Raw genomic sequence first — 144179 nt, 5'->3', positions numbered from 1 at the left:
TGCAAAAACCTAAATTCAGGCCAGTCACATCATGTATAGAGTAGGCGGGGCGGGCTTAACATAATGACGGCAGAGATGTGACAGTTCTGCGTGAATTCCCTGCTACTTGAAAACAAAGAATGGCTGCTGCTGCTGGAGAACAGTCTTTTGAATCGGCTTTGGCCGCGACTCTGGAGGACTTGGAGTTAAGTTTTTCTTTGAGAAAAGAGCAAAGAACGGCACTTAAGTCATTCTTAAAAAAAGGAAGATGTGTTCGTAGTTTTGACGTGCAAAACCGTGCAAAAGTTAAATCTATCAACTAGCTCCGCTGTTGGGAAAACGCTCTGGTTGGTTGAAGCGCTGTCCTATTGCGTGCAGAGTGAATTTGAAAGACAGCCGTTTATCCCTCCCCTCGGATTGAGCCGTGTCTATGGTGAGTTACCAGACCTAACATCTTGATGTAGGTCTGGCTTGCCAGGCTAATGAAATCGCGCATAAACTGATTTGGCTTAATGTGATTATGAAATCGCAAAGGCTGCGATTAATTTTTTATTCATGTTCAAGTTCAAGTTCAAGTTCACTTTATTTGTATAGCACATTTACAACAGCCAGGCTGACCAAAGTGCTTTACAGAACAACCAGATTAAAATATAGTAAGACCTGCATAAAAACACATAAAACACAAATAAGAGCAGCAAAGCTAAGCGAAACCTTAAAACCAGAGTGACAAAACAGTATCAGACTCAAATTTAAAATAGTAAAACAGGAGTAGCAAAGCAATGTCAGACTCAAATATAGAAAAAAAAAAAAACCAGCAGTAGCAAAGCAGTATCAGACTCAAACATGGAATTATGTAAAAACAGGAGTGGCAAAACAGTATCAAACTCAAATATAAAATAGTAGAACAGGGGTGCCCAATCCTGCTCCTGCCGATCGACTGTCCTGCACAGTTCATCTCCAACCCTAATCAAACACACCTGAAGCAACCAATTAAGGTCTTCAGGATCACTTGAAAATTAAAGGCAGGTGTGTTTGATTAGGGTTGGAGATGAACTGTGCAGGACAGTCGATCGGCAGGAGCAAGATTGGGCACCCCTGTAGTAGAACCAACCATTAGAGAAGAGATCAATATACTAAAGAGAACAGGTTGGTTTTTAACAGAGACTTGAAAACAGACAAGAGTAGGGGCCGTTCTAATCTCTAGAGGCAGGGTTGTTCCAGAGTCGTGGCCCTTCCACCGCAAATGCACACTCCCCTCTACGTTTGAATCTAACGCGAGGGACTACCAGCAGAGCCTGGTCGTTGGATCTTAGGCCTCTGGAAGGATAAGTTCAGAGAGATAGGCAGGAGCTAAGTTATGAAGAGATTTAAAAACAAAGAGTAGAATTTTGAAACCTATTCTTTGTCGAACTGGCTGCCAGTGGAGCGATTTGAGAATCGGAGAGATATGGTCACATTTGCGACACTTATGTAGAAGTCTAGCCACAGCATTTTGGACCAACTGAAGACGAGCAATTTGAAAACTTGATATACCGCAATATAAGGAATTGCGGTAATCTAGCCGACACATAATAAATGCAAGAACAGCCATTTCCAGAGTTTTCGGGGTGAGAAAGCCTTTGATTTTAGCCAATAGACAAAGTTGGTAGAAAGTGGAACTGATTACGGATGAGATCAAATTTTGTCAAATTTTAAAGGCTGATCAACAAGAACACCTAAGTTCCGCACCCCTGGGGATTTAAAAGCCGATAGACTCTCCAACTCTGGACCTACAGTATACACTGAGAGTTTTCATTTGAGCCTTCACATAGAGCATCTGAGGCAACAGACAGTGTGTTAACAGAAGGATTAACAACAGACTGAATGACAGAAAACAGAACCTTTGGGTTAGAGTGATTGGATTCAATTAAGTTAGAGAAATAAACAGCTTTCGCAGACTTGGCATGATTCTGATATGATGTTAGAGATTCTTTGAACATTTGGAATGAGACAAGTAGCCTGTCTCTTTTCCATTTGCGTTCTGCCATTCTACAAATTTGTCTTTGGTGACGAGTGTCAGAGTTTTGCCACAGTTTCGATTTTGGGATTTTGGGAGCAGTCACATTTGCTACCTTAAGCCAGGCAGAATTTAAAAGGCTAAGATGTTGATCCGCATCCAGGTCAGATAATGGTTGATCCAAGTGCAAGTGTGAGCATAGTTCAGCAAAGCACAGATCAAAATTAGTACTAAACTGTGGAGAGTAGAACCGCGACAATGTAACGGTGCAATAGTGAGCTGAGAGAGCTCCAGAAGAGACAGTGAGAATAAAATAGGCTTATGATCGGAGAGCAGAAAATCTGAGAACACAATATCAGTGACATCGAGCCCGTAAGATAGTACAAGATCCAACGTGTGGCCCTCGAGTTTTTGATCCACTGTGATAGATTAAAAGCATCTATTAAATTAAGAAACTCCTGCGACAAGGAATTTGAGAGACAGCAAACATAAATATTAAAATCGCCCACCAGTAGGAAGCGATCATAGTTTGTGGCAATATTGTTGATAAGCTCAGTAAATTGCTGTATAAAATCCCTGTGGAGGGCTCAGGGCGGTATATCACCCCTAGACAGACAGGACCATTCCAGTCTAGGTGGAGAAGCTGATCTTAAAAGCTGGGGAAGGCCGTTACAGGGACACACCGGCAGCGTGAGGAGAGAGAGTTATTTAAAATTGTTATAATCCCACCCCCGCGTCCATTCGGACGAGGAGAGTTAAAAAAAAAAAAAAAAAGTACAGTTAGCTGGAACCAGTTCTGAGAAGGGAGAACATCACCAACCTTTATCCAGGATTCTGTAATGAAAATAAAATCCAAATTATGTGAAGAGTATATTAGTCATTTAATAAAAAGGTCTTATTAACCACAGAGCGGGCGTTTATTAATGCCATCTTAGGTGGAGGAATAGTATCGTGAGATGAAGACGCTTTTCTCAATGAGCGCAGATTTCCGTGATTAACTCCTTGCCGCCGGGAGCAGAGGCCAACACTTTGGAGATCAGCCCAAGCGACAGGACTCAGGTGCAGGGGGAAAAAACAGGACGGAGCCACCGTTAAACCGCATCCAGTGGGCGAAACGAAATGCCATCTCGTAAATAAGCCTTCAGTTTCGCGATGTATCCTCCTTCCCTTTCTCCGCAAGGTGTTGAGCAGCCACCGGCGGATATCGAGCAGGATGACCATTCGGAGTGGCTCGTGCGATTTGTAGAAGGGGCAGTCCACGACCCAAGGTGTGAGAGTTCGTAAATGAGTCCACAACAGAGAACCGGATGTCTAGGAGAGCTTGACGGGCGTAGACTAGAAGCAAACAGCAAACAAGAGAAGAAACCACGAGAGCAACAGACGGCAAGCCAAACACACAGGCGCCATCTTGAGAAAAAAAAAGTCAAACTCTCTCCTCCTAACCAACCATATGGTTAGTTTTACGATCTCTATGAACTTTTTGAAGCATCAAAGTGGTAGTTGCATAGCTGTCAATGGAGGGACAAAAAACTCTCAGATTTCATTCAAAATGTCTTAATTTGTGTTCCAAAGATGAACAAAAGTCTTATGGGTTTGGGACAACATGGGGTGAGTAGCCTAATTTGTAATTTACACAGAGTAATGAGTGAGTAAAACATTTTTCATTTTTGGGTGAACTAACCTTTTAATAAGTTTTCTTATTATTATCAATGTAGACAACAGTTTTTGCTTTTGTAACATTATAAATGTTTATTTTGCAAATAAATGCAGCCTGGTTGAAAATAAGAACATAAAAAAATATATATGTGTGTACATGTACACTGCAAGTTTGTGATGTTTTTACGCAAATTGTGAGAGTCTATTATTTGTCAGGTATCTAGGTGAGTTTGTCACTTTGTGAAAGGAGATGTCAAAACCAGCATTCAGCATGGACGATTGGGCGCTAATTATAGGAGGCCTCAGTATTATGGCAGGTCCATTTCAATGGATAATCTGGGACTCAAATTCACACAATGTTCAGCACACTGCAAATACGCAGCTTAATTGTTGCTGTCACAATGTGTGATGAATCATTATTATACATGAGTCTTTTGATATGACCCTGAACGTTTTGCAGAATTGTGCTTTCTTGGATGAATTTATGTTTGTCATTTTTAATGTGTTTTCTTTAATGTCACAACATAGGCTACTTCTTATGCCCTTTTCTTTAAGAAAGGAAAAGAGTATGAGAAGGTTATCAGTAATAGCTGTCAACTTCCATGAACTCCCATCTTTGTGTGCGCCAACATCCCAGTAGCCCATTGCGATTAAATCATGAAAGAGAAAGAATAATAGCATCTGCCACAATCACTAGAAATGCTGTATACAGTTATGACTGAGGAAATACAGTTTTAATAAACTCTACATTCAGCCAATCAAATTTCCTTTAATAAAAAAGGCAATTGAGATGGAAAATATTTATAGCTTGTTCCATGAAGGCATAAAATGAAAATATACAAAGAGATTGGAGCGCTGAGGTGCTGCCGCCCTGACAGCCGCGGAATGATGGGAGATTGAACCTGATGTAGGTCTATACTATTCAATTCTAGTATGATATGAAATTTAGTATGATAGGGCTTGTAATAAACTAAAAAGAAAATAAAACTGGCCAAATATTGCCTGAAATGCAAGTTAATACAGTTCTGTCATGAATGGCACAAGGCTAATAGGCCTAAACTCAATCTGCTTACAATCACATCATTCTCTATAGGGCACTGCTGATTGGTTCCTGCTGTATCAGTAGCCAATGAGCTTGCTGCTCAACCTTCAAATACTGGTCAGCATTTTCTGTTGCAGTTTGCTTTTTGAAACCCTCCACCTTCCCCAGCTCCACCTGTATAGATCTGCTACGGGTAATTCATGTATGATATATTGTACAACAGCAGCATGTTTTATTTGCTCACAGCAGCGTGTCATGTATGTATTGGCAGTAGTAAGTCCCGTACTTGCTCTGCAGAAGCAGCAATAAACAACAGCAGCAGCGTAAAAGATCTAATCCGCCAAGACCAAACATATCAACAGAGAGTTGTCATGACAGAACTTAACGCAAGTTATTTGATAGTACATATAACACTGCACAGTTTAAATACACATAGCTTTTCCACAAAAAAATAAATAGGTGAACATGAAATATTGATCAGAGTTTAAATTGTTTTATAATTTTAAATTCAATCAGAATTGAGTATTCCAAAGACCCATATACTAAACAAATATTGTGAGATTTTATCGGAGACTAAAAAAAGACCAGTTGTGAAGTAACCATACCAGGTGAAGATAATCTCATCTGCTCTTCATCTTCTGCACTCCAGTTTTGTTTGTAATGGATGACTGTAGTCCTAACATCTGTCTAAAAATGCTGCATATTGTCAGAAACCATCGTTACAGGGCTTGTTGTGGCTACTTTTAGGAGATAGGAAAGGTTATACATTTCCCCCAGATGGCTTATGCACAAATCAAGCAGTTGAATTATCTGCTCTTCTTGTCATAACATAGGATTTATGTGCCATAATCAATCAGTAGCCGCTATCAGAGGACCCCGGTTTCTCTTCTTTCGTGGCTAAAATGGACTATCATGTGATCGATGACTTCACTAAGAGGAGAAACCTTCAACAACAAAGCAGACGATACCACATCTTTTCTCCTGGGGTTTCAGCAAGCCATGTGTCCAGCAAACAGATATACAGTAGAAATGATTCATTCTTTTTACTTTTGCACTAAACCTAATAAAAGCTAAACAAAAATAACTTGAATAGATGCCTAATTATGTTCATTGTAAATTGGTATTCAATTCACCAGTGCAGACATATCCCAAGTAATGAATTTCTGTAGGAATGTAATCTCTTAATTGAAGTGCACATAGTATCAATAAATCAATTTAACATTGACAAGAGTGTGTGTGTGTCAGTGAGTTCATAGCATTTCACTGGTGTCCATCTTCTACATTGCCCTCAATATGAGGCCATTAATCAGAGAGAACAGGTCTGTCAGGTAGTCGTGTCATGTCTATGTCATTCAGTCCTCTGATCCAAGGTCACAGTCGAAGCAGCCAAGAAGAATGAGGGCAGGAAAGAAATTGCAGTGTTTGAGGTCTGATTCACATGCAAGTCAAGAGTATAACAATTGTGGGTTTAAATTGGCTTCTCTAGTCTATCACTGACAAAATGGTAACACTTTTACTGTTATGTAAAAGGAATAATTTAGCTAAAAACGAATGAGATTTGAAAGGAGAAGGCAGGATTTCAGTAAATTTCATAAGTTGGTTGCAACGCAGGCTCTTTGGAAAAACATGCCTTGTATTGTGGCAGTTCGTAAAGTGGTGCTAAAAGGTTAATGCTCTATCAGTGTGTGAAAATAATATGCCACCTAGACTCTACCCTAGCCAAGCAATATTGTTAACAAAAGCATGAGATAAAAAATACATTTGCTGAAACATCCAAGCCATTTTAGCTCGCATCTACAAGGCTTTGAGATCATTTATCGAGACTCACAGTACAACCAAGAACTCCACGTCGCAAGTGCAATGCTGTACCAGGTGAGCGACTGAGCAAGTTTACATCAGAAAAGCCATACATATGGAGCTGGTTATGATACAAACATCAAAATGCAATCATTTACAAATCATGCCGTGTTTTGAGGTCATAATATTGTGCACAGAGCTACATGAAAATAAGTAATTGATAATCTGCCCCTGTAATCATAATTTATGTGAACAGGAATCAAAGTTGTTGGTGTTTTACAGGCACTAGTGTTCATTTCATCTGAAAACTGCAGTGAAATATGTAAAAGTTAGGTACGTTTTTGGAGTTTAGCAAAAAATGTACAGTAGGTAGGGCCACGTTTTTCCAATGAGCTTCGGTTGGTTTATTCACAACACAGCACACCCTTAGGGTGTAAGGGTGCTAGGTGAATTTCTTTTTTTTGGGGGGGTGAACTACCCCTTTAATATACAACTGTAATGTTTCATCATTATACACTCATCATTTGTTGATTGCCCACAGTGCTGCATCCATGGATCATTTTATGACAGATTTTCCACAGTTTTGGCACTACATTCATAACTTAACACGTCGATAATCACTCGCATAAGCAGCTCATGGCACCCAGTGACATCACTGCCAATCATCCGCCTTTCACTAAAATGAGACAGTACGAATGCCACATGCCTGGGGATCTCACGCTGTCAAACAAATGTCTCAATTACAGAATGAAGCGCACTCATGCGCAGAGCTGTTCTCATGCCACTTCATTATTGAACTAAGCCAATTAAACTCAGAAAGGAAGGAGCAAACAATTACAGTTTACCCAGCACAATCGTAAACCAGTCGTGCATTCTCTTATTACTGTCAGGGCTCCCAAAACCCCCCTGTGTCAGCCTAATACAGCTTAAAGTCAAGACTGAGGCAATTTTATCATTAATGGCACCAGTTTGAATTGTGTGTGTGTGTGTGTGTGTGTGTGTGTGTGTGTTGGGGGGAGGGGGGGTTCTACTGTACACTAGGTTTCTACTGTAGCTGTTACAGTACGTTATTTTCAAACGCAATAGAGCATTAACCTTTTAGTGCCAGTAATTGGACATTTCATTTCCGAACTGTCGCGACACATATAGCGTAATAAAACATGTCAAAAGCGACAAAATATAATTTTGTATTTTTCCAATGAGCGTACACCTGTATGTTGCTTCTAACATGCATTTTAACCATGGAATTTAAAATTGGAATTGGAATTTTTGGGATTTAAAGAAAGTGTTTGTCTCCATTATATTGACATTCTGTCCCCATCTAATAAACTGAGCATGAATCATTTTGTCTCTGTCAGAGTCTCTGATTGTACCAAGAACTTGATTATCTAAATGACTGATATGTGACTGATCTGCACATCCTGGCATGACCTTAAAACGTTTGACTTTGATAGTTTAATTTTTTATAAAAAACCATTGACCACAGAATGCGCCAACATCTTCACAATGGATGCTTTATTTAATTTCCATCTAAAAGGTGCGTCGAAAATAAACTCACCATTTCTGTTGATCTGAACATAATCAAGGAAGCCATCAAAACAAACACAAGAGGACAAATCACTGAAATGGAAAATGTCCCTGATTGTTTTTTCATTGTCTCTAGCCAGAATCATCTGGAAAACACTTGAGCGTTTTATCTCTCCAACCTGCTTCAAAAATCAAAGTGTTTGCCACCCGCACAATGATGCTTACGGTTTTCTTACTGCATATCTCAAATGGAGGGCTTGATTGAGTGTTAAACACATTGTCACCAATGCGTTTCATTGTGTTCCACAGAAAACAGCTTATGGGGCTGGAACGAAATGAGGGTGAGTAAATAATGGCAGGGTGTTCATTTTGGATGAATTCATATTCAAGAGGCTAAAAATGCAAATGAAAGGAGCTGATGCCCACAGATATTAGAAATCACCTTGGCACCAGACGTTTTGTTTACTTGCTTGACTTTAAATCACATATTTTGTTTGTATGCCTGTATTTCCCAGGAGCCCACATGAAATGTCAGGTTTGATTATTTTTAAATGCCGCAGAGATAAAGGACTACTTGTATTGGATTCAACTAGAAGTGGTCAAAGGCTTCAGCCTGCTCTATTGTTCATTCATTTGAATTCCAGGCCACTATTTTCCATGAGCCTGTGTGTGTGTGTGAGAGAGAGTGAATGTGAAAGGACCTGAGGCTTCTCCTCAGGAGCATAAAACACAGTTGGAGCATGACTGCCATCCAGATGAGACAGGGACACGTACCCCCTCAGAGCCCAAAGAGGGATCTTTCTCATGCATAAGGCAGTCTGTCTGAAGAGCGAGAACTGAAGCCCAAAACACAGACGATGAGCTCTACAGTGCCACAGAACCTGCACTTTGGCAGTCATTCATTCACTTGAATTCATGAAGACAAAAGTCAGCCCTCTTTTATCTCTCCATCGGTTTGAGCTCTGTTGAACATCTCTGAGTCTGCAACGACAAATCCCTTTATCTCTTTCTAAGTATATTTTGTCTGCCAGGGTAACAATAAACCCCTGACCCTAAATATAAGCAAAAATAACGTGCATCTTATAAAAGCTATCAAAACTGAAATCTAACATACAACTGACAATCAGACCAGAATGCAATGTTATTAAATTTATAACATCCTTTAATGTACATAAATGATAACAAAAATCTAAGAAGAAACAATTATTTAAAAAAAAATAAAAAATAAAAATAAAAATCAAATGTGAAGTGCCACACAGGGAATTCTGGGAATGAACATTTTTACTGTAAATTATGAGATGATTTGTTCTTTTTTTAAATGGCAAAATGAAGTGTTTTACTGTCAAAACTATACGGTTAGATCTATTACAGTTTTTCCCCATTTATAGTTAGGGTATAGTTAACAGTTTTTTACTGAAGCATTTTTTTTACAGTCTTTTACAGTTAAAATAAAAAAATATATATATTTACGGAAAAAATGCATACACTGTAAAAGAAAAAATGACAGCATATGTTTTTACATTGCTTTAACTCATTCAAATAAATTAAGCAATTTTCAAATTTTACAGTGTAATGTGAATCTTTAACTACATGATGTCATAGTAACTAGTAAGCTAGTAACTAGTTACACTTAATGTTTAGTTGTGTTTTTTGATTCACAAAAAAATAAAAATAAATAATAATTACAATTTATTTGACTGGGGACCGTACTTCTGATTCACTAAAAAAGAGTCGGCTCAGAAGAGTCATTCATTAGGGAGTCAGTCTTTACTGCTTGTGCTGTATGTGTTCGATTCACTAAAAAGAGTCAATCATTCGAGAATCTGACTTCACTGGTTGTATTGTAGGCTTGTGATTCCCAAAAAAGACATGCTTCATAAGCTGCATCCAAAATCACATACTATCAAGGTACTACATTTGGTTTGATATGTACTTTGCACCTGTTAAATGTATGCTTTATAGTATGATTATGGGTAGTATGAATACAGTTCATACCATGTTGTCACTGTTTCCATCCACCTATTGTTATGCAAATTTTGGGATATAGCATACAAAATGCTGGATGGAAATGCCAAGATGCGCATAAATTCTAAAGAAAATGTATCCGAAAAGAAGACGGACATATCACATTTACCGAATAAATCCCGAATAAAGTCATGTGACTTTATCTCAACAGATCATGTGAGATGGCATAACTGGACAGCGGACCAATTTCGTTGCAGAATCTCCTTTGTTGGTTTGGTCATTCTGAAATGTCTGAGCCAAAGTCTATCATCAAAATGGTTGGGTATATTTATCTCCCAGAAGTAGGCCTATCTCACACGATTATATTCCCAAACACCAGGCATCCACCTCCGAACGCAAGATAACGTGCGTTTCATGCGCACTCTGAGACTCGAGTCATTTATGATGTAAAAAAAAAGAGCCACAGTGCTTCCCCGATTGCAGCAACTTCCACTTTTATCACAGATAATTTGCGACAATTTTGTTCCCTTGAACACTTTTTTCTCAAATGTTTTATGCGATATTCCAATTTGGCACAAACACTGTAAGTTCAATTCACAACTTTGGATGGAAACATAGCTACTATCGTGTCATCTACAACTCCTCTTATATTTAACTGGCCTCATGCAAGTGTCCATCGAATGCTCACTCCAGAATCTCGTTGGAAGCAGTCGGTCATCCGGGTACTTTTCGCCCACTGTCTTTCAAATACTATGAATTTGGAAATATGCTACTAAACATTTGACGTGCTTTCGCATACTATATGCAGTAAAAGTAAAAAAAACTAATTCGTTGGGGAAACGGCCCACACAAGTTCTTTATGTGTATGATACTAAAAATAAGTCTTGGGGAATCAAACTACATTGGTCATGCTTTGTGAACCGTAGCTTGTAGATTCTGTTGTGGCAACACTGATTAAGTGGTTCAGGAAAAACTGAATATTTTACTATGGTATTCTGTACACATCAGTGAATGCACATGCGAGAACCCTAAATTGATGTCAACGTAATTTAGTTCTGTTAAATCCAGTTTCCAGTCACAGCACTCTCCTATAAATGTGATCGGCCTACATTATGACAGAAGACTGAAGTGTAATTCAGTGCTGTGATTTTAATAGCATTGTCTTCATTCCTGCTCTGTTCATTAGCGTAGTTGGTGCTTCCAGACAGCAGACCCTCATTAAAGAATAAAAAGGTCAGAGAAAGAAAGAACCTCCACTGTCTTTATTCAAGCTTTTCCTTTACCTAATTTGCAGACTGACTTCAGCACACAAAGAGGTGGTTCATTCGGACAAAACACCAACGTGAAGGCTGTCTTTCACACTGTGATTTACCCATAACCGCTGACACACAAAAGAAAAAGAGATTGAAAAACGCATTTAATTATAGTCCATGGAAAGCTCTGGCCCAATAAAAGCTATTCTCTCAGGGTAACTGGGTGAAATAAAGCAAAAGCAAATCATTAAAACACTGCATTCACCATGTCACTTTAGGTCTTTGGATAAATTAGAGTAAATTTAATTTAGTTTCCTCTCAGCTTGGTAAATGTTCTGATGCAGGGCTTTGTGCACAAATAAACAGAACAATCTCAGATACTGATTTTATTATTTCAGCATAAACATCAGTTTTCAAATGTTTACTGAGCAGTGCTCAAATTCAATGTTGAATTCAAATTCAAATTCAATTGTTTTCGTCAAAAATTATTTAGAAGCTGCTTGGAATAATAAGGAATTAATAAGGAATAAGAGACCATGCAAAAAATAAATAAATAAACTAATTAAAAAATGCTATGTGTGCTAGTAAGCATAGAAGTACTATGCTTACTATATTCTGCACGACTGGAAAGCTGTATTGACAGCATCCAGGACTGGAACTCTCTGTATTATAAATGAGAATTGTGTTTGAATCAATTCATTGATGGCATCTGGAATAAGGTTAATACACCTATGAATAAGGGTAAACCAGCAAATTAACTGAAAACCAACAAGAAAACTTGTTGAATTTTTCATCACTTTTAATTTTTTTTAAATTTAGCCTAATCATTTCATCCCGGTCTTAACCACAGCAATTAAAAATGCACAGAAAATGATCTGCACAATTTTTTCATGCTGGAGCACCAATTCTGTTTGACAGATTGTGAAAGACACATCAGTTTTTTAAACAGCCTAAGCAAATAAAACAAAAAAGAGTGTGAAGTCAGTCAGCGAGAGAAAGACAGACAGCAGGGCTCCAGACTGCGGCCTTGACTTGAATTTGCCGCAGCTTTAATACCATCGCTAGTCAGAAGCATTCAAATTTGCAGAAGAATTCTCTTTTATAAACCATAGATATCAGATCAAACAGACACACCGCCGCTCTGCTGGCTAAATTAGGTAGCCTATAAACCTTTTGTACCAGCCTATCAAACCTAAAAAGGATCTGACACTTTTCTTTGATGACAGAGGTGCACATGACAAAATTGCTTAGTTTGTCTACTTGAGGTCTCACTGAACCTCCTCCAGCAATGTAGCCCAAGAAAGAAACTTCCTGTTTGGCGATCTGGCATTTCTTTCAACCACCTTTGCCAGGTTTTCCAGATGCTGTTCCCAGGACTCACTAAAAATGACAATATCGTCAATATACACTGCTGCAAAGCTGTCCAGACCCCTCAGCACTTGATCCACCAGGCGTTGGAAGGTTGCTGCGGCCCCGTGCAGACCAAACGGTAAATACAGTACTTTAAATGATATAGCCCTGCAGGAACACGAAAAGCAGTCAAGTTCTTAGCAGAACAAGTGGCACTTGCCAATATCCTTTGCACAGATCTAAAGTTGTCAAATACTTAGCTTTGCCTAGTCATTCGATCAACTCATCGACTCTTGGCATAGGATAAGGGCCGAAAGCTGATACTGCATTCAGTTTTGAGAAATCAACGCAGAATCTGAGTGTACCGTCTTGATTGGCACCAGTACAACTGGGTTACACCATTCACTTGTTGAAGGCTCAAAGATGTCAGACTCCAGCATCATTTGCACGTCCTCTTTCAAGGCTTGGATCAAGTGTGCTGGAACTCTGCAGTGATTTTGCCTGATCGGCTCTGTTGCAAGCAAACAAATATTATGATGCAATGTTGTTTTTCCTGGTTTGTCAGAAAAGAGACCCCCTACTCCTTTCCAAAGGTCCTACGATGTCCATTGCAATGCGAGAAAATGGTATGTCAATAATAGGAAAACTTACAAGAGGTGCTCTGTCACTCTTTTTTAGCTGGTCTCACCAGCTGACATTCTGGGCATGATTTACAAAAATCCACAACATCTGTAGAGCTTAGGCCAATAAAACTTACTAGCGATTCTAGACAGTGTTTTCTGCTGACCTAAATGTCTTGCCCACGGCACTGAATGACCCAATTGTAATAATTTTAATCTCTCAGGTACCACCAATCTCTCACCTTCAGACTTAAGTACAGCTTGTCATCTTTGATCATCAGCTGATCTTTCTGAATTAATGCAGACGTTGTACTGTTAGCCTTAGCTTTCTTAAATAACGGTTTCAAAGTTTCATCCTGCCTTTGCAACTGCAAAATATCATGAGGAATTTGCTCAAGATCGTCTGTGTTCAGTTGTGTCACATTTTCAATTACTTCAGTACCCATAACTTTATCATGACGTTTCTCCCTCCTAGATTTCCTGTTTTTAAAAACCACATTGAATGGTAAATCTGGCAAAAGCTGTTTACTGACCTCTTCTTGATTAGCCTGTGCTCTTATTATGACCCATAGCATCTGCTATGTTTTTTTTCACTCCGCAACAAATCCACCAACACAGGTGCATCTCTGCCTAATATTACTGGATAACTGGATTTGTCAATTACTCCAACTGATAACTTATAGGCTTGGCCTTAAGACTCTCAGCTTATCATATTTCAGCAAATTTGACTTTCCAAAACATTCTGGTCTCACTAATGTCTGGCTTGAACCTGAATCGACCAATGCTTTAAACAACGCGTTTCCAATCTTCACCTCCACTACTGTGTCCGTGTTCAGTTCGATCTCGTTCAGTTTCACTGAAGATCTTAACTCGTAACACAGGCGAGTAGTAGACATATTTTGCACTGGACAATCAGCTTTTTTATGCCCTGCTTAGCCGCATGTATGACATATAATCACAAACCTTCTGTTGTACTGACTAACTCCACCTGCCCGCACACTGTCCACTCGAAGTAGAACTGTTTTGTAATGTTCCTCTATCAGCATCAAAATTTCTCAGACCACTACCCTTAAGGCCTCATTATGCTTCTGCATCAACTCCACAGCGTAGCTACGCCGTCACTCCTACGTGGCCGTTTTATGGTTCTGCGTCGGGTTGCGTTGCATCGCGGTGCATTTCACCGCCAGAACGCTAGGGGGGGTGTGTGGCTCGCGAATCTCTTTGCTAGTTTGTTTTGGTTCCGTGCGCTAAAACAAGAACAAAACAAGCGGGAGGGGGAAACCGGAAAAGCTACACTCCGGAAATGATGTATAATCTGACCAATCACAGCCCTTGCGGTCTGCGTCGCCTCGACGCGTAGTTACAATTTTTTGGAGGTGCATGTCGAGCTACGGCGGAGGGGTCAGAGAGGGGTTCGCGGCGACGCAGAGGGGTCTGCGGGGGTACGCCGTCGATTCGACGCAGAAGTATAAAACAGGCTTTAGCATCCCCAGACTTACCGGTTAGGCTGTGCTTGGCGCCTCGCCATCGTCTCACTTTGTGCCTGTTGTCGCCAAGGACACACATTTGAATCAGAAATCAAATCTGTAGCCTCTGGTGTGTAACTCACCGCTGACGCTCCTCTTGCCAGTCGTTCCTGTCTTTCATGATGAACTTCGGACTGTAGTTGTACGAATTGGTGTTGAAGTATCCGATATTTGTGCTTGAGACATTGCGCTTCCTTTTCCAACCGTTCTTCTCTTTGCTGTTGACTATGTAGACAAGTTTGTAGCATTGTGGCCATCTGCTCAGACGTACTACCTGAAGTCATTTCGTTGTGCGTTGGAGATGAACTCATTGCCTCCAGTTGCTCTGCTGGTTTACCATCTTCTTTGCCCTTAGCTCCATCTTGTTTCTTTGCCCTTAGCTCCATCTTGTTTCTTTGGTGGCATTTCCCCCTCGACAAGAAGTCAGCCTCTGCCGCTTTCATTTAAACAAGGCACAGCTGGGACCGCATGATTTCACCTGCAATGTGTACTCATTTCCTCTTTAAGGCCTGGGTGTCGGGATGCCATTACAACCACTGCCGCCTGATGTATTAAAGCCGCAATGGCTAGGTTTCAGAGGTCTGGTTGTATATAGTTACCCTGAGTTGTAACGTAAATTTGTTTGCCGATAGGCCCGGGAAAAGATGGAATGAGTTGAGTATAACGTAGGTAATCATTAAAGTTCAAGTGAATTTATAAGGACAGCTGTCTCTGACCACGTGCTCCAAATGAAGTTCAAAATAAACAAAACAAATCCTCAAAAATCCTCAAAATAGACGGTACAAAACATAAATAAATCATGCTGACAGCAGCAAAACACGCCATCAGATCAAGCCCCGAGGAACAAGCCTCTGACAATGAAGACTCACATCTTACAGCATTTGGCTGGACAAGCTCTGGCCCTTGGCCCATCTCTCCCTGGCTCAACTAGCCTCACTCCTTTGTATATGATATCTTCCCGCCAAACACTAGCAGATCATACCATCTGTAGGGGTCGATTAACTCCCATGACAACGGAAACACATTTAGTTCAATGTCAGTGCTATTACATATGCATTTGAACCAATAACATGATCACAAATAATATCATTAATCAAAAGTAAACAATATGAAAACATAACAATAACATATTAAACAATAAATCAATGTATACAATAACACTGTGAACTGATGTTCATGTGATGATAACCCACAGGTTCATCATAGGGTTGATCAAAAATAAAAATTTTCCCTATTAAAATTAGGCTTTTATATGTTACTGTTGTTAATATAAGTGAATGTTATCTGCCTCTAAACTCAGTGCTTTACGGTCAAATGAGCATTTCCAAGAAATAAACATGTAGGCTTTAGAAATTCTACTAACTATAAGTAACTTTGGAGCTTCATGTCAACTAACTATCATTAGAGTATTAGTAAACTGTCTGCTTAATATCTGCTAACTCTTCATTGTGTTGGTCCCCCAACAGATATTCTACAGACTATAAGTAACTTGGCAACTACAAATCAACTTATTCTCCTAACCCGAACCCTAACACGTAACCAACCTAACAGTCTACTGACAGTCTGCTGCAGCATACTAATACTCTAATGACAGTTAATTGCATGCAGTTGAAAAGTTACTTATAGTTAGTAGACTGGACTATTGAAATAAAGTGTAACATAGTAATTTTATGATTAAATTACCTTTATTTATATACCTACCAGATCAGGTGCTGGTGCCATCTGTAGAATTATAGTGGCACTGGTGTTACAGTTCTCAAATGTTAGTCTGGAGCCCTGCGAACAGTTAGGGTGTATGTGGCTCTCATCACAGACAGGTGTGCAGGGCAGCTGATCGTATCTGTGGTTTGTGCCTCAAGCAGTGCGGTCATCAAGAGATTTTAATCTGTTTTTCCCCACTGGGTCCAGCCGCCAGGACTAAATGGAATCAATTTGATGATGGGTCCTTGACCCTGAACATAAGTGCAATATAATTACTTGAAAACATGGCACACTGTTCTGCAGTCAGTGTTCCTGAGGGACAAACCTCAAAAACAGATTAACAAAGCGAGCGCAAGGCACACAAGCCCCTAGTGGACATGACTCAATCATACAGACTGTTGCTCAAAGGGACTCAAAATATCATTGAGGACAGTTTTATGGAAGTAATATGCAAGATTTTCACATATTATAACAGTATTGAGTGAATATAATTGTGTGGTGGAGACAGTTGGAAATTCTGAAGTGAACATTCATCTGGTTTTAGCTACTGGTTGTAATGGCACAAAATAAAAAAGACTTTGGAACACTAATGCTCAAATATTTTAATGAAAGTGAAAGTGACATGTGAAGGAAAAGTATGGTAATCCATACTTAGAATTTGTCCTCTGCATTTAACCCATCCAACTCAGTGCACACAGGTTAGGAATAGTGAGTAGTGAACACACACTGCAAACTGTGACACACACACACGGAGCAGTGGGCAGACATTTTTTGCTGCGGAGCCTGGGGAGCGATTGGGCGTTAGGTGCCTTGCAATCTTTGGGTTACCAGTCCGACTCTCTAACTATTAGGCCACAACTGCCCCATAGATAATTTGATCGTTTACAGGAGGCCTACTATTGTATACAGAGTATAGAGGAACAACTGTCTGGCATCTTATGCCAGATATTTAAATGTCAATGGGCACAGAAAGCATCGGTTTGTGTTATTTGTTCTGTTGCAATGTCAAGAAAATTCGTCTCAATATATACGAGCGTGCTTGTGTCTCTTTCTTTTTAGCGTATGTGTGTGTGCTTTTCCCAGATGAATGTGCTCAATCCTCTCCTCCTGTCTCCACAAAAACAAAGCCTCTGTTCTGCTCAGCACAGATAGTGCCTGATCTCTGTAGCCAGAGGAACTAAAAAAACCAAATGCCCAACATGGACCTCTCTAATGCATTGCAAATCTGCATGGATGTCCAAATAAAAATATGTATTCATGATCCAAATTTAAAAACAAAATGGAAGCATAAAGCTTATTTTGAAAGCCTGTGATTAAATCAACGTTAATCATACTGTGAAATACTGCACAGAGAACAGTACCTATTTTAAGTGTTTGAGGAGAAGAAAAAACGGAATAATTAAAAATAATAATAACATTTTGCTTAAAGAAAAGTAGGCTAAGCCTATTTTTAACACATTTATTCTCATTAAAATGGTGGGGGTGGGGGGGGGTGTAGCATTTTAAATGTGTGCTAATATTGTTAGTTAATGTTCTTAATATACATCAGTAGAGTGTTAAGTAATTTAGTTATTTTATACCGGGGGTCCCTGTGTAGGCACAGGCAGAGAGTTTGGGTGGGGGGGTGTAAAGCTTGACAGCAGCGGCACCTCTACGCTCATCTGAACGCGTCAGGTCAGTCCGTGTTTTACACGCTGCTTTGGAAAAACAACAACGCCGTTTTAATATTCTGCACGACTTCTCTCTAACGTCTACAACAGGAAGTACAGACACGTTCAAAGTCGTTCAAAACTGCAGAAAATGTAAGAAACCCGTTAATAGCAGTTAAAACATGCGATGAAAACAGTATTTTATAATCGACAGAAAGCGTTCAGCTGCGGGGAAGAGCAGGTGGGAGTATCCAGTCAGGAATCAGCGGACTCTCTTCAGTAGAAGCGCGTGAGCTGCAACTGAACACATCCGCGTCCGTTTGAACCTCACCTGATCCGAGGAACCACAGTAACACAGAGGTAAGTAAGAAGGTAACAAGCGTGTCTTATCATAGTAGCCTATACACTCTAATAATATCTGACGCTTATCTGAGCGCAGCCTAATTTAATTGTAAATATCGTACAGTAGCCCATTTACGAAGAGCATTTGGAAGTTTTTGTCCTTTAACGTCTGACGTTCAGCTAACTTACCGTTGTCTTTTGCTTATAAGGATAACGTCAGGTTAATTATATCAAATTGGGGGCAAATGACCATATGAAGTGAACAGCAGCAGCGGTTCTTGGAGCTGAAACCCGCTCTGAGGACTCAAATATTAAACTACAGGAACTGTTTCCTTTCAAATGATTGACAGCTTGCGTCTGAAAAGTTTTGACATTGGTTTGATGTAATGACCACTACTTCTGATTCCTTTTAACATTAAAGTGCATTTTAAATAACCGTTGTGACTTTTGTAACATTTCGTTTTCTCTTGTAGCTAAATTCAGTCTTGCTGAATTTATCCCTTAGGCTAACGTTACTAACATGCAATAACAAATTTAGAGTTTTGCAGAGATAAACAGCCCCTCACCACAAGACTAAAATTTAAACTAAATTTACATAATCTCTGATACTAATGCTGAGTGATAAGCAAAAGAGCAAGTATACCCAAAGAAAAGATGTGATGTGCCCATGTAGAGCCGAGAGAGAGAGAGTCTGATAATGTGCTGATTTTTTTGGAGGTTGATCATTAGATAGACCTTTCATTCCTATCATGAAGAGAAAGGTTTTTCCATCAGCATCTAAATGATTTCATTTTCTATGTTAGGCTGTTCAAGTGACTGCAGACACACAGAAATGAGTGCCGTTTTCCTAGAGAATCCTCTCAGCGCAAAGCAAAAGCAGTTTTCCACAGATTCTACAAGACGAAAGTGACAAAAATTTCAGTACAGATTATGAATTTAAAAGAGCGATGCCATATGTTGTTTGCTTGACTGTTATTTGTAGAGTCCTGATGGAAATCTGTTATATTTTAGGAGATAACATTGTCAAAATGATTGATCTAGTAGCTGTTGCATCCTTTAAGGGATTTTAAGGAATATAATCCTGGTACAAATAAGTTAAGTTCAATTGACAGCATTTGTGTCTTTCTTTTAAATACTTACTTCCAATTTTTGGAGTATTAAAAAAGCAGAAACGTGAAGCTTACTATGTTAAATAAGCAATTACATTCTTTCTTCTGATAAAACTTGTATTATTTGAGCTGAAAGGTTCATCATTTTTACAGTCGTGACTCGTTTACGATTATAGTGTTAATGGCATTGTGTGGCAAATTGGAACTTTACACTTTTTTCACACTAAAATCATACTATTGCAACATTGAGCATTTTAACATTTACAATTTGGTCCATTCATTCACTTCCATTGTAAGTGTGTTACTGTAACAGATGTGTGTGTGTTTTTTTAAAGGAGGGACAAGTGGATATTAATTTCTGTGATAATCTACATTACCACAACGACTGAGCATGTATTGAATCCTAAATATTACTAAGAGTTAGGCTATACTAATCAAAAATGGTAAAAGATTTCAGTTGCAAAGTATAGTGCTTTGGCAAAACATCAGATTTCCTCAGACACCGAGTTATTTTATAAGCTGTGCTATACACTGACGAATCTGCACTGGATGTCTTCTCTCTTTCTGCAATATGAATGAGCTCCTTGATCTGTGATATGAAGTTCAGCAGGATGGACAGCTCTTTCCTCCCACAGGCAGAAATTTCTTCCAGCCCATCACTCTGATGGACAGACAACTCACATCCCATAAAGCACCAGGCACAAATGAAGACCAAGAGACAATTCAGCGATTCCTTCAGTTGATGTTTTCATACCTCACCTGTGTTTCTGCAAGTTGTTCTGCAACATGTTTAATGTATCAAAAGGGAAAATGGTAATTGGACTCTTAGTGATTCATCAAAAACTGCTCATTAGCCCCAAAGGGCCAAAGCCTCTATGAAGAAATATGACAAGTGGTTCACATATTTTCCTTTGAGTTGTTAGAGATTTATGGTTTAGATCTGTGTGAAGGGATGTGTTTTTATCTGATTATCTGATATTGTATTCATGCTGACAGGCCTTTTCTATTTATTTTAGGTCCTGTAGATGGTGTAGACACCAAGAGCTAAATCTTCTCTAGAAGATGAAGATCACAGCGCCTTCTAGATTGTATCATCTTCTCTTCCGTTGTCCTGTATAAGTGTAAGGATCTTGTTTGACATCCATCTGGATGGTTTGAACCAGGATGGCCAAGCCATCCTTTTTAAGGAGAGCTCAATTGCTCCTGTTTTTTCTGGGTGTGGCTTACATCATGGCAGGAAGCGTGTTACTGCTTCAGCGCTCCAGTGTGGAGACATTTCAGAGAGAAACGCATACCATGGCGCTCCCTTCCCTACCAGCGCCACCTAGACCACTGGAAGTACCTGCTGCCAGGTGGTTGTACAGGAGGAATGTCATCCAGGAGATGGAGAACCACCCTCTAGAGCAGACAGGCAATATAATGGACCAGAAGCACCTCATATCTCGTAACCTGGAAATCAGGCATCTGAGACGCCACTGGTTTCACGGTAATGCTGAACAGAAAAGATCTTCTAAACATAATCTGTCACACAAGGAAGCCAGACATAAAGGTAATGTTTATAAAATAGAATTACTCATCTTAAATGTAAGATTTTTTATAATTATTCTAAACTGTTTATATTGCTTTTTTTTTGTTCCCAACAAGGGACCTACATTGGATGTTTTATAAACAACGAAACGGAGCACGCACTCGGCGGGACAGTTCTTTATGATTTCCGTAAAATGACCAGCGCCTTGTGTCAGGACACCTGCTCAGAGAGGTAACGTCTGAAGGGATGAAAATTAAAGATAAATGAAAGAACCCCTGTTCTATTAGAATAATGCATTCAGTGTTTATCCACAGAAGCAGGGGGCAAAATGTGAGCTGGCTGGTGTGACTGACCTGGAGTCCATCCAGAGAAAGAGCATTAAAAATACATACATGCTTCAACCATTTAAAAATACAGAAATTCCATTCTAAAAGCATTATTTTAAAATACAAAAAATATATTCACTGCTCAAAATAAAACAATGCTTTATTTAGGAAATGCCAACAGGTACTTTTTGGTCTTTTTACTTAGCAAAGCGGGGGTAAGCTATTACCTGTGAATGTGCGAGAATTTAGGTTAATTTGTATTTTTTGGTAAATAACTAGAAGAATAGCAAAGTGCAATAAATGGTAAAACTAATTTGCTCTACAAACCAATATGTTTGTTTGCACGATAATAAATTAAAATAATATGATAACACATATCAGTTTGCAACATTAAATCAACATAATGACTGTTTTTGTACAACAAAAAAAATAACAAAGTGGCTGACACTTGAAGCCTTGCACATTAAATTTACAAATGTCTGCATCACCGCTTAATAAGGTGGATATAATGAGAAGTCCCACACTATCAATCAAAAGTTTGTAATTATAAAAAAAAATTGTTTTTGAAAGACGTCTTTTATGCTCACCAAGGCTGCATTTTTCAAAATACAGTAAAAAAAAAAAGAGTAATATATATGTGAAATGTTATTATAATTGAAAATAACGTCTTTCTATTTTATTACATTTTACATGGCAGAGCTGAATTTATCAACTATTACTCCAGTCTTCAGTGTCACGTGATCCTTCAGAAATCATTAGCTAACGTGAAGTTATAATGAACAAAACCTTTCATCAGTTAATGTAATTTTTAACATTGCAATTGCATTAGGTCATGTATTGTGAATGAACAAATTAACAATACATTATAAGCATATTTATAAATTAACATTAACATAGATAAATGCTGTAAAAATGTTATTCATTGTTAGTTCATCATACCTAATGCATTAACTAATGTTAACTACAGATGTGGCCTTTAAAAATGCGCGTCTCAGAGAGAAGAATGCTGCGAGCACTTCCGAAATTCTGCGGGATCGTGCAGAAGGGGGATTAGATGTTGGACGCAGGAAATAATAAAACCTGTAGATGGCAGTCGAGTTTCATGTGGCCATACTGAGTTGACGAAGTATGACGAATACAATGTTTTCTTTTGCCAGTTACATAAACAGTCACATATTCTTCATAAAAATCTGACTCAAACGCGCATCATTTGTCTTATTTTTTTTTCTGTGTACTTACAGTAGAAGAGACGTGATGTAGGCTATGATAACTGAGTCTTATAACACAATAATTTGCGAAGACCTTTGAAGAGACCGAGATCATTTGCGCATTATCATTATCTAATTTTACATTTAGTTCATTTTTGCATCTTAACGTTTTAAATAGTTTTAACATGGTTGTAATGCGCTTTTCTGCATTACTGTACAGTACTTTTTATATTATCATGTTTCCCTTATAGGCGTCGATTTCGGTGGGGACGGTGGGTATGCACCCACCAGATTTCGTCATGAGTCATTTTGTACCCACCACTTTTAACTTCAGTCCATAATAATTTGACTTTGGGTTCTATTGACCGTTTTCAGTGGTTATGAGGAGCTTAATTAATTTAACCTGAGATGTGCGTTATATCGCCTTTTGATCATTCTTTGTGTTGTCGATTTTTGACACAGTTTCATTATATGTTCATAATAATTTGATTCATAATTATGTCATTTTTTTCTAAAAGTAAAAAAAAACTAAAAGATTTTCTAAAAGCAATATTCTAAAGAGATACAAAGACAGTGTACGCCACCAGATTTCGTCATGAGTCATTTTGTACCCACTACTTTTAACTTCCGTTGACCGTTTTCAGTGGTTATGAGGAGCAATATGAGAGAAATTTTTTTGTAATCATTGTCTGACACAACAAAAATAAAATTATAATATTCATTTTATTTTAATTTTCGTGTTCGCATTTATGAGGGGAAAAAACAACGTGTCAGTTTACGGTTATGGACGTGAGCGCTCTAAAAGCGGCACTAAAAGACTGCTTTAAAACTTTCACAGAGACCTCAAACAGAACAGCTGCCTTTCTTTAAATTGAATTTCGTTTTGTATTAATTATATCTTAATTTTAATCAGTGTTTCGTGAACCATTTGCCTGGATTTAAGAAGTAAATATAGCAGACAATCACGACATTGGAGGCCCCGGCGATATCTCATAAATGAACCGAAACTCAGCGTGTAATGAACATTCACATTTACAGTGTATTTAGACACATTTAGACGCATTCACAATCATTACTTTTACCGGTTCTTTGTGGCAAACTTTATGCGTGCGGTCGTGCGCAGTGCGGCTATATTACGTAAACACTCATGATCCATATAAGTAGGCTAATTAAATTAATATAAAGGGGCGATTTGTCCATGAATTACTTAAATGAACAACTAGCCTAGTATACTAGTCGACTAGAAAAAAAAAAAAGAAAAAAAACCTTTTAGTCGAAAGCAGCCCTTATTCCACATATTTTCAAACCAGGCAACATGACATCTGTGTTGAGCGAGCGACCGGAATGAATAGCGGAGCGGAATATTCAGAAATGCGCTCTCCACTCACGAGCTCTGATCGGAACAAACCCGAACCTCACTGTCTGCTGAACTTGTAGAATCATCAAAATATAATATTTTCTAAAGAAGAATTTTAAAACTTTATTGGTGGTAGTTGAGAAGAATTCCTCTTTCCATATCTAAATCATTTCGAGTGCAATATAAATGTACATTACTGTTATTCTTATTATATAAGAATAATACGTATTTTTTACAACATTTTTAACATAATAGAGAATATAAGTTTAGCGTGTTGTGTGTATTTCCTAATTATAAGCTTTTGGTGAAATTGCAACAAAACTAAAAGAGTAAAAGTGCATAAAAACATAAAAACATGGCGTCGTCTCAAGAAATATCTGCGTACACACGAAACCACTAAAACCGATTTTAAAACGATGTAGCCTAGTAGGCTATACATACCAGGGGTGCGTTTCCCGAAAGCATCGTTGGCCAACTATGGTCGCAAGTTCATCGCAATGTCCATTGAACTCTATTGGTAACGACGGAACTTGCGACCATAGTTGGCCAACGATGCTTTCGGGAAACGCACCCCAGACCAGGCACTGTAATTCTGCCACAGAGTATACTAAAAACGTAGAAGACTTAAAGCATGCGCATAAACCTTGCGCGCTATACAACAATAATATTAGGCACAGTAGCTTCTTTTTTTCTTTTCTTTTTTTATCAAGAACTTTGTTGAACAATATGAACAACCATAAATGGTCTGGTACAAAATATGAGTCACGATATTCGATAGTTAACGGATGCATAAAGCTTGCCACAAAGAACTGGCAAAATGTGTCAAGTATAGCAAGGAGACATTTTAATTGTTTACTAATAATCTAGTGTTTTATGTGTCAGTCAAAGATGTTGACAATGCTGACTCGTCATCTTCGCAGATATTGTGAACGTGCCTATAGAGAGAAATGCACACTTACATAAGAGAGTTGTCTGTTTCTTTTCGTTTTGAATTGTTTTGTTTAAAAGTGGACATTTCAAGCTTTCTAGATACATTTCTGAGTTTCGGTTCATTTATGAGACGAGCTCAGTTCACGAGCAATGCAAGTTATATCGCGCCGGTGCCTCCATTTCCTGATTAAATAGTCTTAAATGCGTCTTCGTGGACAGAAACCAATATAATCTTCCTGATTTAATCACGTAAAACATAAGTCTAAACACAAGCACCACTCTTCTGAATGATGGTAACCACAAACCTCCAAGAGTTTGTAAACCAATTGTTTGTAAAACATATTTAATACTTACAAATAAAAAAATAAAAAAAATAAAAAAATAAAAAATTGTTTTGCAGTGTATAGGCTAAATAAAACGACATTAAGAAAGTTATTTCCAAAATGTAATTAATTGCACAGTCTTTGTTTTAGCTGCTTGTTTTAGCTGCTAACAATTGCACAGAGTCAAGGAAGTACAACCACCCACCCCCCAGGTCTGCCGATTCAACCCCCAATGCTAATCGATCTCCTCTCAGGGAATCAAAAGAAAACCGGTTTTTCCAGTTTTCACCAGCGTGTGGTTGGGGTTTTAATCCCTTGCAGTTCCTTTGTTTAAATGCTATAAGCAAATCTACTATACATACGCTTTAAGTTATTTCAAATTAATGTTTATAGCTTAATTTGTTGATATCGCGTAACTTAATTTGACATATGTTGATATAACCAACTGACATTGTAGATTCCATTGCATGCCAGGAAGAGGCTTATGCTTTGTTTTAAGTAATGAGCATTTACTATAATATAGCCGCACTCAATCGCACGACCGCACGCATAAAGCTTGCCACAAAGAACCGGTAAAAGTAATGATTATGAATGCGTCTAAATGTGTCTAAATACACTGTAAATGTGAATGTGCATTACACGCTGAGTTTCGGTTCATTTATGAGATATCGCCGGGGCCTCCAATGTCGTGATTGTCTGCTATATTTACTTCTTAAATCTAGGCAATTGGTTCACGAAATATTGATTAAAATTAAGACATAATTAATACAAAACGAAATTCAATTTAAAGAAAGGCAGCTGTTCTGTTTGAGGTCTCTGTGAAAGTTTTAAAGCAGTCTTTTTGTGCCGCTTTTAGAGCGCTCACGTCCATAACCGTAAACTGACACGTTGTTTTTTCCCTCATAAATGCGAACACGAAAACTAAAATAAAATGAATATTATATATATATATATATTTTTTTGTGTGTGTCAGACAATGATTACAAAATTTTTCTCTCATATTGCTCCTCATAACCAAAACGGTCAACGGAAGTTAAAAGTAGTGGGTACAAAATGACTCATGACGAAATCTGGTGGGTACACGTACACTGTCTTTGTATCTCTTTAGAATATTGCTTTTAGAAAAACTTTTATTTTTTTTACTTTTAGAAAAAAATGACATAATTATGAATCAAATTATTATGAACAAGTAATGAAACTGTGTCAAAATTCGACAACACAAAGAATGATCCAAAAGCGATATAACGCACATCTCAGGTTAAATTAATTATAAAAAACAGGGAACATTTTGTAAAAGCAAAACTGAACAAAATGCATAATTAAAATAATTGTATTAGGCTATGTGTTACCGAATATTTAATACCACTTCCCCATAATGTTGTAATTATTTTTTTAAAACAGCATCTGTCAAACTGTCAATCAGATACCTCTTATCTGGTCATTTTTATTTTATTTTAGAAGTCATAACTGTTGATCACCCTTTATATGGATTTTGTGAATATGAATATTTAGAATATTTACAAACTGTCGGCAAGACCTCAAGCCAACCCCGGACATTCTGAGACTAACGTGGAAAAATCTTTATGCTTAATGCATTAAGACAGTTTAATTAAAATATTTATTAATAATTTAATGGCAAATCAGATGCGCCCAACGTATGCTACGCGTTGTGCTGCGACATTACCTCACAAGAAATATCTGCCCAAGAACAATCACACAAGAAATATCTGCACGAATTAAGAATCTGGGTAAGTCGCATTATTTAAGCCTTGCATTATGTTAGGATGATTTTGTGTATATATATAAAAAAAATACTGCTGGGTTTTTACAGGCAGAGCCACGTGCATTATGCTCACACTAAATTCTCTGTTGCGCTTAGTATAAATGCGCATTGCATGCACAATCATCTTAATAGTTGTACAAAAAAGTTATGCGCTGGCAAGAACGTCACTTTGCTGTTTTAATAAAAGCAATGTTAAATATTCTGCATGCACTCATCTCCTGGAAACCACAGCAATGACAAAGCATATAAAAATTCGTAAACGTTGTCCAATACCCCTTCTTGTCTTAATGAACCTTTTGCATTTACAAATATTTTCAAATGTCTGTATAATACAGTAGCCTACTGTAAATATTTGTGTCTATTACTATTTATAATTTATATTTTATTGTGGATGTTTTCTCACAATCATGACGTAATGTGAAGTAAAATAAAAAATCTAATGTAAAGTTGTTTTTTATGCGCCACCTGGTGGATATTCTGTGAAGCGAAACACATTGAGGGATTTTTTTAAGTAGGCCCCCCCGAAGCACTTGCAGAATTCTGCGAGACTCTATGAGACGAATTGCCGAATGCCGCGGGAGAAAACGCGCGTTTTTAAAGGCCAGATCTTGTAATTAAACCGTATTCTAAAGTGTTACTGAAAAGATGAGATAAGACTGGTAGAGTAAAATATAATATAACAGAATAGAATAGAATGTACATGTGTATGTGTATCTGTATGTATATTCCTCAGAAGTGAAGGTTTGCTCTTTTGCAGTGGGTTCCGGTACGCTGGGCTGGAGTATGGAGCGGAGTGCCATTGTGGCAACCGGGTCTGTTCCCGCCGGGCTCGGGGAGAGGACTGTAATCTGGATTGCCGGGGAGAGAAGGGATACCCCTGCGGAGGGGTGGAACGCATTTCTGTTTACAGGGTTGAGGATCGTCTTCCAGGACAGAGAAGATGTGAGTCACATTAAAGCCTGCTACAGACTGTGCAATTTCAGCAATCCTATAAGATTATTACAAATCACACTGTGCGACATGGATCTATTAAACTTGGGTACGACATGTACTGTATACGTAGACTGTACGATGATGACATCTATTGAATCGTAGGCTACGACGCAAGTTAGTAAAGAAGAATAGAACATCATCAGTGTGCGCTAGTGGTAAACAAATAGAGCAAGATGAATCACACTTTGGCAGTTGTGGTTTTTATGTACGCTGAAAAAAAGAGGAGGAAGCGAAGGAGGAGAATATGGACACGGTCATGGCTAGGGAAAAGAGGCCAACTTGACATGCCAGTTTTGGTAAATGGAGCTTGAGGAAAGTAGTTTAAAGTCTTAGTGCCATGTCGCATTGATCAATACGCCATTTCCTGTTGCATAATGTTTATTATATTTTGTGAGTAATGGATTAGAGAAGAACTAGTTTAAAGGCCTGGAAGCGTGTGCCAAAATGATGCCCATTTTAAACTAGTGGAGTCTGACTAGATAAGACAGAAAGAATGTTGGAGATAGTGAGCGCTGCTCTTGTTGTAACTTAATACGTCATCTGCTACAGGACAGTGGGAGGGTCACCTGAGGCTTTGTACAAGATGACTTCTCTGTTTTTCTGTCCGATGTTTCTCAGACAGAACTGTGCACTACCACGGCTGTTTCAAGAGGCCGAAGAACTCTACCGCTGACTTCCTGATCCAGACCTCTGGGCCGACACACACTCCTCAGCAGTGTATCGAGACCTGTACAGATCAGGTATAATTGCTCGTATTAATCTTTTTGTAGCAAATTAAAAGTATATTTATTATTTTTATTAAGAAGAAGAAGAAGAATATAAAATCAAAAATAATTTAAAAAATATTATTATTAGGGGCCAATCACTGAAGATGGAGTTTATTATTATTATTCATATAATTAGTAATAGTAATTAAGTCTCCCTTAAACCCCTGCTTAATTCGCACTGTATTTATTTAGATTAAATCTAGATCTGTCTGTCTGCACTATTCTGGATAAATTGAGATTTTTTTTATAGAATAGATTTTTTAAATATATTTAAAATAGAATCAGAATCAGAATGAGCTTAATTAGCCAAGTGTGTGCAAACACACTTGATCACGATTCTCCCACAATTCACAACTAAACTAAATAAGTAATTTACTAGAGTTTGTGACAAAATGTTATTTGCTGCAATCTATTTAAAAATGTGGAATTAATTTGAATTATTATTCTTTTTTTAATCCGTTTGAATGATTCAAATATCTCACTTATACATACTTCACTTGTTTCATTACTGGATGAATCAGCGTTTTTGAACAAATCTCTTGACTGAATGATTCAATGACAAATTTTTTTATGACAGTCACTTGTCGCCACCTACTGGTGTAATGATGTAATTGATACAATCTTTATTTGAAGCGTCAAGTTTCTTTAAAAAGGTGATATGCTGTATTTTGATCACTTCTGTAGTCATGAGTGTTTATATCCGAAATATAAATGTTTATCCCAATACTCCTGTGATATATGAGTTATTGTAAAAGAAATAATGATACTGTGTAGTTGAAAAGACTGTGAAACTGTTTTATGCCAATGCAGATTTGTATGTTCGCTGTGATCTTACATTTAGGTCATTTAGGAAAAAGACGGTGTTTGAATCTAGATTGATCGTGCAGCTCTAGTTTACAATAATTTAGCTGCCCATCACTGCTCGTTACACATGATATGGTTTGTTTATTCAGAGCTTTATCTGACCCCTGTAATTGTGTGTGAACTCGTCAGGACCTGCCATTGGCCCTTTTGAGAGGTCAGCACTGTTTCTGCAGCCATGCCTCATTTCTCTTCACAATCCAGATGAGTGAACAGGAACGCATGTGTGAGAGGGGCAACAAAACAAACCACACTTCCCCTTATGAACAGGACTACTACTGGGTGTACAGTACTCCTGTGTTAGGTAACCTACAACATGCTACAACATTTAACTTAAAATTCAAGAACTACTGCTGCAACAGAAAATATCTTTTCTTTCAGATGCAACATGCAAAGAAAGGACATTTCTGCCCCAGAAGTCCAGGACCCTCGTGGCCCTGTCCAGCTTCCCAGGGGCAGGAAACACCTGGTTACGTCACCTGATTGAACTCGCCACTGGATTCTACACCGGAAGCTATTACTTTGACGGATCTCTGTACAACAAAGGTGAGAGTCCACTAATAACACTTAAACCCTCATCCCTTTCAGCTGTGAGATTTATTAGGATTCTGTAGGAGTGGGAACATGAACTCATCAGAAACACAAACACTTTTAGATATTGCCCCACAAGAAAGAAAATCAACACTGACACCTCTTAAACATCTCAATTGTTTGTCCTAGACTAGCAAGAATGAGATTAATTGAAAAGCAAATGCAGACTCGCACTTCTCAGATTTCTGCATCTCTGTAGGTTTTAAAGGAGAGAAGGATTACTGGCAGAGCGGGAGAGTCATCTGCATCAAGACTCATGAAAGCGGCCAGCGAGAGATCGAAATGTTCAACTCTGCCATCCTGCTGATGCGAAACCCCTATCGTTCTCTAATAGCGGAGTTCAACCGCAAGTGTGCCGGACACCTGGGCTACGCATCGGACGTTCATTGGAGGAGCAAAGGTGCTAATGATAGAAACAGCATTCATTTCAGCCTGACAGTATGTTCAGACACTTTAGAGTAGTGGTTCTCAACCAGGGGCCTGGGGCCCACTAGGGGGCCTCAGCAAACTTCAAAGGGGGCAAAAATGTTTACCAAATTTGAGTGCTCTACATTCACTGATCAATGTTTATATGTGAATAAAAGCCTAAATTAAATCTGTTCAACATATAAAGCAATTGTTTTTCTTCAGAAGACTTCATATGGATTTCTCTGAACGTTTTGATGCATCAGATCTTTGGGTGAATAGAGTTTCAATAGAAGGTCTCACAGGTTTCAGTAAAAATATTTTTACTAGTGTTCCGAAGGTTAAATAAAGTCTTATGGGTTTAGCATGACATGCAGGGGGGAGTAATTGATGACAATTAATTTTTGTGTTGGGTCTCCCTGTGTTTTTCTGTCAGAATTGAAAATGAAGAAATTAAGACAGCCATAAATATTAGTACTGTATTCTTACAGTTGTAATGTAAAATAAAATAATAATTATTAGTATTTTGTTCTTAAAGCTGCAGTCCGTAACTTTTTTGGGTTAAAAATTATTCAAAATAAAGTTTTGAGCAAGTACATAACCAGCCAGTGTTCAAAACTATCTGCTTGCTTCAGCTCGATGCAAAACGGTAAGCTTGTAGTAATGTTTTTAATTCCAGTGGTACTGGTGGATTTCCGTGGGAAATTTGAGCATGTCATTGCGTCATTACATCACATCTGTACACATAAAGAAGAGTCTCGGCTAGTAGGCTATATTGCGTGTGAGGATGTTGGAGGTGGAGATTTATAGCCTTTTCTCACAGCACTTGATATAATTAAACTTATCAATTTGATGGCGGATCCAGAAAGGTTCAAACGACAAGCACCAGTGACAACTGGAGATTCACCCATTGTAAAATCCAAAAGACTTTGTTCGGACTTTGAAGTGGCTACAGAAAAAAAGAAACCGGGCCCATGCGAAAACAAGGATAAATATCGGAAGGGCATTAAATGTAGTCACGCAATGCTGATGTTGTTAACATTATCAATTTGAGAACAAAGTATAATTTGCACGGTTTGACGTGATATGATAAGCGATCGTTAGATTTAATTAGCGCGATTTACTGCAATGCTTTATTTGCCTCAGTTGGGCAGAACAAAAGTGGATGTTACTTGTTCAGATGACATTTTCCGGTGAAAATTCTTATGTTGGTCATACTTCCAAAAAGTAGAATCTGTGATTCCGAATGACAGTATCCACACCGGCGCGGTGACTGACAGCCGCACATTATCATATCATATCATAATTCAAAACATTGGATTCATCCGCGCTGTGCCGTGCCGAGGCACGTAAAGTTGATAATTCCGCGAATAATTACAATAGCAGATTTCGAACAGAGATGAGAACAGAAAGAGGAAAAACTACGGACTGCAGCTTTACATGCTCATATTTTTTTATTTTACATTTTGAATTTAATGTTTATATTTTCATTTAGTAATAATGATATAATAATAATAATAATAATAATAATGGATTCATATTATTGTTATTATTTTACAGACATATTGATATAATATACATACATCACAAATTGTGCAGCCCTACAAACAACCTGGAATTTCATTTTAAATCACAATTCGATTTTTATCCCAAATACAGTCCTAGGTTTAAGCATGTGGGAGATGATAGTTAATTTTACTATAATGCTGTTTTTTGTTTTGTTTTTTCAGAGTGGTCTGAGTTTGTGGACAGCTATTCGACCTGGTGGGTCTCTCACGCTCTGGCCTGGTTGCGATTTGCCCACCGCCTGCTGGTGGTACACTTTGAAAATCTTCAGAAAGATCTAGTCCCTCAGTTAAAGACTATCAGCGCTTTCCTGAACATCAGCATTCCCGAGGAAAGACTCCTCTGCACGGAGAGCAACAGAGACGGCCTTTTCAAACGCTCTGGATCTCGTAGCCTGACTTTTGACCCCTTCACCCCTGAGATGAGAGCTCGTATAGACAAATACATCCACACAGTAGATAAAGCTCTCAGAGACAGAAGCATCAGCGGCCTACCACAGGAATACATGCCCAGGTGAGGGTACATAAACGCAGCTGCTGCCCCCTGCTGGAGGGAGGACACAGAACCACAAAGTGCCTCTGTAAAAACATAACTGACATCGCTCAAAGTCTCTGAAGTGCGGTTTTGTTGTTTTATTTGTGCTTGATGTCTTATTGACAGTGTGTTTAGTATGTGTTATCATTAAACTGATTAATTCTCATTGTATCAGTTTCAGTCCATTTTAATATTATCCTCAAATAGATTACACTACATCATCTTGAGTAGCCTAAGCCTACCTTAATAATTAATATCCAATATTTGACAATTACTGCTTGTCAACTGTGTTTCTGATGTGTATTTGGAATTGCAGGGTCAAAGCATCTTCAATTGACACAAAAAGGCATTCATTCCAGAGAGATGCATCAGGGAAAAATGTTCCTTCATAAACTAAGATAAGACAGTCTGTGTCCTTCGGTCATTCATTATAATGAATCAAAAGCAAAAATCTTAAAGGCTACAGCACTAGCATGAGCTAATATCAGAACTTCAAATAGACAAAAGGAAGAGCAACCCTGGATTTACCTGAGAGCAGAGGCCAAAACATAAGTGCTGAACATTCATTTGTACACAAAACCACAATCATAAAAGGAGAAAATATTATTTTCAGCAGTTTGATCTGGTGATGTACTATAAGCAGAAGTTCCTTCTTTCTTCACAGTGGAAATCAGGAAGACACCAATTTCCAAGTCGAATGTTTCAGTCTTTAGATAGTTAGTTGGAACATTAGCGCTTAATGTCACTGCAGGCTGAAAGAAAAATGCTGTGACTGCAGAATTCTTTCGTGAAAGACAGTTTACACATTTCAGGCCATGACCAGTAGCTACATTTACAGAGAAGCCTAAAGAGCTGTTCACAGAGGACCAGCATGTTCCTATGTCAATCTGGGCTGTTTTAAATGGTTTATCTCTTTGATCTCAATGTTGAAAACTTGCCATATTGATTGAACTACATTCGAATGAAATTGAAGCAGGTTTTAAATAATTAGTTAAATAGAATATTTATTGCCATAAATCTGCCTACAGAGTGCGGAATATGTAGTCATATTCATTGGAATTGGATTGATGAAAATCTATGCTTTTAATGCAACTCATGCCGTTTTTAAAAACTGCAGGTATTCTACATTCTAGAATCAAGCTGAAGTTAATCACTAAACTCACAAAAATAATTATTTAATTTGCAACTGTAATTTAAAGGAGAACTCGGCAACTCTAGCGAACTCTAGTCACTTCTTCGCTGATTTTTCCTTTTGTTGTCGCATGTTTTCCCCACGAGCTCCCCCTACAGCTGTGGTGGGGTGTATATTTCACAACACGGTCGTAAAAAACTCACTTGCGGCGGCCTCCTCCCCCTCTCTACCGCTGCTCATGTGCGTTTGTTTTGGTCGGAGCAAGCCAACTGTATCGTGTGGAGCTATGTCTACCGAGGTGGGTAATCTGGTAATACATCATACATGCATGTGTGTTTATGTCGAATTGCCGTAAAGCAATTCGTGTTTCGCGCTCGTTCTCGTTTCTCACGAGACTTCCAATTTCTATCTTGCCGGGACGGTAGTCCCCAAGTTGCAAGGTTGGTTTTCCGCCTGGGAACGCTGGGGGGAGCGGGGAAAGTCACCAATATCACCAGAACAGGTTGTTTAACCATCCAAATGAATTCTAGACAGTTTTATTAAGTTAAAAAAGTTACCAAGTTCTCCTTTAAAACAACTGAGAAAGAAACTTGAACAAATTGCATTGAATGACAAAATATATAAAAAGAACATTATAGATCATTCTGAGAAAAACAACTCCATGAAAATGATATCAAATGTCAAGGCATTATGCAAAACCAAGATTTGTAATGACCTCAACAAAACATGGAAAAAGTAGCAAAAAAGTTACAAATTTCACACTTCAAAAGTCCTCAAATAAGAAAATAGCACTAATGTTAAATATTTGTATTAACTATATATTTTAATATTAATAATTATAATAAAAAATGTACCACTATAACAATGAAATATTTGTGATTTATCTTACCAAAAACAAAAAAACATTGGTCAATGTAAATGGTGCAAAATGGTACTTTGAAAGGCTGTCAATGGAATAAGATGCTTTTTTGCAGCCAGATGGTGTAGTTACGACATTTACCAGCAGGGGCTAACTGGGCCTATCCTTGACCCTTGAGATTTGCATATTAAAGTCGCAAGTTACAGTGGAACTTCACACTGGGTGCACTTTTTCTGAATTACAAATGATTTCAGAGCATTCTCTATGAAGTCAGCCATTAGAATATGAACACGTTCCTCTCTCCTGCCGGGTGTTTATTTTAATCTGAGAGAATGACTTAAATAACTTTGGCATATGGCTGCAGTGTTTGGTCTCTGCCAAACACATCCAAGACACACTAACACGTCAAGCAGTCCATCCATCTGTTAAATATTGCGTGGCGGTAAGCCTGCTGGAACAGTCCATCACACTGTGACACAATTCAATGATTTCATAACGTCCTGCTGTAATTTACCCCCTGCAGAGCATCAGTGCGGTCTGGGACTAGAGAAACAAATCTGTGAATCATCTAATTAAATTTTTTAATCAAAGGAATTATTATTATTCATGAGTGATTATGAGTAAATTGAAATTAGACACAATCGATCATGTACATTCATACGTACCACCACCAGTGTGCAGCATGTTGGATGATGCGACAGCAGTCACAGTACAATGGCGCCAGTGTGCTCACCAGTCACCACACACCACACACCAGCTATAGGTGGAGAGGAGGGAGAGATACTGTGTAGAGCCAGTTGATTTTTTGGAAGCCATGACTGATAAGGGCCAATGGAAGGAATGTGTTACACCCATACTGTTAAAGGGATAGTTCACCCAAAAATGAAAATTACCCCATGATTTACTCACCCTCAAGCCATCCTAGCATATGACATTCTTCTTTCAGACGAACACAATCGGAGTTATATTTAAAAATGTCCTGGCTCTTCCAAGCTTTATAATGTTTTGAAGTTTTGAAGTCCATTAAAGGGCATCCATCCATGATAAAAGTCCTTCACGCGGCTCTGGGGGGTTAATAAAGGCCTTCTGAAGTGAAGCGATGCATTCGTGTCAGAAAAATATCCATATTTAAATTGTATCTACTAAAATAACTAGCTTCCGGCTATGCTTGAAGAAGTCACCTTGATCAAGGGCACCGGATGACATGCAAGTCTTCATTAAGATTCTCATCAGCTCAAAGTTTCATTCTGCTCTCTCAGCTAAACTGTCCTCTGAAACATATCTCTTCTTACTCACTTTAAACGCCACAAATATATTTAGGCCACTTACAAACAGACTGTAACAGGAAACACCACCAAAAATAATGATGGATTCTGTTTGCGTTTGTTAGGTTCAGTCGAGCGAGTAAATACTTCAGATAACAGATCAGATATTATTAGAGGAAAGCACAGACTGCAGTCTCAGAGCCAATACAGCATGTGAGGTGTGAGATTCAGCCCATCCATATTAATGAATTCAAACTTATTTATTTTCAAATAAATAATAAACAATAAGTGTGGTTTTCGTCCCGGTCGTGGAACACTGGAACAGCTCTATACCCTCTTCAGGGTGCTGGAGGGTTCATGGGAGTTTGCCCAACAAATCCATATGTGCTTTGTGGATTTGGAGAAGGCATTCGACTGTGTCCCTTGCGGTCCCTGTACGACCGGAGCTGGAGCTTGGTCAGTAAGTCAGACCCGGTGCATGTTGGACTCCGGCAGGGCTGCCTTTTGTCACCGGTTCTGTTCATAATTTTTATGGACAGAATTTCTAGGCGCAGCCAGGGGCTGGAGGGTGTCAGGTTTGGGGATCACATGATTTCGTCTCTGCTTTTTGCGGATGATGTTGTCGTGTTGGCTCCATCAGACCAGGACCTTCAGCATGCACTGGGAAGGTTTGCAGCCGAGTGTGAAGCGGATGGGATGAGAAGCAGATGGTGGGGCACTGAAGCGTGCCCTGTTTTAGCAAAACTGCAACAGTATGTATATGTATATGTAACAGTATCTTATGTATAGGACAAAAGATGAATGATGGAAAATGTTAATAGTGGTGCTTGCAAGACATTGTTTTCACTTGTATAAGCAATTGGATTTATTATGAGCATTATTAAAGTCCTCAAACGCTTTCTAAAGAAAGGCTTTAAAAAAATAAATTAAAAAAAATCCACTAGTTTCACATGGATCGTTCCTTGTTGCAGCCATGCACCGAGAGACAGATTCAGCGGAGATAATTGTTTTTCAGTCCACTATTAAGGTCATCTGCAAAGATCAAAGGTGTCAAACGTATCTCAGAGCAAACGCAATCCAACTCAGAGTCATTACTGACCTTCTGTATGACTTTTACCTGCAACTATTATTAAAGAGTGAAAGAGAGCGAGCATGCATTATTTACACTGCTCCAGTCACTCTGACAGTAGTCCTTTTACAAGAGAGAATCCATCAATATTGTTGCTTTTTATCATGTCCCTTAGAAGAACGTTATTGATGTCAGGAATATCGGCAGAAGAAACACTGTCCTGGAATTGAGCGTTATGGTACTCAAAAGGCCTGAGGTTTATTAAACTGCATGATAGGTTCGTCCTGAACTCCCTTCGGAAAATATGTGTGACCCTTTCCAGGTCACTAACTTCTGCAAACATCATTCCACCAAACAAGATCTGATTCACAAAGTATCTCATCCACTAAACTTAATTCAGTCATATGGCATAATCCATCCATCCAAGAAATGAATTCCGCAAATTTGATTTTCTGGTCAAAAGTTTGGAATGATTGAATGTTTTTTTTTTTTTTCTTATGCTCACCAAGGCTGCATTTATTGATCATACAGTAAAACAATACTATTATGACATATAATTAGGCTACATATTTTTAAAAGCCGTTTTCTACTTTTTCAAAAAAACATATTATTTAAGATATTTTAAAATATCATTTATTCCTGTGATGACAAAGCTGAATTTTGGGACAAAAATACCGGGACATTACGACCCACAAATGTGAGCACCCCCTGCTGTCCTCACTAACACCTCTTCCAGCATAGACCTAGTTTTTTCAGGAGGTCTCCCATCCAGGTACTGACCAAGCTCAACCCTACTTAGCTTCAGTGGGCTTGGACTACAGGGTGATATGGCTGTGGCGCCATAGCATTGAAAATCTGGTTAGCATTAGGACTGCACAATATATCAAAATGATCGAAATATCTATATCACAATGGCTTGCTATAATTTTAATACTTCAAAAAGTTACGTAAAGTCAAAATTTTAGGTTGACAGACAGCAGAGAGTAGACTGGACTCATGACTGTTACATGATATGCATAATGTTAAAAACGGAAAATAACTCAATGAGGTACTCGCACGCAGAAAGCCACCTCTCGGACAGTGCAAAAATCCCGAATTCAGTTCTCTTCCGCAGCTTATATGGCCAAATACACACAACATTATGTCAAAATGCCTGTCTTGGTGAGTATTCACATAAACAGTCGGATTTGTCTTGAGTGAAAATAAACAGCTGAGAAAGAAGACATGCGTATAACATCATATTGGATCTGTGCATTAGCTCTTAAAGTGACAGCAGCCTAATAAACCTGCTGCCGTCTGTGTTATTATTGTTAATCAATGTTCTTGGCTGAATAACTTTTATAGCTTTAAAGGAGAACTCCGGTCAATTTTAACATTGAGCTCATTTTTTTGTACATTTGGAGTCCTGTTTTCGGTCGAAGTCCATAGCAATCGATTGTCGAGTTCACGCGCATTGGTTTAGTACCTATGATCACGCGCGTGAACTCGACAATCGATTACTATGGACTTCGACCGAAAACAGGATGTAAATACAGGTATGTGCGCTGGCTGAATAAACAACATTTTTATTCATATCTTTCACATCTACTGCAGTCAGATTCACCCACGTTCACTCCGAAGGAATCACTCACATGACCTGTGCATTTGTAATGACACATCAAGGATGTTAAGAGGCTAAAAGCAGGTTTAAAACTTGCCCTATTGAAGTCAATAGGGTGCAAATTTTAAAAAGAGGATAACACGGTGTAGGCAACACCGATTTTTGTCGTTGTTCTCTGTATTGACAGCACTCCAAATTTACAAAAAAATGAGCTCAATGTTAAAATTGACCGGAGTTCTCCTTTAATGAGAATCAGTGTTTATTTAATTCATACAGTGAATTTTTACATTTGATTATTCATTTTCTGTTTTGTACATCATCGCATTATTTCACAAGTTATCGTAGGGCTGGGCGATATATCGCATGACATTGTTAATTATCGCATTATTTATCGCAGGTGATACTTCCGCGATAATAAATGCGATATGGCTCAGCTTGTCAGTTAACTACGGCTCTTTGTAGTAAATGCCGCTCCATCTGAAAGCAGGTGATGGCGATTTACTACTAATCAAGGGACCGGCTTTACTGACGAGATGCGCCTAACAATGTCATGCGATATATCGCCCAGCCCTAAGTTATCGCTTTTCTTCAATATCGTGCAGCTCAAGTTAGCATCTAAAATGTTTAATCTAAATAGCATCTAAAAATGTGGTTGTTGGAAATGGAGAAGCTGGTTGACCACTGTTCTAGTCATGCACGTAGTTAAAGCTCGATGTAATGATGATGATTTAGAATCTCTCTCGGCTCACCTAATAAGGCTAATAAAGCACATCAGGCACCTTTTAGCCTGATATAGTCTCCCCAGACAGACGCAAACAACACATATGTTCAAAAACAAGTGCGTCAGTCATAAATATAGCCTGAAACTGCCAGCCTTGAGATTTGCTGAAACAAAAAAAATCACACAGCGTGTGAATGGCTGAACATGCAGTATCAAGAGGTGTTTAGAGAGGTATGAGGTGAAAGAAGAGACAGTAAGGAACTGACATTCATTAACACAAGTCTCCGACACTTTTTTTTCCAATTGAGTAAGGCTTATAAAGCTCTGGGGACTGTGACGAGAGCCTGAGAGAGGCTATGCTTGAAGAAGTCACCTTGATCAAGGGCACCGGATGACATGCAAGTCTTCATTAAGATTCTCATCAGCTCAAAGTTTCATTCTGCTCTCTCAGCTAAACTGTCCTCTGAAACATATCTCTTCTTACTCACTTTAAATGCCACAAATATATTTAGGCCACTTACAAACAGACTGTAACAGGAAACACCACCAAAAATAATGATGGATTCTGTTTGCGTTTGTTAGGTTCAGTCGAGCGAGTAAATACTTCAGATAACAGATCAGATATTATTAGAGGAAAGCACAGACTGCAGTCTCAGAGCCAATACAGCAGGTGAGGTGTGAGATTCAGCTCATCCATATTAATGAATTTAAACTTATTTATTTTCAAATAAATAATAAACAGATGGTGGGGCTCTGAAGCGTGCCCTGTTTTAGCAGTAACAGTATAGAATAATCTTATGTTTAGGACAAAAGATGGATGATGGAAAATGTTAATAGGGGTGCTTGCAAGACATTGTTTTCACTTGGATTTATTATGAATTGGATCATTATTAAAGTCCTTAAAAGTTTTCTAAAGAAAGGCTTTTTTTAAAAAAACAAACAATACATCCACTAGTTTCACGTGGATCGTTCCTTGTTTCAACCATTTCATGCACCGAGAGACAGATTAAGTGGAGATAATTGTTTTTCAGTCCACTATTAAAGTCATTTGCAAAGATCAAAGGTGTCAAATGTATCTCAGAGGAGAGCGAACGCAAGTCATTACTGACCTTCTGAATGTGACTTTTACCTGCAACTATTATTAAAGAGTGAAAGAGAGCGAGCATGCATTATTTACACTGCTCCAGTCACTCTGACAGTAGTCCTTTTACAAGAGAGAATCCATCAATATTGTTGCTTTTTATCATGTCCCCTGGAAGAACGTTATTGATGTCAGGAATATCGGCAGAAGAAACACTGTCCTGGAATTGAGCGTTATGGTACTCAAAAGGCCTGAGGTTTATTAAACTGCATGATAGGTTCGTCCTGAACTCCCTTCGGAAAATATGTGTGACCCTTTCCAGGTCACAAACTTCTGCAAACATCATTCCACCAATAAAGATCTGATTCACAAAGTATCTCATCCACTAAACTTAATTCAGTCATATGGCATAAAAAATTTGGAATGATTAAGATATTGAGATATGCATTTATTGAAAACAATACTATTATGAAATATAATTAGCCTACACATTTTTAAAGGCATATTTCACCGCTGGAAAGATGAATGTGTATTTAAATACCCATACCCCTAAACCCATCACAGAAAACCTTCTGCATTTTTACAATAAATAAATAAATTAATTAAAAAATCTGTGTGATTTATAAGCTTGTTTCCTCATGGGGACCTCAATTTAGGTCCCCACAGTGACTAGAGTCCCCATGAGTCAGTGTGCATTCAGGTTGAAGTCCCCACTGGGATAGAAACAACACACACACACACACACACACACACACACACTTTAGGTGCAGGTATATCTCTGTAAGCATACTGTATGCTAAGAAAATGAATATTCCTCTAATCTGCTGAAGATGTGAAGGGAAGAAATGTTTGGAGGCACATGAACAATAGAGCCACCTACAAACCAGCTGAAGATTAAAGCAATTCCTCCAGTGGCTCATCCCAAACATGGCTAAAGGATCCTGACACTAAGACACTGTAGAAGGATTGAGCATGCTAAGAGTCTAAGCTCATATATATATATATATATATATATATATATATATATATATATATATATATATACACATACATATACAGTCGTGCTCAGAATTAATCATACCCCTGGTAAATATGATCAAAAATGGCTGTAAAAAATAAATCTGCATCATTTATCCTTTGATCTTTCATTAAAAAAATTGCCAAAATCCTAACCTTTCATTGAAGTAAAAGAATTGAAAGCGGGGGGGAAAATCACATTATAAAATAAATGTTTTTCTCCAAAACACGTTGGCCACAATTATTCATACCCTTTTATTAAAAAAAGTCTTCTCCTATAATGCCTGATGAGTTTGGAGAACACCTGACAAGAGATCAGAGACCATTCCTCCATACAGAATCTCTCCAGATCCTTCAGATTCACAAGTTCATGTTGGTGCTTCTTCTCTTCAGTTCACTCCACTCATCAGGTCAGGGAACTGGGACGGTCATGGCAGAAGCTTCATTTTGTGCTCCCTAACACATTTTTGCGCTGATTTTGATGTTTGTTTTGGATCGTTGTCCTGATGGAAGATCCAGCCACGGCCCATTATAAGATTTCTAGCAGAAGGCGTCAGGTTTTGATTTTTTGTCTGTTGATATTTGATAGAATCCACGATGCCATGTCTCTGAATAAGAAGTCCAGGACCTCCAGCAGAAAAATAGGCCCACAACATTAAAGATCCAGTGGTATATTAAATTGTACACATGGAGTACTTTTTATCATTGTGTGCACCAAACCCATCTAGCGTGTTTGCTGCCAAAAAGCTCTTTTTTTAGTTTCATCTGACCACAGAACCCTGTGCCGTTTGAAGTTCCAGTCGTGTCTGACAACTGAATATGCTGGAGTTTGTGTTTGGAGGAGCATTTTTCTTGAAACCCTCCCAAACAACATGTGGTGATGTAGGGGTTTGTTTGATCATTTTTTTAGGTTTTCTGACCCCCAAGACTCAACTAATCTCTGCAATTCTCCATCTGTGATTATTGAAGAGTCTTTGGCCACTAAAACTATCCTCCTCACCGTCCATTAAGACAATACAGACACACGTCCTCTTCCTGGCAGATTCGTAACATCTTTATAACTTCTTAATTATTGCCCTGATGGTCAAAATGGCGATTTTCAATTCTTTAGCTATTTTCTTACAGCCACTCTCTATTTTGTGAAGCTCAACAATCTTTTGCTGCGCATCAGAACTATATTCTTTGGTTTTACTCATTGTGATGGATGATTCAGGGAATTTGGCCTTTGTGTTTCCTCGTATTTAAACTCCTGTGAAACAAGAAGTCATAGCTAGATAATTTCATGTTCCTAGTCACCCTGGTGTGCTAAAAAAGGTAAATATTAATGGGAATATACTTCAGAGATATTTTACTCATACAAAATTCTAGGGGTATGAATAATTGTGGCCAACGTGTTTTGGAGAAAAACATTTATTTCATAATGTGACTTCCCCCCCACTTTCAATTCTTTTACTTCAATGAAAGGTTAGATTTTTGCCAATTTTTTGAATGAAAGATCAAAAGGATAAATGATGCAGATTTATTTTTTACAGCCATTTTTTATCATATTTACCAGGGGGTATGATTAATTCTGAGCACGACTGTACATATACATATATATATATATATATATATATATATATATATATATATATATATATATATATATATATAAAATGTTGTATCATTATTTACATCTTTAAGATGAATTCTTATAGTAGTATCACCTTCCTGAGGCAGTATCACCTCAGAGAAAAATATCCAAATGCATATCTTATCTCTGAGCTTGAGATGTAGATATATATGGCATTTCGGCAAACGTACATCATGTCTAAACCTTTTACCAGCTCCCGGCTTAACAAATCACATATTTAGTTCTGCAAAGTTAAGAAGCAATGGAAAGTATAAGCATCAGACACCAGCTCTGATGCTACAAACTCTCAAATCACAGCCACTGAAGAACAAACCACCTGCATTCAATCTAAACTCCCAACACAGGGACCACATAAGTCATTAAAAAAAAGGAACAGAAGAGTTTTGAATAGAAAATACTGAATAGAACATCTGTCAGCTTGTGTAATTTCATGTGTCTCGCCTGCAACTACGAGAGCTCAGTCATGCTTCAGTCCTGTCAAGCTGCCTGCTCTGTTCTTCTGTCAGAAAGCGGTTTGATCACCATGACAACCGCATGAAAGCTGGAGTAGCCCACCGGCGAAGACAGCCGTCACACAAAAGTATTGACATTTTTCTCATTAGAAAACACATCCAGTGCTGCTGGTGATATGAATGAGAATCAGAGGAAAGATTTTTGATAGATAGATTTACTAATGAGGAATCTTTTCTCTGTTAATAGAAATGGCAAGTGAAAGGACAGGCCATTCTAGGTCTGATTAAGAAGCACAGTCGCTCATGAAAGATTGATTGCATGAAACACTGATCCATACAGGTTATCACCTGTCATTCTACCTGTCTAGACTTTAAAGATGTGTTTGCCTATGAGAAAGGCTACAAGATTGTGCACAAATCGATCCAAAAATCTCACTCTTTCTCAGAGGATAATAAATGACAAAACATGTGTTGGAACTTGGGACAGAGAAGAAGATTAAACTAAAACCTTTTTGACTGGTTTCAGAGACAAAGCTGAAGTCTAATCACAGATTAAATAGTGTGTTTGAGCTGTTTTAACTGAAAGCAACTTCAACTGGCATATCTTAAAATATGTAAGTGTCATTGTTTTGTGTCAAGATGCACATCAGTAATGTTTTTTCTTTTTCTGAGGCACATTTATAAAAGCTAAATGTCATCATTTATTTAAAGGTGCTGTATGTAACTTTTCTACTAAAAAGAATCCTTTTTTTATTGCCTGTGTGTGAAGGGGTTGTAATCTCATATTAAAATGATCCACTTTGCGGGTTTGGCTATTACCTCGGAAAGCAAGTACGGTATTCTTATTTTTATGTGAAGGTGCCGGGTCGGATTTACCGCGAAATCCAGTGACGTGAACGGCACGCGCGTTCCCGAGCCTCTCGCCTCGTCTAGCCTACTGACTTTGCACTCAACAGCAACGACACTGCAACTTATGAAATGGACTTATGATTTATGCAACTTATGACATGTCTGATAACACTAAGAAACGACCTGCTCCCAGCACAACACAGACTCCAACACAAACTCCACCACAAACTCCACATATTGATAAAAAAAAAGTTTTTCTGCTGAAGCTTGTTAGGCCAGACGTGAATCGGACGAACTTCGGGTGAAAACACGGATCAACATCGGCAGGGCATTTGAATCATGGAGAAACCTTATCTACAAACCTAGAATGTACATTTCCTGAAGAAAATGTGAAGTGGTGCTTGCAGTGGCAAAATTCGGCACGGTTGATATAGGGTTCCATACTTATCATGGTACGAGCATGGAGCATTAGTTCAACGTCAAGCTGATAAAAGTAGCCTATTATTGTAACGTTGCAGTGGGAGTTTACCTGAGTTTCCAGCATGCTGTGTGATGCTTTCTCCGGTGTATTTCGTCTCAGTCTGGAAGGTACCCACAGTGCCGTTTATATACTGTCTATGCACAGTGCTCGCTCATAAATTCGAGCACGCGCAAGAGCACGCGCTTGTAAACTTATTGGTTGCAATCTGAAACATCACCACTAGAGGTCGCTGAAACCTACATACAGCACCTTTAAGGCTTAATCCTGGTTTAATCTAAGCCCTGTCTGTGAAACCAGACAATAAAGTCTTTTAAAATAGAATCACTCACAACAACAACAAAATAAAGGCCAAATAAAGCATAAAAATAGCCAATTAGTAACATTACCTGGTTGATTTGGCCTTCTGATAAATCTGAGGTGCTGTTTGCTGCCCTGTCACATGACAGCCATGACAGATCACATGACCAGCCCAACCTGAAAATGATGAGAGGCGTGTCTCTTTTAGTGTTGCTGCATCCCAATTAGCCTACTTACTATGCCCTAAAATACTGTTTTTGAGAAGAAAAAGTGCATACTTTTGAGTGTGTAGCAGAATAATAGGGAAGCTCTTAGTTATGTGCATCCGTTCCATTCACTGTTTAAACTGCCCTCAATCATCTTGTCACAGCTAAAATCCTCCACATTCAATTTAATTTAATTTCTTATATCACAGAGATATGTACAGTAGTAGCATGTTGATCTGCCAGTCGTATGTCTTTCATGCGACTCTCCTCATGCATTTGCATAATTATGCTTTTAAAAGTTAATGACCAAACATGATTTTTTTTTTAAAGTTCAAAATGTTGATAACACTGAATAAACATCTTTTCGTCAGGTTAGATTGATTAATCAATCAAACCCCTTTTTCTAAACCTCTAATCTAACCTCACATCTAAGAAAATGATTCATAAATATCAGTTGACTTACTGACACAGAGGAAAATGAAAAGACTATCAATCAAAGCTCAGCTTTTGGAAGGGAAGATATACAGGGCAAGATAAGGAGACTGAGGAAAAACAGAAAGAGAGAGGGTGATGGAGATGAGAAAGGAAAACAGGTATCGAAACAACATTTAAGGCCATTTCTGTTTGGAATATGTGATTGAGTATTGTCAACAATAATCATAAATTTCAGTTTTTCCACTTTTTTTGTGTGGATCATTTGTTTTCATTCCAACATTTAACCTGTTTTCCATGTTTAAGAATATGTTAGCTTGACAAATAATTCATGCTTCTGCACACTGACAGGGTTTTAAAGCTATTGTTATCCAATTTTTTGGTCTTCAAAATACACATATGCACATCAGGAAAATCATGATAAGCAAGTCTGATAAAACACACATGGACACAATGCAAAGTCCCGTTTAGCTGACCTGTTCAGCATTTTAAAAGTAATTTTATGTTCATGTATTTGCTATATTTCTTCATTTAAAGGATATCACTGGCTGTGGTGTGAGACACCTGTGTTTGTTTGAATTCTGGGAACAGGAACAAGCCAACACACACACACACACACACACACACACACACAAACGTGTGTTCTCCATCTGCCGCCACTTCAATCAGCCTGTATAATAATAATTTCCTCTTTGAATTAAAGCCATTAAAATGCAGCAAACTGAAGTGAAGTTGTGCAGCAGTGATTCTGAGTGCATCTGTCTTCATCAGACAGACTGACAGGCTGCATAAATCAGCACAACCGCTGGGAATGAACAGCCCGAGAGATCCGTCTCTAATCAATTCCTATTAGTTTAGCATTTCTCATGCAGCCAGGGGCCTCACGGGACACATAAACGGCAGATCAAATTTGAGCAATATGTTTGATGAAATGATGAGACAGTATGTGTGGTAGGCCTATCTGAACTGCGTGTGTTTGTGTGTGAAGGGTTGCTGGCCATTTATCACCAATTTCAATTTTACAATTTAAATGTCTCATCCATGCAGCGATTCTTTTTTATCAAACCATCCTTTAACATTAGTGTCACATTATCAACGATGAGGAACGGGGAACATATTTTTCTTGCCAGGTTTCTCAGATTAGGTGTTATTATACATTTTATATTAATTACTGAAGACTGACGCGCTGCTGCCCCCTTCTGGATAGCGGGAGTGCGTGCGGCACCAGATGACATTAGGTCAGAGAGTTTATGCTTATGCGCCAGAGAAACTAGGGCGCCGCCATCTTCAGAATATTGTCTTTGAACTTCCGTTTTTGCGGTCGCTCTGTATATTTCTATGGCGCTGCTGGCCAGGAGTAATTAACTTTTGAAGTGGATTTACTTAATGTAAAGTTAACGAAAGTTATCATGAGGACTGTAATGTTTAAAGCAGATGTCTTAACAAATGTCAGCAGAGCGGGAAGATTTTAAAACGAGCCGTTCATTCATAAATACGCAAGATCGCTGTGAAAATACAGACCGGAAGTCAAAAGACAACGAGCGCAGCGCTGAAAAGGGGCGGGGCTACATAAGGTATAGCGAATAAACAGTCACCATTTCCTGACAGATAGCGCCCGCGCGTATTAGCCGAAATAATGGATGTCTGGCGAAAGTTAGCAACATGAAATGTTGGCATACCCATTCATTTTTTTTCTTTGTTGACATATTTCCTATAAAAACAGGAAGTTTGGGCAGGAATTGCAGGATATAGGCCTACTAGGGCTTTTTTTATTTATAAAACCCTACTGGTTGAAACTCTCTTTACTACCTGATAGCAATCAATAATAGAAGTGGTCTAAATATTAAAACATGTTCTTCTGTGGAAGTCGCTGGACCAAAAAAATTTTCGTCCAAACCTTGCATTCGGTCCAAAAGCAAGGATGTCCTACCTACCTGTCGGCTTATGTATTTCCATAAGTTACCTCTGTGCACCTGCTTGCGCAGACATCACACGTCATCAGCGTGTTCCGTAAGGCTATGCTGACAGTCACTGAGCGCCACAAACTAACAGCAGCCACCTTTCACAGCTCCTCCTGAACTAAAACAAGCTTATGCTGCGTTCACGCCATGTTGTAGCCGTAATTATGAGACGGCAACCTATGACGTTCTACCCGAAGCTGTTTACTTCCTCAGACTCAGATTTATGCGTTTCTGTGTCAACATTATCAACGCAGAAATTAATCTGCAGCAGTCAGGTGGTACAACTAGAGCTCTGGAAGTTATTTCTGGACATTATTATTGTAATGTTTTGTGCTTTGAAACATGAGGTAGCCTAGTTTAACTAATTTTTTGGTACTATACGGTTATCCGGACCACACGTGACCACACGTAAATGTACTATACGGTTAACCTAACCCTAACCCTAACCCTAACCCTACCCAAATAGGTGTGGTCCGGATAACCGTATAGTTCCATTTTTTCTCTCTCTCTCTCTCTCTCTCTCTTTAAATCTCTCGTGACGCTTTGCAGACTCTGCTGTGTGCGTTCATGTGTTTTGAAGGAGGCGTGGCTTTGGAGACGCTCTGAAGGGAGGGTGAGAATCTAATGCTTTCAAAGCTAGCTTGCTATTGCTAGCCGCTCTGAAATTGCCTACCCTACCTTTCTGATTGCTACTCGTTGGAGGTAATAGTCGATTAGGGGAAGAAACATTATAGACAGCGTTTAATTTTTTTGAACAAAAATCTGTGCAGTGTTAGATGAGTCATCAACATTTTGCTCCATTTTCCCAGAAGGCAAAGACTGTATTTGAATTTAGCCAATGTTTAGAGGTAGGCCTATAGCCTAGCTGTAGATCATCCTAAAGAAAATAGGCACAGACTTAAAGACAATTTAAATAATAATAAATAAATCAATAATATAATTTTGAAAATAAAATAAAAACATAGCAGAACATTTACACTTTAAAAAAGCCCTCAAGTTGTAAAGGGTGTACTCAGGTCGAGCCACTCTTTGTCAGTAGAGATGAATGGCAAAAAAAGTGGCCAAATTTAACTGAATTTACCCCATTAATGACCAAGATCACAGAACACTGCATTGACACATTTAAAAATCTTTAATTGTTCTATCTATAGGATCTTAGGTGTGCTTAGAAAATGAACCCCAAGTATGTCCACTAGATGTCCCTAGTGTTTCTTTTAAAAGAATATCAACTCTCAAGTGCCCCGAACAAGCCACTTCACTGTAGTGTACTGGATTAGTACTGATTTTTCTTGATAGTTACTTTTGCAGCCCAAGCAATTTAAGGATCCAATGTCAAGACAAGGAGACTTTCTTTACTATTTGTTATGTCCCATTCATATTCATGATCTCTAAACTTAATTTGAACTACTTCAACAGTAGCTGCATGGATTTTTCCCTATGTTTATCTTTAAGTGTTACATCTGTGACTTTATTTGCGTTCTGAAAACATATGACAGCCAGACAGCTTTACCACAGTTTTGCTGTGACATATTGATAACCACGCAGGTTTATAACAGTCAGCATGTCATTTAAAGATAATTGCTGTCTTTTCATAGGAAGCGCATTTGCAGGTGATTGAGTTTCATAAACAGTGCGTCACACCTGTCCAGTCCACATCCTTCTCTAATACCAGGGACATCTGTGAGGAATCCTCCAAAAAACTGATTTAACGTGTGTTTCAAACAGTTTAGATGTCTAAGGAACAAGGCGATAGGTATAAGCTATTAGAAAGATTGCTCAGTGTTTATTAAATGTCACTTCACTAAACAAGAGACCGACTGGGCTGTAATTCCATATTACCGCTGATCTCTGTTGCATTATTGCTGGTCATAGGTTAATGTTTCAGCTGGAGTGTGAAGAAATGATTTCTCATCAGTATGAGTGGTCAAGCAGAGCCTGGGGTCAGATAACTCACCTGTGTTGACCATCAACGCCGCAGTAGTTCCGTTGCCATGGCAACGCAAACTTCATAATAATTCTGGAGAAGGGGCAGCGTAGGCCAACAGTCTTCAGGTTACAATAACCCACGTCTTGTATTCCTGCATGTTAAGATTCCTGTGCTGCTTTAGATTAACTTTACATTTTTTACATTGTTATGATTTACATGTACATTACCTTTTCTGTCATCTGACAAGATAATATTTAAAAACATGAGTCATTTATTAACACAGTTGGCTACTCTTTAGCAAATCTCAAAATGAATACTTTTTCAAACTGTACATTATAATGTTGCAATACGTAAAATCACTTGTAGAATTATTTTTAGCATTTTTTCCTTTTTGGTTAAAATAGTATAACATTTAAAAAAATATTGGTCAATTATCTTTATCGGCCATATTGTGAAAATAATTATCGGCTTATCAGTATTGGCCAAGAATGTAGTAGGCCTATTGCTCCAGTATGTTGCTATTTTTGTATAATGTGATCTGTTTACATTGGCTCTAATGCTCATTTAAAGATAATATTTAAAAACATGAATAGTTTATTAAAAATGGAATATTAAAGCAAATCTTAAAATAAATATACATTTTTCATAAAGTAGCCTAGTTCACTTGTAGGCCTACCTTTCAAAATTATTTACAATTTTTTGTATTTTATTTATTTATTTAAAATAGTAGCCTAGGCTATACAATTGTCTTTACAAGAGATAACGTGAAAAATAATTATCGGCTTATCAGTAGTTTTTATTTTTAATTTAGATAAAATAGTATTCAAAAATGAATATCGGTCAATCATCTTTATCGGCCATATCGTGAAAAGAAAATCGTTTTGTCAGTATTGGCCAGTGCAATTGTAATATCGCCCATATCTCGCCCTGTTTTTTGTTTTTTTTTCTGACTCTGATGTGATGCATCTCTTGTTCTTCAAAGCGAAGGTGCGAGTCAACAAAATGATGGACTTCATCTCACAGACCACTGAACTTTCCCAGCGGTCCTGTGGACGGGACACTCACTCCAACAAGCCTCGTGTCCGTCAGACGCCACAGCTGGGCGGCTCCATCTGTTCGCATGCTATATCGTATAGTTCCCCTCGTGTTCTGCTGTCAGATCTCGGTCTGCGACAGACGTGCGCGCTCATGTCTAACACACATCTGTATGAGTGTTTGTGTACGAGCTCCAGGAGAAGAACAGGCATCGCTGAGCAGCTGAGCGACAGAAGAAACTTGGCTTTTCTCTTCTCCTCTACGGAGCGCAGGAAAGCCCTCCTCCAGCCAGCTGTTGATCATGATGTCGATGCTATCATCAACTATCTCACTGTTTTAAAAGGAGAACATGACACTTTAATATTACACATGCAGTCTGGTGTGATAAAATCCTCTTCAACACTGTAGGAATGTTCAATCAAATCATGGGAATGTAAAAAAAATATATATATATATTTTGTATTTCAGTTCACCCAAACCCTGCAGCTGTATGACAAATTTTCTGCATTAATAAGAAATAAGATAAGGTGAGGATGTCATGATTACTGGTTAAAACGGAATATCATTCAGATTTGCCTTTAGTTATGAAAGAATAAAAGAGAACTGGTAAGGGCAAATAGCCAGTCTGGCATTAGCCAGCCAGTCTTGATAGGTTGTTGGTTTTATAGTCAAATGTGTTTAAGCAGTACTGTTTGCTACTGTAGGACTGGGTGGTATAGCCACTTACTCTTAATTTTTCTATTATGGCGATGATATAAAGTGTGAATCGATTAAACCTTTTGTGTTTCCTTTGTATATATCGCAGTATGCAAATTAGCTTTTAGTAGGTAGGTGTCATTGACACGTTAGAGCGATAAAGGAACATGGACGAATGAGTAATAAAGAGCAGGACGTGAACTCATATTCAGTATTCGCACACTGAGAGGCAGCTTTCTGTATACAGCTAAATGGTCTAATACACACAAAAATCTGTCAAAATCTGAATATTCACGTAAAAACAGTCAGTGTCTTGAGTGAAGGTAAACAGTCGGATGTGTAGAAGTAGGCTGCTATATTGAGTTTTTAAAGAGACAGCACACTTATAAACCTGCTGCCGTCTGTCATTAATGTTAATCAGACAACAAAAGAAAAAGAGAAAATCACTCACTGCTTATGACTGATCACTTTTGTAGCTTTAATAAATGTCATTGTGTATACATTGAAAACTTCTGATATACCTAACTAAATCTTAGCACTCTTTATTTTTTTTCTTTGTTCTATTGTATTTATTTGTCCTATTGCCTGTCATGTGTTTCTTTGTTCTTATTTTATTACTTACTGTTTACTTGAAACTGGTATTGAGAATAGTGAAATTTCCCTGGTTTCTTAAATTTTGGTAACAACCTTATTTCCAGAAAAAAAAGACTGTCATGATGCATATTGTTTCTGTAAAAATGACTCATATCGTGATAAGATTTTGGTCATATGATTGAGAAAGAGCATCCCTACTCCTCGCTAGATAGCAGGAAAAGTTCCCACGGCTTGTGATTTATTTAGTAGTGTTCACCACAAGTAATAGGCTGCAGTGTGACCTGGTCAGAAGTATAGAAATGGTACACAGATGACACCTTAAATCCAGTCGTTTTGAAAAGTTGGTGGTAGAGGTAGGTGAAATAAGCAGTTGTACACACCAAAAATGTTCTTTGCATTTAGAAAACGTGTTTTGTTCTCTCAGGTTAAAGAGTTTACTCCAGATAAGACACACACACAGAAGAGTTGCTGTCATGCTTTGGATCTTCCTCCTGCTCGCCGCTGTTTACTTTGGACTCCAGGATTCATGCGTTGGGTTTGTTACTCAGAGGGGATGATTGTTTAGTTTGCATAAAAGATAATCCAGTTTTTCTTTCCTCTTTTTTTTTTTTTCCATGGCAGTTCCCTCGAGGTCAAACATCAGAAGAAAAGCCAGTAGATTTCGATAATGTACAAGCAGAGCATTTGTTTTACTCACCCTTGAATCAAAGTTTCCTTTGTGTGTGTGGGACCGGATCTGTTTCCCAGGCCTCATGCAGACTCCGTTGAGTTCAAAACAACAAAGAGGCTTGCGCCTCCTCCGCTGACTTCCAAGAGCTACAACAGAATCTCCTGTCCGCGAAGCACAGAGCTACAAGCAGATACATGGTCAACAGCCTGAGTAAACAGATCACTGGATCTGAGGAAAAAACACACTTCACATAGTACAGATAGTAGCCTATACTCATACAGTGTATTCGGCCTGCATACTGCATTATATTCCATACAGATATTCTATGCAGAGAAAATTTGCATAAGTATAATATATGTCTTGATTTACTATCAGTAACTCACCCATGTCAGGTCAGGCAACCAAACATTCTTATAGTTAAAGTTAAAAGCTGTAGCAATAAGACATCTGAGGAATTTCATTTTGGATTTTTGGATAGCAACATCAGCCCACACTGACACCACATTTGTCAGTGAAAAACACATTTTAAAGCAGCATTTTAAGGTTTAATGGTTATATTAATTACAGATAGGTATCTAAATAGAGTGCAACAGCTGGGTTCCGGAAGTAAAAACTCCATTCATTTTCTCCATAGGGAAATTGATTTTGAACGATAAATTCTTTAAAAAACAGACCTACTGTGAGCTACGAGGTTGTTACTCCATGGTATTTGCTTCAGCTGAAGATGTGAGCCCATTATTTCCTCTCATTTTAAAAGTAATTGTGTTTAACAGCAAAACTCCTGGTGAAAAACCACATTACCCATAATGCTGTACAGAAAATTACACCAATCAGTGAGCCGAAAAAAGCATCACCTGCCAAATTAGCTCTTTAGCTCCGTCCAGTCCCATGAAGCACTGCGAATAGAACTCTTTTCTATTCTATGATACCTCATTATAGCCAAATTATACAGTATGAATCCTTCACAGAGAAGGCAACCCATGTACTGCAACAATCTCAGTGGGTTTTTTTTTGCAGTGTATTTTATTTTTTATTGGGGTAAGACTGCTAGCTTAGCAACATGCTAACGACAATCTCGACAATATTGAAATCAATTGGGAGTCGAATCTATATTTTTGTACTTATTAGAGTAGCACACTCTTAGTTTAGAGACAAACTAATTGAAATCAATACCGAATCGAGTCTCCAAAGTAATGTGTGAGATGCTCATAAATGTTCCAAATCAGTCACTTATAATGCTTGAAAGGAAGCTCACTAGGTTTTGGAACAGAGATACTCGACAAAAACCACAGAAGGTGTAAATCTGAACACACTTTGCATGATTTCAGCGTGTCTCTTTGAGACTTGTGTTGGGATGTTTTGCGTTAACAGCAGCTAGCTGGCTAAAGCTCTCTGCTTTGTTCTCCAATCCTGAGGTTAACGATTTTCCGTCGTGGGAGGCGGGGGAGAGGAGCGACGGAATTAGGATTCAGCTCCCATCCTCAGCGCCAAGCGCCTGTCTGCTGCCTACCCAGCAACCCCCGCGCTTTGTGACAAGGAGATGGATGATATCTGCAGCCTGGCCGGTCGCTCTATGGGTAAGACACACACACACACACACACACACACACGTCTGCAAGCGTACAGGGTCGCACACACAAACACACACACACTTCTCAAAGCCAGCAAGGCTGTGCGCGCACACATTCACACATGTAACTAATGCTGTGATGCTGCTGCTGCTACAACCTTTAACGTGTAACACACAAAAGAAGAACCACGGCCACCTGCCATTGTGACTGTTTACTTCATTCCTGAAAATATTGCACTTATACGTATGGAGGGAGAACATAAAAGTGTTTTAGGGTAATGATTTCATGTATTAGGGAGTTTAAATAAATAATTTATACCAGAAGAAGAGAGGGACACCAAAAACGAGTCAATAATTAATACAGTAACATAAACAGAATTTATTAGAAAGTCTTAAACATCTACAGCATTTGAAAATACAAATATGCAAGAGGACAAACAAGACTATTGGGTGTTTGTGGTTTGAGTGTGTGTGCAACTGGACAGTGTGTGAAAGCAGAGTGTCAAAGGATCTGTCTCTCTTGTCCACCTCTAACGCGGGAGTGTATTTGTGTGTCAAACTCACCTGCTGAAACTACCACTGCAAACTTGCACACACATACACACTGCTTCATTTCTGCAATACACAAGTTGGGAAAAGGGTTTGAGATTTGAAACCCTTCGGGAAAACACACACACACACACACACACACACACACATATATATATATATATATATGTGTGTGTGTGTGTCTTGTTTTCCAATAAAAATATGAAGACATCCTTAAAAACAAGAGACATTTACGGCATCAAAATTGATCAAATATTATAAAACTATATATACATATTGTCCCTCTTTGGTGCTTTTCAAATACATTTATCTTGTTTAGATTTTTTTTTTTTTTTTTTTTACTGGAAAACAAGGCAAATATATTGATATTTATTTTTCAATGCTGTGATTGTGTTTTGAAATTATGAAATTGTTGTATGGCATATGTTAGTAATTAGTAAGCATATATATATATATATAATGATACCTGCAATTATTGGGATTTACCTGCAAGCTGAAAATAACATTTTATTCTACACCTAAAAAAGAGAAAAAAATACAGCAATTAAAACCATTAATTCAATCAATCAATTGATCCAAAAATAACATCAAATAAATCTTAGGTATTGTGTGTGTGTGAGAGGATTGCTGGAGTGCTCACACAGCTTTTCGTGCAAGTAAAGGGAGCACCTGCGGCCATCGCACGGGTTAAAAGCTCTGACGGGAGGAAGACGCTCGGAGCAGCCCCAGGTTCCTCTGGAGTCCCATCGGCTGAGAGAAACCTGTGAGACAGAAGCTAATTATCCTCTAAAGCAAAAAGCCAGTTGTGGTTCAATAACTCCAGCACGCTGCCAGCCAGATACTGCGTTTCCTTGGCAACGCCTCCACAGCAGTACTGCAGACATCACAGAGAGAGGCAGGCGGTCACAGGGTACACAGGGCAGGATGAATCGGGGAGGGAAGTCTTTATGAGTGACGGGCCGTGTGGAGATGCGTCCTCTAGACTGATGCAGGCCAATTACAGGCCATTACTCTCTGCTGAGATTGATTTACTTTCTTTATGTTTGGGGTCCCAGAGATGTATAAAAATAATGACATTTTCAAAATGACTTCTTATTTTCCCTTCAAATTTTTGTAATCACTCTGTCCGACCTAATCAAACCCCAGCAGGCAGATATTATTGAAGCTTTAACCCTTGAATCACTTAGTAGACAAGCACTTTTTTTTTTAGAAATGTGACTGTTATGCACTATAGGGACACTGTTTCTGTTTGGGCTCAGTCTGAACCTCACAAAAACACAATCAGTTGTACCTCTTCTGTGTGTGAAAATGCATTTAGTTTTATACCTGGGGTATACCAATTTGATGTTTAATGCATGTTTAAAATCAGTTTTCATAAGATTGGTGAAAATGATAAAAGAGCCTCTGGGTCTCTCAGCACTTCTGGCCTGGGACGATCAGCCCATTCACACGAATGACAAAAACTATAATGATAAAGATATTGTTCTAAAAATAAAAGAATAGCAGAGTCAACACCATAAGTATATCAATAATGGCACAGAGAAACGATATGGTTGGAATCACTTTCTTTTTCCAGCTGATGAACGATAAAAACATTGACGGCCAATCAGAATCCATCCTGCTTTAAAGAGCTTGGGCATTTAAAGCCAGGGTTGGCAAGTTGTTCAACCAAAACAATGTGCTTATGCTGCATTCACGCCATAACTACTGTAATTTGGAAGAGATATAAACTCACTGTACGCTATAATCAAAGCGGTTTGTGACTTGAGTATATGTGTTCTTAATGGCAACACTATCAACACGGAAATGAATCTGTAGCAGTCAGGTGGTACAGGTCAGTGCTCTTTTAGTTGTTTACTGTCATTATTATTGTAATATTATGTGGTTTGAGACATGAAATAATTTAACGCCGTCTCTTGTGACGCTCTGCTGTGTGCGTATATGCATTTTTGAAGAAACTGTGGCTTTGGAGACGCTCTGAAGGGAGGGTGTGATTTCAAAGCTAACTTGCTATTGCTAGCTATGAAAATTGCCTACCCTACCTTTAAAGGTGCAGACAACAAAACTGCAGTGCGTGCTTAGAATAAACAGAACTACACAGTGTACTGGTGTGGATGCTAATATAGTTATCGTTATAGTTATTGTTCTCTGCGTAAACGGGCCTTAACTCTTAAAACAGCATTTTGAGATTCTGTCTCCATCACATTGAGTTCTTTTTAAGTGATGAAGCTGGTTTAACCATTAAAACAACACAAATGTACACCACATAATAGCATTTTAGGTTCATAACAATAGCCCATTAAAGGTAAAGGCAAAGAATGGTGTGTGATACAGTGGCTAAACTATAAATTGACTTATGAATGGCCACCAATGGCTTATTGCTTTAATAAAATGGGGACAACAAACAATGAGGAAAGACGCTAACGTTCAACACAGTAAAATTTATTAACAATAATCTGAATTACGGGAAGTAATATGCATTGAAGCATTGATGCATTTTACCCTGGCTTCAAGTGTCAATTAGAATTGAAACTCAGAACTATCAGTTTTATCAAATCATTTTTAAGTAATGGCTGATGTCTGAGATGATCTCCAATATTATAACTCTACACTAATTATGCGTGGTCAGAAATCAAAATACAGCACAGATTCAATTGTTTCAAATTCAACTGCTTAAAAAATATCAATAGTATTGACACCACTATGGTCATTTCTGAACAAGTGAATTCTGTGGCATTTGCTCTGATACGTTTAAATATTCATCATTCTCTCTGTGTCTGGAAGTATGACTCTTTGTGTGTGTGTACACCTGTTATTTGTACCTGCAGTGAGAAGGGCCCACTGTTTCCTCTGACCTGAGCTGATAACATGCACAACAACAATCCCTGACAACCAATGGAAGAAAGATTCCTGTAATCCTGTAAATTCTCCCGGCTCCTGCAGTTTCTCCCGCCTGAGCTCTCAGTGCCTAATCTACTTTCAGTACCTTTATCCCAGACAAATGTTACGTTTATTTAACTCGCACACAGTTAGCGGCACACCGTCAGCAGGCTCTTTTAATTCCTCAGTGGCCAGTCTTTATCTCCTCACATTTATCACTGGAATCTTTCTTGCGGTCTATAACAACAATTATTCTATATCAGATTATGTTTTTGTTTAGAATTTACTAGTGAACACTGTTTCTCTATGTAAATTCCTTTAATACACACTTGATATATAAAGTACAACTAAACATATTCTAATTTCAGTTCATTTCTGTATTGTCCAGATATACCGTATACAACTTTTATCAGTCCATCGGTTTTATTTGTTGCAAACCTGACATCCAGGCAATTTAGACAAATAATATGGGGAAATTGTATATAATGCTGTTGATCTTAAACTATTTCACATTGATTCATTTATTATTTTGTCTATCTTTCTGGAAGTCTGCGTCTGTCTGAAAACGCTGGTCAGACTTATCAGGCAGAAAACGAACCATTTTTTTTGCTCTGATACACACAAATGAAACAGCCCGATGTGCCGTCAGCCAAAAATGTAAATTTGAAACCACGTCAGTGAGGCTGAGACATCAGACCCCGATGCTTGCTGGACCATTCAGAAGTCGGGCCGTTTATTAAATAACAAAAATCTTCATTCCTGGCTTGATCCAAGTCTTTGTTCCTTTTCTCATCTAGCTGATGAAATGCTCCATGCGTGTGTGAGAGCGCGTGGGACGAGGGAGTGTTTATGTGCTAGCTCAGATGAATAGTGTGAGCAGCACACAAGATTTTATCTGTGCATTGGCACTGCCAGCCTGTGCCGAGTGTCAGACGGATCCTAATAAAACTGTCTGACCCGCGTTGGGCACCAGGCTGGCGCTCGCCGGTCGTGGCTGACTGCTTGGTATGCACAGAGCATGGCAGAGCTTCAGCTGTTGCTGGGAGCTTTGTGGCACAGACCCAGCCTGATTAGTTGGCATCCGCCATTGTTCAGAGCGAAACCAAGCAGGGGAAAAATATAATTAGAGAGAGAGAGAGAGAGAGAGAGAGAAAGAGCAATAGGGAGAAATCAATTGTTTTGAAACTACAATTCTAATGTGGGTAATTTAGCAAAATTAGGTTTTCAAAAGTTAAACACTCCAGGGAGATAAAGAACAAAGCCAGGCGTAAGACTTAATGAGTTCACATCTTTAAAACAGGAAGGAACCCACAGCTCCGTGCCAACCGGACCCCTTTAAACTACCATCCGTCTGCTGTTCAATGTCATTTCTGCTCAAAAACAACATTATGACACATTGAGATCCATATAAACATGGACGCCTGTGCGTGCCTTGCCTACGGATGCAATAATCTGCAAGCCTCATGTTCTGCTAACACGAAGTCTGGGCTTCAACTAGGTAATAAAGTCTATTCATAGGAATGGTTTTTGTGTAAATGAAGGTGTCAGCATATGTTGGTTCAATATGTCGCTCGGTTTTTTACACAGACTTGTTTGGCTATGCATCAGACAGATCTTACATTATTGGATTAAACAAAAAAAATGACATTACATCTGGTGGATACATGAGGATAAAGCCAAGCAGACGTTTCGTAATAGTGAAGGTGCCGAGATCTTCTATGATGGGCGTCACCGTTAAAATGGCTGTACATTTTACGTTCATTAAAAAGAAAATCTTTGTTGTATCCAATATTCCTGAAATCAAGATATTTAAAAAAGAAATGAGAATTTTCGATCGCAGGGAAGGAATAACTGAATCCCGGCCCTTCCTCTTGCTGCCGATGTGATAAAGGTCGGTTATAGATGAGTTGCAGCGGCGACCAGACAGCCAGACGAAACGATTAACACGACGACCCTCTCCTGCACCCCTCACCCCAAAGAAAAAACATCTCAGCAGACGTACAAGATCGAGTTTTATTTAAAAATAAGAAGAAACCATCATCATTATCATGTGAACATATTGAACATTCAGTCTTTCAGACACGCCAGTGCTGCATCCTCTGGCGTCTTCCACCGTTTCTCTTTCTTATCTCTCACAGACATCCATCCCACGTCCATCTCTGTCGGGACACGTCCAGGGGATCGAGTGCTTTTGCCCTCTGCCCAGGTCCCAAGAGCTTAACCTGTGATTTTTAGCACACAAAGCTCACAAGTTAGGGTCTCAGGGACCAGGAGGAGTGCAGTGGTGTCCGCACAGGTTAGTCACACACATACACATACATGTATATATTTGCACCCTCACGTCCTCTTTTGTCCGGCGTAACGAATATTATTCTGCTAATAATGTTCGGCCTATGAAAATAAAATGTGCCTTTCCTGCCTTCATTGCAGTTCTCTCAGAGTTAAGAGTCACAGACATGCAACACACAGGTATATCATGCACCAAACGCCATGCACACAAAAGCAGACAAAAAACCATCAGGTAAGAGGAAACCAGGACGAGCGGTCGGATTGAAAGCTTTCCATCGAGCGGGCAGGCAAAGCCTTTGTTGGTCGAGAAAAGCCTCCAGTCAGATGGTCAGTCTCTCTGTCTTTCTCTTTGTCCTGTGTTTCTCATCCTCAGGATCTCTGGTGAGCAGAACCGCTGGCCTCTGACTGCAGCTTCATATATAAACGTCTGTATGTGTGCGTGCGTGTGTGTGTGTGTGTGTCTGTCTGTCTGCGTCTCATCTCCCGCCACCGACGACTCCATTACACTGAAAAACGTGTAGCGGCAATTGATCAGCCACAATCAGAGCCGGTAAACCGGCATTGGGGCAAAATGAACAAAAAAACGGTCTCCGGCTTCCACACCTCCCCGCATGACCACCCCCTACCCACCCAGACACGCATCGCCTGACATTGTTCCTGACGGCTTTTGCATTAAGTTGTCTTTTTTGTGACTTTGTGAGCGCAGACGAGATCATGCAACCTCACAACATTGACCGCAAGCAAATCCAATAGTGCACATGGCAGCCAAAACATACATGTCATTTACACTGCAAACGCACATCTAATGCACACACACACCTTGAAGACTCCCCCCACCCCACCAAATAAGCAGCATCGTTCATCCTTGGGGACGAGACGGTGTGGACACTCCCGGAAATGAGAGCAGCCGCCACGTGCCTCAAACACACACACACACACACACACACACACACACACACACACACACACACACACACAAACACAAAATGTCTACCTTCAAACCTGTGTCAGCTTTGTCATCATCAAGGAAAAAAAAAAGAGAGTGAGAGAAAAAGAGGACAAGCGAAACATCCTGGACTTCGTCAGACAGTGAGATGTGACCAAAAGTAGACACTCGTGAGAACACCCTCATCTTCATCAGGACCATTGCACATCTTCTTGCCACTGTCACCCTCCTCGTCAGTCTGACACACACCTTACGCTAGCGACACACACTCACCCGCTCATCCTCCTCCTCTGGTCCGGACACCTGTCCCGGGCGTCTCTGTACCTGTACCTGGGCCGTCTATGAGACCCGCTCTCGCTCTCTCTGTGTGACTGAGTGCCAGCGAGCAGCAGATTCTGCAGCGAGAGCGCTCCCCCCCCCCCTCCCCTCCGTCTCTCTTCCTCCCTCCCTCTCCTCATCTCAGCTCCGCTTCCCCTCTGCACTGATCAATCCCTCACTTTCTCCGAAGGCTCGAAAAAACGCAGCCAGCCAGCAGCCAGAAATGGCGCCTCGCTCTCCACAGCGCTCTGTGCAGCCACACGACAATCTGTCTGTCACAATATTGTGACAACATTTCCACAACTGACTATGGAGGGTCATCCACCACTCCACCACCAAAGCTGCAGAAAAGTGTTTGACTGCCACAATAAAGTAATTTGTTAAAAGTAAAAATGATAATTTCATAAAAAATCTAAGGACAGGCAAGCAATACATCTTAAAAAAAAAAAAGAGATATTCAAAATAAGGCAGACAGTGACAAAAATAAGCAAAATAAGCAAACAAAACATAAAAGCATCAAAAATGAAATAATAAATAGCAATTTAAACAAAAAAAGGAGGTGAAAACAAAAAAGAATGAAATCAATGGCAATTTAAACAAAACAAGGAGACGAAACAACATAAAACATTATGTAAATGTATACAAAAATAAGGAATGAAACAAACAATGAAAAACAACGTCAACTGGAACAAAACATGGTGAACTCAAAAAAGCAATATAAACAAACAATGTTTAAAAAGTGAAAAACAATGCAAACATAATCATGCAACTGACTGAAAGTCTCAATTTGAATCAATATAATGGGTCTCATGAGACTTGAGCAGAACAAATTTCTGCATAAATGGTTTGTAGAAAAACATGTAATTTGACACATTCAGTTTATTAGTTCATTCTCATTAAATTGGAATGCCGTACATTTCGTGAATCAGGTCTAATGTAGGCATATACACAGGCATATATGTATAATTATTTCATAAATAACATGCATTAGTGATGAAATCATATGCACTGCTGTAAGTATTAAACGAAAATTTTAAATGACAACGTGCACTCCCTGTGTGGCTTTCTGAGCACCAGACGCATCTTTATCTGTCTGGCAGTGGCTCTGAAGGACCTCTGACCCCTCTGCTTGCACTGGGGTGTGTGTGAGAGTCGTGACCCCATCATAGAGGGGTGCTGGGAGCCGACTGCCCACCACATACACCATTGATTACGAGCTTAATGCACAAACTCGCCACGTCTGTTCTACTGCAATGCAGAGCTCCGAACAACACACACACACATACATAAAGCGTGAGAGCTCACAAATCCACATAGATTCAGTGTTTTAAACTAACGCCACCTTGGGCTGCATCTGAACACAGGTTTGTCGATTTAAGTCTATCACGCTGTAGAGTGGAGAAGCATTTGTGAGTGTGTGTGGGGAAGGTTGGTGGGATCAGCAGGGACCGAAAGGGAATGATGGTGATCAATCAACAGACACACACACACACACACACACACACCAGCAGAGTGCTGTCACCACACAGTACCAGACAGCGCACACACAAACGTAAAAGGCACAAAGAATGCTAGACAGAAGCAAAAACCATAAACCAAAACCACTACACAAAGAAGCACATATTAAGTTTGAGATCCGTCTCTAATTAAGCTCTGACTTTACAAGCCTCCAGACACACTTAGAAGAAATCTCTTATTTCTCATATTTTCGAACACAAATCCAGTAATTTCCAAATGCAATGATTCATTTAATTCACAGCCAAACATTTTTAAATTACAGTTTTACATTTTGTGAAGAAAATTTGAGTAGAAGTTGCCTTTGCAAAACTCATCTCCACTATACCAGGGGGTTGCTATGCAGTGTTCTGAGTGGTTGCTAGGGCATTGCTGAGGGTGGGGGTGGGGGGTGGGGTGCATAGGGCGTTGATGAGGTGTTTGCTGAAATGTTTTGGATGGCTGCTAGGGTGTGGCTAAGGCGTTTTGGGTGGTTGCTTACTATCTCAAGTCACAAACGCCAACCTGAAGTCTATATGGATCGGTCCCTTCTTCAATGTACATCTATGGAATTTTTTCACCCAGTTTATTGTCCGGCACTTGAAAGTTGTACGTCTGATTGCTATGAAAAAAGAAACAGCACGTCTCTCCTCAAAATGCCACAATTTAAGATGTCATTCATACCTGTAGCACAAACAAAGTGGGATGTGCTACACGTTGAACTGCAATACTTAGTGTTAGGGATTCTAATAGCGACGCTAACTCTTGATGCCAACATCTCAAGCCTATGTATCATGTGATGATGATAAACTCATAAATCCTGGAAAATTCAGTAGGGTTAAGTTTTACCCAACATCTTTCAACCATGAAAACCCAGAAGACCCTTACAGAGAACATCTTAGTGCACAGACACACGTACACAGCGTTCATGTCTGCTGAACGCAGGTCTTTAACCGCTATAACATCTCGTCTGACTGGCTAACAGCCCAGCGCAAAGGCCCCGCCCATCCGAATCAAACTCATTGATCTCTCATGCTGGGTCAGAGGTCAAATGCGTATTGACTGGAAAAAGTGTCATCAGCAGCAGCGCTGCCCTGACTCCAGACAGATCAATAGCACCTCTGTCTGCTACGCTTAGATTACTCTTATTCATCTGTCATAAATCTCAGCACCTCATCACCACAGTAACGTCTGGCTGCTCCTGATGCAGCTGTGGCCCTGTTAAGGTCGACAGCGGTCTGGGACCAGTAGGTCATGTTCATCAGTACTCTGCTCTCGTGTACAGGGGGCAAAAGGGTAGACGGCCAATCACGGACCTTCTAATCAGAATCAATGAGCAGGGTTTGGTCACACGTCTGGAAGAATCAGACAGAATTGGAAGACAAAAGACATGCCGTCCTAGATAACGGCACAACGATGAATTTAAAGACAACATAACCCAATTTATTTTCGTTGTATAACAAAATTTTATATCAATCAAAATCTTTAATCAAAATGTATTACACTTGGACTTTTCTGTCCTGCTGATGTAACCAAGGCCACATAGGCTAGGAAATTAATACTAACCCATAATAACATAGTCTAACATGTTATGAAATGAATAAAATCCAATTGGTTAATAAAATTAAGTCCTGCTCTACATAATTTCCCGCTGAATATTGTGCAAGTTAAATGGATTGCAAATGCCCTTTCATGTTGTTTTTAAGGCAATCTGTGAACTACATATTGCAATACATTTTTGCACACAAAGCAGTTTATTTCTTTACTTCAGAAGTGATTTGAGCTTTAAGCATAACGTTTTATGATAAATGTGTTTGCTGATAATGATGTAAAATGTAATCATTATAGCAACCCAACAACGCAAGAAAATCATGTTTGCACAAGAAATGATTAGTTTGTCTTGACACCAAAATGTAAACATATGTGCACGTTGAATAAGCCGACAGAATGGCAATAAATGTCTGTACATATAGAGCAAAATAGTGGTAACAGAAACCTAGGTGTGCTGGTCAAATCATTTACAAGCAAGACAATTTTTAAAACAATCACGATCTTACAGTATAATAGCATAATTGATGTACGATTGTGCACAAACAAAAGCAAAAAGTCTGTTTAATGCGATTTGTCGAAACCTCAAATGACAATGTCAAAACAACAGATCAACAGTTGAACTGACTAAGAAAACCCTTCAGGACACTAGTGTTCTCTGCCTTTCTGTGGACCCACGCCTCACTGAAACAAAAGCTTCAACTTTCTCCTGATCAAATCCACTAATTTATTTGTTCAGCCATCGCATAAATCTAAGCACAGCTGTAACCAACGAGTTGCAGCTCGACTCGGCTGCCAGCTGGACTTGGTTTTGCTGAACCAACAGGATTTCAAGCCGGGTTCGCGCCGCTACATCTGGAAGAGTCATCCGAGAGCAGAGGTGAAGGCGGAAAAATCCCTCCTAAAATAAAAGCCGCTCGACTCCCTCTGTCAGTTTAAACAGGAAAATGTGGAAAACAAAACGACGGGCTTTCCCTTCAATTCAATGTTCCCAAAGTTCACCCCAAAATGAAAATGTTTTACTCACCCTCATGTCGATCCAATCTCGAATGACTATCTTTCATCTGTGGAACACGAAATATGAATTTTTGAAGATCATCCAGGACACTCTTTTGAATTTAATGAAAAAAATAAATGAGGACGGAGGCTGTCAAGCTCCAAAATGACAACAACAAAAAAAAAAGCATCATAAAGGACCATAAAAGTGCTTCATATAATTCACACATTATAATCCAAGTGTTCTGAAGTCATATGATACTTTGTGTGAACAACAGACCAAAACTGAAGTTGTTTATCATTGAAAATGGTCTTAGATCATGGCAAATTCATGAGTTCAAGTAGTGACGTTTGATACATGAATAGGGGTGGGAATCACAGGGTACCTCACGATACGATACACAATACATGGCTCACGATACCGATAATATCACGATACAGCAATTCTGCGATAATCAATATATTGCTAGACAATGCTATAATGATACATCACAATATCAGTCGAACTATGAAAACAAACTGCCCATGAAAAGGTCACACTGCTGTCCGTCATCCTGTTAAAAACCTAATTTTCTAAGGCTAGTAAACTTATGTTCGCGCTTCCCTCATTCATGTGCTGAGCGCCACCTCAAGGAGCCATGAAGTAGCTACGCTGGGAGCAGGAAATCCTATTTAGAGGGCCTTATTTTATGAATTCAAATATTTGGTACCAGAGTATCGATTCTCGTATCGCACGGAGAAGGAGAACGATATATTGCTCTATCGATATTTTGTTCCACCCCTATTCATGAATGAATCATTCTTTCGAGACATATTTTTCAACGAATCAGTTGATCTAGTTCACAGAAGTGGTCTGAATGATTCATTCCCGAACCAGTTCTCGAATTCAACTCACTGACTTGATCCAGTTAACAGTTCCCTGGAAGGGAACATTATTAGTGAATAACAACTTCAATTTCAGTCTGTTCTTCACATAATGCATATCATATGACGTAAGATGATGTGGAATATACCGCATAAAAGTGTCATATGGACTACTTGTATAATACTTTTTGCATCTTTTTTTAACCTTGACAGTCTCTGTCCTCACTGACTTTTGTTATATTAAAAGTGAGTTTTGATCTTTGTGTGAACTATCCCTTCAGAGAGTTTCAACTGCTGTTTTCTATAAATTAAATCCTAAAAGCCTAAACAGAATTCAGATGTAAGCTGCATGAAGATTTGGCTGACAGAGAAAGACAGCTGACACCCGACTAAAGGGGGGTGAAGTGGACTTATGCCTCGGGTAGAGGAGCAGCGTCTTTTCAAGCTTTAGAGGGGCCACGCTAAGCTCGTTCCAACCCTGTCGTCGTGTGAGAGGGGAATCAATGACGGAGACTCTTACGCTTGCCCATTGAATCCTCGTTTATTTCACTGCTCATTTGTCTGTGCTTAATTGATAGCAGTTAAATCCCTTTCACCATGTTGGCTGCATTGCTGTGGGGCCTATGTGTGCTTACAGGGGCTTTCAGGCCAGACTAAAATACTTCATGAACACTGGGCCTCACAGACTGCAGGCGTTCACGCTGGAGACCCACCAACACAAGACGCAGGACAGACATATGAGGCTGTAAACTGCATAGCTTCGAAACACCACTGAAAAATGAGAACAAAAGCTTTTAAACCCAAATTTTGGAAGCACACTTCATTAGAAAACCTTTTCTTGAGTTTTGAATGCCAAAGGAATGTCTGCTTCCAGATTCTCAACAATTCATTTAAAGGCACTTATTTTAGCTTGTGAATATTCCCATACAAGGAATTCTGCGTTTTCAAATGGTTTAACTACAGAATCATTTGTGGCATGCTAATTAGGCATAATCAATTCGCTTTATAGGAAATACAAGGCTCTACAACCGCATATATACTTCATACATATGAGTTCCCAGTTTGTTTGAGTTTAATATGAGACCAAATATTCACTATAGGGTTCAAATTTGGACTCTGACCAAGGCAAAAACATGAGCCTGATGGACTTGTTCTCAAGCCACTTATGGTTGTCTTTGCAATTTGGACAGGAGCATTGTCTTGCTGAATAACAACATCTGATCATTTCTCTTTAGATAACAACTTTTCATTTGTGGGAAGCAAGCCATTCTGCAATCTACTCCTGCAGTCAAAATCATTAAAAGCCTTTTCACAGTGAAGTAGCGCACCAATACCAGCAGCTAAAAAGTCTCCCTACACAATAACATTCTTCCTCCATGCTTCACTGTGCTAGAGATGCGTTTATAATTATTTCTCAGCATTTTGGAGCATCACCATATAACTTGTGTTTCATTGTGATTCATCACTCTACACATAACTTCCCATTAACTTTTTCTGAAAGAGCAAAGGCTTTTTGAGTGCAAATTTAGCTAATTTCCTGACCAATAATTTGTGATTAAGACAATACAAATCTTAGTGTTTAGCCATTTTTTTTGCTCAGGAGTGTATGTTTGAAACAGCATACTAACATACTGTTCTATTTAGTATGTATAGAGTGCACAGAATGTAAATATTCTGATAACCAGATGACCTACTAGATTTGACAAAATGAACAGTTCATCAGATTACGGGGTGGAATACTGTATGCCACAAAGCAATGTGCTTGACTTGACCATCCATTTTTAGAGTTATAGATGAACCATAATTAATTCCTGCAGCACTATTTAGCATCTCTTTCTTGGCTCATTATTTGACCAGAGTTAAGATTTTTAAAGATTTTTTAAAATACATTTATGAAACTTAAAAAAAGTAAATACATATTATATTTTTAAAATTTGTAATGATTTTATAGAAAACTGGCTTCAAAAAATTCTTAATAGCCGAATGCATTACAGAATGCAACTCACTCAATTAAACATGCAACATGATGTGCATAATGCAGCATACAGTGTTTCCAATTTAGCGACTTTGTTGCTAGATTAGCGACTTTTCAGACCCCTTTAGTGACTTTTTTTTCCTTCAAAAAAGCCACTAGCGACAAATCTAGTGACTTTTTGGACTGCTGGCTAAGGCCGGTGACACACTGGATGCGTGGCGTGAGCGTCTCAGCTGCGTGGCGTGTCCGTTTTTATTTCGGCTCCCATGTTAACAGGTTAGAGCTTGCACACTGCCTGCGTGAGACGCGCGTCTCAGGCGCTGCTCGAGCCGCGCGGAAAACGCGCGCATGCTAGAAATAGAACCGACGCCTATTTTTCAAGCGACACGCAAGCGTGTTGGAAGCGTTTCCAACAAAATAGAATAGGAAAAGATGTTTATATGACATTTTGACACGAATACATATTAATAAATGTCATTTTGATGTTTGAAAGTGTCTAGGTTTTGACAAAAATGCAAATATAAATGTCATTTAAAAAAATATTATCGATTTTCAAATACTGCACCTGTCAATACAGAACGAAATATTCTGTAGCCTATTTTGCCGTCAACACTGCCGACGTTGTCTTTGCTGCTATTTATGTTTAACATGAAGTATAGGCCTTACACAACTCTCTCCCCATATGTCAAATATATCACCAATGAGGCTTATCATATGTCACCTAGCAGCAGCAGCGCCACGTCAGACACGTTTCTGGTGTGCAAAGACATGGAAAACGCGAAGCAGCCGCCACGCAGCTGACACGCAACAGAAACGCCACGCTCACGCCACGCATCCAGTGTGTCACCGGCCTAACATGTAGCCAGTCACTGCATCATACTCTTTTATCACTATATCATACTCCATTATGTAACAGAACATTTTTTGGACATTCAGCTATATATTGTTTTAAAATACAGTATGTAAGTACGGATTAGTGGAGAAAACAGGTGTAAAGTGCCAATAGTTGGAGCATTACATCATCAATCGAAATTTAGCCACTTTTTTAATAGGCTTTAGCTACTTTCCATTGACAGTTGGCAGTTGGCAACACTGGTAGCATAAGACTGTCTGATTTTTTTTATCAGACATGGATAGTTCTATTAAAAATCAATTTGCATTATACGTTATATACTGTGGCGCATTCAAGAAGTAGTGTGCTAATATTCCAAACATTCCCCACATCAACCACTTCTCCAACTCTCACAGGAAGTGGCATCAGTGGTAATTATTAGAAAGGCCACTGAATCCAGAAACCAACAACACTGGTGTTGTACACTACAGTTTAGATATTCCATTTCACACACTATTTATGTCTTGGCCATCTAAAAATCCCTACAATCCTCAATGATTCAGGGAGCAACATTAAACTTCATGGCACAATCATGGGAAACGAATGTCTCATTCTAGCAGCCAAAATTTCATGTTATATATAACCCAAAGAACAAACAATTATAGTTCTCTAAATGTGGTTCAAATCGAGTATACAGATTTCCTGCTTTCTAGGCATGTTCAGAACTATATTTAGTTATTATGTTGTAAAGAATGAAAGATGCAGCTTTTCCAAGAGGGTTTTTCAGTTCAAGAGCTACAGCACAGCAGCTGTCAACAGACTAATTAAAACACTGTTGCAAAAAATATCAGAGATAAATATAAAAAAAACATAAAAAGATAGATAAACCAGTTCACTAGTTAACCACTGTGACCAACCCCTGCTGTTTTTTCCACAAATATCCAATGCAGTCTGATTATAAACGGCCATCACAAGTGTCTCAGGGGAAAACAGACTGATATGCAGCAGTGATGATTAAGCACAAGACAATTTGACATCACACTCTGTTAGCTGAAAGGGATACTGGGTGGTTTCTGTGGTGGATCCTGCTGTCATTTTAGTGATGGTGTATTATATTACTAAAAATATGCTGCATGTCTTCTGTCCAACAGCAGATACGAACAACACAGTAAATGACAACGAAACTGACAGTCCTGGAGGAACAAGAAACCTTGATTATTTGTATGATTCTGAATAATCAGTGTGCTACTGCATTTATCTCTTGAATTTATGTATTTAAAAGTGGGAAAAGCAAAGATATTCTGTATTAATCAAATGCAAGCCACTTTAAAGGTTCCCACTTTGTGGAAAGAAGGAGTCTTGCTTGATGAAATGAGTGTACTCCAGGGAAAGCTAGAAGGTTGTACAGTTAACTCCCATGGTGTCATTCGAAACCATACAACCTACTACCTCAGCCTGGATGCACACGTCCACACTGCTGTTGCTCTGGACCTCCGGGAGCAAAAAACATCTTCTGCCCTTTCAGAAAAGGAATTAATCTGTTTTTTTTATTTGTTTGTTTTATATGATATGACGCATTTGCAAATTGTCAACATATTATCCATTTACAGCAGCGGTTCTCAAACCTTGAATGGTCCATGATATGATTTGCTCATAAAAAAAAAAAAAATAAACAAGTAAAATTGACCAGAAGCCAACACTGAATTTCTCGACTGATTAAAAAAACCCTAAACAATACATGGATTGATAGTGTTAAAGGGGTCCTATTATGCCCTTTTACAAAGTCTTTTTTTGTATTTCGTTTTTGGGGTGTACTAGAATCCCCCAACCCCCCCCCCCCCCTCCCCTCTTTTACAGGTGTTGTAAAAGAGGTTACAACACCTCTTTCCCCAGTATCTCAAACGCACCGTCTAGGTCCTGTTTCGATGAAGCCCCTCCTTCCGAAATACGAAATGTGCTGTGACTGGTTGGCCCAGTGTGTCATGATTGGTACCGCGTAGCGAGTGTTTGGGAAATGTCCCGCCCCTAACCATAACTGCAAGTTTTATCTGCTCAGATGTAAATATAAAGGATGACATCAATTTCGAATCTATTCGAGCCCGATTCAGACCCTGACAATGTTATCGAACTAGAAGATCATGCAGAACAGTGATAGGTAACAAAACCATGGTTCATTTTCCTATGGAGCGGTGAACTGTCTTACAGAAGTGAGAGATTACAAATGCAACAGAAAACAAGCTGTTCTCCATAAAATGTGCAGCGCACAGAACATTGGGGTTATAATGTTCAGGAACAGTGTTATATAACAGTTTATAAAACAGTGTAAAATACATTTTAACCACTCTAAGTTTGTAAGCCTTAGGAAGGTCAAATAAATGAGTTTTGGAAACGGGGTGGAAAAAACAGTGTCTCTGTGACATAGCACCAACACTGTCTTCTCTAACGCAGCTCAATCAGGCCTCGTCCCCCTTTTTTGCATATTCCGTAGGCGTGGATTATTTAAATGAGTAACATTGTGACTTTATAAGATCCGGAACAATAGTGTTGTAGTCCAAACAAGCCGTTCATTGTAGATCTTGAAAAGTGGATTCTGTTAAATAAAATATCTCCCTTTGGAGTGGACTTTGAGCTTTGTAACTTTGCATATCTTATTTATGCTCTAACAGCAACATTACACATTAGCTAAAGTTGAAAAAGTGGAAAAGCATAATATGACCCCTTTAACATTAATGATGTTTCTGTCCTTATGTAGTAAAGCATGCAAGTGTACGCAAAATTTTAGTTAGCAAAGTAGCAGTCTGATTCATTTCAATTAAATAATAATAAAAACGGTAACACTTTAGTTTAGGGTCCAATTCTCACTATTAACTAGCTGCTTATTAGCATGCATATTACTAGGATATTGGCTGTTTATTAGTAATTATACAGCACATATTAATGCTTTATTCTGCATGACCTTATTCTACATCCCTAATACTAATTCCTACCCAATACCTGAACTTAACAACTACCTTACTAACTACTAATAAGCAGTAATTAGGAGTTTATTGAGACAAAAGTCATAGTTAAAAGTAAGTTAATAGTGAGAATTGTACCCTAATCTAAAGTGTGACCCAAAAAAACAGCAGTCTGACAACATTATGGATTGGTAAAAATGAGGCTATTAGAAATAAAATATAAACTAAGAGTAATTTGTGCACTATTAAACCTGGTAGCTGTTTTATGGTAGTTTTATGGAAACATTATGGAATGTTTTAATGTTGTGGCCTGAAAAAATTTGAGAACCACTGCGAGTTCAAAGAGTGCGCTGAGTTCACCACAGTGACAGAGACCCACAGAATCGAGCTTGGGTTGCCGATAACGCCACAAGATCGGATCTACGGGTTTGTGACAAGTGGTCAAAGCTTCTTATGAAACCCAATCCCGGGTCATACTCATGTTCCCGACTCATTGTGGATGAGCTATCAGGTGAGATAAACCACAGCAATATTCCCCTGCATGAACATGGAGTTACAGTAAATATAGAAAGTGGGAGAAAGACAAAAACATAATCCACTGACCTGGTTAAGTTTCAGTAGTGGTGGTGTATCTGCATATCTTCTCCTGATTTTTGTGCTGTGAAAAGAAAGAAATCACAACATTAGGAAACATCTTCAAAGTTAAGAGTCCATAGCAAATGCATACAGTAATTCAATTCAGCAAAACGTAAATTAAATGTAATACAGTTAACAAATTTTGTTTCCATAATATGACATATCTCAGAGTGAAACAGGATATTTACTGAGAAAAAAGTTAGGGAGGGACTTTATTTTATCCGTCAGGAATTGACTGAAAAGTGGTTTCTACAGTACAGGTTGTTGTAGGAGAGGAGATGAAAAATAAGAGGGCTTGATGTCATCTAAAAAAAATAAAAGTTATTTCAGAGGAAGAGCAAATTATTACATTTTGATGAATGATTACAAAGACAAACTGTTTACTGGTAAATTAAATACAATAAGACCAGGAGCAAGCATTATGAAACTATATTAGGATAGGTACTTCATTTTAACAATCTGACAAATATCTAACACAAAGGTACCAAAATAAACCATAAGATAATGCTTCACCCATCATATTTTCACTTTAATCACAGTGAATGATTAGATGGCTACACAAACACTCTGGCTTGAAAATATTGAAAAGTTTGGTGAAAAACAGCTTGTTCAAACACATCCCTGATAGAGAACGCCATGCGTGACTGTCTGTGAGATCAGGGTGAGCTTAGACAAGAACATGGTGGTTTTAAAAGACAACACACAAGCTGGTGGTAAAAGAGAGCATTTCATAATCAGCTGCTGTCCTCTGACTGCCTCACCTGCTTGCTGATGTTCATTGGACGTAAACCCTCAACTCACAGTACACTTGAGCCAAGCCAAAGTGGGCGGCGGCTTTTACACCCATTCATTCGCAGAATCATGACTTTTTTTGGAGTTTCGGAAACAGTTTGAGCACCATTTTTACTCCACCTAAAACAACCTTTGAGTTTCAAAATTAACAAAAGGGAGCTAAATCAGAAAGTCTGCGGAGTCCGCCATTTTCTCAGCAAGTAAAAGACGAGAGGAAAAAAAGAGAAAGAACTCTCACTAGCATCGCTTTCCAAGTTTCTTCCTTTCTGTCCTGGCACCTTCACAAAACCTTCACCGGTGGGTCACATGATGCTGCTCGAGCCCAGACGCATTCAGCTGATGTCGAGTAGACATCTTTTGTCTAAAATAAAACCTTTCGCTGAGCATTCCACAAAAAAAAAAACCTTCCTGGGGGGCTGAAAAGGGGTGGCGCTGGGAGTCATGGCAACCTTTACCTGGCACGATGCCCATCGTAAGAACAGGAGGACATAGAAATCAGTTGAATTCAAACAATGATGCCAAGGCACTCTGAAGATAAGAGAAGAGGAAACGTCTCAATATTTTAACGATGCTTTTCGAGTAATTCTTGAACGAAGCTGCACTGGAATGCAGCGAAGAGTGCATTCGCTTGCAGACGGTAGTTGAGAAAAAACGCCCCATCGGACTACGTGTCTCCTGTTGTCTGTGAATGGAGTGACTCAGTGAAGCTTTATTTCAAATACACAGACAGCGATTCATCATCCATCCGTGAGTCATAATTGTAGTTTGTAGATTGTAGAGGGCTTATGTAGTTTCCCGCTCGGGCTTTATAAAGTGTGATAGCAGCCTACGGGGCAGATATGTGGGCGTTTCCTGCATCTTGTTAAAGCTGCGCACATGAGATCACAGATGACCTCTGTCTCTCAACAGCCTCAGAGTTGAGGTGAGTGCAAGAGGAAGTAACTATAGTTAACAGAGGAACTTAACTATAATTTCACTTCAGAGTAAGGTCTGGATACCAGGGTTTGAATTGAATTAACAATGCCTCAAATTCCTGAATTTCAATTGAGGTAGGATGCAGGATGCAGAACTGCAATTTGAATTAAAATGAATGAAAATTTAAAGACATTAATATAACAAATCTTTGACTAGAAAAGAAGAATTTGTCAAGACAAACAAAAAAGCAAAATGTTAGCTTGACAAAGCCTCGTTTTAAAGTTTTAAAAGTTGTGAAGTTTAAAGGTTTATAGACCTTAAAAACAGAAAGAACAATAGACAGAATAATCGATAAATCGATAGATAGAATGATCAGTAGAACGATAGATAGATAGATATTTCATATTTAATAAATTAACATTTGTAGACCATGGTGAAGGAAAACTTCCTTTGCCAGAATCCATCGCCTGCGCTGAATTTCGTGTTTTGAATTTCGAACTGTGAATGCAATGAAATTCAGACATTTTGTGTGGCTTAGAGTCAGAATATTGTATGGGACCACTTTAAGATTCACCATAAAAGTCAAGAACTCTAGATTAGAAAGCTGACCTGTTGGAACTAATTTGGTTAAAGGCCAATCACAGCTCTTTTGAATCTTTTTATTATTATTTTTTGGACACCCAAGTGCACTTAAAGGAGAACTCCGGTCAATTTTAACATTGAGCAAATTTTTTTGTACATTTGGAGTGCTGTCAATACAGAGAACAACGACAAAAATCGGTGTTGCCTACACCGAGTTATTCTATTTTTAAAATTTGCACCCTGTTGACTTCAATGGGGCAAGTACTAAACCTGCTTTTAGCCTCTTAACATCCTTGATGTGTCATTACAAGTGCACAGAAAATGTGAGTGATTCCTTCTGAGTGAACACGAGTGAGTCTGACTGCAGTAGATGTGAAAGATATGTATAAAAATGATGTTATTTAAGCCAGCGCAAATACCTTTGTTTACATCCTGTTTTTCGGTTGAAGTCCAAAGTAGTCGATTGCCGAGTTCACGCGCGTGATCATAGGTATTAAACCTATGCGTGTGAACTCTGAAGGAATCACTCACATTTTCTGTGCACTTGTAATGACACATCAAGGATGTTAAGAGGCTAAAAGCAGGTTTAGTACTTGCCCCATTGAAGTCAACAGGGTGCAAATTTTAAAAATAGAATAACTCGGTGTAGGCAACACCGATTTTTGTCGTTGTTCTCTGTATTGACAGCACTCCAAATGTACAAAAAAATTTGCTCAATGTTAAAATTGACCGGAGTTCTCCTTTAAGAGAAGCGTCTCACTGAACTGAACACAAAATATGTCATGACACCCTGATCTCTCTGTCCAGAGCAGCAACAGACCAAGGTGAAAATTTCCACACAAAAATACACACAACCCTGAGTTTATAATACTTATAATACTAGATTAACGCTTATAATACTAGATGTTTGGATTTGATCACCCTGAACTCATCCACCCTTGTTCCTGGATAGATGACTTTCTCAACACACTCTGACAGCAGACAAACAGTCAGCAGATCTGCATCAAACCACAAGAGATGCTCTGTTCAAGTTGATGCATGCGAGCATATATTGGTGTGGCCCTGAGCACACAAGTGGGAAAGATGATTTCTAAATCTAGTCCTTGTCTGCAAATTGAAACTCAATTTATAAAATAAGTTAAAGGCAGAATGTACTCTTTCTATATAAAACGACTTGCTGCAGTTCAGTGCCACAAATAAATTACAGGTTTATATTATCATTAGCTACTGTACATCACAAATGCGAACAACTTTCAGCAAATTACCAATGCAAGCTTGATCTCTTAAACAAACCTCTGTCCAAATCTTCTATGGTGATCAACATGCAGAGAACATCTGTGAATACAAGATGTTTGAGCTTCTTCCTCATACTAAACTACAGAGAAAATCTGTCTCATAAACTATTTAATACAACGTTAAGTCTGTTTGTGTGTGTTACCTAATGGTGCACAGCAGGCTGATATATTCCCTGAAAATGCAGGTCTGTGAGGATAAACTATTTTCATGTCACTCTGGACCAGCAAGACCAATAAATTCTGCCACAGGGTGTGAGACGCTCCCCTCATCCTGAGTCAGACAGTCACACCACAGCACTCAAACACAGCCCGCATTCAACAGGGGAAGGAATTGAATTTATGCAGCGAAACGCGTGTTCTCCTCACATCATTTAGCCAGGCTGTGTCAGCTCCATGCATGATTGAAAAACACGACGCATGAGGTGGGCGTGTCTGTCGCATGTCATTTGGCTCTTCCAGCTTGCTGATTGTGGCAGTACCGTGGTAGAGTGATATATACCGTGATACTGAGGAATTTTTGTATTTATGTACTAATGTATTTACACGATGCTCTAAGGTATGACAGAAACACTTAATAATTTGCTAACATTAGTTAATGCATCATGATTTTTTACAGCATTTATTAATCCATGTCAATGTTAATTCTTAGATTTGTGTTGGTTCATTATGCATGAACTATTTTAATTTACTTAAAAACTTAAAATCTATTAGGATATTTAGATATTAACATTAAGATGAATAAATGTGTAGTTTATTGTTAGTTCATGATACCAAATGCATTAAAAATGTCATCAAATTTTACTTCATTATAAAGCATTAATGGTATATCAAAGAATGACATGGTGTGAGTCTAAAAACAAACAAACATGGTAATACCATGGTACATGTTTAAAATACCATAATGTCAAAATGGATGGTGACCACAGCTGCTCCTGGTTCCCATCTACTTATTAATTGGAAATGCAGCTCGGACATTCTGTTAAATGTCTCCTTTTGTGTTCTACAGAAGAAAGAAAGTCATACGGGTTCGGAACGACATTACTAACCCTAACAACATTAGGATTAGTATTGACAGAATTTTCATTTTGGGTGAATTATACATATAAACAGTTTATCCATCTCATCACCTCACAGAAGGGCAATTTCATATCCGGAGAAGGAGGACGCTGAGGTCAAAGATCAACTGAGACTGGCAAAAAAAACCCAAAAAACTCAGAACAGAGAGAGGTTTTCCTGCAAGACAGGTCAAACCACTGAAAACCAGACAGGGGGGAATATCAGACAGACGTTGCAGTAATGTGAAACAGTCGTAATGCGGTCCCTTCAGCGGGACGAACCAACTGCATGCGCTACTCACAGGGGTGAAAGAACCAGATGGCTGCGGAAAATCAACACTGGGTGATCTTCTTCTTAATGGCAATTATTCATCGACTCTATAAACAATGTCAGTGAAGGTGACGGAATAGTCTGACTTTAATCTTCCACGTATGATATGAGAAACCAGAACAGCGTTCGTCTGCAATGCAGAACCCTCCTCAAACCACTGACCTCCCCGTTTATGTGAGCCGAGTCATTCCTGCCAAAAGTAAAATGTCAAACTTTATTTCGACATGTCTTATTAATCTGCACTGCAAAATTGCACCACTGACTATAAACTCAAGGGACAGATAGTTCGTTTTAAAGCCAAGAAGACATGCGGCGACTCTTCATCGGAACTGTTCTCATGCCACAAAAGGAGCCGCTGCACATGTTAATACAGACATACACAGCTGTTATTGGAGTATTACAAGAATACTATTTCCGTCTATCTACATCAAAATTTCATGTTTAATTCAATGTGTTACTTGCTTGTTTATTTGAAACAATTTGCACTCAGAAATTGCTGGAAAATTTCACAAATAATTACAAAGGAAAAACAACACCAGTTTTATTTCAGTGTATATGTGCACAAAAGTTGCCTAAGAGCATTAGAGTTTTAAAATTAAGTAACGTGACAGAACAAAAAGTGATTTGCATATGCAAACAGATTTGTGTAAATGTAATGAAATGCAACTGCAGGCTGATTAAACGAACACAATAAACAGATCTGCTACTCTCAAAGCAGTTAGTCGTTTGCGTTAGACCCTCAGGAGATTGAACCGACTAAAAAAATAACAAAGTTGAAGGCACAAATAGGTTTTGTGCAGTGAGATTTGAGGTATCCCAGTGCAGAGAGGCCAATGCCTTCTGCTTTCCCTTAAATGCTTGCAGAGTTTGCCAGGCAACGAGCCAAGAAAATGACTTTGTTTGACCCAACTGCCAATCAGTTCGGCTGGGTGGGTCTGTAATAAGCGGCGACACCTTTTCAGCGAGCCTTATTGGCCGCAGCTGCCTCCTGTGGGCGGAGACAGGTTGAGAAACAAGGCTGTTGACGGGGAAAAGGAAAGCAGAGCTGGTGCAGAGCACACCGACAGCCAATGGGAGCAGAGCAACCTAACGCATAGAAAAAACAGTTAAAGGCATTGATTAAACTAAAGCTCATTTCATGAATTTATTTATGGGTACAGGCTTAAACTTTAATCAATAATCTTAATTTAAAGTCTTTACAAAGAATAAGAAATCATAACTGTTGCATGTTGCTAGGCAGCTTTTAGAGCCGTCGGATAGGTCATCCAATCACAACGCAAACTCTAATTTGCTGATTTGCAAAATAAAGATCATGCGAAACGCATCAAAAAGTTTTCCCACTCCCCTCTGAATGGCAATTCATCAACTTAAATCTAAAAGAGAGATGCAGCAGTACCTCATTTTGAGAGGAACTTATGCTAATCCTTAAAAATCAAATATAATAAATACTGTACAGGGTTTTGCTGAGCTCTCTATTAAATTATGATCAATAACATAATCTTAGTCTCAGAGCAGTTCAGGAACCTTAAGAGGGCTTTTAATTAAATGACGTAATGCGTGAAGAGAGCACATTGATTACCGAAACCCTGCTAACCGTGAGCGACAAGCATACATAGATCTTGTTTACCATTACAAAGAATCAATCAATACATTGAGACTTTTGAATATTAAACTTTGGCAGAGTAAAAAGTATTCCACATGTGAGAACGCAGGAGCCGATCAATAAAAATTACTTTAAATAAGACTTGAGAAAGCAGCTTGTTAATTGCCCAAGACCATTAAAATGAATTTAAATGACTTCAGGCTTAATTAGTCTTGCTTACTCTCAGGACCGCCAGGTAACGAGCCAAGGGGAAAAAATGAATCTCAGCATAGCTCATCAACTCTTCTGAAACTCACCGGACTGGACACAAATAGGATTTCATGTTCATTATAACTACAGAGATGGAGAATTTTACACAAAGGAGGCTGTCAGACTGATTTCGGCTAATCAGACACGTCCAGAGAACAACTTTTCCTTAAGTATGAGAATTGATAGGTATTTTTGTATTTATAATTACTCTGGTTCAGATTCTGACTTCAATTAAATGTTCAGTTTCTTAATGAACAACATTACTACTTGTTGAACATGTATTTTAAAATCTTTCTATTTTCAAAGTACCATTAATTGTGGCAAATGTAATCTGAATGTGTATTTCTAAATATACATTCTCATATGAACCACCAGTCACTACAAGTCATAAAGTCAACAGGAATTGCAGATTGTAATCCATTTTACTTTTGCATTGTGATGCATTTGAACAAAAATGAAACAGAATTGAATTTCTAAAACAATTGCAATGCTTAAAAAGCTAGTTGGCTTTTGGTTACCAGCAAGTCCTAAGTAGCTCAGCAAAAAAGGAAAGAGGTTTAAGAGAAAGAGTAAGTAATGAAGAAAGTGAATAGGGACCATTTGGATTTCATGTTGACTTTAAGCACAACACACTATAAAAGTTATTGGTTCATTTCGAGTTGGGCATGATGAAAGTATATGCGAATAAATCAAGAACCGCTCTGACGAAACAGTGAGCGAGTCATTGAAGTGATTCAAACCTTTAACTCATAATCAGCAGTGCGTAAAACACATTCTGAAGTATATTAGTAGGGTGTAACAGAACACAATGTCCTGAAAAGCATTCAGTTGCAGTATTTTCTATATCAAGATTGAATGCACTTGAATCTTCTGAACAAATGAGGCATACTATATATTCGATCTAGAAAAAATCATGACAAAATGTTTGCTTATGGCTAAATGTTTCCAGCTTCATAATGTGACAGTGTTGGGGAATTAGACTGTTGTTTTAACCTGCCTTTCTGCTTCCTGTCTTTTCGGGGAGCGATCATTCTGATTTCTTCCTTAGTCTGGCTTTTGTTGACTTAGAAAATACACCGCAGACATGGACAGGAGACCTCAGACACCGCTCAAAGGTGTTCAAGCTTTTAGAAAAAATGACACATTTAAAATACACATTTAAGGCTCATTTGAGGCAATCATCTACAATTATAGAGGCCGGCAAAAAGCTAGTCTTTACAATCAAGTGGAATATATTAAATTCCATGCTTCTAAAATCACCATGAAAAGGATGTTTTATTGCATCTCTAACATCATCTCAGGCTTTCACAAACCAAGAGAATAAAGCTCTAGGTCTAGGCGTTTAGCTGCAGCCTGACAAACAAACATAACTGGGTGAAATTTATACAATTGTATGGACTGCAGTGGAATATAGACACACTGTCTGTCCTGTTCTTAAGCTCATTTTTCTGCAGCCATGATAAAAAGCGTTAAGCATGAAAATCACGGCATTTTATGCTGCCTGATCCATTGCTGATTCAGCAGAACGCTGGAAGGGCACAGCAGGAATGATATGGAAAGGCATAATTATGATTCACCCCTGCACCGTGCAGGAAATTGCTGAACCAAAATTGTTTTGCATTTTTGTGCAACAAAAACCAACACCTCAGACTGAACAAAGACAGTGAGACTGAGTGCTCATTTGCATACAAAGAGTAAACTGATTTCTTTAATAATAACAGAATTTGCAAACATGACACTCTGAACGGTATGCTTATTGATTATTAGACTGACAGGGCATTGAAAATCATTAAAAAAAAGTCCTATGAAGGTGAGAGAAGCTTATGTATAGGAATTCTCAGTGGCACTTTCATAGAGTCAATGGGATGGTCATCAAAACAAGCCAATCAGCATCATCTCTTTAATTAGCAACCTTTCTACATGAAAATTGTTTATTTAAACTTCTTTATTGCAATTTTATGCACAAAAAGGGCATCAAATGTGACTTTCTTTCTTCCAAAAAACATAAAGAAAATATTTTGCAATATACGTTTAAGCTGGTCTTTCCACAGTGAAGTAAATGGGGTCTGTGAAATTCAAATATGATAACAAACCACCATAAAAATGACCCATAAGTGTTTTGCAGCCATACAATAGATTTGTGTGAGGAGCGGACTGAAATGTTAAAGCTTTATTTGGTGAAAATCCCCTCCTCAAATTAGGAATGTCAGAATCAGAATGTGTAGTTTGTGCATAAAAAATGTCCGTCAAAACCAATGTTCTCTAATCCGGCAAAGTTTATCAATTGGATTGGCGTTCATTCTTTTTAGCATGCAGTGTGAAGGTCCCTGATCATGTCTGTGATCATTCTGATTCAATTTCAGCGAGTGAAGAACAAATATATACTTGCATGCCTTATGTATTATGAAAGTTATTGTCTCTAACAGACAGCATTTACTGACGGTTTTTGACGGACGTTATAACGTGCATGAGGGGTGAACTATGTTTGATTTTTTGTTAGTTATAAAACATGCTGGAGACATTAGAAATGCTTTTGACGTAGTTTATTATAAGTATTTTACGAAAATGAAATTTATTTCATGGATCAAATAAATTACATGTAACTGACATGTTTGCCTACACTGATACATTAAGTTGTCGCAAATTAGTTGATTATTGAAAATCAAGTACATTTTTCACCAGTAAAGAAGTTGTTTGAATGATTTGTTCATCAAAAACGATCGACAAGTTTCTACAAACATACTAAGTAGAACAAAAAAATAAATACAGAAAAGTAAAAAAAAAAAAAGTAGGTCAAGTCAAATCCTCATAATAGTGCACATTAATATGCTTGGAAATCAGTGTGTGGCTGCCAACTTGAATTTAGCCCTGTGACAGACTCCTGATTCTGGGTAAAACAAACAGGAAGTGACTAGGTCGAGATTATTGCTGCCTGGAGTTTCCATAGGGCCCCCCGCTGAGTTACATGTTCTCAGTTTCTTTTGTTTGCCGTTAACCCGTTAAACCCCTCATGAGAGGCCTTTGAGAAAAGTGTCACATACCCCGGGGGGTCATTTTGTTTGGAACAATGATCCTAAAGGAGTTACACACCATTGCAATGGTCCACTTCCCAAAGGCTGAGACACTTACACTCTAAAACAAAACAGGTAATCCATTCACACGCAAGGAAGCTCCGGCTTTAGCATCAAAGCTATGAGTGATCAATACAGACAACCATTAACCTTAAGCAAAACACTGGTGCTGTCAAGAGAGCAAACCTTCAGTTGTCAAATCAAATCCTGAGTTTGTTTCCATCAAGACATCTGCATTTACATGAGCTTAGTTGCACACACTTAACACACAACTATAATCGCAGCAGAGCTGTGTCTGTGTGATGGATAACCCTGAGCCTAGACACTGGCGTGAAATTACAAACAGGTCAACAAAGTCTCGGTAACACAGGTACGGTGTATATTAATATATTAGGTTATGTCAGATTAAAGCAAACAAGGTCCAGTAACCAAGTTAGCACCCTATCTGATCTCTCTCCAAATGAGGAAAATATTACACACAGTAAAACATGTTCTGATTGGACTGCACCATTTCGGGTTGAATTAAGAAATTCTAGTTCGATTCCTGAATGTAAACTGAATCTGAGTTTAAGTAGCAAAAGGATGCAGAGTTGAAATTCAAATTTGAATGCAAGGAAGAATTCAAATGAATTTTTAACTAAATATCCAAACTATGCCAAGACAAGTTTCGAATGCTAGCTTGAAAAAGCCTTGTTTAAAAGTTGATTTAAAAAAAAAGAAGAAAAAAAAAAACTTTGAGGTTTGAAGGTTTATTGACATTATGGACAAATAGAAAGTAGATCGAAGGATATATTGTAAAAATGATCTTTCAAAGTTGCAAATAAAACAGTTTCTGAATGAAAATTGATGATAGATAGAACGTTAGATAGATACAACGATAGATTAGATAGATAGATAAATAGATAGATAGATACTTCTTCCTGTCATACCAATTCAAATTCAACTCCCTGTGGTGTGAGGCTTGTTAATTGCGTAATTTGTGTGAATTCAACTAAAATTCACACGAATTAAAAGGGAACCAATTCTGAGTTTTGCACAACCCTGCGATGTGAAAAGACTAAATTGATTATTACTGGAAACTCGCCATGTTGTGCCTGGTTATACTCACAAAACTCTAGTGGTCGCTGAAACGCTCTAGACAAACTCAGGCTCAGCTCCAACAAGAGGAATGCAGTTTCAAAGAGAACAACAACAACAACAAAAAAAAGTGAATATTTCAAACCAAAAAAGTTTCCACACTGATTTATGTAAACAAACTTCCTTGACAGTTAAAACCAGAACGCAAACGGAATCATCAACTACAGCAGAAGTCAAACAAATCTAACGCCTGTATGACACAACTCAAGAGATGCTTCTTAAACATTCCCAGAGTTCAAAGTGTAAGTCAAACAGTACATCATTACTCAGCATCATGTGGATGTGTTTGATCTCTCAGCTGCTGGAGAGCTCTTGAGTCTGACCCACGATGCCCCTGTGCTGTCAGCAGGCAAACGCCCCGTCACGGCTTCTGCGTTCAGCTGCTTTTATGAAACATGTGGGAGTTGGATGAAACACACAAAGATGAATGTCCTCATGTGGCTCTGCTAACAGAGCGCTCTCTGTGCTCACCTCAAATCCCTTTTGGCCCAAATTTCTGACTGCACGCCAAGATCCACCTCTCACACTGAAGAACGACAGAGAACCCTGAGGAGCGGCTGAAGAAATCAGCTTCAGCATGAGACCAAACACAAGACACGTCCTTGCATCACTTTAGTCAAACGACAGACAGCTTATGCGTGACTTGTGTTTTCAAGCGCTGCTATCACCGATCACAACATAAACAGCTAATGGACCTGCCGCCAGACATTTTATGCAAACCTTTAACAACGTGTTCGATTTTCTCATCTGTTTAAAGGGGTCATGAATTGAAAAATCAAATTTTCCTTGATCTTTTGATATATAAAAAGTCAATGTACTATAAAAAAAATCCTAAAACTTCCTTGTTAGTCCAAAACCAGCTTTTATTGAAACCAAGCTTAGAAAATGACTCGTTTCGGATTTTGTCACATTATTATGTCATAGTGCAACAAAAGACCACCTCTGCAGAAGATCACTGCCTCTTTAGCTCCGCCCACAGATTCATGCATGTCATGTAGAAGTAAATATGAGACAAACACAGGATCACCAGAAACAAAACAATAGAGATGCCTCTGAGGAATCCAAGATGTTTTGAAGTGCCAAGCTGTGGAAAAACTCTTTGCATTGCCATCCTTGTGATCCCAACATTAAGAAAGCGTGGATGAACTTTATTTTTAACAAAGTTCCAGCTGAAAATGCCTAGCTGTGGGAGCTTGAGAGCGCGTTGGCAGCGCAGCGTTTTTTTGAGACGCTTTGCTTGCTATGATACGGAATATCCGCAGTGTTTTTAGTGTTATTAGTATCTCATTTCACAGATAGTTTGATTCTGTATTGTTTCTATCTAAAATGTCGATACAGCGTAAAGTAAGCTCTGGCTCTTGTTTTTAAATTATTCTGTTCCGTTATTATGCTGCTTCTTGTTGTCGTCTGTTGACGTTGTACAAACAGGATGTGGCGGTTGGTCGGTGTGGTATTTGTCCTACCCCTCCTCAACTCTGATTGGACGGCTGGGTAATAAGTGACAGTGATGAGCACTGTGTTTTACCCAAAGTTAAACATTCTTCAACTCTCGGCGACCAGCAAAAAACAAAGAGCGTTTCAGCGTGAAATAGACGCTCAGCGCCTCAGTACGTTCCTGGCCTCTCCCATTTAAAACAATTTAAAAAATACGCTATAACCACGGGAAAAAAACGTTTTGGTGGACACACGGCCTGAGACACTGTTCGTTTGTTCGATTGCGAATTCATTTTTAGACAAGACACAATTCGATGCAGGGTTTTCAGAGAGACTGAAAATAAAAGATGATGCTGTGCCATGCAGGGTTCTAAATTAACACCTGCCACCCCGCCAAATGCGGGTTAAAATTCATTTTGGCGGGTGTTAATAAAAACTTACTAGCCAGTTTGGCCAGTGATGCATGAGGCATTACCATAGACATTACATGCATGATACATAAGGCTCTGTTCTGCTTGGTTTCCGCTCTGTTCTCGGTCAGTCATTTATCCCCATGTACTTCCTACATTTCCCATGAACACTGTGCCGTAATGCTACGTGATGACGTTTCATACGCCCATTGGCTGCGCGCAGTTTGCAGTGAAACCAGCGCGAGAAACCATGGAAACGAACGGACACAGAAAACACAAGAAATAAAACGAACGGAGTTGGCTAGTAAAGTAGGTTAATATTAAACGAAATGCGGCGGTGGTTGGGTCAGACTTCTGGGGGGGAGAAGAGAAACGAGGCAGGGGATGAGGAGGGTATCGACAGAGAAACTAAGAAAAGAAAATTTAATGCCAAATGGCTGACGGGTCGTGAATGGCTAACGGAAGGATTAAAACTGCCAAGACAGGTCGTATTGAAGAAGAAGAGCTCTGAAGACATGCGATTCAAATGATAGATATATAGCTGCTAGATCCCAAACTTGAAATTAAATGTTTGCAGTTTCTGTGTATATTTTGTTGTATTGTACTTTATGTTTTTCATGCCAGCAATTCTAATAAAATAATCAAATGCATTCAGTGGCACTCATAATTTCTCTTATTTTCACCGGAAAAAAAATTGGCTAGTGGATATTCTGATTGGCAGGTAACTTTAGAAAGTTACCAGCCACATTGGCTGGTGATCAAAAAAGTTAATTTAGAACCCTGGTGCCATGGTATAATAAAAAAATACTATGGAAGTCAATGGCTAGCATCAACTGTCTGGTTACCAACATTCTTGAAAATATCATCTTTTCTGTTCAACAGAAGAAAGAAACTCATACAGGGTTGGAACAACTAGAGGGTGAGTAAATTATGACAGAATTTTCATTTTTGGGTGAACTATGATCCCTTAAATGCCTTGGATTGGATTATCGGATACGGAAGAAAGAAAGAAAAAAAAAAGAATACTGCTTTTTTTCTTTCTTTTCTAAGCCAATCACTGTAATCCTGAATAAAAGCTTCAGTGAGTGACATGTTTTGTCATCAGTAAGACATTACAACTCGTTTCATTTTATTTAAAACACAACACTGCAAATGTTTACTTTTTAACTTTATCGTAAAGGATGAACTATGAATAGAACGACAGACAACAACTATGACAAACACTGTAAGCCATCCTTTGTCAACTGTAACTGGTAACTCCAACTACTTACATTTTATTTGCCACAACCAAGACTTATAAACATAGTTAATACGCAGAAATGTTTCACATTGTTGGCAAATGTTTCAACTATGTCAGAGATATTTTTTAATCATAGCAGTGGGCGTTTACAAAACTGTGTTCGAAAGAGAGGGTCAGAAACAGGATTGAAAATATCTTATTACTTCTAAATTAAGATGTTTTTTTTTAGATAATCTTGATAACAATATAAGTGGACCTCAGAGAACATTATGAAATAAAAAAATAAATGCATTTTATGACCCCTTTAATTATTGAAAATGTGATTGTAATTGAATATTGAACCATGCTTCAGACAATACCACAAATCTCATTTAGGTTTTTGGTGCAATCAAACAGATGCTTAATTTCAGGGTTGAGGCGGGACAGGAAAACAGCTCGTCTGGTTTTTAAAGGGGTAGTTTACTCAAAAATTGTCATCATTTACTCACCTTCATGTCATTTCAAATGCACAAGACTTTCTTTCATCTGTGGAACATAAAAGATGATGTTCAGCAGAATGTCTGAGTTGCTCTTTTCCATTCAGTTAAAGTGAAACAGGGGTTGTTCAAGCTCCAAAAAGGACAAAAACAAATCCTCTTAAAAGCAGTATTATGCTATATTTCGAGTCTCCTTAAAGCCTCATGATAGCTTAGTGTGAGGAACAGACTAAAATGGAAGTCATTATTCAATAAAAACCTTACAAATTTTTGCTGGACAGTCAAGGTCATCATTCTCTTTTATTGCATGGAAGAGCAGCTCAGATCTAAGTGAGTAAATTGCCATTTTTAGGTGACTATCCCTTTAACTCAAATGGCTGTGATATTTTACCATTTCTATCTACATGGCAGACGATATCATAAATCATAAAAAACAACAAATGACAGACACGTCAAAGGTGCACCTTTGTCTATAAAAACTGATCATTTGTTTGGGAATAGTCTGTTTTTGTAAACTTGAGAAGTGGGCATGATTTGAATGATGTGACATCTTTTAAATATTGCTGCTGCATGTGAATGTGTGTGTATGTGTGCACACACGCACACAAATCTAGACAAAGCAAAACAATCTATTACAATTCAAACATGAGAATTTTAAACATCCTCATTAATGACATACAACGCAGAAAAAATGACATATACAAAGCCTATATATACTTTTCATTTTATATATATATTATTATAAATATCAAAAAAATGATATTTTAAGTCCTAGAATTCTAGATAAAATTCCAACCTAATTTCTAAATGATTAACTCTAATTTCTTTTTCTAGAAAGAAATCTGTAACATGATAAAACGTGTATTGTACAGTATTTTCATTACTGTATAAATATTATAATTATTACTACTTTGCTGCGCAAGACTTCACAGCAATAAATAGAGTCAAAGCAATCTGTTCATCAGATCTACTCTCTATTCTTGAGTATTTAAAAAAAAAAAAAAAAATTTTTACCAAAAAGAAAACCCAGGTAGCACGATTTCAAACGGGACACATATATTCCAGGGTTCTGATTATCTATTTGTGTTCAGGACTGCGGGTTAAATCTGGGCTGGTGTTAATCCTGATGCTGCTCTTTGAGCAGGTGAACTCAGCCTAAGACTTTCCCACGGTCCTCCGGCAAATCCTCTGCCCTGAACCCTCGGTAGACCGCTGCCATCTGGCCCCTCTGTGTTCTCACTGGGAGGGCAGGCGTCAGCTGCACGGCCAAATTCTGCGTTCCACCACAACCCCCACAGAAAGACAAACAGCAAACCGTCCACACACACCCGACATCCACCACCATCAAATACATTTGCCTGCCTTTCCGTACGGCACGATTAAATGCTTTAAAAATCACACTATAGGGAAAAAAACTCAACTCTTAAAAAGTACAAACATCAAAAATAGGCTTTTAAGGACAAAACTTTCTTGAGCCGCATTGAAGTCAAATTACATAAATATGACCTCCACACAACAAAAGACCCCCCGACTTCACAATATAAACCTTGACCTTTGGCCCTTTCCACGGCGATCCATCATCACAACATGAGGCGCACCCCCACCCCCCTCCGGATCACCCCAGACAGAAATCTCACTCCAAATATCTTACTCCAAAATAAGATTTTGATTTGCGATCATGTGACAAAACCCCTCCCTCAGTTTCTCGCGTCTCCTAAGCTGCCATGTGCTATCGTCTGACTACAGTCGAGAAAAAAAAAGAAAAAAAAAGCGCCTGGCTGATGAAGAGAGCGTCCCGGACCGGCCGCTCTTAAAATGCGTGACATTTCCATGGTGGGAGCATGAGAACAGATCCTCCACAATAGCGAGGTCTCCATGCCCGGCCAGTAACCATGGAAGCAGATGCTGTCGCTCTCCCCTGCCCCTTACCTCCCAGCGGCCACGGGCTGCTCCACACTCAAAAGAGGGTCCGCCTCAATTTCTCTTCATCCCGACCGAACTTGCGTGCTCTTCAAAGGGAGCTATTCAGCAGGTCACTGGTCTAGACTTGTTTGCACGGTCCACAGAGCAGCCTTGATGTAACCCTTGCTCTCCGCCTGCCGTGGAACTGCAGACTGCGGGGGAACGCTGGGGACGTGGTTTTGAAAAGAAGCCCGTCCGATTTTGCCATTGTGCCTTTTCATTCATCGATCGAATGCGTATCGAACCTTCTGTCGGTGCATGTGTGAAACAGTTAGCTTAGCCAGCATTTTTTTTTTCTTCTGGTCAGACTTGACTGCTCCTTTCTCATGTTTAATTTCATTTAATGATCAGATTTTTTTTCTACAGATTTAATTTAATCTCTTTCCCCCCCCCCCCGAATGTATTAAAAACATTTTTAATGAATATATATATATATATATATATATATATATATATATATATATATATATATATATATATATATATATTGTTCTGCGGTACTACTATTCTTCTCCTCCTCTATAATGTTGCAGTAAAGAGGAAATTAACAAAGATAAAAGACAGCAAGAAAATAAAATGAGGTTAATGACAAAATAAAAATGTGAATTTAAACAGTCTAAATGAGTGATATTTTCAGGTGTATTCACCTTTAAAATTAGTTTTTAAAAAAATGCATTTTCATCCAAATCAATTTTACAGATGAATTTAAACTAATACGACATGAACAAATGATAAAATTAAGCAACACATTTTCTTACTAAATATGAAGAGTCTGTATTTGTGACCTTGGAGTTTTAAATGACTCCTTTGTCATCTTTCAAATGTTTTCTTCTGTGAAGGACGGCAGAGACGGACACACACACACACACACACACACACACACACACACACACACACACACACACACACACACACATAAAACATCCATAATTAATATAAAATACAGACCAGAAAAACAGACCATTTTGTATACATGTATTTTCTCTTTTTCCAGGATTTTATGCCTAAATCTAGAATTAGATTTTCTATTTTCTAGAATTGCAAGAATTATATTTGAATTAACAATGACCCTAAACTGATCTTCACAAATGCTAATATTTTCAGCAGGAACAAATAAATCAACTTTAAATTATAAAAAAAAAAAAATGTTGACTATATTTTTATTTATATATATATATATTATTTAATAACATTAATCAATTATTCGAAGAAATGCCTAATATGTCATCAAATCATTTTTTAAGCTGTCTGGAAGATATTTTTGTAATAAATGTATAGGTTGCATTTCACTTTAAAGAATAAAAAAAAAGTAGTCAGCAGTGAAACACATTTTTAAAGATCCATGTGTCTCCCTGTTCTTATTCAAATGATTTAGACACACAGAGATGAAGAGACTCGCTGTCCATCTGACACAGAGACGTGGAGGACGGACAAAACCACAGCAGAAAGTGAGCAAATTCAAAGGCAAAGGAAGGAAAGAGATCAGCCAAGTGAGAAGACAATGTCATTGTTGTCAGGAAGCAGAAAATCAATGGCGTAAAAGCAGAAAGGAAAAAAATGAGATCTGCTATAGGAAGAGACACACACTCCGAATAAAGAGCTGGGCAATTTTACCGCAGCTCTCTCAGATGTGAGCAGACAGCGGAAATAAAATGTGCTCTTTTACATAAAATATGCAGCTCGATGCTTCTGAAAGGTGATTTAGAAGATAATTATATTATGATATTATTAATAAGCATTTCAAACCTTTACATTTTCTTTATGCATTAACCCAATTATTTGATACAGGTTTGCAGATATTGTTATAGCTATATAAGGCAACAAAAATATTTGTTGTATGAATCATTTAAAAAGAAATATTACAATTTAAAAAATTGCATTTCAGACAGCTTACATTTAGCACGACAGTAATTTATGTATAGTTCTGATAAGCCTATTTTAATGCATTTGACTGTGTAGTAAAATACAACACTTTAATCTTATACTTTATATATAAATAACATTAGTTGATGCTGATTATTATTTTTAAGAGAAATTATAAATAGTATTTACAATTATAATATTAAATATGTTTTATGATTAAAGTCAACAGCAAGAAAATACAAAACAGAGTCTGTGTGCATATTTAAGTAAATTATAGGGAGGAAAAAAGAATATTTCTGCTTCAAATATTACTGAATTGTATAAAAAATATATATACACAAATCCTGTATACAGTAAAGCCAATATATAACAAAACTGAATTTCCAATTCAATTTCAGCATAATTATTAGCTATTTCCATTTCCATATAATTCTCATAAAACGTTGCATACAGTAAAGCTTAAAGGTAACGCTTAAAATATAAAAAGCAAGATGTAAAGCTGAATTCTCCTGCTAGTTTGAGAAATAAATGTGCCGTTCAGGAAGACCACATGCAGAGATCCACCTGGGTGGGAAAGACAGCAGATAACACGCCGGCAGCGCAGAGACGGAGAGTTTAATCTCTTCCAGAGAGACACTGAACTCTCCGACATGACCACAACTAACCATTCAGGCATTATACACACCAGAAAAACATTCAAGTTTAAGTCTGCAAAGAGCCTTACTGGTATTAATTGAATTGTGGAATGATTACTGGAAATTAAATGAAAGATTTGATGCGAATTAAAAACACAAATTTGCACCAGAAGCCTTTCTTAAAATCAATTAGACCAAAATAATCCCCAGTCCGAATTCTGATCTACATCTTTATACGGGCTGTCATTCATCCATCACATCTGTGCCGTAACTGAATGACACCAGGACAAAACTGATTAAATGGTGCGGCTAGAGGAGGGACAGACTGTCAAAGAGAGACATTTTAAAGGGCACCGTAAACATGGGAAAACTACGGTTTTATGTTATTTTTGTTGTTAGCTAACTGCTGAAATGATTAACCCTGACAAATAATAAACAGCAGAGACCAGGGATAGTTGTCACAGTCTTCATTCCAGTAAATACTTCTCAGGTTAGATTTATTTTAGAAAGTCAAATTCAGAGTAGGCACAACCCTTAAAGCATAAACCTTTAAAACTATTTAAAAAAATGTATTTTAAACCATAAAAACTAACAAAAAAAGCTTTTTAACATTTAACACCATTATTGCCAGGGGGGAAAAAACACACATTAAAAATGTAAATATTAAATTATATTACAATAGTTAATAACAAATTAAGCAATTATAAAGTATAAAACAATTTAGTTAATTACAAAATTAATTAATAATAAAATATGAATGTTAAATGTTAATATTAAATGTAATGTTAAATACTTAATATTAAAATCAAAGTTTTTCTTTACAGAAATTGCAATTAATAAATAGCATAAAAATGCATAAGAAGAATCATTCACATGAACACAAGAACCAGGTAACTGCTTTTAAAAGATGCTTATAGCATCCATAAGAACAAGTGAATGTACTGAATGTGTCTGTTTGGGCTGGAAAGGGGCAACACTGAGTGTCTCCTTCGCTTTATAAAAGCTTTCTTGTTTGACATTTGGAACCCCTCCCACCCCCTACAGGTCAAACACACACTCACCTGCTTTCAGACGCTGCCGCGGCAGACTCATTGTTCTTTAATGCATTGTAAAATGACCCTATTGTTAACTTAACGGAACACAATAGCTAATTAACAGCTTTATTGCCCATTACTGCTGTCAGGTTTCACAAGTGTTTTAACCATCAAGCATTTTCTAATTAAAAGATTTATTGCAAATGACGTGCAAAAAAAACAAAAAAACACATAGCCTATATGAGATTCTTCAATTGCCCTGACAGAAAAAATGCAAGCTGAGATGATAAAGCCCCAACATTCTCAGATCAGCTCAACAGGAACAAAAGAGCGGCTCTATCATTACGGCTATCACAAAGAGCTTTTAATTATGTGCAGACCAGTAAATGCTCGTCTGCAAGACGGCGGGATGCTCAACATCATGGAGTGTCTAAACACCCACATTTTAAGAACGAAGTAACGCTCCAGCACTGGTCTTTCCCTTGAGAAACACACACACACACACACAGCTTTGAACATGAGTATCTGCTGATGTTAATGACGTCTGCTTTTCTGACTCATTTATTTTTTTGGCAACACTTTACAATAAGATTTCATTTGTTAACATTAGTTAATTAACTAACAAACAATGAGCAATATATATTTATGTAGCATTTATTAACCTTTCTTAGTGTTAGTAGTAAATGCTTTAGAAGCATTGTTCATTCTTAGTTCATGTTAATAAATAAAACCTTATTAAGTGTTACCAATGTTTTTTTTTAACTCAAATATCTCACAGACACAACCCAGATATCCTCTGCCAAATGACACATATGATGTCATATGAAGGGAAATTCCAGTGGTTTCACTTCACTGTCTATGTATGGGGTGTGTCAGAATATAACTGCAGAATGCTCAGATGCATCTCTACAGCCGGGGAAAAATGAGCTAGGTGTTTGGGGTCACCTGCAGTCCTGACCTACAGATCCATATCTGGTTCGGCCTTTGGCAACGCCAACGAGAAACAATACGCAGTCTGTTCATCGCTGAGAAAGGACACACTTCAAAACAAAACCACAAAAACATTTCAAATGCTTCTTAACCGATATTTTTCAAGCCCAACGAGTTCAATGGTTGAAATATAATCAATTATTGAACACAAATTATAACACCTTACATCATACAATACTGTATATCAGTATTGTTATTTTGCTAAGAAAATATTAAGGTTAATGGTAAAAGAAAGTGGGTTTTACTAAATGGGTTTTGAAAAAAATGTGTCTTCTAATCATCAGTACTGTTGGTTGAGATAAAAAATAAATAAAAAAGATAATAAAATAAATTCAGATGATTTAAAAATGTAAGAAATGCACAAAAGCTTCTAAAGAGAACTGAGGCACTAAACTTCACAAGTTTAACAGTCAGGAAGCAACTAATAGTGATAATGAGAACCATTAGAAGGGAAAAACCTTCTACGAATTGTGTGTGTGTGTGTGTGTGTGTGTGTGTGTGTGTGTGTGTGTGTGTGTGTGTGTGTGTGTGAGGGGTATCTCTGATTAACACATAATCAGGAAGTGTAATGTGATGTAGCAGACCAGAGCCAATCAGGGGAAGATTTTAACCAGGACAAATGTTGTTCACAATAGCCTGAGGGACATTTATCTAGAACACTTTTTGTGTTCAGAAACAGGAGAAACGGCCATTGAAATTAGATTTGTTTCTTCTGTACCAGATGTGTTTGGAACTGATAAATAAACAGAATATTATAACAATTGAACACAAGACTGAAAAGTGACCCCCTAAACATCCATTTACATACTATTTTATTTGTTACTAATTTATTTATTGCTATTTATTAATCATTTTGTTTTACAATGCATTTTATTTTATTTATTAATCATTTTGTTTTACAATGTATTTTATTTTACAATTTTTATTGTAAAATATAAAATTAAATGATTTATAATATATATATAAAAAAATATTTTATAAAATACATTATTTATTCATTCAATTAATTTATACACATTTTTTATTTTATAATAGTCCCACTGTCAGTCGATAAAATTATATAATTAAAAAAATATTATTTTATAAAGTATAATTAAAATAAAAAGTATATAGTATAAAATCTTTTATTATTTAATTTTAAATTACCACTGTCAGTCAGCATAAGGGATCAGTTCAAAACAAGCATCCAATTAATTAAGACAAAAAGAGGAAGTGAAGTCAGAGTAAAAAAAACCCTGATCAGATCCCACAAAACATGAAAAAGTGAAACAAACAATATATTAAGAGACAACAATTGTGGTTTCTTAGACAATGCTGAGCTGTATGTGTGCGAAGGAGAGAAAGAGAGAATGTGTGTGTGTGTCCCGGGAATCTGAACGGGTCGGGGTAGTTGGTGTCTCCGGGCAGTGAAGAGGTCAGGACAAACACAAGCTGCTATTCATGGACAAATCAAGTTTATGTGAGAATCTCCCCCCCTCCTCTCAGCCCTCATTAACATCTGAATGCTTCATAACATCAGCGCCTGAAAGTGCAAGATCCTGTCAGAGTGGAAGTCAACAGAGGGACCGAGAGTGAAAAAAAAAAACCTTTGCCTTGTCTCTTCATATAGAATAGACCCCCAGAACCCCCACTCTCTTAAACAACACCTCCGCCATATGTAAGCCAGCCACACACGGGTCAACCCCAATGTTAAACAGAGCAGCTTGTCAACCCATACACACATGCACACACACGTGTGCACACATGATCACACGCATGTGCAAACACACTCGATTAATATTCCACCCCGGCTGTACCATCACAGATCTGGTGGGCTCGTCCGGCTTACTCGAAACACACCTCATTTCCTGTGACGCCATGTCTACGCTCATAGACCCGGAAACACAGGGATGTGGAGATAAAAAAACAAAAAACAGACACAGCCTCTGCTCTTTAAGGTGGACCCATGGAGTTGAGGTCACAGAATGGAGCAGGATACTGAGAGGAAAGAGACGGGATGCGATGACAAGCTGCCTGAATGCCATTACAGTGAGGATCAAGCAACGATAGCAAGAAATTAGTGTTTAAGAGGATACCTTTAAAAATAGGTCTACAAATACTGCCATCTCATTTTTATTTAAAACATTTAGAAATGATACATTTTATATAAAACAATATGACAATTTAACAATTTTAAGATATCTCCACATTTATGTGTAGCTCTTTTATGTGTTCTGTGTTTTGATTTAGTTTTATTAAGTTTTGATTAACAGTTTTATTTTATAAATCTGTGACACATTCATATAAATATTTCAGTATCTTTCATACCGTGATAGTATAAGCATATTTATGAACTCTTTTAACCAAACATTCTCTTTGCCTCCAATAAAACATTTTTGATTACCTCAATAAAAGTGCAACGATACATATTTATTACTCTATACAATGATACCAACAACAAAAACCATTTAATATAGGCTATACAGAGGAAGAATTTAGGCAAATTCAGGCACTTTTTGAAATTGAGATCAAAAGTGACCTGATTTACCTGAACTTTGTGTGTGTGTGTGTGTGTGTGTGTGTGTGTGTGTGTGTGTGTGTGTGTGTGTGTGTGTGTGTGTGTGTGTGTGGTAAGGAAAAACGGACTTTAACTATTATTAAATACTACAAAAGTCATCCCATTCAGTTTTTGCTCAGCTGCTAAAATTGTTATGCTTATTAAATTAGATATTACAAGAAATTAAGTAAATTTACCAGATTTGCATCTTTTTGTGGTATTTTTAATTAATACTAAAAGTTTGGAGAGAATAAAGGGTGAAGCGATACGCAACTTTAACATATTTAACAAATCTGGAACTACATTAAAAAAGGGGGGAGAAAAATCTACAACCTTGCAATAGATGTCAAACAAACAGAATTAAGAATTTAACAATGCCACTTTTTTAGAACTTTAAGCATGTAACAAACAACAGTGGAATAATTCTGTTCAGAATGTTTAGAATTATTCCATTTAAACCATAATGCAGAATGTAACCAGCAGACCAAAGTAATCAGTGCGAGATACAATCAAGATTTCCGAAAACACAAAGCATGTCTAATTGAATCATAGTAAAAGTTCCCAAAGGCAGCTCTGTGGTCTAGGGACATTAATAACATTTGTGGATTGAACCAAAGATGCCATTCCAACAGAAAAGAGGCCTGAGATTACACAAAATAACAACATGACTCAAACCTCTGCTTTCCAAAAGCCCAGACTTATGCAACTGACACTCCAGACAGAGCCAATATGGACCCGAGCTCAAATATACCCTGACCACCATTAAGGTCTGATCTTATTACAGCGTGGTCTGGGGATTTGGACCGACGCATCCCCCCCCACAACACCAGGGCACAGAGTTCACCGCGCTCGGCTGCTGGCAGACGGCTCTGGTTCATACTTCTGAATCCCTCAGCTGTGTTACGCTCGCCCTCTGCTCCGTCGGACCCCTCAAGAGCTTTCCGTCTCACGAGCGCACGCATATGTTTGTCTCTCCGGCCGGCCGTTAGTGAAACCAATCACAGAGGCTGTAAACAGAGACCCAACCCCACTCCCTGAAGACCGGTCCCGGCCCAGATCGGGTTCCCACTCACAGAGAAAGCCTTAGTGTATCGTCCTAGTGGAGAGGCTTTTCATCTGTAGAGGAATCAAATTCTGTTCAGTTGAGCTTCAAATATAAAGCCAGAGAATCATTATAGAGAAAATGTTCAATTGGCACATTCACCGAATCATTGTCCTTTAAAATGAATAAAAGGACCATTAGGGCTGCACAATTTATAAAACTAAATAATTAAGATTACAGATGGCACAATGAACTATCATGAAAAGTAACAATTATATCTGTTTATGTCCTGTTACATAAAAATATTCCATTTGTAACATGTTTTGCAGCAGTTGAGCATTGCAACCAAATCACAGACATGTCTTGCAACGTAGACAATTTAACCTCCACTGTCAAATATTTAAAACATTTGGTAACACTTTACAATAAGTTTTCAGTTGTTAACATTAGTTAACTACATTAATTACCATAGACTAAGAGTGAGCAATACCTCTACAGCATTTATTAATCTTAGTTAATGTTCATTTCAACATTTACTGATACATTACTTAAAATCAAAAGTCGTATTTGTTAACATTAGTTAATGCACTGTGAACTAACATGAACAAACAATGATCAGATGTTTTTTATTAACTAATGTTAAGATGAATAAATACTGTAACAAATGCATTGCTCAATTAATGTTAGTTAATACATTAATGTTAACAAATGAGGCCTTATTGTAAAGTGTTACCAAACATTCTATTCTATTAATCAATTATAATAATCAAAATGAATGATAGAGATAATCATCAACATCATTTTTAATCAGAATTGTGCAGCTCTAACTAACATAATTAACTTGCTAATATAAATATTTAACTAATTTAAATTGTGTCAATAAGCCAGTTAAGTTGTGCCTTTTTTGATAAAACACCTGCACTTTAGAAATTGTGTGTGTGTGTGTGTGTGGGGGGGGGGGGGGGGGGGGGGGGGGCTATAGCTAATCTCCACTGTCCAGTTCTTGAATCTTGAGACGTCAGGGTGAAAAAAATCCGAAAGAGAGAAGGAGAGAGCTTGGTTAGCAGAGCGATGGCCTCATTTTCAACCTCCATCTATTCATTCCCTGCATTTCAATTATTTTAGATGTGTAATCCTTTCACTCTCAATAGCAAATGTAATCGTCCCCATGGCCACCGCACCAGACCGGTCAATATAAACCTAGACGACTCATTACTTCACAGGCTGCTGTCTACAGATGCTGGAGTCTTCATGAGCATAATAGCAACACAAGCCCCTGCCGCTATTGAGTTTCCACTTCCCAGATCTCCCTTTATTGCCTCTAAACCTGCCTCTCAAGGGCGCTTTAGTCCAACACATACACACACACACACACGTCACACACTTTGGCAATGCATACGTCCCTGTGTCTGCCCTAGAACGTGAGGATCCTTTTGTATTTTGAGGAATTCTCTTTTTCCCCTCAAAAATGCATATCAAAAATATACTTGACATTTGAAAAATGTTAAATAATTTTATGCTTATTATGCTCATTTTCATAACACTCGACGGAAGTCGGTTTTGTGGCTAGAAAAGGTAAAAAAGAAAGACAGTCCAAGAACTAAAAACATAACACAATATAGTTGTACAATAACAGAGAGAAAGAAAACCACTCAAACATTCATAAACACTGGTAAAAAAAAAAAAAAAAGTTTTGATAAATAAATAAATATAGGAGACTGATTGCTTCTGAAACCTACAGCAGCTTTGTATTTGAAAATTAATCAAAGGATAATAAATCATATTTTGTTTTGTGACATTACATTAATGTCAAATAGGCAAATTTTACAGCTACTGTACATTCCAATTATTGTAATGCTTCCAGGCATTTTACATCTTTTTTTAATTCCAATTATACTGGTTCTAATTATAGTAATTCCTTGCAAAAATTAATTTCATGGAGCTATTTAAAAAATATATATATATATATTGAGCAGTACAACAAAAACTACCATGATCCATAAATATTTTGCAATTTAATTATGGCATTATTGTTTTCACATAAGATTATCATGATCATTTTTCTTTTCATTACAGTAAAAGGGGGTAAAATGTGCTTAACCCTTTGTGAAAATAATGTCAAAAAACATAATTTCTAAAATTTTACTTAAATATATATAAATTAATTTCTTTTAACTGTATTTTTAATTTTGTGGAGAATTATGTCCCAAACAGGTTTTTTGAGCATCAATCTAGTCTTGATGACACGACAAGACAAACTAGTGATCTTCTAATTGCATGCAAACAAAAGGAGAGTTTAACCCCTCACTGAGCTGCCCAGGACAGCCTTTGTCTCACACTAAATATGTGTGTTTGCCTTTTGTGCCTGAAATAGTCCCCTCTCTTCAGACAGCAGTCAAAAGCCCTTGATGAAGAGTAGCTCTCAATGCAGTCCCACCCCGTCCCTTTAGGACATCAGAAAGGCAAGAATGGAAGACTGCTGGACATTTAACAAGTAAACAAGGATGAAACAAGGCAGCCGTAAAAGCAAGGAGATGCATTTCACCTCTAGAGCCCTGTCACCATGCAGCTGCCAGTGAGTAGGAAGTGATGCCACATGAACTAGGGGACTGTAGTGAACATTAACCAAACACAAATGTTTCTTTTGTTCTGTAAAACATGCACACACTCTGAAAGGTCACTAACAAAATCAGTAAAAGGTTCAAATAACAACCATCACACCTGCACAAACAGTTTGTCTTTGTAGAATATGTGGAAACAGATAAAAATGCATGTGAAATTTAACACAGACATAGTAGCCCTCCACTGCTTTTCACAATAGATTCGTCATATTGTCAAACCTGCATTTTTTGGACAATATTTTTCTATATACAGAAACGAATAGTAAAAAAGAATAGAAATACAATAAAATATCTTTATTAGAAAAGTTTTCTATATAGCATACTAAAGTAAAATATTGCCTTTCAATGTTGAAACAAGTTACCTGTCAAAAAGAAAGCTGAAGAGAGAGAGAGAGAGAGAGAGAGAGAGAGAGAGAGAGAGAGAGAGAGAGAGAGAGAGAGAGAGAGAGAGAGAAACACTTCCAAAAGGCTTTTTGAAGGATTCTGACATTTTTCAGACATTTTTTTTTTTATTCTTCTTATTGTTCAGTCTTACAATCATTATAAATCCTCCTGGACAAGGTATATAAACCTTTAAATGTAGAAAAAACCTGGTCTGCATTTTTTATAGAAGATTGAGTTAAATTAAATTTGACTAGAATAGGGAACTTTCAGGCTGTCTGCTGGGGATTTCAGGGCTTTTTTTGGTCCTCTTTCAGAGCGATCTGGCCCATTCAATGGTTCTGAATGAGAAACGGATCAGTGCAAACACACACAGTCTCCAGTTCAGACATGACATCATCTCTTTTATGGCTCTCCAGGACACAAATTATGTGTGTGTGTGTGTGTGTGTGTGTGTGTGTGTGTGTGTGTGAGAGAGAGAGTGTGAGAGAGAGAGAGAGAGAGAGAGAGAGAGAGAGAGAGAGAGAGAGAGAGAGAGAGAGAGAGCGAGAGAGTGTGTGAGAGAGAGAGAGAGAGAGAGAGAGAGAGAGAGCGAGAGAGTGTGAGAGAGAGAGAGAGAGAGAGAGAGAGAGAGAGAGAGAGAGAGAGAGAGAGAGAGAGAGAGCTTCTTAGTGCCATTTCTCGATACTGTAGTCAAACTAATAATTTGTGTAAGAATCCGGCTAAACTAATGAACTAAAGCCTGAAGGACTGAGAGAAAGATTTATGTTTTAAACACAATGTCTGTAACACTTGAAATCTTGAAAACATAAATAAAGAATTATTTTTAAGTTAAACCAAAAAATGCTGGATAAAAATGTATCATTAATATTAATTTACACATCATAATATTTAAAACGTAACAAAACTGTTATAAATAAATAATGAATATTATCTAATCCTATTAAATACATAATAAATGGATGCTTGAATAGATCATATATATTTTTTAAAAACTGGAAAGTCTGCTTAAAATTACTTTTATTTAATCAAAATAAAATGATTACTCATTTGAGTAAGATAATAATCCACACATTATAGAAAAAAATGTGATGAAAACTAAAAAAAATAACGAACTAAAGAACTATTTGAAAAAAATAATAAGCAGAAAGTTAATCTGAAGTCAGCAGAGTTTCTATCCACAAGTTGTCCAAAAAGTTTTTCAACTACACAATCCAGACCCATCTAGTTATGATCTTTATAACAAGAGCTTCTGAGGAAACCTAATACCTAGAAAAACATGTCTCAGGCCTGAATCCTGATCACCAGAACTGTCTGACCACATAGCACCTGGAAACTCACAGCCCATAAAGCTCTGTGGCAAACTGCGGTTTTCACTCTACTCCCGGAAAATGACAGTGTGACAAATTTATAGCCTGTGAGGCAGTTAAACACATTCGGCACTCAGCGTTCTGCCTGTCAACCGAGAGCAAGTACGCATCCACCTTTTAGTCCGTTAGAACCGCAACAGAGCGATTGGAACACACACACACACACACACACACAAAATAACAGTGTTCCTTTCCTCCCTGTCAAAATCACTAAGTTAAGAGCAGCACAGCTCATTAAGGGCTGAATCAATGTTCTCTCTAACTAGCGTAGACTAGAAAAACCGTGTGGACAAAAGACTAAAAACAAAAGCTAAACAAATGGACATTGTTTCTACAGTCCAGTTTAAGAATGAAATTAAAGTCATAACAAATCTTGTTATGAGACAAGGACCGCAATCCTTTAAAGTACAGTAAGAAGAGTTCAAGTTCATAGTGGTACAGTATAAAACTGCAAAAGTAGTGACTGTTTCCAAACATGCGGAAGCCCACAGAGGTCATGCACTTTGTTTCAGTCAAAAGTTATCTTTTAGCAGAAAAAAACAAAAAGCAATAATGCCACTTTATATTGTAACGGATCTACCAATATCAAATAGCTGTCATCCTGCCTATATGCAACTATAGATATAGATATAAAGGAAGCTGACATTAAATACTACTTTGGGGAAAACTGAGATTTCCTTGCTAGATATTCCAACATTTTTAGAATTATTTTGCATGGAGCTTTAATTGTGTCATATTAAATGAGACTTTCTATACTTCATTCTTTTAAATTTTAACCTAAAATATTGCTAAAAAAAATAATGTGGTAACTAGGCTATATATGAAAATATGGTAACTAATGCAATATAGAACGAGAAAGAGAGAAGCCTAGAGAGAAAAAAAAAAAGTTAGGCCCAATAGAAATAGGTTTTCCTCTGTTATAAACCTAAAATTAGATGGAACATTTGTCTAAACTGAGGACTGGAGAGGAGAGGAGATCAGAGACGAGATATCTGTTTTTTAAAAGCCAGGCCATCAACTTGATGTGCCCTGAAGAAACTTTAATATAGAACAGCAAAGAGCCAAAAATAAACCATCTGCCACAAAGACTTCAGAAGGCCTCATTAAGAAGGTGTGCAGATCTGTTACTTCAGAGGATAGTGACCTACATACCTAAAATAGAGAACTAGATTCAGTGGTGGCCCCTCGCTCTCTCTCTGTGCTAAGTTGACAACTAAACTGCAGTATCCCACCTTTCACACACACACACACACACACAAATGGCCTGCAAACCGTAAGCAGCAACACAACCCATGCTAAGCTAAAACTACTCGACTCCTTTGCCATTTTGTCCTCCTGCTTTTTTCTTTTTGTGCATTCCCTCTTTTCCATGCCTCTGGCCGTGCTTTGAAACAGCACTCTAGAAGAGAAAGCCGTACGATAATGCCTGTCCAAACATCTCATTCCTGTGACACAAGGTCGTCTAAGTGGGCAACAGAAAAAGGTGAACAGAGGCTTTTCTTAAAGAAAAAGACATTTTCCAAGACTCCGGCTTTGGAAGAACAGGTGCCACAGCATCAGACAGACAGGTTGTATAAAAAACTAAATAATGTGAATACATGTAACCACCAGGTTTCAGACTGATAAGAACCAAAACAAAAGATACTTTTTGACAGAATATTTTTTGGACTAAAATTACTGAACACTGAGAAATACCTCAAATAATAACGCAGACATTGATTAGTACAAATATGTATTGTATATTACAACATAAAGCACATTTGATCTATTGCCAAAGTTCCTGAATAAATTACCAAGCAAGTAAAAAAATGTAGCTTGAATTGCCCATTTCAGCCAAATATTGTCCATTAATTTAGCCTATGTTAATGAAATCGCTGCTTAGAAAGGTAAACAAAAGGGCCTCTATATATTATATATATATATATATATAAATTTCTTTAAGATTAATGCACTCCCTGAAAAATATTCTGTCAAAAAATGAATGAACAAGTTCAGAGATGTCCTTAAATACTGTGTGAGAGCATCACAGATTCAAAACCCGGCAGCCATAAGTATGTAACAGTGCGAGTGGCTCTCCGTACAGTCCTTCCAACAGTTTACGCAAAGTTTCTCACTCTCTGCCAAGTTCAAAGCATGCCGTCGAGTCCCATAACTTCCATAAGCAATACTAGAGGATTTACAAACATTCATAAACGGGTCTTTATCAGATCGTAGTCCGTATTTGGTATGTACGTACACACACAGCACCAATGCCTCCGGCCGTGACCCTTTAGCCCAGCTGCAATTCAAAAGCACAAAGCTCCCTTTTCACGAAAACCTGCAGCTCAATGCGAGTGATAAACTGCCTGAGTTGTTTCTCACAGGAAACTGAGTTCTTGACGGTTCAGAGAGGCAAAGAGAAGCCAAACAAAACAGCACAAAAAAGAACATCAAGGACTGTACGATCCTTTGTGTCCATGCAACTTTAGCAAAAAAAAAAAAAAAAAAAAAAACCCAGCATAGTACTCACAAGGAAAGAATCCTACTTGTTCTGGTCCATTTCGTGTTTCGCCGCCGCCAAAAAAATCTCCCTCCTAGCCGGAGCACCGGAGACTGTCGAACCAACCCGAGGGCCCCCGGGAAAACAGCCCCGGCGCTGGCTGCCTCTCGCTGCCTGTCAGGCTAGGAAACCGGCTTCTGTGTGGGGAGCAGCTGTTCCCCTCCACCTCCTCCTCCTCCCAACCGCAGCAGTTCTGTACAACCACACAAAAGCGGACGGAACGCGGATGCCTCCTCCCAGCAATCGCACAAGCGCAGATGAGCGGGGCTGAAAGGCTGGTGGTCAGAGAGGCAGGTATTTAGTTCGCACCGTTTTCTAGTTTGTGGACTCGCTTGCTTTTTCAAGAGTGGGAGGGGACAAGCTGAAAGATTCTGGGCGAGGAAACGGCACATAATCCCTAACGGCAGAAACTTCCTACTCGCTGGTAATAAGCAGGACATCCCCCGTCCGAGGGAGCAGGAATGCGAGGCCCACTTTCAAAGAGGCCCAGTTACAAACAGGGCACAAAGTCACTTTAGCGTGACCTGGGGGTCAGACACGGCAAGTGTGTGTAAGAGAGCCTGTGTGTGTGCGTTTAAGCAGACATAACCACTAAACAGACGTGTGTCTAGAGTAAGTACAGCAATGCTGAAAGCAGAGAAGAGAAACAGACATTCATTTGCCATTTTTAAACTATTAATTATTATATATATTAACCTTCCTGAAACATTTGAGAATATATGAATTTTCTTTACTCTTCTTGAAAAAACCCTGACCCTTTTTGTGAAAATTGGTCATCTAAACTATTCAAATCAACTTGCTCCGCCTCTGAAATGACTTTTCTTTTCAACTGACATCATCAAGCCCACTTCTTTTTGTACTCCACTGCTTTAACCACCCGTCAGAATACCATATTAACATACTACTCCCACTATCACTCACCACGTTTGCGAAAATGAGCAGTTTACAACACGGAACATTGTGCACTTGACAGAAACGACTTTCATTTCCAATGTGACAGATGAACTGCAAGTAATATCAGCTGTGATTTTAAACTCATTCTTGGCATTATTTTATTAACAGACTGCCAAAATGTACAGCAAATTGGATTAAAAATGCAGAATGACCATTTTTATTTGCAAAATGATAACTTGCCGCATGCCGAAAACAAACATGCAATTTACATTTGCATTCAGCAGACGTTTTTATCCAAACCCACTCGCATTGCATTCAAGGTGTGCATTTCAACAGTTCATGCAAATTCTGGGTATCAAACCCATGACCTTGATGTTGCTAGCACCATACTCTACTGTTTGAGCAACAGGAACACTCTACAGCAACTTGATGAGGTCACGCGATTACATTTTACTGTATCACTGTTTGAAAAATATATAGAGGAATAATGTTTAATGTTTCATTTCCTAAATAAAAAAAATAGTTGGCAGCATGTAGTATATAGTGTGCAGTATTCAGTATGCTAGCATTCTGTTCTGAACAGAGCCACATAGCTTTTCACAATCCCATCAATTTTACAATGGATAAAAGTTCTGCGCAAACATTCTAGTTTCAAGTTTCACTTGAAAATACGACACGTTACAGAAGTAAGATGGGTCACCATATCATGTTAACTATGAGGAAATGTGTTCAGTGTTTTAGTCACCTTCTCCAGAAGCTCTTAAACTCCAGATATCAGCTGCTGTTCTGGCCCCGTCTCTTGAGGAGAGGCGAGCTGAGAATGTGGAGAATTCAAATCATGTTTAACGAGGCTGTTGATCTTTTCACTCACGTCACCATTTCAATTGTCTGCAGCAAAAAATAATAATAAAACGTCAGAAGTCAGAAAATAACATGTGACAAATCATTCAAACTGGCACTCATTTTAAACATGTGGAGTAACTTAAATAAAGGGAACTTTATAGTCAATAATTTAAATAGCACTTAACACTTTAACACCTCGAAACAGTTAAACAAGTTGAAATGTGAACAATTAAATTAGATTACTTTGAGAATGAAGCATCTATAAATTTTAATTGTGAGATAAAATGACACTCCACAGCAAACAAATACAAAATGACTTAATGTACAAAACCATTTGTATTTAAATCTGCAGATAAGACCAAAAATAACATAAAATTGGCCTAAATACACTATATTTAAAGACCAACTTAGATAAACATCTAATATGTTCCAGTACCACTTCTATAGACTGCAAGATACATTCATTTCAAATCACTTTTTAAAATATTAAGATCCAGGGCTACTTTCTGCTGCATTTGTCAGAATAATATAAATATGGGTTGTTCACATGCATTCCGCAGAGCAGCGATCTAAAACCCTGATGTAGCTCTCACTAGAAGTTACAGCTTTGCTCACTGACATACCATGCGGGCACTTGACAAGCATTTAAAAACATATCCCTGAAGCCAAACGTAAAAACAGAAAAAAAAAGAAGAAAAAAAATATCTGGATGTACATGCAACTTATCTTACCAGATCAGATTTTGCCTTCATACCCAAACCTAGTATGAAGAACGAACTATCTTTGAGTTGATTTTATGTTAAAAAGTTGGAAAATATAGTTTTGTTGATCCTTTGTTGATCAAGGTGTTCAGCATACCAGTTTCTACATGAAACCGCCATACAATGATACCTCCACTGACATTTAGTCACAGCAGAATGTTTTTTTTTTTTTTTTTTTTTTGTAGAGATCAAGTAGAGATTTATGGTTTAGGTTTATTATTTTTATAAGATCCAAGTCAAGACATATTTATAAGCTAGGATGTTCAGTAGTGGTTGATTGATCCAAGTTTCAATGAAAGATGCATATAGAGAGCAGTGTGCTTTATAAAACACGTACAAAAAGCTGCAGAAATGAACACTTATTTTAGACTAAATTAATTCTAAATAGTACTCAATATTTTTTTCCAAAACAGGAAAATGCACATTATTCAGTCAGGGGAATGAAAGACGTGAAATTGACTCAAGGGGAAACAACCACTTAAACTGGCAAATGGGCACAGATCTTGGCCGATGCCAATATAAAGAGTGTCTCAAGTGTCATTTGGTGAAGAATCGATTGCCATCTATGCATCTGAAAAAGAGAGAGAGACAAAAAGAGAGATTGACGGCATGTCAGAGGTAAGTGAAACTCTGGAACCCATCCAGGGTTGAAATGACCTAAGAGCTATTCATCCATCTCATGGCATATTTCCTGTAATCAGAGAATTATGGTGATTGAAAGTGATTGGTCAGGGTCAGCACTAATGCACAATAAAACCAAATGCTGAGCTGGGAAACATGGGGACCGATCAAAAGGCCCCAACCGTGCAATCCCGTAACCAGGACAAAGATAGTGAAGAGAGATGGCCTTCCATCAGCGATGCTGCTCTGATTCCCGAGGCAGAATCACTCATTTGGAGAGCCAATCAGCCTTTGAAAAGCTTTACGATGAATCTAATTCATTATCGTGTGATGTCACAATGCTACTCACCTGTGATTGGTCGCAGAAAAGAGCCGTTTGTCGAAACGAGGCCACTGGGGTGCCGCGATTGGCTGTCGGCTCCTGGTAACAGTGTGGCCTGTGCGGAGACAGAGCCCAGCTTGCATCTTATTTGTCGACTGATGGGAATCTTGTTGAGCCAGCTGCGTTTCCATGGAAGAGGCACCTTGAGAGGGTCCCAAAACCACCCCGAGCCCCCCTAACTCTCTCAATCTGACTGCCCCGTCCCGACCCGTCTCGCTTTAACCGCGCACCCCGCTGGGCTGCAGTGTTTGCGGTAAAATCACGGTCTCTGACACGCAGACGCCAGCAGTTCGGAGAAAGCATCATTAAACACGATGGCTGGCAATATCACCTCATTTTTCTTGCTCTCGCTCTTATTTGCTTTTATTTTTTCTCTGGTGGCGGCGTGATTCTTTTCTCAAGCTTTAGCGCACTAAAGGCGACCGTTGATTGATATTCAGTTCAGGAAGGGAAAAAAACTCTTGAACAAAAAATATCTCCAATGAATAGCTTTGAACAGAATGTCCTCTTCTGTCGGGTTCTCAGAGAACAGCCTCTGGCTGCCTCAAGGGACCGTGGATATTTTAGCAGCCGGTTACGCTCTGTATCCACTCATGGTCCTGAATTTTGTCAGACAAGATCATTCTGGACAGTCTGAAATAAAATAATACCAAAAGAAACAGACTGTACCAGAAAAAAACACTGCGTGCTGCGACAATCGGCCGATCACACGGGACTCAGCGCAGCAAAAAACAAAAAAAGACAATAGAGCGGCCATATTTGTTCGGTTCTCTTTTTAATGCTGATTCAGAGTGAGATCATTAAGCAAATCTTAAGAATTCTTCCTAAACAGAATTTCTAATGACAAAACACCAGATTAGCAGCAATAGAGCAAATTAAGACAATGGGGGTACTTTATGAAACTGGCACTTCTGCTGCAAAACGGCATGCTGAGAAAGCCAGATGAGTTGATTCAATTAAAATTAAAGTTTAAAGACCAAGAGCCAAGCGAAAACATTTAGGCCTTATTTTAATTATATAGTTTCCCTAAAAATGTTTTTGTTTTTGTTTTTTTGGGATAAACAAAAAAATAAAATAATTATTAAATATATTGTTGCAGGAATTAGTACTAAAACCCAGAAAGGAGTTAGCATTGCTGAACTTCCCGTTCCACTGTCCCGAAGTCAATGAGATTTTTGAAAGGGTTTTTGGTTAAAGTCCCCATGAAATCAAAATGAACAATTCTTATTATTTATGGAATATTGCAATATTTATTATAAAAACTTTATCTAAGAACATCATTATTATTTTTTTAATTAATGTGCCCTTCTCTTCTCTGATGACGTGTTTACTGGCGTATGGGCGGGGCAACCTGTCACTCACATGAGATCGCAGCGATAGCAAATGACAACGATGCAACGATCCAATTGTCAAAATTAAGTCCCGTCCTAAACTTTTTTTTCTTGTTCGAGAAGCCACTGCACGTCAATACGTCACAATAGGGAAGAAAAAACTATCGCAACTTCCGTTTCATGCTTACTTTAAATGCTTGAAATAAAGTCTTTGGTGAACACAAGCTCAAGTTATGTTCAAGTTTTATTCTATGACATAAAAAAAACATCAGTAATAATATCCCACTAACAAGTGGCTAAATGGGACTACAGAGGCTGTCGGGGACAATAAACACCACGCCGAACAGGAAAACTCAAGTCCACTTTCACAGCCTCGCTGTGTTTATACTCACATTCTTGCAAAGTATTCTAACTCAAACTTCCCTACTTGTAGATTTTAAATACAGATTAAAAGATCTGTCAGAAGTTTAGCAGTCGTGCAAATGTGGTGTAGTAATAGGGTTGTGAAACCCTAAACCAAATTTTCTGAGTTACAGTGAGGAAAATAAGTATTTGAACACCCTGCTATTTTGCAAGTTCTCCCACTTGGAAATCATGGAGGGGTCTGAAATTGTCATCGTAGGTGCATGTCCACTGTGAGAGACATAATCTAAAAAAAAAAATCCAGAAATCACAATACATGATTTTTTAACTGTTTATTTGTATGATACAGCTGCAAATGAGTATTTGAACACCTGTCTATCAGCTAGAATTCTGACCCTCAAAGACCTGTTAGTCTGCCTTTAAAATGTCCACCTCCACTCCATTTATTATCCTAAATTAGATGCACCTGTTTGAGGTCGTTAGCTGCATAAAGACACCTGTCCACCCCATACAATCAGTAAGAATCCAACTACTAACATGGCCAAGACCAAAGAGCTGTCCAAAGACACTAGAGACAAAATTGTACACCTCCACAAGGCTGGAAAGGGCTACAGGGAAATTGCCAAGCAGCTTGATGAAAAAAGGTCCACTGTTGGAGCAAGGCTCGAAATTGCGACCATTTTGGTCGCATATGCTCCTGAAATTTAATCTGTGCGACCTAAAAATATATTTGGGAGCATTTGTGCGAGTGTAAATAATGGTTGTGGTGCGACCTGTTTTCATTTCTCTAAAAAACGTTTGCAAATTACTTCACAGTGTGTACCTTATGTGCGCTGATACACAATGGCCGGACCGTCATTCTATCCCGGGGTTTTTCCTGCATTGATTTTTTTTGGCGGCCGCCAAAGCCTTTTGATCGGTGCCAGACATTCTCTGTCGGTGCGTGAGTGACTGCTGCGCTTGACGAGAGAAAGCCCCGGCCGCGCGCGCGCACTCTCACGTCTTCAAACAACTCGAGCGCTGTCTTGCTCTCTCTCCCTCGCGCATATTAATCAAAATCATTTGACACGATAGAAAAAGGGCGGAAGACCGAAGTTTCACATGGAGCATTCGGAGATTTTTTTTTCTCCTAAATTACCGTGGAGTGTGAATTGTGCTAAAAAATAAACTACCGGGATAATCACACAACGCTTGCCGTATGCTACACGTCTACTAATGACACGTCCGATTCGCGAACTAATGACTCATTTGAACCGATTCAACTTTAATGAATGGTTAAAACAACTGATCTGTCCAACACACTCACGAGACGTCTGAATCGGTGTATAACAAATCGGTAACACTTTACAATAATGTTCCACTTATTAAATTCTAGTTAACACAGTTAAACATGTACTATTAATAAACTGCACTTTGTTAATTTGTTAACCATTGTTAATGTTAATTTCAACATTTGGGCTACTAGCCTACATTATTGAAATATTTTTTTTTTATTTGTTAACATAGTTAATGCACTGTGAAGTAACATTAATGAACAATGAACAGCTGTATTTTTATTAACTAAGATTAACAAAGATTAATACAGCATATTAATAGCAATAGAGTGCCAAGTGCCAAGCAAAAAATGCAGGGACAGGTGTGTGGCAAACAAATCAGGTTCAATTATTAAGGCTTTTAATCGGCAGGATACGTCAAATATAACCATACTGTCTATGAATATAACACCGCATACACCATCGCCAAAGAAGAGCTTGCCTTCACTAAATTTATGTCAAATGACAAATCATGTGCCAATATCATCGGGGTGAGATGATATAGAGCCAGAAGACCAAATTTCAAATCTTGGCCACAGGATGAAATAAAATTTGTTAATATATAATTTGTAGTTGTGGTGCTCCTTAATTTTTGGTGGGTGCCAAAATAGAACTTTTTGGTCATAATTCCACTAAACGTGTTTGGAGGAAGAAGAATGATGAGTACCATCCCAAGAACACCATCCCTACTGTGAAGCATGGGGGTGGTAGCATCATGCTTTGGGGGTGTTTTTCTGCACATGGGACAGGGCGACTGCACTGTATTAAGGAGAGGATGACCGGGGCCATGTATTGCGAGATTTTGGGGAACAATCTCCTTCCCTCAGTTAGAGCATTGAAGATGGGTCGAGGCTGGGTCTTCCAACATGACAATGACCCGAAGCACACAGCCAGGATAACCAAGGAGTGGCTCTGTAAGAAGCATATCAAGGTTCTGGCGTGGCCTAGCCAGTCTCCAGACCTAAACCCAATAGAGAATCTTTGGAGGGAGCTCAAACTCCGTGTTTCTCAGCGACAGCCCAGAAACCTGACTGATCTAGAGAAGATCTGTGTGGAGGAGTGGGCCAAAATCCCTCCTGCAGTGTGTGCAAACCTGGTGAAAAACTACAGGAAACGTTTGACCTCTGTAATTGCAAACAAAGGCTACTGTACCAAATATTAAGATTGATTTTCTCAGGTGTTCAAATACTTATTTGCAGCTGTATCATACAAATAAATAGTTAAAAAATCATACATTGTGATTTCTGGATTTTTTTTTTGTAGATTATGTCTCTCACAGTGGACATGCACCTACGATGACAATTTCAGACCCCTCCATGATTTCTAAGTGGGAGAACTTGCAAAATAGCAGGGTGTTCAAATAATTATTTTCCTCACTGTATGTGTGATGAACATCATAGAAGTCAATGTTACCATTACCAACCGTTAGTTTTGATTGTAGGAGAAAACTAGTTCATTTTAAACAGTTTTGCGCTATTTTCAACTTCCACGTTTAAATTCGTCTTCGTGTCAACATCACAGGATGTGACGTTTTCTCGCACTATAGTTTGGCAATGACTCATATGTGTCTCATTAACTCATGAGACTGCGTGTCCGTGTTCTTTGAGAAGACACCTTTCTTAATTATTCATGACAGCACGCATTGACTTCCTATGACAGTCGCTTCAAACTGTGAGATTGCATACAGTAAGTGAGAGATGCATTAATGGATAAAAAACGAGTGTTTGTTTTTGCCTTGTAAGAGGTTCTACGTCGCATAAGTTCTCTTTAATAGTTGCAGAGTTTTCGACACAAACGCGATTCATCCACACTGAGTGTAACCGTTCTTTACGGCACTTTAACCGATCAAACGGCATCTATACCGCAGCAAAATAACTCTCAAAAGTTATCAAAGATAAAACAGCATGTTCACATATATTTTTGAAGCAGAGAACAAATGCGAATGGCTATTTATTTATCCATTAAATTATAGCTGTCACAGGATATGTACTGTATGGTGAAAACTAACTGATCCTGAAACAGGGGGTTTCATGACCCTTTAATTTACAGCACAGGTGTCAAACTCAGTTCCTGGAGGGCCACAGCCCTACAGAGTTTTGTTCCAACCCTGCTTCAACACACACACACCTGCAGTTTTCAAATAAGCCTGAAGGACTTGATTACCTGATCAGGTGTGTTTAATTAGGGTTGAAGCTAAACTCTGCAGGGCTGTGGCCCTCCAGGAACTGAGTTTGACACCCCTGATTTACAGCCTAAATTTAGCTTTATTTTGACAATTGTATTTAGGCTTCAAAATTCAAAATGAAGATTACCTTCATGAACAAAACTTTACACTTATTGTATAAAGTATAAGTATTATACACTTTTGTTGATCAGAGCTTTTTTTACTGCAATCATCCAAAAAACAGAAGAAAAAAAAATCCTATTGTCTTTTTGTCACTGGAACCATAGATATCCATATAAGGCTAGATGTCTTACGGCGGAGTCTCGAACGGCATCACCGGCGGCCATCTTGTCACAGGCAGGCTTTCTGGCGGGCTCTGTGGTACCTGATGTACAGTAAGGTGAGTGATCAGCACGAACACAAATACTCTTATCTCGCTGAAATCTTGACGGATTTACAAACGGTTTGGTTTCTTACAAACGTTATTAACGTGGCTATAATTCAGTAATTCTATCATTTATAATTCTAAATATGCAGTGTCATAACTACATCTCTGACGTTTATAACAAACCAAACAGTTTGAAAATCGGTAGTAAATTGAGCAAGTTATGGTTATGGTTAAAAAGTACATGCAGCATTAAAACACAATGTTACGAGTGAGCAAGATGGCCGCCACGTGCGGACGTCGACCTCCATTGGCCAGCAGCGCACGAGACATCTAGCCTTTATTATATGATATCTATGACTGGAACTAGGCATCTAACTTTTTCTGCAGCAGTTTATTTCTACTACAAAATAAGTGATATCGCCATCTACAGGGCACTGAAGATACTATATTTTGTGCATTTTGCCCTTACTCACTCAAACTTGTCAACAAACTTAACGTGACCTTTTTGAAGGATATTGGTTTACTTATTCCCTTTTGAGCTTAACTGAGATTTGAGTGTATAAGAAGCTGTTGTGTCGACCTTGATTTATGGCAATTTTATTTTAGAAAATAAATATGATTGCTCTCCTCACAAATCAACTGTTTCTTGTTTTTCACTGGCATGTCTCTCAGGTGTTGAGGACTGTGAGCTTTCATTCTGTATGAATAAGTACTGTTAAAATCAGATTCAAAGACTTTTACTCAAGTCATAATGGAATTGGTGACTTGTAACTTGTAATGGAGTCACTTGCTGTAAGGTATCTGTACTTACTCTAGTATGGTTTTTACACCTCTGCTCCAAACCCATATGCTGTTTTTAGACATTTTTTATGCAGCTCTTGCCATACAACAACAGTTTATAATGACCAGCTCAAAAAAGGACCAAAAACATCACCAAGCACTATAAAAATATCATAAGTATTTGTGCACCTTCAATTCAAAGTCTTATGATAGCTCTGTATGATGAACAAATGAAAATGTCAAATTGGAGCAAGTTGGTCATCAAACATCATTGATTTGAGAGCTGCAGCAGGGAGCAAGATTTTCAGTGAATAATGAATTTGTTTGTCACACAAAGCTATTGCATGACTACAGACTTTTTGTCCTTTTTGGGACGTGAAAGATGTAAACTAACTGTTGTTGTACAGAAATGTTCCTTTTGTGTTCTATAGAAAAAAAATAACAATATACAGGCCAGGGTCAGTGTAGTTATAATAAAACGAAATTTAATTAAAATAATTTTCAGAAACTAAAATTTAAGGCATAGTTCACCCAAAAATGAAACTTCTGTCATTAATTACTCGTCCTCATGTTGTTCCAAACCTGTAAGACTTTCATTCATCTTCGGAACACAAATGAAGATCTTTTAGATTAAATCTGAGCGCTTTCTGTCCCTCCATTGACAGCTATGCAACTACCACTTTGACGCTTCAAAAAGTTCATAAAGAGATCGTAAAACTAATCCATATGAATTGAGCAGATTAGTCCAAATTTTCTGAAGAGACTCGATCGCTTTATATGATAAAGAGATTTATTTACATATTTAACATTCATCAACTCACACATCAGTTGTGGTAAACAGAAGCTCAAGCATGTTCGATTGACGTGCGAGAACCAATGAGGTTCATTCTTGTGTCACGCAGCACGTTTGAGCTTCAGCAAGAACCAATGAGGTTCGTTTGAGCTTCTGTTTATGTTCGCGGATCAATGTTTATATGTGAATAAAAGCCTAAATTAAATATTTTCATCACATAAAGCGATCGAGTCTCTTCAGAAAATCTGGACTAAACTGCTCAATTCATATGGATTAGTTTTACGATCTCTTTATGAACTTCTTGAAGTGTCAAACTGGTAGTTGTATAGCTGTCAATGGATGGACAGAAAGCTCTCAGATTTAATCTAAAAGATCTTCATTTGTGTTCTGAACGAAAAATGCCAAATGAACGAAAGTCTTACAAGTTTGGAACGATATGAGGGCGAGTAATTAATGACACATTTGGGTGAACTATCCCTTTAAGCTGAAATAAAATATGCATATTAGATTAAAAACTTAAAATTCAAAATGCTGCCTTGGATTTAAGATGAAAAACTACAATGACTAAAACCGCACTAAAAATGAATTAAAGCTATACAGAAATTTCATAAAAAACTAATAAAAATGACAAAAGTACAAAATTATTAAAACAAAGTAAAAATAAAATGTAAAATGATGACAAATGGCCTTACATTATTAAAAGAAGCAGTGATTTAAACAGGCCCCTGCATTTTGCGATGTGGGCTATTTGCTAATGTCTCTGTGGACCTACAACAGACGCAGAGGGCAGCTGAGTCTTCGATTTTTGACTCGCACGGCCAACCGCGACCCCCGGGCTCGACGTGTCAGGTGTCACCGGGTGTCTAGACAGTCAGACAATGAAATATCACCATGGAAACGGGCAGGCTGTTATCAGCGGAGTGTGACAGTCAACAGTTGGGACAAGTCATGTTTAACAGATACACCGCCTGACCTTTTGAAGACAAACTAATAAAAAAAGCCCCCGAAGGCATCAGAAAGCAATGATTCATTGAAGAGAGGAAGAAAGACGAGGGGGGCAAAAACTCAATTACAAAGTAAGCAACAGTTCCGGTTGTCTGGACGTGGTTAGATAATGAGACATAAGCAGATAAATCCCTTCACAGATTAACATGGTCTCAGTAAACCAGCTCTGCAGGAAATTCATTTTGAAGACTAATCCTAGGTTGAATGCACATATTCAGGATAAGGAGTGAACAAATGTAATAATTGAAGAATCAACTATGAACCCATATTGGTCGACCACTATTATGGATGCTGGGGGAATGAGGATGGTGGTTATGGCCCTGGATTAATCCATTCCTAAAATGAAATTAAGCTAAACTGCAAAAAGTTATACAGGGGAAAAATAAGCATACATTTATACATTTTGTATGGTTGCTGTCCAGGAAAAAAAAAGAATAGGGTAACACTTTCACTAAACATTAATGAATGATATTAATAAACATGATTACATTACATAATGCTTCACAATTAATTAACATTCACATAGTCTCATGTCTAGGTTTTAGTTATATGATGACTAATCTCGTTCTTCAAATTAATCCAATCAACCCTGTTAGTAGTAAGTTATTGTACAAAAAAAAATTATAAGTTTATCAATAACTAACTTACAAACCAACATTTGGCCGATTAATGAGTCAAGTGTCATTCTATAAAAGCAGCAAACACTTCAAATTGATGTCTATAAACAACGAATGACAATTATTTAACATTTATTTGTGATATATATTCATATTTATGAACGCCTGGACTTTAAATGATTTGATTGATTCAGTTGAGTATTTCATATTTCAGGGTTGTTTAGTTGGATGTGATGTTAACAAACGACAGATGTCACTCATTACCTACTTGTATAATTCGTGTGCATGTCAGGGCAGAACAGTTCTTCACTTGCCTTAAATATTACAAAACAACAAACGTCGTAAAATATGAAAATGTAGACTGGCGCGAGCTCAATTGCGGTTTCCCTCACATGCCCCGAGGGCCGATTCGCGCCAAATTGACGTCACGCGCGCAACGTCTCCAACACAAAAAGTCTTTATCACGAAATTAAATGAGCGCTTAATATTCTCCCTGAAGGAGTTTATCGAAACCAGAATTTATGAATTATTACTTTTTATTATTTTTGTTTAGTTTTCCCATAAATAATATAAAAAGCATCGCCAAATTTCAATTTTACTAATACAAAATGAATGCAACTTGATCTTAACACATATTTGGTCTTACCTTCATGCAGTAATCAGGCTTTTAAGGCTGGATTTGGGTGATAGAGTATGCTGTCAATCCACATATTAGAAGAAATCGTATTTAGAGCCTTTGGTCAGTTCGTTCCTTTCTGTTTAGCAAGCAGGTCTTTGGCTAGTCTCGTGATAAAGGACGGCTCTGCTGGATCTCTCCATCAGTGACCTTATTTCTAAAGTGGGTCACTGAGTGCACAGTTCTGGCAGAAAGGGGGGAGCAATCGAACTCGAATTCGGACCAGGCAATCGAACCAAGTGTGAAAACACCCTAATACATTAAAACATTTCCTAGAAACCCTTTTCTTGCTTTCAGATTGTAATGGCTTCTCAGAATTTTACCCATTTTGTGCAAATGTATTGTACCATGTCATCCAGAATAAGATGAATAATAGCTATGAAAAGACAAAAATGGCATAAAACAGGCATTTACAGCACAAATAGAATGGGTATTTACAAACTTCCAGGCGTGGTCGTGTCATACGCCCCTCCCCAAATTGCTCACTTGTGGATCAGTACATTAAATCAGAGAGAATCATGCATTTACAGTGAGTTTTGGTTTGTTTATTTGTGTCAGCTTTGTTTAAGCCTTTAAAGTCATATGCACTGAACAAGCTGCTCTGATCAAAAAAAAAAAGAAAAGAAAAAGAAAATCACACTCTTTGACACAAACATAAAGGTGTAAGTATGTACAATGGTAAGGCTGAGTGCATCCATCCAGGAGTTTTCCACCTGTCTGAATGCTAAACTTTTAATTCTAGTTGATGCTTGGCATCAAAACCCCTTTAAAGCTATCTTGAAAAAAATGCAACAAAGCATGTTCAATCTGCACATTATAATATGGACTGTAGTATAGTATAGTACTGTGTACTTCAGTATAGGACTGTGTTCTCATCAGTTTTCTTTGGGAGAGCAATAGTGTTTGTGCCTTTTTACTCAATACCTGGCTTTTTCTGTATCTAAGAAACTCAGGAAGAGTCTAAAAAGGATTCAGGTGCAGACAAATCTATCCGAGTCCATGCGGAAAACATACTCTGTTCTCTTTGAGATACCCAAAGTAGCACAGCACAGTTTCATTCAATGCGAAGTTCAATAAAGATTAGGAACATTTAAAAAAATATGTATTTGGCTTAAAAGAGCCATAAATAAAACTTTATTCTCTCAATGTATTAACAAGCCACAGTATGTCCCATGGCTTCCAACCACAGCACTTAAAACTTGAGTTAAAGTCCCAGTTGTCAGGTGCACAGACCCATCTGAGAACCTCCAGCTTTTTGTCTTACTGTCCTTAGAAAATCAAAACAAAACAAAACAATGCAGTAACACTGTAACAAACTGAGGGCGGTGTGGCAGGTTGTTCTTATGTTAAATGAGGGGAAGGGGGAATAAAACTAAATAAAACTAAATATTGAAATGAATCCTCAACCTCGTTTCACAAAGCTAAAGCTGCATGCGCCAACGTCTAAAGCACCACTATGACACCACTCTTCACTTTGAAAAAATAGTTCACTCAAAAATAAATAAGAAATCTTCACCTGCATGTCACTCAGAACTCGTATGACTTTCTTCTTTTCAATATAATTAACATAAATGGTGACCACGGTGGTGTCTCTGGTCCCCATCCACTTGCAGCAGCTTGAATGCTCTGCTCTCCTTTTCATACGGGTTTTGAACCACGTAAAGCGAGTAAATGATGCCCAAACTTATTTTTAGGTGAACTATACTGTCTCTGCTTAGTTTCACACCGTTCTTACTGTTGCATTAGCTTTAAAATATAACAGAATCCTCAAAAATAATATTAATAATACCAATAAGGATAAAGTTAAAATCTCTAGCAGCAAAAGAGAAAGGAAAATTGGGTAGGTTTGGGAAAGCCCTGCTTTAAGGAAGGCATGTGTTAGTGAAGTCTGCGCAGCTCATCTGCCGTCTGCAGGGGTCCGACTCAGGGTGAGCGACGTCATGACCCGGCCGTAACGCTCGCACAGCTCCAGCGTGGAGTATGCTGGGAGTTTGGGCGGCTCGTGAAAGCTTTTGATCTCGGTCGAGCAGTCGAGCAGCTTGGGCAGGAAGTCGGTGAGCTTCTCCTGCAGATTAGCTGGTGATGAAAAGGACACAAGTTTGAGTGTGTGTGGCACATAAAAAGCTCATAAAGTATCTGTAAGGTGGACTTACCAGGGGTATGGGGAAAAAAATCCATTCATATTATGAAGTCACTTTTCCACCTTATACCGATTTAAGTCAATTCTCAATTTTTAAAAATGGATTATGTTAATGTTAGTTAGTTAAAAAGCAAAAGTCCTCTGCAGTGCAGCATCCAGACAGTTTATAGAGCGCACGTCTCATGACTTTGCAAAAAGCAAACAAAAACACACCTTGAGTGAATGTGTTCACTGTGTGATGGAACCTGTTTTGAATGCAGTTAGAATGACACCGAAAATAATTCCAAACAAAGCCAGAGCAGAACCGTTGCACGTCTCTGATCCACACACTGGGTTTTGTTCCTGAAAGGATCCGTGTTTTTGGACGATTTATTTGAGTGAATGATTCAATGACCCATTTATAAAGAAAATCACTTGCGCCGTTTCTGAATGAATTGAATGTTTCAATGACTCGTTAAGACAGGAAATTGCAAACACCTACTGATGGTTTTAGAATCATATTTAAACTATTTCCTTTTTTTCTATATTCAAAATGTTATTTTTTAAAACAAATATTATAGTATTATTTATGCAATTGTAATTGCAGTGTAAATGAATTTATGCCACCTCTGAGATGCATTAAACAGTCTGTGTAAATACATTTTTTAATTCTCATATTTCAATATTCAAAATATGTGTTAAAATGTGTTCATATGTTAAAATGTTCAATATTACAGCTTCTATGCCAAAGATTAGTTTCATTTGATTTGTCAGCAGCACTATAAAGTATTATTACTCTAATTTAATTTATTGATTAAATGTAAGGTTAGAAAAAAACTGAGACTCTGATTGAACGCTATTATGCAAAAATTAAAATACAATTTTTTTTGTACTAAATAGTTTTACTATATTAAATCGAAATATGAATAAAAATCGAGAAACGATTCGATCGTGACCCCAAGGATCTAGTCGAAATCGTGAGATTCCAAACGATCCCACCCTGAAGACTTACGCTCCATTTCCTGGCCCAAGTATGAGCACCACCGGTTCCTCATGTCTTCCACGGCCACCATGTCTTTCTCCTCCATCTCATCCACCAGCAGTAGTGGAATACAGGCCACAACCAGCTCGTTCATGATGCTCAGACCCGTGTTCACCTCGGTCTCCTCGCCTGTCTCGAACAGGGCGGCTGCGTGCTCATTCAACTTCTGCGAGACACACAAAAAAAAAAGACAAGAAAATAAAATCAATACACAGTCCGCAAACCTTTGTCACTTCGACAAAAACATCCTGACGAACATCCTGTTGAAAAAAGCTGATGTTCTTTGCCACTGCAATTAAACGCTCTTAAACTTCAGAAGGGGTGGCTACCCCTTTCACCATTCTTCTGGAATTAGCAACTAGCTAGAATACGAAGAAGAAAAAAAATTAAAACTAAATCGCAGTACATTAGCTATGTCAATGTTAGCAATATTTCCAATTAAAGCGAGCAAATGCAAACAGCACAGCTTGAGATGAAGTCAAGGCCTATGCAGCACTCGCAAAAGGTAAAACAAGGACAGCGACGTGCTTCCCGCTAATGTGTTTACACACTGAGCGCAGTATGCTTCCTATTCCAGGACTGATGATTATATTACGAGCACAATGGTCCTGCAGGAGGTCACCGGGTACAGCCGTACTAGACGGGGAGAATGGAAGTCAAAGCAAACTTTTATTACAGCTGATTTACAACAGCAACAACTAGAAGACTCAACTTTCAGATTTTAAACCTTAAGTGAACCTTAAGTATGAAAAACTTTACCCTAATCGAAAGTTTGACAGGAAATGAAAACAGCATTTTGGACTTAAAATGTTTGCAAAACCACACATATGCAAAACCATTCCCCTCAATGCACTCTAAACTGAAAAGCTAACCAGACTTGTTCCAGTCACTGGCGTTAGAAACAATGTTTACAGGAAAGCGTGTGCATCACTGCGTTTTAGACTGATCTGAAAGTCGTTTTGGAGCTGTTAGGGGCACAATTTGATCTGGTCATAGATGCGGGTTAAGAGGTGGTGGTTAATTCACTCACTAGCAGGCACTCTCTGCGGTAATGGGCAATCAGTTCTTCATCATGGCCTCTGTATGGGCCCTTCACCAGGAGCTCTTTGTTGTACTGATAGGCGTAGACCAGGTACATCAACGCTTCCAAGTAACTGCAGTAAAGAGTGAAAAGAAAATCTTAATACCTCACAGTACTCATTTGTAATTGAAATATATATATATATATATATATATATAAGATGACATATTTGCAATAAATAAATAATTAAACAGTTACATGCTAAATGTTTCTTGAAGCAATTACTGTTTTTGTGGCAAGCTAAAGTTAATAAAACAGAATATGCTGCCATCTAGTGGAGATATTATAAAAAAAGGGCTCTGGAAAGGGCCCTTTTCTGCTTCGTTTCAATTGTTTTCATAGACAATGTACATTAAGAGAAAAATAAAAAAATTAATGACTAAAGCATCACCTTTTCTTCAGGAATAATTCTAGGCCGATCAACAGGAACACTGTCGTCTCACGGAAATTCCTGTAATCCTGATGCCACATCTGTGTCCACAAAATGGGCATAAATAACATTATTTTAAAAAGAAAAAGTACAGTTGAAAAGTAGCAAAACATGCAAACTTTTTACTTCTCCTCAATATCCCATTATTTGTCCAAATCTGTCAAGTCATTTTAGAAAATCTATTCTCATATATATATATATTAATATTATGTATGTGTATGCATTTATGTATGCATGTGTGTGTGTGTGTGTGTATGTAATTATGTATGCATGTATGTGTACGCATGTGTATGTATGTGTATATACACACACACACACATATATATATATATATATATATATATATATATATGACAAAATAATTAGCTATACCCCACAGAAAGCTGCACTGGAATTTTAAAGATGAATTCACTAAATTGCAATTTTTAAGAAATTCAACAGTCACACAAAAGACTTAAAAGAGTCATTAGTCCAACAAGTTTTGCGACAAAACATTTGTACATAAATTGAACTGAGGTTGTAAACAAGATGCAGAATTGTCAATTAATTTAAGCCAGAAACTGACTTAGCATTCACAATTAAATTCCGAACAGAGCCCAACCCTGATTAAGAAACATTTCGCTCACCTCGTATTCCTCCATGTTCACCTCGTCAGGCTTAATGAGTTCCAGTTTAGCACGTGCCACCTTCATGATGCTCTTACACCTGCAGGGAAGAACAGGGCCGCCGCGTTAGAGCTCAGGCGTGACTCATGAGATGCTCTCAGGAACGAGCTGCGTCCTCTGCCCATGAATCATACTTTATTACCCAAAACAAAATGGAAAGATAGCGTCGCATCTGGGGCCAGGCTCACATCAATCTAATTACCTCGCTCAAAATAGAGGAGAAAGAAATCAATTTGCTTATGAATATGGATCACGTTCCTCATCGGAGCGTGCAGTCTGCTCTGGAGACACACGAGACTGTGTAACGAGACAAAAGCCTTTGGGTGGCGCAGACAGGAAGCTGTTTGACAACACAATGATCAGAAACGGCAGCGACTGCTGTGACAAGCTGATAATCACTCTCTGTGTCAGTCTGGGAGGCTTGAAATGGAACTGGCCTTTGGAATAGGGTTCCCGTCTTCTAAACTCAATCAGTTATCAGTGAGGCGGTTCTGTCAAGCAACTGCATTGTGTGTGGCTAACGCTCGCCTTTGTGATGTGATGCTCAACTAACTGTAGAATACAATCGCCGTACAAAAGTGAAATCAAAGGGCATTTCAGAGCCAAGCCTGTTAGAAACAGTGACAGCAAAAGCATTTAGGAAAAAAAAGTATGAATTTTTGCTGCACTTTTTTTATTCGGTTCAATGTCTTTGTCTATTTTCCACGTCTTTTGTAAAGTTGTAAATGATTTCTGTATTTTTAAACACATTTTATAAAGATATTTTAGAGCTGAGTATAACTATGTGGAATCAAGCAAGGACTTAAAAAATCTTAAAAAATAAAATAAACTTCTCTTGAGTTACCTAGCTATTGTGTTAAATTAAGCAATCAAACCAAGTCATTTTATTTTGCACTTGCTTGAATTTGAAAGATATTCTTTGCAGTTTGTAGAGAGATGGTTCATTTAACTTGTACCTCTCATCAAAGCCAAGGTTTCTGTCCGCGAACTGCATCAGCAGAGTTCTCTCCAGGATCTTCTTGGGCGCCTGGTTGTGTAGGAAGTAAACAATGACGTGTTGTAGCCGGTAGTCCCTCTCAGGGGGTGTGTCCTCCTGAGCGAACCTCAGTAAACGAGTGTACTCTACTTTCATTGCCTGTTACAGAGAGAAAGAAGCCGAGAGAGAAAGCAGGAAAGAAATAAAAAGGGAGTTAGAGATAGATGTGCATGTTTATTTAGAAGTGTCAAAACAAAAATGAAAATGAGCAAGAAAATAACTCAATCTTTCCATCTAGACAAGAAGATAAAAAAATAGTGACTGTGGTAATAGCAGCCTGCGTGCAGAGTGAAAATACACAGATGGACATCAGCGAAGACACAAAACAACAGAGGCCTATAGAGATCTGACAGTAAAACAACTCTTCCCAACACACAGCAGCAATTGCACTCAATTCAAATTTCTACAGTAAACTGACAGCAAAAAAGTACAGCAGTACCTCAGGATCATCATTTAGAAATTTCAGTAGCTTACCCGAATGGCACAATATGACATGAAGCATAATGCAATGACATGAGATTTAGCTTTTAACTAATGTAAGTGTAATGGAAGTTGCTACATTTATTATAAAATAATTAATAAATCTTATAACAAATATATGAATTATTAAAGGGGCTATATGTAAAAATGTTCATATAGCAATCACTTTTTTTATTGCAAATGTGTGAACAGCTTGTAATAAAACGTATAAAACGAGACCTTCCCCGACTTCCTAGGTTGTCTATGAAAACGTGAGGACTGATTTTCATATGAAAGACTTTAGATGTTTTTGCCGGGAGATTCAAAAGGATGTGACATTTACTGCAGTTCACTAAACAGCCACCGGGTGTCACTAATAACTCTACATATAGCCCCTTTAAATAATATAAATAAAAACATAAATATTTAGTAAATATATAAAATGATTTAGTATAAATAATTATTATTACATAAAATGTTTTAATATAATTATTGATTACAAATTAATTGCCGAACCCAACAAAAACAAATTCTTACAAATTACTATTTTGTTTTCTACTTATGCCTATCACCTAGATAAAATAAATTAATTACAAATAATTGACATGGAATTATACATTGACAGCACTAGTGTCATTTCATCAGTATCGATACCAAAGTACTGAAGGCTTGTGTTGATCCAATCTTGTGTGTCAGCATCACCGACAGCAAACCTACACACACTTCTCTATCTACAGTGGATGAGTGATATAAAGAATCTCATTTGCATATTAAAACAGGATGTAGAGGGTTTTTACAAAGCCTGCAGTGTAAAAAGGCAGCTCACAGAGATAATAATGAGATGCTCAGGGAGAGGGGGAGTGGTCAGAGCTAATGAGATGCACAAGGGGTGTGGCATGCAGCAGGTCGTGTACCTTGAAGAACGCTGCTTCAGGCCCACACTTGTCATAAACACTCCTGGATTTGCCAATGGCCATTATGATACCCTGCATGTTTGGGGTCATCATCGCCTGCCCAAGGAGGGAAGGTTATTACTACACCGGCCACGCCTCCAAAACTTTCATTGGGCAATCCGCATGCCAATCACAACACAGCTCAGCCACCAGCGAATGAACTCAAGTCAACCCATTGAAGTAAATGAATTAACTTAGTACAGAAAAGCTAATTCGATATCATGCCCACAGCATTTTTGGATGATTAAACATTCAAAACAGGATCTTCATGCAGGTTAATGTGTCTTTTGCTTCTTTAAATCAGTTATGAACGCCATAGTGAGCAGTGTAGATGTTGAAGGGTTAGTTCACCCAAAAATGAAAATTCTGTCAGTAATTACTCACCGTCATGTTGTTCAAACCCCGTAAGACTTTCGTTCATCTTCGGAACACAAATTAAGATATTTTTGGCTCACTCCTTCATAGGCTTCTAGGTAATTGATATCTGCCAGCCCAGAAAAGTTAGGTTGAGCCACTGTAGTCACTTGGACTATTTTAACGATGTCTTTACTAACTTTTCTGGGCTGGCAGATATCGATTACCTATAAGCCTATGAAGGAGTGAGCCAGCTCTCAGATTTCATCAAAAATATCTTAATTTGTGTTCCGAAGATGAACGAAAGTCTTAAGGGGTTGGAACAACATGAGGATGAGTAATTACTGACAGAATTTTCATTTTTGGGTGAACTAACTATTTAAATACAAATAAACAGCACAATTATCTGAAGCTTATGCTACATGCTTCACGAAAAAAAAAAAAAAAAAAAAAAATTCAGGCAAAATGGAAGGATATTCTATTCTGTAACATTTTAAAGGGGGCAACATTAGTTGTTTGGGAGTCCTGTGGGAGTAAATTGCAAATAATACTAATCTGAAATGGGTTTGGCAAGCCAGAGCAGGTTGTGAAAGGGATGCTGGGATTTTTTGGGCAGCACTCTCATGACCAAATGCCTCCAAGAACTCTACCTCATCATCATAACCTCCCTCTTTCGACTGAATGACGAAGGTTCCTACATTAGGAATGGCCACCTCCACCACCCGCTGAGGCGCGGGCGGAGAGGAGGCGGAGTCGTCCTGCTCAGGGTCAGGGGGAGGGCAGGGGTCAGAGGTCACCTCGCTGTCGGGATGAGATGACTGAGACAAAGAGAGACAGAGAGAGGAAAAAAGTAGCTCGCCGCAAAAGAATGTGGGCCAGAAGAACTGAGAAAGCATGTACTTGTGAGTAAACTAATCGAATCTTTCTTGCTACAAAGTGAGTTTAAATATATAAATGAGAACATGATTGATACAAACTGCCCTGGTCTGAATCAAGACTTGTCACTTTAAAGCTAAAGTGTGACGTTTCTACGCCACTACCATAGACTGTAAAAAAAAGATGGACAACACGTCCCCACTTCCTTTCACTGTAGAAAAATGAAGCCAAAATATCCCCAAAACAGCCCTTGCCAATTAGAAATACTCAAAATGACAGAAAACATCTTTGGGCAAAAATTTGAAGTGTAATTGGATATTTTAGTTTGGCTCACATCCCTTTCAAATACATGGAGAGGGTGGGGTTTATGACCTATACTGCAGCCAACCACCAGGGGGAGAATTAAATGATTTGGCTTCACTTTTCAGGACGTGTGCAGCACACTTAGCCACTAGTGTCACCAAACTGAATTGAGATAATGTTTGTGATTGGCTGAGCAAACAAACAGCTCTGCCCCAAACAGTTTTGCTTGTTCAGGGAAATCATTTAATCTTTTAGTAGTTTTATCCAAAGAAACTTAACACTGAGGAGAACAATAGAAGCAATAATCAAACTATGGCTGTGTGTCTCACTTCAAATGCCCTCCAGGTGTCGCATTTGTAAGCTGCATGTGTCATTTGGGCTGTCTCAATTCAGAAAAGTAACCATTACATTCCAAAGTAAGAAAGAAATTACAGTAATTTACACCTCATCAATTTTATTAATGCTTAATTTATCTGAAATGAGACATGCGCTGACATATGTGGCTTAACACGCAAACTTCGGAGGGCACAGCCTTCGAAACGAGACATCTTATGAATCACTTAGCTGTATTTGCATATTAAACTTAAATATGAAAGTACTTGAGCATAGAAAATAATTTCACATTCAGATGGAAAGAATCACATTCATTCAGCAAAGCGTGAATGCAACACAACATGGATCAAGAGCTTTTCTTTGGATATTTGAGCGATCAGAGCCAAATACCCAAAGTCCAACATGTTCATAAGACAGGTGAAAAAAGCACAAATGGCATGAGATGAAAACTAACACATACTTGGCCTTCTTGAAAACTAAACCCACACAATTTAGACCTACTGCCATGACTTCACATTTGTAGACATGAATGTTTGCCCTACATCCAACTAGAAAAGAGCATTTTCTAAACACAACCTTTGGTCTCCAGAACGTTCTGAAGGAGCCAGATCTGGTTCATCGTGTGTTTGTGTGTGTCTTACTGTGTTGAGCAGGGCCTCTGGACTCTTCTCATCATGCTCAGCTGCGGCTTTGCTGATGGCTCTCTGCGTGTCCTCCTGCAGGTGTTTGGAGTCTCCGGTGGGCGACTGCTGCTCCATGTACTCTGGGTCATGCTGAGGGGCTGTTGAGGAAGCAGAGAATGAGTTTCCTTGAGTTAAAGACGGTTGTCTCAGACAGTATGTCCACAGACTCAGCTCACCGGTATTGTCTGGAGGGCAGGGTTCAGTGCTCATGGGCTGGGCGGCCACACTGGCGGCAGCGGCGGCCAGAGCCAGTTTCTCCTGCTGGAGTTTGCGGGCCTGTAGAGCGTCCCACTCCTCCATCTCCCTCTCAAAGAGCTTGTTATCCCCCTCAACATACTCCTTTAGATCAGGAGGGAGCTTGTCCAAGCCGCTGAGCATCTGCCCCGTCTCCTTATCAAACTCCTCTGAGATACACATAAGCAGACAGTCAGCATTTCAAACACATCCATCTATTTAAATGAGAACATATGTTACCTGCTGTTTTATTAATATCAAGTAAATTACAATTACAACAGACTATTTGAAACTGATCCCTACACATTAAAAAAAACAAAAACAACAACATTTATTTAAAAATCTTTTTTTTCTTTGAAAACACCCTAAACGGGATGTTTTGTCACATTTAGCAAACTTCTGGGGACAATTTTGTACCCAAAAAACAGCTAAATAAACACATTATGGAGGAGTTGGAGTGCCACTTAAAAATAATGATACATTTTTTAAATAGAAAATAAAAGAAATGTAACCAATAACGTAAATACTCCTCAAACTGGCAAATAAATAGACACCTTAAAGGTGTTCAATGTAGTTAAATGTGATAAAAAATAATAAATTAATAAATCACTTTCCAACCTGACAAATAAAAACTATTTCATGTTTAAAATTTTAGATGTAACGATGAAATAATACACTGATAAGACATTTTGTGGTTTAAATTAGACTTTAAAAAAAGAAAAGACAAAATGCAAGCCAATAAAATAATGGCATTGTACATTCACCAATGAATGTTTCAAACTTATTTATTGTATATTTCACTTTTGATCAGTGCTAAGATTTGATTCCTTTATTTTATTTTAATATTAATTAAATAATCAGGTTTAAATACATATTTATTTGGCATTTTCAAAAGTATAATTTTTTTATATTTTTTAATTAATAAATTGATAATTGATTCCTTAATTTTATCTCTAAATGTCAAATAAACGCTTTTAGATTTCACTATTTGCTTCATTAGCTGTGTTGACTCCCCTAGTAAAAAAGCAATATATTTAAAATACATTTATTTCATACTAAGTATAGTTCCAATATATTAAGATATATCATTAACTGACATATCGCTTGAGACTTATTGATATAAAAATTATAATTAAACTTTATTTGGAGTACTACTTGTACTCATTTCATAATATTAAGCATAAAATGTGTTTTAATGTCAATATTGATAAGGATTGTATGAATTTTGAATAATATATTAACCTTTAAATGCAAGATATTTACCTAAAGTATACTTGCAATAGTTCCACTTTAGCACAATCAAATATACTTAAGTATAACTTTAGTTGGACCTCAGCACTATTTCCACACAATTAAAGTGCATTAAGTACAAAATTAGCTGTTCCAATTTAGAAGACTAAGTATGCCAGTTTAATGTACCAAAAGTACAATTGCAGGGCATTTTTATTGAGTACATAAATATGCAAATATATTAGTAGTATACTTGGCATGAAATAAATGTATTTCAAACACATTTTTGTATATTTATTTTTCACTAGGGTCATTTGAGAATCAAAAATTAGCACATGCAGATGAGGTTACCTTCAATAAGGAAGGGTTTTTTATCATCAATATACATGAGGCAGTATGCGCTGGCATTGCGATATCCACCGAACGAGTCTCGCACCAGCTCCTCCCAGGACGACTTTGTCACTGAAATGTCATTGTATTTCATCCACTGTCGGTGATGTGGGTCGTAGATGTACGCCCAGTAGTGACCTGCGTTTGCCTGACCCTCGTGGACCAAAACGGCATGCAGCCGGTACGGCACCTAAAACACAGCATCAAGTACAAGATGAACTCATTCTGGGGTCATTTCTGAGATGGATGGAAAACTATCAGAGATCTCAAAAAGCTTCTTACCTGCATCATGGACTTGTCAGAATACATAAGCTCGATGGTTCTGTGGATTCTGGATATACTGGCCTGCAGATCTGTCACAGATCAGGCAGAAACATATACATTTATAAAGCCCAAAGCAACAGGAAATCAGTATGAGCACATGTTTGCATGCATGCTTGTTTGTACCTCTGGTGTCATTCTCCACCTCGCTCCTCCAGCGGTGCAGACAGCCCTCCAGCACCCGCAGCTCCTCATCTGTGATGTTTCGTGGGGCAGGGTGCATGGGTAGATCCGGCGGCACGCGAGACTGAGTGAATGGTTTATGGATCGAAACCCTTTGCTGCTGTTGTTGCTGCTGCTGAGCCTGCAGACCAGAGCTGGAGCCCTCGGGTGAGACAGATGCATCCGGTTGATCCCCTGTGCTGAAGTCCAAGAAGAAAACACTTGAATATCTCAGAACTATACTAAATAATATTTCCCTCTTGGAATAGTTTTGTTTTAGAAAACTTGCCTTGCTGGAGGTGGCAGCTGTGCGGTCATGCCACCAGGTGGTGCTGTTGTATCAATGTCTTCCACAGGTGACGTGCACACAGGCTTGCTGGAAGCAAACTCCATGGCATACTGGAGAACATCGGCCAGAGGAAACCTCTTGGGCCCTGAGCCATAGCTCAGATACCTGTCATAGAGAATGTTTTGAGGGAAAAAAACGGATCTCAAATAAGAAAAAAAGTGTTGGTTGTCTATAGACCGACAGCAGAAATATGAAAAAAGAAAGTCATTCTTCAGGCAAATTACAGCCAAACCACAGCATGTGACTTTAATCTTTCCATTAACAGCATCTTTCATTTTGAAATCTGAGATTTTCCTGCTATGCAAGTTAACAGCAGGTTAGCTCTAGATCTGAGCAGAGGTTAAACAGAGTTAACAAACCTCTCCAGTCGCTGCTGGAGGACGGTCAGGTGCTCTTTTAGTCTTCTGATCTCCTCTCGTTTTATCCGCGTGATGTCTCTGTTCCTGTCCATGTACCTGAAATCAATCGCATAGCTGAATTCACTGAAAACTGGAAGTAATTTTCGTTTTGCTTGTTTTATTCAATATACATACACTATATTATACAAGTAGTATACAATTGCTTCTTTATGTGATGTGGCATCAAGAAACAACTTTATCAAACCAATCAAATAAAAAAAAAAAACGCAAACATTACAATGATGTCATTGATATTGTTTCGACTTTGACTAGGGAACAGTACAGGTCAATGAGAAATGTTCCCCCATTTTACAAAAAACAAAAAATAAATAGGCTACTACTAAACGAAAAGATCTTAAAAAGAATATTATGAAACTAGATAAAAAGGTCGGTCAAAACAAACTTTGATGTTTGCTTGAGAAAGCCTGACCAGAAAGTCTGAAGTAGTTTTAAAAGCTGGAAGTTTGAAGGTTTTCAGTTTGAAGTACAGTAGTCAACATTTGAAATTGGGGAAGAAAATTGCACTAACCTGTCCATGTACAGCATGGAGGGAAACTCCAGCTTGTTGTGAATCTTTTCAGGTCGGCCTAAGGCTTGATTAAACTCAAACCTCGACAGTTCAAAGGTCAAAACTGGCGGGAGTTCTGTGAACCAGTGCTGGAAAAAGAAAAAACAGCAAAAATTTGCATATACAAAAACTAAAGTCAAACTTCTCGTTTGCCAATAATGGTCAAGTGAAAAAAATGGCTTTAAAGTCTTTAAATGAATTTTGATTGATTTGATATTAAGTTTTTTTTTTTCCTTCAAAAATCTGTCTGTGGTAGTCTTTTAATCCCAGAATGCTCAATGAGAGGCCCATCCATGTGACCCACCCCAGCTCCGCCCCCCATGCTGACAGCTGGAATGAGCACGATGCCCGATCACATTCTGAGAGAGACACAGTGTGCTGTGCTTTCATTAACATCCCAGCCTGTTGGTGCCCAGAATAATGTACACCAGAGAATCTCCTTCTTTATTTGCACTCAGCTGAAGTAATTAGCAGGAAGCAGCTGCAAAGGGATCTGCCCAGGGCGGTCTGCCCACTGATGACTGAAAAGCCATTATATAACATCTCGGTCAGAGGTCAAATGTTTTGTTTTTTCAAAGATTGTGATTGGATGGCCAACAGAAGGAACATGAGGACAGTTTTAGGTGTTTGAGGGTATTGTTGCGCACTGGGAAGAAAAAAATACAGAGACAACATCTCTACAAACCTCTTGTCCTGATTTGGCGGAGTTCTCAGCAGAATGCAAAGACTCGATCTCTCCTTCAATCATGGCTGCCTCTAAACACTCGTGTAGATCTTTGAAGCCATTCACCTGGAGAGGGTACTGCCCAAACATCTCAGTGTTCTCAAATTTCTTTCCTGTGAACACACACACGCTCACATCATTGACTTTAAATACTCTCTGTAATGTGCTCTGTATAATGATAATCTCTTATCTTATCCATGTAATCACTTTATTTAGTGGGAACCATATGGATGCATCGCAGTGAAAGTATGTAATGCAAAAACATGCATAACAAATTGAGAGAGCATAGCTACATTAATCATGTTCTTGCGCAGAATATGTTTATGCCCTACATTCACTCGCACATACAAATATTAATCAATTTGGGGTGTGTAAGATTTTATAATTTTTTTTGAAAGACTCTTATGCTTCCAAAGACTGCATTTATTTGATACAAAAAAATATTTAGAAATATTATTACAATTTAAAATAACTTTTCTATTTCTATATTTTCAGCCTCATTACTCCAGTCTTCAGTGTCACATGATCCTTCCGAAATCATTCTAATATGCTGATTTGGTGCTCAAGAAACATTTATTATTATTATCAGTGTTGAAAACAGTTAAATCTTACTTGTTCAGTTCAGTTCAACACTTAATCTTTTTGTGAAAATTGTGATACTTTTTTTTTTAAATTCTTTGCTGAATAGAAAGCTCAAATGAACAGCATTTATTTGAAATTAAATCTTTTGTAATAATATAAATGTCTTTAGTGTCACTTTTGATCAATTTAACACATCCTTGCAGACTACAAGTATTCATTTCTTTAAAAAAATATAACAAAATCTTACTGACCCCAAACTTTTGAATGGTAGTGTACTTTTTTAAATATGAAACCAGACATTTTGGTGTGGTTTTACTAGATTTACAATGACATTTTGATTAATTTGAAACTCAAATGAGCTAAACAATTTAAGGAGGTAAAAAGGTCACCTAATAAGCAGTCTGCATGTAACCAGCTATGATCAGTGCTGTCATGTTTAATAAGCCCAGCACCACTCACACATCGATGACCGTTACATCTTGGGTTCTCCACAGCACATTAACAACACAAGGTCACTTTTATTAACTAGGGGACAGGACTCATACAGCCGATGGATGCTCACCCTCCAGGACGCCCACAGCCAGGAAACGTCCATAAAAAAGCTCAACCATCGGGTTCTTCGGCTTCTCTCCCTCCCTGTGTAGAACAAGAGCAAACAGAGTCGCATGGGGCTGGAAATGTTCGGGACTAGAGGAGTCAGCGTCCTTTGGCTGTAGGAGTCACACGAGGACTGCATTCAGCAGGTATTTAACGGTGCTAATTGAAGTCATACAGGTTAATGTACCACATTAATCATCATTAATGCCTGTTCCAGCTGAATTTGTCATGTGGTCATACATCATTCTGAATGATATGAGAGAGAAACACAAGAGATACAGAGAAAAAGATACAGACTTGTGGTCATCAGATCTTCTGGTAAGATGTACTCACCTGTCCTCCTCTGCCTTTATCTGAAACGCGTCCTCCAGCCAGTCCAAGAGTTTATGGGTGAACTCGCTCACATCTTGCTGTACAAACAAACAAACCAAATCAAATCCTGAACAAATGTATTCTTGTTTTAACTGATCTCAATTGGTCCTAGAGCAACAATTTTGTACTTGTCTGTTCTCTTACTAAGTGCACATGTGCCAAAAATGCACCATATTAATCAAAAGGTCACGCTTATCTATGATGCTGAGAGGGTATAAAACAGATTGACCCTTGGCACAAATATTTAGAGCTCTATAAATAGCTCCCTATTTTTGTAGCATTTTGTTTTTTCCCTAAAGCCCACTTATGATATGTTAATCTAGTTTTCTTGTACAATAAATGTTGCAATTTCATGACCATTTGCTGAACCTTAGAATGAAACTGTTTTTGCTACTGTATCTCTAAGACTATAAATACTGTATGTAAATAAGTTCTGTTATGACTAGCTAACCTCTTTGCAAGTGATATAAGTAATGACACGCCAGTCAAATTGCATGCAATATATAAATGTGGGCCGGCATATGCTAATATGCTCATTGTTTTGAAGTACTGTGTTTATGTTTAAATGATTACATTTTATTGTACACTTCCATTCAAAAGTTTGGGATCGGTAAGATTTTTTTTTTTAAATAAATGAATTCTTTTTTTTTCAAAAGATTTCTATTTCAAATAAATGCTGTTCTTTTGAACTTTCTATTTATCAAAGAATCCTGAAAAAACGTATCACAGTTTCCGCAAAAATATTAAGCAGCACAACAGTTTTCAGCATATTAGAACGATTTCTGAAGGATCATGTGACACTGAGGACTGGAGTAATGATGTTGGAAAATTCAGCTTTTCCATCACAGGAATAAAATACATTTTAAACATATTCAAATAAATGCAGTCTTGGTGGGCTTTAGAGTCTTCTTAAAAACATTACAAAATCTTCCTCAGCCCAAACTTCATGTTCTGAATGTTAGAGTATGTCCACACAGAAGCGCTCTTGTTTATTTTAAAAGAGCATAGGAAAATCCAGTTTTTTATTATATGTCTTTCAGTGCCTTACCTGCTGAGACTCGCTGGACTTGAAGGCGTCCTTGAGGATCTCCACGGCTCGGGACGGGTCCACATACTTCCGCTTGGAACCCACCAACAAGGAGAAGAGGCGCCTCAGCTCCTGCATGAAGGGCAAGTTCCTGTGCTCCTGTGGGAATACAAATGGAGACCAAATTCTTAAATGCCACAGAGAAAAAAACACAAAGTGTTCCCGCAGCTCAAACAGCAGAGCATGGCACTAGCAATGCCAAGGTCATGGGTTTTGATTTCCAATGAATACACAACTGATAAAATGTCTGCCAAACGCATAAAACTGTAAAATGTTAACTTTAAGCAGGGCCTAAAATTAACACGCATTGGCAAGTATATAAAACAGTGTCTGACGCCAGTTGGCCAGTAACATTTTTATGAATTCTAACAATGCATGAATGTGAACAAACATGAACGACACTCGGGACAGTTGTTGGGCCAGTGCTGCATCGTCATAAAAGTTTAAGCCTTGCGAATTTAAATATTCAAGTGCAAGTCACGAAAGGGAGCTCAATTCGTTACTCGCGTGCTGTGTGGAAAGTTTTACGCGCGTAAATACTGAATAGAACTCTCTTTCACATCTTCTTGCGCTTGAGCCAAAAAATTCACACAAAAGAGAATCAAAAAAGACAATTCTAGTAAACATAGTCGGTTATGTGCTTTTGCTTGTAATTTGATTATCTGTTATTTTATTACTGTTTGTAAAACTGTTTACTTGTCTTTAATAATGTTTTAAATTGATATTAGTTAGGCTAGTAGTTTTAGCTGTGATAATGAAATTGGAATAGAGGATTGTGAATTTTCACTGGTCTCTAAAATTTTGGTGTCATTACTGTTTTGTAGCCGGTAAAAAATATTTATGGCTGGTACATTTCATTGGCAGATGTGGCAAAAAGTTAGTTTTAGGCCCTGGATATAAGGTATGATGGCTAATTGTTGAGTGAATTTGAATGATGAGAGTTGATTAGTTGGGTCTGTCTGCAATCAGTTAAGGAGATCTTTGCCTTACAAACATCTCAATGCCACACAGGGGTCAGAAACCTTCACCAGATCACATCATCTGGATTTTCTTCTACAGTATTAAATGATAATAGATTAAAGTCTAGAAACAGCTTCTCCACTGACCCAGCAGACGAAAAGTATGAGCAATAAGGAGAGAGAAAAGAATGAATCCAGGGCTCTGTGGTCTTCTATCAGTGGATGAGGTTAAGCTCAGATTAGCGGCCATGTCTGCTGACCCCGTTCGCAGGCTCAGGGTCCCCAGAGAAAGACACGAAGACAGAAATCACAAAGACAGCAGTTGGCCTGCTGAGCCGGACACTGTCCACTACTTCTTCCACTTAAAAACACAGTCTGGAGGAGCTGATGTGACAGTTTAACAGCTAGAACACAGGGACCTTGATAAAGCACTTCCTCTGCTTCACCTCCTCTGGTCACAGGCCAGTCAGATGGGTGAAAATCACTGCTCGTAACAGCACGATAATGTCACAGCATGCAACTGTGCTTTCAAACCAGATCAAGCAAGGTCACAGTTGCTGGAAGTGTGTCTCGGTGAGAAATGGAAGCTCTTATGGCATGCGGGTTGTTGTTAACCACGGTGGACATGGGTATCGGGCGGCAATCTCACCTTCTGATTGCGGGGCAAGTCCTGCATCCGTGCAGGGGGGGAATAATGCAACACCAGCCTCTGGAACTCCAGCAGGTTAAAAAGAGACTGGAAAATATAGATGGATAAAAAAGATAAATATCAGTGTTTGAAAACAGTGCGCACCAGCACTGAATGTCAAAACAACCTTGTGTTAGACAAAACGCAAACGGCATGTTTCTCACGCTTAGTTGAAGTGTCGCTACAGTATCATAGTGTGAATGAGTGATGTCTTGTTTTTGGTGACAGATTCACACATTTAGAGTCTCCTCGTCCAGATCTATAAACGCACAGAGCTCTGAGCGCCAGATCGGCTGCGGTTCTTACATGAGCGGGGGCTTCTTCGGGCGTCAGGTTACACACAGGAGGTAAACAGCATGTGACAGTACTCAGCGATCATTACTCAGCTCTCTACATGGTTCATGTTCTGACATCGCGAACAGACACAAACAATCAGGCCTCAGTAGAACCTGAAGTCACATTCAAAGTTGTTGTAAAAAAGCCGATATACGCACATAAATGAGTGCTATATTAATATGCTAATTTGCTTGGTAATATAAAAAGCCTACAGTGTAAGGTTAATAAACGATATTAAATGTAATAAATAAATTATATAACAAATAAAAAATAATAAATGTAAAACCAGGTATATTTTATAATATTGCAGTTCTCGCTGTTTTATAAAAGCAATAATATACATAAAGCCAGAAGTTACAATTGTCGTTTTTTGAGATGGTAACAGATATGCAAGTCTTGGACATTACCGTGAACAATGTAATCACACATTCAAATGTTTGAGGTAAGATAAGTTTAATGGTAAGATTTTTGAATGTCTCTTGTGCTCACTAAGGCTGCATTTATTTTATGAAAAATAGAGTAAAAAAAAAAATCAGTAATATTGCAAAATATTATTACAGTTTTCTATTTTAATATATTTTGTAATTTGTAATTATAAATGTAATGTATCCCTGTGATTACAAAGCTGAATGTTTAGTATCATTACTCATGATCCTTCGGAAATCATTCTAATATGCTGATTTGATGCTCAAGAATCATTTATTATTATTATTATTATCAATGGTGAAAACAGTTGTGCTGCTTAAATTAAATTAAATTGCTTAAAACCATAATTTTTTTTTCAGGATTCTTTGATTAATAGAAAAGTTTAAAAGAACAGCATTTATTTGAAATATAATTTTCTATAACATTACAAATGTCTTTACTGAAATGTTTGATCAATTTAATGCATCCTTGCTGAAAAAAGTATAATTTTTTTTTTTTTTTTAAATCTTAATGAGCCCAAACTAGTGTATGTTTATTTATTATATTTTTTCTTGGGATATTTCATCTACTCTAGCTCTCTAAACATAATCCAGCACTCTCTAGATGCACATATTGAATTTTGTCATCTTCAAAAATAATAAATATACTGATGCATTGATACAGCATTATCTCTTTGTTTAACTGCAATGCAAGGCCGACTCAGACCTGCAACATGTGAGACTAACAATCAAACTGTCTGGGGAATTATAAAATCAAATAAGACAATTAAAAATAGTCATTTGTTGTTTTTCAGTTCATTAAATAAGCAAATGTGTTTCTAATTGTAAAGCAATCACAGCGGCTGACACTGACCTGTATGACTGCACTGAACCAGCACGTGTTCCCCACGTTCTTCAGCCCTACGGGACAGTTATCCTGCCTCTTCCTGTCGTACGGGTTGGGTGAATCGCTCCATACTTCTGTGTGTGTGCGCTTCAGGCTGGCCTTGTTCTCAGCGATGCTGGCCTCCAGGACTCTGAAGCACAAAGACACCAAACATCACTTCTGTCTGATCGCACACGGTATAAAAGAGTTCTGATACCACTCTACTTGTTATGCGATTCATTTTATACTGAAATCTGCAGTTAAAAGTACAGTTAAAACCCCACCTGCTGATAGCCTGCTCTTCATCGGTGATGCCTGTCTCTCTGAAGGCCCTGTTCGACTCCTCCAGACTGAGAGCGATGGCCCGCTGCAGGTCATCTTTATCATCTCCAGTGAGATCAATTACATCTGAAACAAATCACAGGAACATCCGAAAGTGGGTTACTAGCGAACGATGGGTGTCGCTCGCATTGTGCTCGGAGTCAATTGTTTTATTTCATTAGTTAGACAGCTCTTATAACACACTGTCATAGTGATAGGAAAAAAGCATGTTGAGAGCTCAAATAAAAACATGAGGAAGCATGCCAAACTAACATTCCCCCTGTCAGCATTTTCTCAGTAGTAGGACTGGGGTTTGTGTCATAATCATTTAAAACAAGCTGGGAGGAGCAGCAGGCTGGATCTTTAAAGGTCTAGCTCTCTGAGATGATGTGCATGCACTTATAAAAGAGCTGCCAGAGCTCCCACTGTTATGAGTTACATGATGTCTCATTTCAGTCTCTCTTTCCTAAAGAGGAATTTCAGTAAGACGTGTGGCAAAAATATTAATTCTCTGGTTTGACACTGCAGAGCAAATTCACTCCTGCAGTTTAGAAGTTAGTGAATCAATCCTAAAGTCTCACTTTTCAAGTTCAGGTACCAAAATACAATCTAAAACAAAAAGTCTTTATATATATATATTTTAGAACTGCTTATAAATCGGTTCTGCAAGCTGTCGGGAACAAAGCATTTACAGCTGGTTCCTTTGCGTCATGGCATTTCATTGTACTTCATCACAGAGCAGCATAATCTTTCCCTGGATTCCGGCCAATCATTGTTCTTAGATTTAAATACGTACTTGTATCAGCCTGGCTGCCCACGCTGATGTATCTATCGTTGGTGATTTGGGCCGTCTGGTAATAGGTGGCTTCATCTTGCTGCGGGACCTTGGCATTCTTTTCGGTGAGGAAGGCAACCGCCTCGGCTAGGTCACCGTTACTGGCCTGGACACAAACATCTTTCATTACATGCACTAAGAAACAAACTAGTCTTTGAGAAAACAATATTAAAAGTCCATCTGTCAAATCAGCTGCAAGTATATCATATATAGAGTTACTGAAACTGAAAGCTCACCTGCAGTGCTTGCTGTAAGAGCTGAACATCTGTAGTTCCAGTAACTTCCCTCAGCTGGTTCAGTAATGTCTGCTGGTGCTGTGAGGAAAACGCAAGAAAAATCACTTTTAAGTAAATCAAAATGAATCTTTCCTGTGCTCGTGACTATACATCCCCTCTATGCAGCTTCATATCGACTCGTGCATTTCATTTTTGTGTGCTTATTTCCCCTATTGTTACACTGAGATTGGCTTTGCAGTCATAACATGAAAATATTAAAGTGTATGATGTTTATGTTATCAAAACATGATATTCATTCACCCAACACTAAATGTCATATTAAAAAAAAGCTAACTGTGGATGGTCATTTTTTTCTCTTTCTGTCTAAGTGGGCGGGTTTTGGCAGAATAAGTTGGCAAATGGATCAAACGTTAAAAGTATCGCTCTGCAAGACCAGGATCAAACGGGTTGCTGTCACCAGCATCACTGTGGAGCATCAGGACACACTGCAAACAGAACAACATCTCACAGTACTGGCCCTTTATCTCAGTCCTGGCTACGATCAGGAACAGCATGAGTCAAACACAGACTGTGCCAACCCGAAGAGGGAGGAACAGCAGCGCTCCTCCCAAAACCGAAACGCAGTATGACTGATTTGTTTCTACTCATCTGATCATTTTAGTATGGGCTCTATCGAATCATATACTATGTTCTTCTGCTTGCCTCATAATAAGTCTTGAGTTACTGACATCATTACATAATCGAACAGCCAGTGGCTAAGGGATGCTTCACTGACCTATTAATGCACTGCATGCCTTTCCGTTCAAGATATGACATGGAACGTGTTATGTGCGGAGCGGGCACGTCTCAACACTGAAGGTGGCACACCCCTCCCTGACTGTGGTATGGATGCACTGGGCCAAGTAACACACATTTCTCAACAGTAACATGATAAAGCAACACACGCTCTGTGCCAAATAAGGACTGCTGAACCTTACAACCCGTTCACTTTCAGTTTATGCGAAATACACAGTTTTATATTCCCCACCACCTGCTGCAACTCTGGTTTGAAAACTCATCTTGTGTAATTAAGATCTCTAAATCGCTTCTTCAGTTACTACATAACAATCTCATGAATAATCAGCCTATTTTTAACTAAACAGATCATTATACTACTATTAAAAGCCAAAACAACCCATCAACGTACACTTAAGATGTATCATATTAATCAACCAATAGAAAAAGACATTTGGTTGAAAGCAGATTCAATTTCAATCTACAAAAACACTATTACACAACACAAACTAACAAGAAAAGCCTAATATTTACAAAGAGATAAAATAATGTCACAAAAAACAGAAGATCTTGACAGATTAAATAAATGAACAAAGCTAAAATGACTAAATCAAACAAAAGATTAAAATTAAAGAAAGCCCTAATGTTTACAGATGCAATAATCCCACAAAACAAAACTAATGTTTATGAACAGACAAAAGTATTTTTACAAACAGATGAAATTGAATCCCACATAAACACAAACCAACAAGAACAAGTTTCGTGTTTAAAAACGGATTAAATAAATGAGCAAAAAACGCAAATATGTGGCACAAATGAACATGAAATGCCTAATGTTTACAACCATATTTTACAGCAGATGTGTGGGTGTCAGAACATAAACACACGAGCTACATTAAACACAAACTCGACAAGAGGTATAATTACCCTTCTGAACACTCAGACAGAGACTTTGCGGGGTATTTAGTCAAATTTAAGAGTTTCACTGAGATTTCAGGGCGTTTTGAGGGGTAAGTTTAGCAGCTTTAGCTGTTAGCACAAACGATAATATTTCGCAGATTTTGTTAGTTATACGGGGTTGAGTTGTTTTATTTGCAGTTGTTTATTGTTTTAAACTGTTTCATTTATGTACAACTCTTAAGTGTGTAAGCATAAAAGGTCCAATAAATAAAAACAAACACAGAAACGTGAGGCGCGGCTAATGTGATGCTATAACTAGGCCGCAGCAATCAAACTGAGCCACTGGCACTTTCAACGCTACCATAACCCTCCTTATGACACCGAACGAACCGAGCCGAACCGAACAGGGCCGAGCCGGGTCTGTGTGTTCGGGCGGTGCGCGCGGGTTACCTTCTGAGAGTGCTGCTGCAGGACATTCTGCTCCACGGTCATGGCCGGTTCCGATCCAGACGAAATGGACTCAGGTTCGAGGGTAAAAACGCAGCATACAGGAGTTAGAGGAGTAGATTATGGGAGAGTTTAAAAAAGAAAAACCCCGTACTCATCCTCGCTGCAACGGCGCCATGACGAACAAGAACAGACACATCTGACATCTCTGACATCCATTAGCTGGGTCTGGAATCTCTGGATCACACGCGTGCGTGCGCGCCCGCCCATACGTCATAGTGATTGAGTAAACACCTATTTTTTACAGTCTATGGTAAACACGCACACATTGAAACATGTAAAACACTACACATAATAAACAACGTAATAAAAATAAGTAATTAATAAAGAAGTGACTAAAAAAATCCACTGATATTTCCTAAGGATAAAATACACACAGATTGCACACACACATACCTATATATATATATATATATATATATATATATATATATATATATATATATATATATATATATATATATATATATATATATATGTGGGTGATTCTCCAACTACAGGCACTTTTGTTGTCCCTGGCCTTTTTTTGTAAATAAATAAACAAACAAGTGCACAAATAAACTGTCATTATGAAGTTCATGCTCCAACATCATAGTAACCACCAAATCTTGCCCCTTTTTTCTTTTAAAAATGCTTTTGCATGGCTGTTTATTAGCAGATTTTGCAGTTTTATGCTTGTCCCCAACCCAGACTGGCCCTCTTTGAATGTTAGAAAATTATATTAAAGGATCGATTTAAAAATATTTTTTAACATGTTTGTCTTAAGGACAAATAAAATAATATCATACCATAATTTTAAACTATTTTTGGAATGAAATACATCTGTCCCCAGGTTTTCCGTCATTTCCACCTCCCTCAACAAAATCCACTTTAATAGATCCACCTTAAATATTTTATTTACTTGGTAATCATGGAAATAATAGTGAAAATGACATATTAGTTGAAGATGAAACTTCAGGCACATGTGCTCTTCAGCACAAGAAAATAAATCAAGGTAAGTCAAGCTTTTATACAGAATATTTTTATTCAGCGTCATTTCCACCTTGGCTGTAGTTCAGTTGAATTATGTACAACAAATATGAAAATAATGTATTTATGTTTATTACGAGTAAACAACATAATAAGTCCAAAAGTAGCTAAGCCTGCCATGAGGGTGTGCTAATATTGCAGAAAAACTGCTAAAATGTCATTTCCACCTCCGTCATTTCCACCTCTGAGAAATTTGAGGCGTAGATTTGGACATGATATATGCTGTTTTTGTGCGCTATTGGCATGTTCTCATGACATATTTGTGCTTTTGGACTGAGAACTTTATATATCACCATTCCAGTACACTCTAAATGTATTTTTATTTATCTATATTTATATGAATGTTTTGAGCAGGTTTATATAATTTGCATATCATTTGTAATCATTATTTTTAAAACTATTAGGTATACTGTTCAACTCATATATGTTAAATAATAAAATACATGGTTAAAAATATTTTGGACTGGCAATTTAAGTAAAAATAAACAGAAAAAATCTTTCCACCAGAAACCGTCATTTCCACTACTTTCCACCACTACAGTTTTTAAGAAAAAAAAAAAAAGAATAACCAATGATGTGGATCTAAATGTATTTTAAAATAAGTAGTAATAGTTCATTACTTACAATATATGTGTGAGTGACTTATAATAAACATAGACCTGAGCAAAAATGAGATGCTGTAGGCAAAAATCCCAACTCGTGGCAACCCGTGGCATTTAGCAACTTTAAATGAAAATGCATTAAGTTCATGAAGTATTAAGATTTATTTTGTTACATGATTAGGTAGCCACTGATGTTGTTGACAGATACATAATCTTATATAACAATTTTACAATATTATATTGTAATAAAATACATAAATTGAAAAGTGGTTGAAATGACATGGCTCTTCAGAAAAACTGTTAAAAATAATAATAATCCATGGAATTCTAAAACTGCCCACTGTTATATTGTGTTAGAAGACAAATGAATGAAGCTAGGAAGATTGTTTTAAGAGTGTTTTAAGAGAGTGAATTTTACATAAACTCACAGTGCCAAAAGTGCTTCTAGTTGGAGAATCACCCATATATATATATATATATATATATATATATATATATATAAATGTATATATATAAATGTATATATGTGTATATGTGTAAACAGTAAAACGATTATGAAACACAAAACAATTCACGAAACAGCACACACAAAAAAACAAACAAATTATTCTATAATTAGCTTAATTGTGTTGCTTTTTAACGCGATAACTTGTTAATCACTCCCTGCTAGCCTACATCAGAGCCGTTGACAGCTCTAACAGGCCAAGTCAGCTGACTATGAGTTCTGTAACATCCATGAAACGAAAGTAAAAGTTTTCTCACAGAAGAAACTGCTGTTTCTGTTCAGTGAAAGTGTAAATGGCCCTGCACAGACTACATGTGATAGATAGATAGATAGATAGATAGATAGATAGATAGATAGATAGGCTAGATAGATAGATAGATAGATAGATAGATAGATAGATAGATAGATAGATAGATAGATAGATAGATAGATAGATAATTATGTGTCCTTCCAGCAGGTGGCGCTATTGTACATGCTTTCAATCCATTAAGTTAAGTTAAACTCTGACCCAGGCAGAGTAGTCAGAAGTTCGGAACAGCAGAATGTATTTAAAATGTTAGGCCTACATGTTAGCCAAATTCCCCAAACACATCAAATGTTGATCGCATTTAGAATAAGAAAAAAAATGTAATGCAAGGAAAAGGCCAAATTATGAGAAACAGAAATGATTCATTAATTTATCTTGGTCTTCAGGCTATGCAGTCTGATAGTTTACCTCACCTCCCGATCTAAGCCATTTGTTCATCCCGTGACATCATCATAAACTGAGCTATGTAGTCTGTAGTAAGATACCGGATACAGAATTGATTAGTTCACGTTTCGAGTCTATCGACTTCGGGT

The 144179-nt window shown here is 38.1% G+C and overlaps 2 protein-coding genes across 12 annotated transcripts; one reads left to right on the top strand and one right to left on the bottom strand.

Annotated features, from left to right (window-relative positions):
* Positions 1-18100: 18100 nt before the first annotated feature.
* wscd1b (WSC domain containing 1b) lies at positions 18101-32853 on the top strand. Of its 2 annotated transcripts, XM_079862300.1 has the most exons (10): positions 18119-18175; positions 18276-18421; positions 20529-21061; positions 21157-21271; positions 27725-27909; positions 28579-28700; positions 29721-29892; positions 29970-30134; positions 30379-30579; positions 32315-32853. In XM_079862300.1, exons 3-10 carry the CDS (start codon positions 20677-20679, stop codon positions 32665-32667), a joined length of 1698 nt encoding a protein of 565 aa, XP_079718426.1. In that variant the 5' UTR covers positions 18119-18175; positions 18276-18421; positions 20529-20676; the 3' UTR covers positions 32668-32853. The 2 variants fall into 2 exon arrangements, with proteins under 2 accessions (XP_079718425.1, XP_079718426.1); XM_079862299.1 differs by having other exon boundaries at positions 18101-18421.
* A 21737-nt stretch (positions 32854-54590) lies between these two features.
* usp25 (ubiquitin specific peptidase 25) lies at positions 54591-141397 on the bottom strand. 10 transcript variants are annotated; one of them, XM_079861787.1, is made up of 32 exons: positions 141147-141397; positions 139023-139100; positions 138748-138892; positions 137915-138038; positions 137619-137781; positions 135966-136052; positions 134319-134456; positions 133232-133308; positions 132864-132937; positions 131681-131832; positions 130957-131084; positions 130389-130484; positions 129970-130134; positions 129645-129880; positions 129480-129550; positions 129159-129387; positions 127520-127747; positions 127302-127441; positions 125799-125966; positions 124756-124851; positions 123303-123481; positions 122308-122386; positions 121643-121722; positions 121201-121324; positions 120141-120336; positions 116980-119085; positions 107547-107634; positions 105718-105860; positions 72483-72537; positions 55421-59882; positions 55267-55298; positions 54591-54846 (listed from the first exon to the last, which is right to left on the bottom strand). In XM_079861787.1, exons 1-26 carry the CDS (start codon positions 141186-141188, stop codon positions 118907-118909), a joined length of 3474 nt encoding a protein of 1157 aa, XP_079717913.1. In that variant the 5' UTR covers positions 141189-141397; the 3' UTR covers positions 54591-54846; positions 55267-55298; positions 55421-59882; positions 72483-72537; positions 105718-105860; positions 107547-107634; positions 116980-118906. The 10 variants fall into 10 exon arrangements, with proteins under 10 accessions (XP_079717913.1, XP_079717912.1, XP_079717915.1 ...); XM_079861786.1 differs by lacking the exon at positions 107547-107634 and adding an exon at positions 65283-65319; XM_079861789.1 differs by lacking the exon at positions 107547-107634 and adding an exon at positions 65283-65319 and having other exon boundaries at positions 55421-55541.
* Between the last annotated feature and the right edge of the window lie 2782 nt (positions 141398-144179).

This window comes from Squalius cephalus (genome assembly GCF_949319135.1).
Source record: "Squalius cephalus genome assembly, chromosome: 24".
NCBI lineage: Eukaryota > Metazoa > Chordata > Actinopteri > Cypriniformes > Leuciscidae > Squalius > Squalius cephalus.
This window is presented reverse-complemented; position numbering and strand designations above follow the sequence as displayed.

Excerpts from the sequence above, each read along its gene's own strand:
- wscd1b (XM_079862299.1), top strand. The coding sequence starts at position 20,677 with ATGGCCAAGCCATCCTTTTTAAGGAGAGCTCAATTGCTCCTGTTTTTT. Across the intron at positions 21,272-27,724 it reads CAGGACACCTGCTCAGAGAG|TGGGTTCCGGTACGCTGGGC; the intron begins GTAACGTCTGAA and ends GCTCTTTTGCAG. Across the intron at positions 28,701-29,720 it reads TCGAGACCTGTACAGATCAG|GACCTGCCATTGGCCCTTTT; the intron begins GTATAATTGCTC and ends TGAACTCGTCAG.
- usp25 (XM_079861787.1), bottom strand. The coding sequence starts at position 141,188 with ATGACCGTGGAGCAGAATGTCCTGCAGCAGCACTCTCAGAAG. Across the intron at positions 131,833-132,863 it reads GGCTGTGGGCGTCCTGGAGG|GAAAGAAATTTGAGAACACT; the intron begins GTGAGCATCCAT and ends GTGTGTTCACAG. Across the intron at positions 129,388-129,479 it reads CTGACAAGTCCATGATGCAG|GTGCCGTACCGGCTGCATGC; the intron begins GTAAGAAGCTTT and ends GCTGTGTTTTAG.